General features: G+C 37.8%; 1 protein-coding gene across 1 annotated transcript; it reads right to left on the reverse strand.

The window, feature by feature from the left end:
* Window positions 1-13,600: 13,600 nt before the first annotated feature.
* Window positions 13,601-81,966, reverse strand: LOC132903500 (keratin, type I cytoskeletal 9-like). The gene is made up of 3 exons (XM_060951909.1): window positions 81,778-81,966; window positions 81,519-81,689; window positions 13,601-14,656 (listed from the first exon to the last, which is right to left on the reverse strand). The coding sequence occupies exons 1-3, from the start codon at window positions 81,964-81,966 to the stop codon at window positions 13,601-13,603; spliced, it is 1,416 nt and encodes a 471-aa protein (XP_060807892.1).
* Between the last annotated feature and the right edge of the window lie 62,213 nt (window positions 81,967-144,179).

Here is a 144,179-nt window from a genome sequence, read left to right on the forward strand (position 1 = left end):
TACCCCGCAAGGGATATAGACGTGATGATATGTATGTATGTTGTCGAAGGTGCACTCCGGGCCCCTTTCCAGAGAGATGAGGACGTACCCGGGATTAATTTCAGGAGGATGATAAATATACCTCGGGTTATGATTCTAGTGTTTGCCAATAGGCAGATTTCAGAGACACGTGTTTAATCATGGCCGGCTCCAACCGCGCGTTTACATTTATTGAAGAAATGTCAAGCTGTGAGTATGTCCGTATGGATGTTTGTTACTCGTTCACGCAAAAACTACTGAACCGATTTTGGTATGTAAGTAGCTGAAGACCCATTATAACATAAAGGCTACTTTTTATCCCGGACTCCCCGCGGGATGATTCCACGCCGCCGAAGTCGCGGGTGGCCTCTAGTAAATTAATAAAGATAGAAATTAATAGAAGCGTGGGTTCGCCGTCACCATGTTTATTTCAAAATTTTTACATGGGATCGGAATCGTGAATGCATAGAGTATGAAAACAGTTCTTATCGGTAAATTCATAACAATGCCATCTAGTGCAAATCGGTGGAACTACAACGCGGTTAATACATATGGTTGCTTGTCCGCTCTTAATAATTTCTGAGAAATAAATGAGATGGCGCTGTCGATAGACAATTATGATAGATAGTAACGCCGTTTCATAATAACTCAGGTCAAAATGCCTGTATTTCGCAACGAAACGCAATTATCGTTTCACAGCGCTCCGCCGGTCAAACGCGCGTTTGGAACGCGCTGCTCGACGGCGCGTCTCACCGGCGCCACTCTTACGCATGCCTCTACGACGTAGCTGGCGTAGGCGTCGTAGCTCGCTACGAGCAGTCGTGGATTGATATTTTTTAGGGTACCCAAAGGTTATAAACAGGACCAAATTCAAATTTTGACCTTTGTAACGCTTTTTTATCTAAGTCTCGCCATGCCGGAAACCACACGGCACCGTTTCAGCATGAATTTTTCTCCTCTATTTAATTTTTTTTTAATTTGTTTTATTTAATGAATATATTTAAAAAATACTGCACCTTTTTTGATATTTGACATAGATAAGATATACAAAATTATAAAAGACTTGAAAGTAACACGACACTTTTCTTCCTTCGAGCATTAATATCGGTTACATCTTCAACTCTCCTGGGGCCTCTCCCCTTCAGGGTGCTCTTTTAGACCATTGATTCCTTCATTTTATTATTCATCAAATCAATATTCAAAGTGTGGAGTGTCCACTCGAGACAAAATAGAATGTGAAAGGAAGGCTAAGACAAACATACACTCCTTCAAACTCTGACTGATGGACTTTTATGTAGGTGTGGGATCGTTTGGGACATTTTAGTTATACATAATAAATATAAATAATAAATAAATATATACGGGACAAATTACACAGATTGAGTTAGCCTCGAAGTAAGTTCGAGACTTGTGTTATGAGATACTAACTCAACGATACTATATTTTACAATAAATACTTATATACATAAACATCCAAGACCCAGGCCAATCAGAAAAAGTTCTTTTCTCATCATGCCCTGGCCGGGATTCGAACCCGGGACCTCCGGTCTCACAGACAAGCGTACTGCCGCTGCGCCACAGAGGCCGTCAAACTTTTATTATAATAAAAGTGGGCACTGATCGAGTTGTGTAACTTTTTGCAACCGACATCTCCCCTGCGTCCTTCTTCACCGCTCGGGGATCTTTTGTAAGCGCATGCGCAGCCCAGGCCTTCTTCTTTGGTCTTCATCAGTGCTCACTAAGTTAGGCAGTTGGCTGTCATCAGGCGGCTACTTGCTAAATATTGTGACTTTAGCTAAATCCCCGCTGCATTCTTAGTATTTGAAAGTAAATTAGATTGTAACAATACTTAAAACATGTTTGTTTAACAATGCAAACATATAAATGTTTGCAGTGCACACTTTTTTTATTTTGGACTAATTTTAATAATAATTTGTTGATGAAATGTCATACAGCAGTGAGATCTGAAATGTGTTGAAAATAAATTATGTTACAAATTTAATATTATGCAAGGAATCTCATTAATGTAATCATTAAGTAATTATAATACGCTCGGAACGATATCATTCGGTTACATTATTCTATTATTACTGCATAATTCAAATCATTATTATCTTCTGAACAAGGATATAATTATAATGAACATTTTCATTATAATTATAACTATATCCTAAGTGATAGCGTACAATTTATTAATAAGTTAAATTGTACGCTCTCACTTGTTGTTGGCTTTGTTTTTCCGTTTAGTGATAAAGACGTGACATGTGTCTACTTAAGTTTTATAGCATTATGTATCATTTCAGTCCATCTTAAAATCTGCAGGGGAAGAAAAGTAGATGGCATCTACCTTTTTTGTCTTCATTACCAGACTATCGTGGAAGCATCCTACACTTAGCATAATACATACACACGTACATTTAGGTCCCGTCTATATCCCTTGCGAGGTAGACAAAGAAAATTTTGAAAAGACTAAAAGACCACGTTCGGCTGTATGGCTTTATGATGGATTGAGATTCAAATAGTAACAGGTTGCTAGCCCATCGCCTAAAAGAAGAATCCCAAGTTTATAAACATATCCCTTAGTCGTATTTTACGACATCCATGTGAACGAGATGGAGGTCTGCTATTCTTTATTGTTGTTGGTGCCGAGAACCACTCAGTAATCCCAACTAATATAAAAAATGCGAAAGTGAGGTTGTTTGTTAGATGATGTTGAGGAATCTTAATATTTTTTATTTAAAGGAATTAATAATGCTGACCTGACTGTAATAGTCAGGCAGGGACGGCTGGTTGAACTTATAAGGTCCAATTCCAAATGTTTTGAAAAGGGAGATGTTAGAAGTACCCGTAATCGTCAAATATGTATTAAATGAGTAATGAGTGTGGAGGAACCGGGAGAGGTCTGTAAGAATCGTAGCAAGTGGAAATCCATAGTCTCTGCCTACTCCAATGGGAGACAGGCGTAATGATGTTTATGCATGTTATTAATAATAATGAAATTATTCCGAAACGGTTCTAACCTTTGCGAAGTGTAAGGGTCAATTGGTCCATATGAAGATGTTTGTTTAGGCGCTAATGCCGGCTTAACTTCAGTCCTTAAGTGAATAAGTGTGTATTGTTACGACTTTATTATCGATTTCCTACTATCAGCTTTCTTCTACCAGAGGGGTTGGCAGAGACCACAACTTTCCACTTGCTACAATCTACCCTTTACTTTTTCGCTTCATCCACATTCATTACTCTCTTCGTGCAAGCTCATTGGCTTCGGGTGCTCTTGACCTGACCTTTTGCGAAGACGTCTCCAATTTGATCAAGGTACTTTCGTCTAGGCCTTAGACTCTGTTAATTCCATTTTATATACTCCTAATACTATCATATAGGTACTAACTTAACTATGTTAACCTAGCAAAGTATGTGAATTTTCGTGATGAGTTAAAAAGGTTTTTTTAGATTTTCTCCAGACAATTGAAGTGATTGAAAGCATAAGCTTCATAAGAAAAACCTTTTTTAAAAGGGTTCTGAATTGTAATAGTAATTACCCATTTAATCGTTCAATTTAAACTCAATACCCGTGCATATCGCGGTGCTGGCATTGACTCGGACCATTTACTGGTGATATCCCGGATAAGGGGTATCTTCAATCGCTGGCGGCACAGGGTAAGGGAGCAAACCAGCGCTTTGGAAAGAGTAAAAGTAGAAAATTTGCAAGATATGGATGTAGGTAAGAAGTATATTAATAGACTGAAGGATGAATTTGAAGATTTAGAGGAAATGAGCGATATTGAAGATGGATGGAAGGAATTTAAAGAAAGAATTGTGAAAGTAGCTGTTGAAGTGTGTGGTGTAAGTAGAAGAAGGAAAGGAAAAAATCACAAAAATGCGTGGATGAGTAAAGATGTGCAAGAACTTGTGCGATTAAAGAAGAAAGCATGGCTGGATTTGTTAGCAGCAAAAGCTAACTTAAGAATGCAAGAGGTTATAGATGAAGATGTGAATGAAGCACGTAAGGAATATAAGAAAATGAAAGATTTGGTTAAGAAAGCTGTGATTAGAAAGAAAGAAGAGTATAAAGAGGATTTTGATAAAAGGCTATCAGAAGACTTTCAGTCAAATCTGAAAGTATTCTGGAAATCCGTAAGGTCAGCCCGAGGAAATACTATAACCAGAGAGCTGACTAGGATCAGATGCCAGGATGGTAGCGTTGTGAAAGGAGAAGAATGTGTACTAAAGATATGGAAGGACTATTTTGAAAGTTTATTTGAAAAAAAGGAAGGAAATAAGAAAGATTTCTGCTATAGCGAAGAAAAAGAGAATGAGATGGAAGGCGAAATTGAAATGTTCGAAATTGTGGAAGCACTTAAGAGTATGAAAGCGGGAAAGGCTGCTGGGTGTGATAGAGTGTCGGTCGAGATGCTTAAAGCAGGAAAAGGCGTAGTAGCTAGTCAGTTGTACTGCCTTTTCAATTTGTGTTGGAGAAGCGGCCGAGTACCAAAAGATTGGTGTAAGGCTGTTATCGTGCCACTTTACAAAGGAAAAGGGTCACAGCTGGACTGCAAAAATTATCGTGGTATAAGCCTGCTTAGCGTCGTCGGCAAATTGTATGCTAAGGTATTGATTAATAGAGTCAGGAATGAAACTGATGACAAAATATGGGATGCTCAAGCGGGATTTCGAAAGGGAATGGGATGTACTGATCAGGTCTTTTCCTTGCGGTGCATAGCCGAAAAGTTTTTGGCCAAGAGTCAAAAAGTCTATTGCACATTCGTAGATCTGGAAAAGGCCTATGACAGAGTTGAGAGGAATGAATTGTGGTCAGCACTTTCTATGCATGGGGTGAGCAGTCTCTTAATACGAGCACTGAAATCCTTATATGAGGATTCGAGTGCTTGTGTCAGGATAAACGGAGCGCACACTGAGTGGTTTAAGATTGAGAAAGGCGTTAGGCAAGGATGTGTTGCGTCACCGTGGCTGTTCAACCTATTTATGGATAGCTGTTTGACAGATTTGAAAGAGTCTAAAAGTGGATTAAGGATGAATGAGTTACTCGTCAAATGTCTGCTCTATGCCGACGATCAGGTTATACTGGCGTCATCAGCGGAGGAGTTACAGGAGATGGTAAACTGTATGCATGAAGCTTTAAAAGAGAAAGGAATGAAAGTGAACGTAAGTAAAACTAAAACACTGGTTTTTGAAATGGAGAAAGAAATGACAGCATGTAATATTTTGATTGGAGGAGAAAAAGTGGAGCAAGTGAAAGAGTTTGTATATCTAGGATCAAAGTTTACATCAGATGGCAAGTATGATAGTGATATTGAAAGGAGAGTGAACGCGGGGAACATGGTGAATGGAGCTTTGCATGCCTTTATGAGCAGTCAGAAACTATCCAAAAAGGCTCGACTGGCTGTGCACAGGGGCGTGTTGGTCCCGACATTAATGTATGGGAGTGAAAGTTGGGTATGGCAAAAGAAGCATGAAAGCAGAATAAATGCAGTGGAAATGAGAGCGTTAAGGAGTATGATGGGTGTGAAATTGAGTGACAGGATAAGGAACAGCGTGATAAGGGAATGTTGTGATGTGAAAGAAGATGTAGTTACAGGAATAGAAAAGGGTATGTTAAGATGGTTCGGTCATGTGGAGAGGATGAATGAAAGCAGGTTGACTAAGCAGATATACAAGGAGAGTGTGGAGGGAAAGGTCGGAGTGGGAAGACCTAGACGAACGTATCTTGATCAAATTAAGGACGTCCTGGTAAAGGGTCAGGTCAAAAGTACCCGAAACCGCCGAGCTTGTATGAAGAGAGTTATGAATGTGGACGAAGCGAAAGAAGTATGCAGAGATCGTGGCAAGTGGAAAGAGGTAGTCTCTGCCTACCCCTCCGGGAAAGAGGCGTGATTTTATGTATGTATGTATGTATGTATTTAAACTCAATTTCACTTCTTTCAACCAAACCCCTAATTCAACATACGCATTTACATTCGCTTCAAACTCCTTTTACTAAAAGGGCCTAAAATACCCCAATAAATATAATTAGAACAATGAAGAACCCTTAAATACAAATCATTTGCTTTCACAATCGTAAACCAATTATAGCTACGTTTTCCTCCAATTATAGCTGTCTCTTTCGTTTATATGAATATTTTGTGTGTGTAAAAGAGACAGCGAGGTAACAAATGTAAACCGCTTTGCGATTGTTTGATTTCCGAACGGGAGATGTACCTCGCGGTAAATGGGTTAAAAATGGTGATGGGATTTTGTCGATAAAATTTTTGAGTTTAAATTTTTATCGATGTTAATAATTAACTTAATTATGTAATGCATACAGAATGAGTTCAATTAAAAGTTTTTCTAGGACTTCGGTTTTCTGGGAATTCCCTAAATTTTTTTCTAAACTTTCGTCCTTATAATTGTTTGTTCTTATAAGCAAGTTTAGTTCAGTAATTTTAAGTTTTGAGTTACTTTTTCTTTTGTTTACAAAGAAAATTTAGGATTTCTTGAAATTTCGACGGGATCGGAAAATGACGGCATTTTTTTATATAGAAGGGCGTAGCTGCGGACGTCCTCTAGAACAATATTAAATTCTTTATAAAAATTATTCGATTCTTTTCTTTCACGTTTCAGTCTTCCTAGTATCACCCTCGTAGCCATCGCGCTTCGAAATTCGAGATCCACTTTTAACTTTTCTTCGTAAATCCAGTTTATCGATAGATTTCTATCGACACACAACCACCTCTAACGTTCACATTTCCTGCTACGTTCCGTGTGGCGGAGAGTGGCACGGCGTGTCGTAATGTGGCGGAGTGTGGCGGAGTGTGGCGTCTCCGTCAATTCGTGTCCCATCTATTGACAAAGGCTTACATATCGATTGGACAATCATTGAGAAATTTGCCGGAATCAAGCAATCATTTGAATTACGGTGCGTTGGTTGTGTATATGTTGAGCACATATTGACACACACACACACACATATATTAACTTTGTCACTCGAAGAAAAGGTTAATGATGTCATTGAAATGTAGATTTAGTGAGGAATTGATAGCTAAGCCTTAAAGAAAATTTCAGTTTCCTTTGATCAATTTTAACATTTTTATAAAAAGAATAATATATATAAAGATTTTTAATATAGATATATACATATACCCAGTCTCATTCGTTACTATAGAAGTCATTGCCGTGTGGTTCCCAGCACTTAAGTATAGGACCACTCAATATCTTTCCCATGGATGTCGTAAAAGGCGACTAAATGAAGACTAAATGACTTTCAAAGTTGAGATTCTTCTCGTTGGCGATTCAATTCCATCATCAAGCCATGCTGCCAGCTGAACGTGGCCTTTCAGTTTTTTCAAGACTGTTGGCTCTGTTCACCCCGCAAGGGAGATATAAGTGACTATATGTACGTACATACAAACTTTTTCATTAGAAACGTAAAAAGTTTAAAAAATCTTAACTTATCGAATTGAACAGTGAATGTTGGACCCACATCTGCGGGGCGCAGGAGTGCGAGTTTGGAGAGAACTGGAAAAGTCCGCCCTTACACGAATGTGGGAGATAGAAATTGTTTATTTCACTTGTGTTCCGTATATCGGAAATTTTTATTTTATTTAAAGGAGCTGTTAGCATTAGTTTAGATTCCTGACACTAGATGGCGCTGTGCCGTATAAGAACTCGCTATGGTTGTTCGCTGTTGAAACTATAAAACAAAAATGGTTTAATGTATTAATAAGTCAAATTTAGTGCTCCCCTGAGGATCGTTCACTGGAATGCCTCAACGCTCGCGAGGAAGAAAAGACTGGTGGCCCACTTCCTTCGCGAGCAAAAAGTCGACGTCATGCTGGTCAGCGAAACCCATCTAAACAGGACCGACCCCTTCAATGTACCGGGGTACTTCACGTACAGAAAGGACGAGACAACACCCACCACTGGAGCCGCTTATCGGGGACTCGCGGTGCTGGTGAAAAGGAGCGTCGTCCACCAGCTCATCCCCGTCGAGGAGTTTCAGTCCCTCTACGCCCTTGGAGTGCTGGTCTGCGTCGCCGGTCTAGAGCTCCGACTATTTGCCACCTACGCCCCGCCCAACTCAAGGGTCAACCCTGCGGAGCTTAGGAAGCTGCTGAGGTCGGAGTCTCCAACCATCGTGGCCGGTGACCTTAACACCAAGCACACCTACTGGAACTCCTCCAGGGACACCGCAGAAGGACGACGTCTCCTGCAGGACGCCATAGACCACCATTACGACATCGCAGGCCCAGAAGAGCCCACTCATTATGACACACAGGGCGGCTGCGATGTCCTTGATGTGTTGGTCTACAAAGGACTCCCAGCACCGCCACAACAGACGGTGCTCCCCGATCTGCCATCAGACCACCGGCCCGTCCTCGTCCTAGTCGACAGTGCCCCGGTCAGGGTCTCGCTGACCACATGCCGCCGCAAAACAAATTGGGAGGCATTCCAGGACGCCCTCCAAGAAGACTTTCCCACCAGGCCGATTGCAACAGCCGCAGACGTAGAGGAGGCAGCCTCCGATATGACCAGCCGCATCCAGGAAGCCCTTACCTCCAACACCAGAGAACTCGCAGCCGGCGCGAAACCCGATCCGCTGCCGCCGGCTCTCAAAAACCTGGTGGAGGAGAAGCGCGCAGTCCGAAGACAATGGATGCGGACGAGATGCCCCCTCTTAAAATCACGTCTCAATCGCCTGGTGGAAGACGTCAAGGACGCCATGAATGAGCACGCAGCCAAGTCGTGGGAGAATCACCTGCTGACTGTGGGCGATGGCATCCCCTCTGTCCATCGCCTATGCCGTCAGCTCTCGCGAGAGCCCCAACCAACCAGGCCACTGTTGGGCCCTGACGGCCTCCCACGATTTCGTGCGAAAGACCGCGCGGACATCCTTGTGGATCACCTGGAGCGCCAGTTCACGCCGAACCCCGTGACCGACCAGGAGCACAACCGGAGGGTCACCGACCGAGTGCGAGAGCTTCTCACACAGCCGCTCGAGCCGACGGAAGACCCGGTGGTCTTCTCTCCCGGCGAGGTGCAGCGAATGCTGCCGAAATTGAAGCCCAGGAAAGCCCCGGGCGCAGACCGAATCACCAACGAGGCGCTACGTCATCTTCCGCCGCGAGCAATCGCGGCGATCACGCGCCTCTTTAACGGCATACTGCGCTCGGGTCACTTCCCCTCAAACTGGAAGAACGCAAGAACCATTATGCTGCCCAAGCCGGGAAAGGATCACCGAAGACCAAACGGATTCCGGCCGATCGCGCTGCTGAGCAAGTTCTCGCAGCTCTTCGAGCGCCTGTTCCTCCGGCGACTGCTCCCATTCGTCGAGCCACGTCCGGAACAATTCGGGTTTCGGCCCGACCACTCAACGACGCTCCAGGTCGCAAGACTTCTCCACAGGATGTCCGAAAGCCATAATAAAAAGGAATGCGTGGCTGCCGTGTTCCTTGACATGGAAATGGCCTTCGACAGGGTATGGCACGAGGGGCTGCTGTACAAGCTGTCGGAGGCCCAAGTGCCCCCAAGAATGGTCAGGGTCTTGGCCTCCTTCCTCACTGATCGCCGAGTCCACGTCGCAGTGGAAGACGCCGTCTCCTCCGTGCGCCCTGTGCGCGCCGGAGTCCCGCAAGGAAGCTGTCTGTCCCCGGCCTGCTACGCCGCGTTCACCGACGACATCCCTGCCGTCGGCCAGGTGGAGCTAGCGCTGTACGCTGACGATGCGGCGTACTACGCGTCGTCTATCCGCCCGCTGTACGCCGCCAAGAGGCTGCAGCCCACACTCGAGGCTCTGCCGGGCTGGCTCTCCAAATGGAGGCTCTCGGTGAACGTCGGCAAGACACAAGCTATCATGACGGGGACAAGACCCCACCCGCCTCCACTGCGACTGCTCGGCGAATCGGTGCCGTGGCGGCCACATGTCAAATATCTGGGAGTTACCATAGATCGGCGTCTCACGTTCAAGAAGCACGTGGGAGACGTCGTTGCGAAGACCAAGGCAGCCAGGGGGAAGCTCTACGCAGTCCTCTCCTCCAGCCTCCCCCTGAGGACGAAGCTCGGGATCTACCGAACATATGTCAGATCCCGCCTCACGTATGCGGCCCCGGCGTGGTACGCCTACTGCTCTGAGACCAACAGAAGAAGACTCAGAGCCCAGGAGAACCTCAGTCTCAGAGCAGTCGTCGGAGCCCCGCGCTACGTGAGGAACTCGACAATCCTCAGGGACTTGAAGTGGGAGGGCCTAGACGACTTTGTGGCCAGGCTGGCCACGAAGATGTTTGAGAGGGCGGACGCATCATCGCACGCCCACCTGCGCGGCATCGCGCCGCTCCACGCCCGCCCTCCGGACCGTCGCGTGAAGCCCTCACCTCGCTGCCTTGCGGCAGACGTCGTCGCTCAGTGACGACGCCGCCGCCGATGGGAACTCCCAGAAGATAGAAGAAGATGACCCAGGCCGCCACGGCCGCCCCATTGACCTGCCTACAGCCGTAGGCAGCGATGAAACCAGTGAAGAGGGTAAAAAGACCCTGACCACTCGCTCCAACTCCTGCACAAGGAGTTTGGGAAGACCCCTCGTCGTCGTCGTATTAATAAGTTCGTAAAAATCAGTGCAGTGTTCCTCTAATAGGAGCACATGCTATAAACGGAGCTGAGCACATGACTTATTAGTATCCGCCATGTCTATTTTTCGCCTTTTTAGTGGCGTGTGGTTTCCAGCGCTTTAGAATCTCTTTCCTAGGGATACCGTAAAACGCGACTCAGGGAATAAGCGAACATTTTGTTAAATATTTCTAAGGAAATGTCACTTCTTTGTCCAGTAGTTTCGAATCACTAGAACTTCGGCAGTCAGACAACCACTGACTGACATAATAGTTTTAAATATATATATTTTATTCCATACCTACAGACCCCTAAAACTCAATAAAGTTCCTTAGTCAGCAACTTCTTCAAGTCTTACTCAGACAAGGTTCCGCATTCGAAACAAAAGGACCGCTGCGGCCAACAGTTAAACCTTTGACAAAGTAAATAACTTTGTTTCTTTCAAAGAATTGTAGTGTACAATTAATGTTTTGTTCTGAAACTAGTGATGTATCCTGGTTTCGTTTAAGAAAACATTTCACATGTATTAAATGCTTCCACGTTGGCCTACCCCTGCATGTTACCCGCGACGCCGTTTATAAAGTACGTAAAATGATTTTCATTCATATGGTCACGTCTATATCCCTTGCGGGGTAGACAGAGCCAACAGTTTTTCTTCAGGCCACGTTCAGCTATTTGGCTTTAATAAGAATTGAGACTCAAATAGTGATAGGTAGCTAGCCCATCGCCTAAAAGATGAATCCCAAGTTCATAAGCCTATCACTTAGTCGCCTTTTACGACATTCATGGGAAAGAGATGGAGTGGTCCTATTCTTTTTCTATTAGTGCCGGGAACCACACGGCACTTGACTTGACTTGTCCTCAAAGTCTATGATTGGATCAACATACGTTCTAATACACCTTCTTCTATCAACTTACTTCTTAAACTTATAAAAACGTATTAGGTTTGATTAAACCGATTGAGTGATTACTCAACACTACAAAGTCTTATTGAACCGAATAACTAAACACTAACCACTCGCACTAAACACATGCAAAGTGAACACGCCCTTATACTTCAAAATTGATTGATATCAGCTTAACGCAGAGATTGATAGGCTAGTGATGTGACGGATTATCGATAAATTTGATAGTGCGGTGCGTCAGCTTGACCTAATATCGCCTAAAATAGCTATCTATGAATGAGTTAATTCCCTTAGTCGCCTTTTCCGACATCCACGGTTAAGAGGAGTGGTCCTATTCCTTTTTTTATTGGTGCTGTGAACCACATGGCACTAATATACTATACTACCTACATTAAGACTATTTATAGATGAAAGAAGTCTCATTCCGTTAATCGGTAAAATTATAATCTCAAGTCGAATCGAATATTTATCGGAGCCAACTCGTCTAATCGTTCCGGTCACCACTTACCATCAATTAGTGCCGCGGGCAGTGCGCACCGATTATTTTATCGATATTAGATTATCCACTTTTATCGGATTTGCGATTGGTGACTTTTAAAGCGACGCGGGGCCACGAGCGCTTATTTAAATTCAGAATATTTTTTTAATTTATACATACATATGGTCGCGTCTATATCCTTTGCGGGGAAGACAGACCCAACAGTCTTGAAAAGACTGAATGGCCACGTTCAGTTGTTTGGCTTAATGATAGAATCGAGATTCAAATAGTGACAGGTTGCTAGCCCATCGCCTAAAAAATAATCCCAAGTTTGTAAGCTTATCCCTTAGTCGCCTTTTACGACATCCATGGGAAAGAGATGTAGTGGTCCTATTTTTTTTTATTGGTGCCGGGAACCACACGGCACCTTATTTTATTTTATTCCAACTTATATAGTCTTTGCGAAAATGTTGACTCTGTCTACCCCGTAAGATATGAAGACGTGATTATATGTATGCATATACTTTGTTTTCTTCACAGTTAAAAAACTGATCAAATTCTCGTCTTGAAATTTAAAGAAACATAAAAACATAGAATACTTCATGTGTATGTTTGACCTCAGATAATTAAGTACAGTCATACAAAATTTCATTAAAATCGGTTCACAATTTAACAGTGAAAGATTAACAGTTAAAAGTAATTTAATTTTAAGTAATTTTTAATGTTAAAATAATTTTGTCTAAAATATTTCCGCGGTTTCTATAGCCACAACATTACAAAGTCAGAATATCTTATGAAAACTCAATATTTCTTAACGAACTAAATGTGACTGCTTGCAAAAGTGTTAAAATCTTAATGACGTTCTAGTAAAAGGCTTCATGGACGCAGCCTATTGAATGTCCAAAGCAATATTTCGGCTTACTGAATCACGCCTCTTCCCCGGAAGGGTAGGCAGAGACTACATTTTTCCACTTATCATTGACGGCGTTAGTGCACTTGTCTGTAACAAAATGGGTCCCGGGTTCGTATCCCAACCAAGGCATGATGACCAAGGAACTTTCTTTGATAGGCCTGTGTATTGAATACATACATACATAAGGTCACTTCTATATCCCTTGCGGGGTAGACAGAGCCAACAGTCATGAAAAGACTGAATGGCCACGTTCAGCTTTTTGGCTTAATGATAGAATTGAGATTCAAATAGTGACAGGTTGCTAACCCATCGCCTAAAAAAGAATCCCAAGTTTGTAAGCCTATCCCTTAGTCGCTTTTACGACATCCATGGGGACGATATGAAGTGATTCTATTCTAATTAGCCGGAAACCACACGGCACTGATAAACTAAATCCGTTTATGGCAGAGGCCATCTTAGACCGATTTACATCAAACGTAGCTAAATAGCTAATTTATCTTAAAAACATAAAAAAAATCTAAGTCAAATCGGTTCATTCTTTCGGGAGCTACTATACCACAGACAGGCACGTCAAACTTATAACACTTCGTTTTTTCGCGGTGGGTCGACGAAATGACATCGAATTTAATGAAATTTTGCTTTGTTGGTGTTTCACAATAACCCAATTAATCATTTAATGAAATCCTCCATTCACAAACATCCTAAATATGAAAATTTACAGCATTTCCTACAGCACGGGTACTTAACTCTACGTTGGAGTTTTTTTAAACGTCTCTCCTTCCTCTTTTCCTCTTCTTTTTCTATACAATCTTGAACGCGACGAGGTAGAGTTGTTGACTCAAAATAGTCACCTCCCTTACCCCCGTTACCTCCCTTACCACCTCCCTTACCACCTCCTTTACCCCCTTTACCTCCTTTACCACCTTTACCACCTTCACCATCCTGTCCGTCGTCACCATCCTCCGCTGATCGCGAATTGGTCCCAGGTTCCCCTGGTTCCCCGGGTTCTCCCCCTTTCCCAGATCTGCCTTTCCCAGACCTTCCAGGTCTCCCTGGTCTCCCAGCCCCATAGGCTGCACCGTCCTCGCCGTCCTCGCCGTAATACCGACGGCCATCTTTCTCAGTAACATTGGCAGTACCATTGCGACCACCTCGAGCAGCCTCCCCACCTTCAACATGTTTCCCGTTAAACCTCCTAGTTTTCTTCTTCTTTTTCTTCCGCTTCGAGTGCCCCTCGGCCGGGCAATTCTCAAATTTGAACCGTTGTTGCTGTAATATCAAAGCCCTATTCTTTCTCTCCCTTTCCCTTTCACGCATCCATTCCTCAAGCCTTTTTCTCATTAGAAGCTGATTCCTGTCTCTCTCTGCTGTAGGCACTTTCACTTTTTTCTTATTGTTGAAGAGAGTCGCTATGTCGAACAAGTCCAATTGAACCTTGCCTTTCTGTATATACCTGGGTTGGTTCCTGCGACTCGTAAAGTTTTTAGCTGCTTCATTGATTTCGTTTTCAATGACGCTCTCATTGAACTGTTGCTGCAGTTCTTTTAGATATTCTAGACCAGTGATAGCTTTGGTATCATTGCTTTTCTGTAAAGCTTGAGCGCTGTCTTCGATAGCTTTTTGGATTTCAATGAAAAGTTCACTTTTTTGTTTCTCCAGTTCATGTAAAGTCTTGTTGGTGTCATTACCCGCGTTTGTACTTATAACGCTGACAAGTGATATGTAAATTATCAAAAAGTTGCTCATCTGAAAATTAATTTACACGTTAGTGACATAGTATATGACCTCTTTAACTTCATTACGCATACGACGTCCTGGCAAATGGTCCGTCAAGTGTACCCGAAACCGCCGAGCGTGCATGAAGAGAATTATGACCTAGACCTAGTTAGATCGTGGCAAATGTTGGCTCTGTCTACCCCGTAAGTCGTACCCTAAAGCATCGGTGGTCGAATCGGTAAAGGTGCCCGGTTAAAATGCGCGATTCGCAGAAAGGCACAGGTTCAAGTCCTCGACCATGTACCAATGACTCTTTTCAAAATTATGTACATTAGTTTGAATACTAACCGATGCTTTTATACATACATAAAATCACGCCCCTTTCCCGGAGGGGTAGGCAGAGACTACCTCTTACCACTTGCCACGATCTCTGCATATTTCCTTCGCTTCATCCACATTCTCTTCATGCAAGCTCGGCGGTTTCGGGTACTCTTGACCTGGCCCTTTTGCTCTTATACATACATACATACATACATAAAATCACGCCTCTTTCCCGGAGGGGTAGGCAGAGACTACCTCTTTCCACTTGCCACGATCTCTGCATATTTCCTTCGCTTCATCCACATTCATAATTCTCTTCATGCAAGCTCGGCGGTTTCGGGTACTTTTGACCTGACCCTTTACCAGGACGTCCTTAATTTGATCTAGATACGTTCGTCTAGGTCTTCCCACTCCGACCTTTCCCTCCACACTCTCCTTGTATATCTGCTTAGTCAACCTGTTTTGCTCTTATGGTGAGGGAAAACGTCGCGAACCTATTCTAAAGTAAAATCGAAAATTACCCTCACTACTTCAACATATTTGTCGTCGAAACGTCACTATAAGTCGACTACAGAAATAAATACATTTACTCGTTAATAATTTCTATACGTAACCGATATTGGATTGTGTGTTTCAAAATAGGCCCGATTTATGACATTGTTTGTCATAAACACTTTAATGTATTTATTGGTGTTGTAAGTTTTTTATTTTATTACCCCACGAGCCACAAAAGGAGTGTCTATAAACTATATTTTGTGGGTGTGTATGTTTGTAACGTGATTTTAATTAAATTTGATAGTAACATAGACAAAAGTTAATACGAGTACAATTGTCAGTATCGTTAGGCATCAAAATCGGTTCGATAGTCTGTACAGAAGTTTCTCAATAGATGGCGCTAAAAATAATCACGAAGTAGGTACATAAAACTGTTTGACATACATCCATACCCATAAAATCACGTCAGTGACAACAGTTTTATTGAACTTGACAGACAAATCCAAAAGTCTAGAAAATACTGACAGGCCTTGTTTAGCTGTTTTAATAAAGGATAGAATTGAAATTCAGATACATATATACAGATTGCTAGCCCATCGCCTAAAAGAATCCCAAGTTTAGAAGCCTATCCCTTAGTCGCCTTTTACGACATCCATGGGAAAGACGAAGAAAAAGCACCGTACGACATGACATTGTTATAAATAATAATCATTTGATCACAAATTATGATGATATTATTTGTATTATAAAATATACTTTTTTCTTATTAATTTAATCTTGTTATCTTTTTCAGTCCACAGGAAATTAAATCCGAGCTGGTTGGTAAGCAAATACAGCGAGCTGACGTCAGGGAATTAATCAAAATGTTTCTTTAAATAATGCTCCTTTAATATCATAAAAAGCCTCTTTGAGACACACGGTTGTGAAGAATATCTAGCCAATATAGTGTTGGAAAAAGTAACTCAATTACGCTTCGTAAATAATATATACCGGACAAATTACACAGACAAAGCTAGCCTTGAAGTAAGTTCGAGACTTGTGTTACGAAATACTAACTTAACGATAAACATTGATCTTAGGTGCTCTATTATTTGACAGCGGTAGTACGCTTGTCTGTGACACCGGAGGTCCCGGGTTCGAATCCCAGCCAGGGCATGATGAGAAAAGAACTTTTTCTGATTGGCCTGGGTCTCGGATGTTTATCTATATAAGTATTTATTATAAAATATAGTATCGTTGAGTTAGTATCTCGTAACACAAGTCTCAAACTTACCTCGAGGCTAACTCAATCTTTGTAATTTGTCCTGTATATATTTATTATTTATGTATTTATTATTTCTCTTTCGGTTAAAACGCATTTTCTATTCCTTATAAATGAAATATAACGTATCGTTTGGCACGAACGTCGACCTTGAAATTATTTTTAACATACATACATACATACATATCATCACGTCTATATCCCTTACGGGGTAGACAGAGCCAACAGTCTTGAATAGACTGAAAGGCCACGTTCAGCTATTTGGCTTAATGATAGAATTGAGATTCAAATTATTTTTAACAACTCGTAAAAAACCTCTGTACTACATTAATACATATAATCACATCTATATCCCTTGTGGGGTAGACAGAGCTAACAGCTCCGAAAAGACTGATAGGCCACGTTCAGCTGTACCACAGTCATCTAATTTGACATCATCATTATTTTTTTTGCAAAATCTCGAAACAATATCGATGATTTTCAAGCTTGAAAATTGTAGTACTTAACATCTCCTATGTATTTATTTATTTATTTAAACTTCATTGCACAAAATACAAATGTATAGCACAATTAGCGGACTTAATGCTGGAAGCATTACCAAGTGTGTTTACCAAATATCATCATAATCAGACCAACGGTTCGAAACTTACTGCATTAAAAACATATAATGTATACACATACCATCCAAACCATTTTTTTTTCTTGAAGTTGAATGAGCCAGTTCTCACTCCAGGTCAAATATTTCGAATACAAACATAACGTTTGAGTGTATTGTTCAGCAAGCATGCTCATCATCCTTCTGAGCCGTGTGTAGCAACCTCCCAAAGGTTCCGCCATACATCCGGGTCATACCGATCAAATATTTATCAGCGGTAATTCCCGTAATTGTGTAGGATCCCGGTATTTGTAACGGGTAACGTTACCGTGGGCGGGGCATATGTTTATTGTTAATTTAAATATTGATGTAAGAGATATACATACATTTTTGATTTGGACTAGCACAGTATACACTATACGACATATCTGCGCTACAAGTCACAAAAACAAAATGACGCGACGCTATCAGTCAAAAGCAGTGAAAAGTCTAAATCGCGCAAGCAGAGATTTCACGGATTGGAACATATATACAACCTCCGACGTGGCATCGTCGGAGCCGCGGTTCCCCAGGCTTTACACCTAGCCTGGCGGAAGATCTTCCCTTCATACATATGGTCACGTCTTGAAAAGACTGAATGGCCAAGTTCAGCTATTTGGCTTAATGCTAGAATTGAGATTCAAATAGTGACAGGTTGCTACCCCATCGCCTAAAAGAATCCCAAGTTTATAAACCTATCCCTTAGTCGCCTTATACGACATCCATGGGAAAGAGAAGGAGTGGTCCTATTCTTTTTTTTATTGGTGCCGGGAACCACACGGCACTGACCTTTACAGGAGAAAATTCTGACTCAATCTAGGCTAGGCTCTCCAGAAAGGTGAGGGATGTACCGGGACTAACACTAACCCACTTACGGAATATTATAGCTGTTTATATCGCTGTTCTTCTCGCGATAAAAACGGCGTCGCGCGTGTCATGCTACGGTACTGTAAGATGTTGATTTGCGTGTTAGTTTTAAAAATGTAAGTCAATGAGGAAGTGAATTTTCAAATGAGTAAAATCACCAACTTGTAAGTTTTCAGGTGTAGAGTCTCCTAAATAGGATTAACTTGTAATTCCTTGCAATCCGGGACTTAGAGTACATGTCAAGAATCAAATGTAAATGTGCAATGAATATCACGATTATCCACTGAATTATGTGCAGGGCTTCAGTCTATTGGAAATTTTGGAGTCCTTATATTATATATCTACTAGCTGTGCCCGCGACTTCGTCCGCGTGTAACAGTTATTTCGGGCATTATTGAAGCCCTCAAGGATGAATATTTTCCCCCGTTATTTTCACATTTGCCATTATTTCTTTGCTCCTTATAGTTGCAGCGTGATGTTATATAACCTAAAGCCTTCCTCGATAAATGGTCTATTTAACGCGAAAAGAATTTTTCAATTCGAACCAGTAGTTCTTGAGATTAGCGCGTTCAAAAAAACAAACAAAAAAACTCTTCAGCTTTATAATATTAGTATAGGTAGATGTAATTTTAATATGCCAGTCTATGGCGAAAGATACCCGAAAATGACGAGCTTACATTAAGAGAGTTATGAATGGATGAAACGAAAAAAGTATGCAGGGATCGTGGCAAGAAGAGTGATTTTAATTTCAGTTTAATTCTCTAATCTAATCTTTAATGATCAGTACTTCTCTCTCAAAGGGGCAGGCAGAGACTATGTTATTCCCTTAGTCGTCTCTCACGACATCCACGGGAAAAATACGGAGTGTTTACTATTCTAAAATGTCAGAAGTTATGTTACAAAGATAGGTAACTAATTTGAATAAGAGACACTAAATTTGATTCGAACTTGGAGATTCCGAGCGTCATTTGTACCTACCTACCCGTCGTCTATTGGATTTCCGTATATTTGCACCGCATACCGTCTATCTAATTCTAACTAATAAGACTAATGTCGAGTGCCGCCAAAACCGCAGAGAACCCGCGGCCTACTACTGGTTCTCACTCGATTCATTCATACATATAATCACGTCTATATCCCTTGCGAGGTAGACAGAGCCTACAGTCTTGTAAAGACTGATGGGCCACGTTCAGCTATTTGGCTTTAAGAGAGGATTGAGATTCAAATAGTGACAGGTTGCTAGCCCATCGCCTAAAAGAAGAATCCCAAGTTTGTAAGCTTACCCCTTAGTCGCCTTTTACGACATCCATGGGAAAGAGATGGAGTGGTCCTATTCTTTTTTGTATTGGTGCCGGGAACCACACGGCACGATTCACACCAGAACATTTAAATCTCGATTCCGACTGTCAGATAATGCCTTATGGTAACGAATCGTCCAAATAATAATTCTGAGCATTGTAATTGTTTGGATCTCAATTCTATCATTAACCCAAATAGCTGAACGTGGCCGATCAGTCTTTTCAAGACTGTTGGCTCTTTCTACCCCACAAAGGACATAGATGTGACCATATTATTATGTATGTATGTAATAGTACCGAGTGAGTTTCGATCGAGTAACAACAGTAATGGCTGTCAATAATACAAATGTTTTCGTCCCTCGCTATCTTATCTCTTCGGTTACAATGTGGATTCGCCTGTCATTTGTTTGGGATAACTTTACATTTAGCATTACAATTTAGTATAACCTTAAAAAATAAATGCCGTGTGGTGCCCGGCACCAATACAAAAAAGGATGGGACCACTCCATCTCTTTCCCATGGATGTCGTAAAAGGCGACTAAGGGATAGGCTTATATACTTGGGTTTCTTTTTTAGGCGATGGGCTAGCAACCTGTCCCTATTTGAATCTCAATTCTATCTTAAAGCCGAATAGCTGAACGTGGCCTATCAGTCTTTACAAGACTGTTGGCTCTGTCTATCCCGCAAGGGATATGGACGTGATTATATGTATGTATGTATAAAAAATAAACAAGTTTCTACCTTAATGTGACGTCTTTATCGCTCACGGGGTGGACAATGCTTTATAGTCAAAAGGCTCTAAGGTCAAAGTCTCAGATATCCGAAAGTTAAAATTAAAATTGGGATTTTTCTTATAGGGCGATATATCGCCTTTTGAATCTGAATTTCATCAACAACCTATACAGCTTACATACATGGTCCTGCAGTCTCTTCTTGACTATTTTCTCTACCTTGCCCGTTGCATTGTTGCCTGAATGTCTTAGGTCATCACTGAAAATCAGCGTATTGCTCTAAAGTAAATATATATTTTGTTTGCTATCAAATCAGCATTAATACAGTTTATAAACTAACGTAATAACATAATTTTATTTTTCCTTAAGCCTATTTATGTATAAAGAAAAAATATCGGACCAAAATATAGACCCAAGACTAAAACAAACCTACCCATCAATAATAATATTCAAATAAGCCGAGAAAAACCCATATTTACACCATTCCTTTGACCATTTGGCCGCGGGCGTGTCTATCCGTTACTATATCAATGGTATTAAAATATTTCAAGCAATTTTAGACCGTATTAGTTTGATATAGACTTGAAATTCAATTGTTAAGTTTTAAATGCAGGGATTTGTTCTTGTTGGTTTATTGTAATCTATTGATATGAGTACTGTGTATAGAATTGGTGATTTTTACCGACTTTGAAAGTAATTGATATGAGTTTTGCTATGTGACAATAAAGAGACGCCTCATTTATATATTACTTGTGTTTGCTGTAATCTCAATTCTATGATTAAGCCAAACAGCTGAACGTGGCCTAGTCTTTTCAAGACTGTTGGCTCTGTCTACCCCGTAAGGGATAAAGTCGTGATTATATGTATGTATGTATGCATAAAAAATTATCACACTGTGTTTTAAAAGACACATTAATGACACTTTTTTAATATTTGATCCAAAAGAGTAGACTAGACTTTTTTATCAATAAGACAAACATAATAATCACGTCTATATCCCTTGCGGGATAGACAGAGCCAAGAGTCTTAAAAAGACTGACAGGCCACCTTCAGCTGTTTAGCTTAATGATAGAAATGAGATTCAAACAGTCACAGGTTGCTAGCCCATCGCCTAAAAGAAGAATCCCAAGTTAATAAGCCAATCCCCTAGTCGTCTTTAAGACATCATCCGTGGAAAAGAGATGGACTAGTCCTATGCTATTTTCTATTGTGGCCGGGAACCACACGGCACTCAATCAATACCCAACACAATTTCACCAAAGCCAGACAGACATATTATTTCCCCAGCTATTACCCGTCCATAACAATTCAAATTCCGAAATCAAATTTGCCGCCCCTGAAGGAGTACAATAAATACATTCGCGTTAAATTGAAGACGGAACTAATTTCTCCGCGAGTACAGGCGAACGCAAAATATTTGATTGTTCATTTCTTTGTCAACACAATCGGTCGGATATGGAGTAATGGGTCGCTGTGATGACTACATAAGCTAAGAACATCCTACTAATATTATAAATACGAAAGTTTGTATGTCAGGATGTCAGTATGGATGTTTGTTACAGTTTCACGCAAAAACTAACTGAACCGATTACGATGAATTTTGGTATGTAGGAAGCTGAAGACCCAGAATAACATATTGAAAGGGTTTTCATGCGGACGTAGTCGCGGGCGGCCGCTAGTTATTTATATTCTTCTTCGGTTAAGCGAAACGCGAGATAATCACTGACAAACAAACATACATATATACAGGTCAAATTAAGAAACACCTTTTTTGAAGGCGGTTAAGAATGCCCTAAGTCCCTACTCACACGAGTCGCTGTTTACTGTAAGTCTATGCCTTACGACGCGGCATTTGACGGGAAATGAAAAATGGGAGACAAAGCAACGCCATTTTAGGGCTCAGTAGTAAGATCGCGCGAACCTTAGACTTGCGAATATTTAATTATTCTTGTTTTTTTAAACCTTTTCCAAACATACATACATGTTGTACGTCTTAATCTTTGACTGACTGGGATAGACACAGCCCACAATCTCGAAAAGACTGAATGGCCACGTTCTTGATGCTGAGTTCATTAAGCCATACACTTAATGATGGAATTGCGATTCAGATAGTTACAGGTTGCTTCGCCTCGAAGAATAATTCCAAGTTTATAAGGCTATACATAGTCGCCTTTTACGAAATTTATTAATATTTTTATATATTTATTTTTTTAAATTCCTTTTTTAAATTTATTTATAACTTCCGGAACCTCACACATATCCATATAATTCTCGCTTTACAACTTTTGTTCATTCTATTTTACGCTCGTTCAGTAATTAAATTGGAGAGTTGTGTGGTGGGCGACTGAGTTCTTTGACGTAGGTTTCCTATGTGGCTAAAATAGTGGTGATCCAGCTCAATGTTAGACATACTAAAAATCTATTACAAACTTCAACTGTAAAGGAACGTTGTACTTGTATATTTCTTTATCTTGATATGAGTCCCGGTTACATCCTCACCTCAACTTTGATCTTGGATCCTGAACAAGTCAGCGGACTGCGGACAGATATATACAAAGAACTAATCGAGTTAGCCTCGAAGTAAGTTCGAAACTTGTGTTACGAGATACTAACTCAACGATACTATATTTTATAATAAAAACTTATATAGATAAACATCCAAGACCCAGGCCAATTAGAGAAAGTTCGTGTCTCATCATGCCCTGGCCGAGATTCGAACCCGGGACCTCCGGTGTCACAGACAAGCGCACTACCGCTGCGCCACAAAGGTTGTAGTCATTCTATGGATTCATAAATGATCTCTCATCTCCCTTACCTGAGACGTTTTACCATAACATCACAGGTTAGCATTTAAACTAATATACACAAGAATAGAGTCGCAAGAAGATCAAACCTGGGTCCCACAGAAACTTACCCTCTACTCATTCAACACTCGCCCACTTTTCGAAATAGATAAAATTCATCATTGTTTTAACACAACTTTTACCTAAAACAAACATTTAACGAACTAACCTCAATTTAATTAACTAAATGTCAAACATTGATATACCTACACCTGGTAAATATTGCAAAATAAACGTGATTTTAATTCAATTTGTCGCTAACGTTCACAATCTGATGGTGGTACAGTCGCATACATATACGTCGTCATTCTTTACGGGGCAGACAGAAGTCTTTTTTTTTTAAGAAATATTTTGTCTTGTCGTTGGGAAAAGTTTTATTTAGATTATAAGTTCTATTTTAAATTAGAGTGTCCACGGCTTCGCCAGTGTTAATCGAGAAATCCCGTTCCCGCGGGAATTTAAAACAAATATTTCTTAGTGGCTGCCCACATCACCAAGCCATATAGCTGAACGTGGCCTTTCAGGCATTTTGAGAATTTTTGCTCTGTCTGCACCGTGAGGGATAAAAATGTTATATGTTTATTAATTTTTGTCTAATTCGCCTGTACCAGCAATTTGTACAAACTAATCACGCTCTGAAAATCTGGTCAGCCAATTTAATTAGCAAATATTGGAAATAATGATTTGATACATTTAGGATTGTATTCATTTGTTTGTTTGTTATATCTTTATAGCATGGAAATTTACTCAGTTACATATATTTTTTACCGTTTATATTATTTTCGTTTCATGAAAAACAGGTTTTACAAGAGGCCATTCCCGTCTGACCTCCGCAACATACATACATATAATACATAAAATCACGCCTCTTTCCCGGAGGGGTAAGCAGAGACTACATCTTTTCACTTGCCACGATCGCTGCATACTTCCTTCGCTTCATCCACATTCATAACTCTCTTCATGCAAGCTCGGCGGTTTCGGGTACTTTTGACCTCCGCAAAGAACCTGATCCAAATTGGATCGCAGTTTCGCATTCAGATGCCTGAATAAACCGGGATTTCTTACATTTTATTTTTATTTTATTTTATGTACCTCACCTTAAGAGAATTTGTTTTAATCTGGAGAGTAATTTATTCGTGGCATTGGTAAGATTTGAATCTGTTCAACTCGCTTTTAACAGCACGTTCACTGCTTAATACTAACCGCGACATTAATCTATACTAATATTATAAAGCTGAAGAGTTTGTTTGTTCGAACGCGCTAATCTCAGGAACTACTGGTTCAAATTGAAAAATTATTTTTGTGTTGAATAGACTATTTATCGAGGAAAGCTTTAGGCTAAATAATATCACGCTGCAACTATTAGGAGCGAAGAAATAAAGGAAAATGTAAAAAAAAAACCTTGAAAAAATTATCCATCCTTGAGAGCTTCAATGATGCCTAAAATAACTATTCACGCGGACGAAGTCGGGGGCACAGCTAATTATTAGATACTAATTAATTTTAATAACATCAATGTAATATTGAATTCTGTGTATGCAATATTTGACCGCCCGTTTGTGGTCGCCTCAGTAATTATTGGCATAACATCAAAGCCAAATTTATGTGTTAAACCGACACAGATTAGGCTTAATTTAACGTATTGGGTTGCGAGAATCGGTATTATGGTTTTCGGACAGTTTTTGATACTAACTATCGTTCGCAACTTCGCTTGTGTATAAAAGTTTATGTCAAATAATTGGTAATGATGTTTTTTTGAGGGCTCCAAATTTAAAGAAGAATTCTTACATAATGGTAGCAGAAGCGATGATTCGGTATCGAACGCCACCAAAGGGAAGATAAATAAATAAATATATAAGGGACTAATTACACTGATTGAGTTAGCCTTGAAGTAAGTTCGAGACTTGTGTTACGAGATACTAACTCAACGATACTATATTTTATAATACATACTTATAGAGATAAACATCCAAGACCTTAGGCCAATCAGAAATATTTCTTTTCTCATCATGCCCTGGCCGGGATTCGAATCCGGGACCTCCGATGCCACAGACAAGCGTACTACCGCTGCGCCACAGAGGCCGTCATATCTTCCGCCACCCTTGGGTACAGCGGCTACAGGATGATTCAGTTTCAAATATTGAGTCAGAGGTTGTATTAAGAAGTTTTTTTTTTATCTATATTTATATTTAAATCTTTGCGCTTAGATCTTTTAATTTGCCAATAAAGTTTTATTCCAATCCATGCCAATCCAATCGATGAAAACGCTGTTCCCCGCTATTGGTTGAGCGCGTCGTATTCTTAACGATGATTGGCTGATGACGTGTGACGTCACAGATGTCACCAGTGCCCGTAATCACAGTAGTACAACGCTCAGAGACCTTAATAATAAAAAGCTGTAATTTTGTCACGGGTTGAAATTGTAGCCTTTTCCTTGATTGACTTTTGTACATTAATATATTGACCAAATTAATAATTCCACGCGGCCAAATTCGCAGTAGACAGAGGCAGTACATACGACGAGTAGCACACATTAGTAATTCCCGCCATTATCGTACGTAAAACGGACAAATCAAATGCATTAAAGTACGCATGCGACGGTTATAAAAGTTTAATAATTCAAATGGGGTATAGTGTGCGAGCGGGATGGAAGATTGCACATGAAACCGGTTTACGGCGGTTTTACTGCTGCCACAGAGTTGTGCAACGATAGACATGTCAGTTTAGGTATATATTATGTGTGATTCGTCCTATAACTTTCAAACTTGCTTTTACCCGCCTAAATAAACACCTAAATACCTGACTTACCCAATTCACGATCGTGGTCAAAGGTGCATCCTCTCCAGAGAGGTGAGAACCCAACTGGGATGTCGTGTGGTTTTTTGCTCAATTTAGTAAAAGGCCACTAAAGGAGAGCCCAGATATATGAAATACACAGAGATCGCGGCAAGTGGTAAAATGGAGTTTCTGCCTATCCCTCTGGGAAAGACGCGTGATTTTTCGTATGAATATCTCTTTATACGTAATGAACTAAATTACACATAAAGAGATGAAAACACATTTTTGCCGTGTTCGTATCTTGTTAGGTCTATGGATATAGGATCGTTTGAATTTTAAATGAAATAGAATGAAACAGATTACACTTTTATCGTGTGCATCAATTTTGATAAATGAATTGTCAGCAGTTTATATTAGAATATATGTATAAAATAATATACGTGAGTGCTATACGAGTATATAGATAGACTCTTTGTTGCACCATAAGAAAAAGAAAAACAGAAAAATAACATAGGTAATGATGAGCAAAGGCGGATATACATATATAATAATATAAGTAAGTGCTATATTTTGTGCATACATAAACAATCAAGACTTTATCCCTTACGGGATAGACAGAGTCAACAGTCTTGAAGAGACTGTAAGGCCACGTAGAGATGTATGGCTTAATTGGGATTCAAATTTGACGGCTCTTCGAATAAATGAATGCCTTTTCCCTTGATTGGTATTTACAACCAGCATTTTTTTGCATCGGTCTGATATTTTAATATATTCAAACTAACGAAGTATAAAAATATAAAAAGAAAGATATAATAAAAAGCCTAGGTCTGGGATGTTTATCTATATAAGTATTTATTATAGAATATAGTATCGTTGAGTTAGTATCTCGTAACACAAGTCTCGAACTTACTTCGAGGCTAACTCAATCTGTGTAATTTGTCCCGTATATTTATAAAAAAAAAGACTTGAAAAGGGTAAAAAATATTTTAACCTTTCAATAAGTCTATTAACTATATTCACTAATAAAATGTTTGAACTGAAAAAAAAAACGCAAAACTATTTTAAACAGTTGAACAACTCTAACAATACACTAATTTGCTACCAAAGTTTCGTATTGAAATTCTATAAATAAGGCTACAAAGGCACTGAATCGAGTCTCTCGGGGACACCTACTTCTCTTTTGTTCACTCAGTCGATGGGTACACAATGCTATTGATAGAATTAAAGTTTTCTGAAACTTTGCTTTTGAATACGCTTATATCGACAATTAGCAAATTAGGTTATTTCTCATTTGTATACTAACAATCACGTTTTTATCCCTCACGAGGTAGACAGAGTAAACTTTCTTGAAAATCCTGTGAGGCCACGTTCAGCTGTATAGTTTAAAATGATAGAATCAGGATCCAAATAGTAAAAGCCCAAGAAAAATTTAAAGGTCAGGTTGGCTGGAAGGATTCCCACTTAGGGATAAGCCCGCCTTTGTACTGAATTGTTTTTATCTATACTAATATTATAAAGCTGAAGAGTTTGTTTGTTTGAACGCGCTAATCTCAGGAACTACTTACTGGTTCGAATTGAAAAATTCTTATTGTGTTGAATAGACCATTTATCGAGGAAGGCTTATAACATCACGCTGCAACTATTAGGAGCGAAGAAATAATGGAAAATGTGAAAAAACGGGGTAAATTATTCATCCTTGAGGGCTTCAATGATACCCAAAATAACTATTCTACGCGAACGAAGTCGCGGGCATAGCTAGTTTGTAATGTAGGTACTCCTTTAGTGAACAATAAAGCATTTACTTACAAACATTCTTACTTAAACGTTGACTTTAAATTTTGAATGTAAATGGTACTCGTAAGAGAAGCAGCTAGCCCCCACTATCTTTTTTTCTTAGCTGTCAGATCGGAATGAAAGCTTGCCCAAATCAATGTGCTGCTATTCCTATAGTCGCTTTCTACGACATCCATGGGAAAGAGATCGCGTTGTCCTATCCCTTTAGTGCCGGAAACCACACGGAAAGTTATGTACCTATATTGACACAATCTTACAACGCTTTAATAATTATAGCTGTACGAAGACCCCGCTTGTTTCAAAGACATGTCATTATAAAAATTCAATACGCCGTGAAAATAACGATGCTGAATTGATTCGGGTTTTTTTCATGTGAAGAACTGGGCAAGTCCGTAATCCAAACTATTATTATTATGTATTTATCCGTATTTATGCGTATTTATATGTAGATATATATTCTGTGTGCATTTTATTATGTTTAAACATTTATTTATCTCGCTCTGCGCCAACGCCGATCTCCTGTTTGGTTTCCTTCCACCCAAAGGTTGACTGGAAGAGATTGCATTAGCAATAAATCCGTAATTACCATCTCTTATCTGTTTTGTGCTGTTTTGTATGTTTTACTCTTATTGTGCAATAAAGAGTTTTATCTATCTATCTATTATACCTATAGGTACATCTTTTGAACGCGACTTTTCTTGAGTTACTTCTCCTCTTCCTGGCTATTGTCCCGGTTGCATCCTCACCACTCTGGAGAGGAGCCCGGGGTACGCCTTTGACCATGGATCCTGGATTGGGTGAGTCAGGTTTTTACACGAAGCGACTCCTATTTGGCCTCCGCATCATTTGCAGGGGAACCTAACCTGTGGTGGATCATATCGTTACAAATCCAGTTGCCTGAATGAAATCACGATGTTTTCCCTCACGGTAAAAGCACTTTTCTTGAGTTACATACATATAGCGGGGAAGACAGAGTCAACAGTCTTGAAAAGACTGAATGAACACGTTCAGCTGTACGGCTTTATGATGATATTGAGATTTAAATAGTGACAGGTTGCTTGCCAAGTTTATAAGCCTATCCCTTAGTCGCCTTTTACGATATAAATAGGAAAAAGGTATATGGGTGATTCTATTCTAAAATGCCGAAAGGGACTATCTTGAGTTCGTAGTCGTTTTTTGAAAATCTATTGGCGAAGTAATTGTTTAATTTAAATAATTTCTTTTTCAATAATATCGTTCATTCCATATTCTATAAGAATGTAAAATAAAACGAAATATATTCTTAAACACATATTATACTATGGCTCGACGCCACGACGCGAAATTCCAACTAATCTATACTAATATTATAAAGCTGAAGCGTTTGTTTGTTTGAACGCGCTTATCTCAGGAACTACTGGTTCGAATTGAAAAATTATTTTTGCGTTGAATAGACCATTTATCGAGGAAGGCTTTAGGCTATATAACATCACGCTGCAACTATCAGGAGCGAAGAAATAATGGAAATGTGAAAAAAAAACCGGAAAAATTATTCATCCTTGAGGGCTTCAATGATGATCAAAATAACTATTCCACGCGGACGAAGTCGCGGGCACAGCTAGAATATTATAAATGCGACAGTACGTTTGTTTGTCATCTCTTTACGCATTATCTACCTAAGCAATCTTCCTGAAATTTTGAGTCTGGAGCAGGACATAGAGTAAAAAAAAATAGTTTCAGTGGTATTTGCGAAAATCCTCTATCATTTTGTGGGTGGCGCTAATTTAGCTCGAACGCTACCGCGGGTAAAAGTTAGCGCGAAATAAAACGAAACATATTCTGAAACACGTGCTAAACTATGGCTCGACGCGGAATTCTGAATAAAATTTGAAAGCGTTTCTCTAAACAAGAGCTAAATTATTCCGCTGACTACCACTGTGAAATGTAAGCGGTGTTTGTCCATTGTCACACGATTCCAAGTCAACGTGTTGACGTCAAAAGAACGTGAATAAAATTTATTGGTGCCGCGTGGTTTCCCATGGATGTCGTAAAAGGCGAATATGGGATAGGCTGTTCAGCTAGCTCTAGATAATGGAATTAAGATTCCAATAGTGACAGGTTGTTAGCCCATCGCCTACAAGATGAATCGCTGAAGTCGCCTTTTACGACATCATGGAAAATAAATGAAGTGGTCCTATTCTAAACTGCCGGGAACCACACGGCCCTATTTATTTATAAATATGTATGTATGTATATGTATTTATAAAAAAAGTCTTGTCACCCAACCGTCCGTAACTCCCACGACCATTTCAAAAGTTTCAAACACCAATCGTCGTGTCGTGTGACAATGGAAACAGTGCCGGTAACAAATGACGGGCTTACCGATATCTCTTTGCGCAGTCCCGGTTTTTATGGCGCTTCTTACTTTGATGGACTCGATCCACTCCCGGCCAAGGAGATATACTCCACAGCAGTGATGAGGAAAGGTATCTACGTAACCTCAATTGCAAAGAGCCTGTTGAAAATTAACTTAAATTACACAAGAATCTTTACATATTTATTACATATTACATAACTTATTTTATCTTTATTTATTTGACGAAGTATTTGTATTAAAAAATTTGGTTTACATTCATTCATGTTTTTTAATGTAGACAATGTGCATTCGTCCACGATTTATCACGATAAAAGGAGCATAGGTTCGTCGTCTGTTTATTGCAGAATGTTTTACATCGGATCGGAATCGGGATTCTTATAAATTTGGGATTCCTATTGAAGGCGATGGGTTAGCAACCTGTCACTATTTGAATCTTTGTTTGTAAAAAAATTTAACACTTGATAGTTTATGACATACGCAGATTTGACAAAACATAACAAAAACCAATGACAAACAAGTTTTGCTTTCAACAATAGCTGCGCGGACGCCACCTTCGTCGGGTCAGCCAATCGGAAAGCTGTGTTCACGGCGGCCATTTTGATTGGTAGCTTACCGTTGGAGGATGCCACAGCTGACGACATTTTAAGTTTCGAAACGGTTTTAAACTTCGAATCAATTATTTATAGAGATTTTGTTTTTATTTGTAAATTTATCATTGTACGATTTTTTATCGGTGGCCTAGTATCGTTTACGCGTTATCTACTGAACCAACCTTCTTGAAATTTCGCGTAAATAATAAGGAGTCTGAAGAAGTAAAAAGGGTTCCTTTTATCTCAGTAAAAACTAAAGCTCTTGCGCGAATTTGCTAAATTCGCGTCAGCAAAGCCGCGAGTAAGAGCTAGTATCCCATCTAATATAATAAATGCGAAATTAAGTTTGTTTGTTTGTTACTTTTCCATGTGGTATATACTGAACCCATCCTTAGAATTTGGATTAAATATGACTCTGGAGAAGGACATAGGGTAACTCTCATCCCAGTAAAAATATAGTTCCCGAGGAATTAGCAAAAAAAATAATTTATTCTTTTGTACGAGTAACGCTAAATTCGCGAAGCTTCTGTTAAAAGCATGAAGGTAGGACGTAGATATCATTTCGCACGCGGGAACCCTAAAAAAGCTTATCAACCTCACAGTGATTTGCAAAAGCTTAAACTTTCTTGTACAGTCATCCCGGGATCACTGATGGAATAAAGTTTGTCTGTAAAAAAAATTACATTCTGTCATCAGTACTTATCTGGCAAACGACCTACTATATATTTTTAGCGGTCTGTATTTCAAAGTAGAAAAATCGGCTAAGTGCGAGTACTAAGGGTTCTCTTCCCGTGCCGTAAAAGTCAATCAAGGGGAAGGCTTGAGAAGAATTATTGAAGGTAGGTATTTGAATCTCAGTTTCATTTTCATCATTAAGCTATACAGATGGAGGCTTTTCATTCTTTTCGAAACTGGATCTGTCTATCCCATATGGGATAAAGACGTGCTTATATGTAGGTATGTTTAAGTATAAGTATAAACATTTGCCATCATTAACTTTTATAAGAACTAAGAAAGATTTGGCAAAATTTTTAAGATCAGCAGGTTGTGTTACTAACAGCTAACTTCTTTAGTCGCTTACTACGACATTACAAGAAGATGCTGTCCAATGTTATACTCCCGAAAATTACATACATACATACATATAATCACGTCTATATCCCTTGCGGGGTAGACAGAGCCAACAGTCTAAATAAGACTCATTGGCCTCGTTCAGCTGTGCTAGGTGCAGCCTGCAGGTGGCTAGCCTGTCGCCTTAAAGAGGAATCCCAAATTTATACGCCTATCCCTTAGTCGCATTTTACGACATTTATAGGAAAGAGATAGAGTGGTCCTATTCTTTTACCGACAATTACACGGCACAATAAGACCGTCTGTTTAGTTAAATATAAAAAAAAAATAGTAAACCTTTTTTGTATATGTTCGATCACAGGTGCTCTAAAAGAGACAGGTATATAATCTTCCGTCTCGCATGCGCACCTGACGTATGACGTCACAGCAGGTGCCGTCAAACCGTTAACCACAGTCTAAAAACTTCGTCATACAACAGAAAGGTTCTCTGAAGGTTTATTAACTGAATTATATTTAGCTATGTTCAAAAGCTGTTGCCTTCTGACCGTTATTGTCACAGTATAAGTAAAGGCTTCTTGTTAACGTGGTAAGACTGAATTGTCGAGTATGAGAATGTAGTCTATTTTACTTAAGGAGCAGATGGTAGGCGCGTGCGCTGGAGTGTGAAGCATTTTTTGTAGGGAACTTAATATGGGATATAGACGGTGTGGGAATTTTTAAATTGTTGATACCTGCTTTTAAAATTGTCTTCTGGCTTTCGTAGAAAAAACCTGAGAAATCATAAGTTTGAAGCTCTTGTCATACAAAATACATACATATGGTCACGTCCATATCCCTGGCGGGGTAGACAGAGCCAACAGTCTTGAAAAGACTGAACGGCCACGTTCAGCTATTTGGCTTTATGATAGAATTGAGATTCAAATAGTGACAGGTTGCTAGCACATCGCCTAAAAAAGAGTCCCAAGTTTGTAAGTCTATCCCTTAGTCGCCTTTTACGAAATCCACGGGAAAGTTATGGAGTGGTCCTATTCTTTTTTATATTGGTGCCGGGAACCACACGGCAAACAAAATACTTACGTAGTTGTTGTAAAATTGTCTAAATCCTACTAATATTATAAATGCGAAAGTTTGTGAGTATGTCAGGCGGTCAGTATGGATGTTTGTTACTCTTTCACGCAAAAACTACTGAACCTATTACGATGAAATTTGGTATGTACCTAGGTAGCTGAAGACCCAGAATAACATATAGGCTACTTTTTATCCCGGAGTTCCCGCGGGATTGATATGCGGTTTCTATAACTGTTTCATTCGGATTCTTCTTTTAGGCGATGAGGTAGGAACCTGTCACTATTTGAATCTTTATTGCATTTTAACCCACACATCTGAACGTAGCCTTTCAATCTTTCCGAGTCCGTTGGGTGTCTACTCCGTAAAGGTTAAAGGCGGGATTATATATACTTATATGTATGGATATTGAAATTCGTTCATTAATAAAATCACGTTTATCTCCATTGCGGGGTAGACAGAGCCGGCAGAATTGAAAGACTGACAGGCCATGTGACAGCTGTTAGGTTTAACGATAGAAGTGAGATTCAAAAAGTGACAGGTTGCCAGCCCATCGCCTAAAAGAAGAATCCCAAGTTTATAAGCTTTTTACGACATCCATGGGAAAGTTAGGGAGTGGTCCTATTTTTTTTATATTGGTGCCGGGAACCACACGGCACATATTGAAATATGCGCATATTTTTTATTCGTTTTACTGAAAGATAGTTACTGCAAACGGTTAATTTTTTTTAATTTTAATCGATTTCCGTGTGCCGTGTGGTTCCCGGCACTATTACAAAAAAGAATAGGACCACTCCATCTCTTTCCCATGGATGTCGTAAAAGGCGACTAAGGGATAGGCTTATAAACTTAGGATTCCTCTTTTAGGCGATGGGCTAGCAACCTGTCACTATTTGAATCTCGGTTCTATCATTAAGCCAAATAGCTGAACGTGGCCATTCAGTCTTTTCAAGACTGTTGGCTCTGTCTACCCCGCAAGGGATATAGACGTGATCATATGTATGTATGTATGTATGTTTAATCGATTTTTTTGTCGTATTGTTTTCGTCGTCAAAATATAATTGCAATCCAGATTTCATACGTTAAAAGTAGGTACTAGGCGCCCATGAACCCATAGGAGACACTCCACACGTCGCGCCGGCAAATGGATGTGTCAGTCACGTGGCCTGTGACGTCACACGACTCTAACCAAATGGATGTACGCTAGATTGTGTAAGTACATATGTGTTTGTTAGCGTACCGTACTGTACTCTCATATATGAATTGCTAGCTGTTACCGGCGACTTCTTTGGCCAAAAATCTCAATACATAAAAGCTGACCCCCTGTATTGCCCCCTTAGAGGGGTGGGGAAGAGAAATTTTTGTATACACAAGTTTGCCTAACACATTTGAGTATACCGCGTTTATGGGCACATAGGAGTAATAGTTTTGGTGTTATGTGTAAACATACAGACAGACTGATAGAAATTCTAAAATTCACATCCTTGTTATTATGTTAGTTTGGATTATATATATATCGATGTGTGGCAATTTGTTTTAAAATACAGACATCACTCAGTCACAATTTTATTATATGTATAGATTAAGCTCGCCGTGTGGTTCCCGACACATAAGATAAGGACCACTCTATCTAGTTCCCATGGATGTTGCAAAAGGCGTCTAAGGGAATAAATCATAGTGTGTTCCCTTCTTCAGCAGATTGTAAAGTCAATCAAGGGATAGGCTTAAAACTCCAGGTGCTTCTTTTAAGCAATGTGCTAGCAACCTGTCACTAATTAGATCTCAATTCAATGCCCTGAAAAATCTGACACTAGAGTTGGCCATTTACGACGAAAAAAAAACAAACATACATACATATAATCACGTCTATATCCCTTGAGGGTAGACAGAGCCAACAGTCTTGAAAAGACTGATAGGCCACATTGCGCTATTTGGCTATTTATTTAAAAAAAAAAACAAAGCTTACTATTATTACATACACTCATAAAATCACGCCTCTTTCCCGGAGGGGTAGGCAGAGACTACATCTTACCACTTGCCACGATCTCTGCATACTACCTTCGCTTCATCCACATTCGTAACTCTCTTCATGCCATCTCTAAACAATAACAATTACAAGAAGTGTAGTCCTGTCCGTTTGTAGATTACAAAGGCAGTACCAGGCTCTCACAATCAGTAAGGCGATCATGGTAAGGCGTACGGTGGAAGACAGGGTTTCTCAAACATTATTGTTTCACATACCTTGTACAGTTAACTTTTAAGAAATCTACATACGTGCCAAATGTCTTTAGGCATAGCGGTTTGGGGTTTGCTTTGATATGTCAGCTAATCACGTCATGGTTTATATTTTTTTTGCACTGTTGGTTGCGCCCAGCACTAAAGAATAGAATCACTCCATCTTAAAGGCATATAGCCATACAGCCATACAGCTGAACTTGACCGTTCGTTCTGTTCAAGACTGTTGGCAATGTCTACCCCGCAAGGGATATAGACGTAAAAATTTGTATGTATGTTATTGGTTTTATTTACGCGGGCCATCTATATCTCTACAGTGTACCCCGAGTGGTACTTGCAATCCACTTTGAGAAACACTGGCCTAAACAAATCGATATGCCAATCACGTGATCGCAATTAGTTTTCGTAATTGAGAAATCATTTGGGATCGCTGATAGCTGGTGTGCGTGGCTCGAGATTGAGCAAAAAAGCGGCCAAGAGCGTGTCGGCCTGACCTCCGTTCTGTTAATGCAATAACTTTGAAATTTAACACACGGGTAACTTCGATCTACTATGTAAAAATCGACTAAGGATTAGGCTTGTAAACTTGAGATTCTTTTAGGCGATGGGCTAGCTACGTGTGATTATATGTATGTATGTACGTTTGTATCGATTACCCTTCTTTTTAGTACAGGGTTAACAAGACATTGCAAATTCGCTTTGAAACCACTTTAATCGACTTCCACTTATCCTGGAATTTCCCTATCCCATTAATTCTTCCCTACTTTACGTTTGTATGGATCAAAGTGTGGGTTATCCTAACATTTTTATTACCTCGTGAGTTTTTATAGACGTCAAATACCTATGTTTTAACGTATAAGGGGCTGGACAAAATGTAATGTATAAACACACGTCGTTATACTTTACGAAATATTCACAAGACTTGAAGAGAGATGGAGATTCAGTGACAGGTTGCTATACAATTAACTATATGATAGAAGAATTTCAAGATACATACATATAATCACGTCTATATCCCTTGCGGGGTAGACAGACCCAACAGTCTTGCAAAGACTGATAGGCCACGTTCAGCTATTTTATTAGTATTTATATCAATTCTATCTTAAAGCCGAATTGCGATTGAAATAGTGACAGGTTGCTAGCCCATCGCCTAAAAAATAATCCCAAGTATGTAAGTCTATTCCTTAGTTGCCGTTTACGACATCCATGGGAAAGAGATGGAGTGGTCCTATTCTTTCTCATTTTCTTTATTGGTGCTGGGAACCACACGGCACATCATACATACAAACACGTTTTTATCCCTTGCGGGGTAGACAGAGCTAACAGTCTTAGAAATACCTGTTCAAGAATTAAATCGACTTAATTTATCAATTTTAATGTGTTCTCAAGATTGTTCTAGAATTTAATCCGAGTAGGTAAGTCAACTCCTAAGTTACTCAAATAATAAAAGTGAGTAACCACTTTACCGGAAATTTTATAAACAAACAGACATTTACGTTAGAATTTTAAACTGTAATATGAAGTAAGGAGTTAAATAATGAAATATTATGACACATCCTTTGATCGACGCTAACATTCATCATTCATATGTTCAAATGTTGAATATATTCATGAAAGAAAACATTTTACAATTTTTCATAATGAAACCGCTTGAAGTTCTGGAAAATGTCAAAAGATGGCGCTACTTAATCGAAATCGCGACATTAAAAAATATTGAGCACATCTTTATACAACGGACTGGGTACATATAATCACGTCTATATCCCTTGCAGGGTAGACAGGGCCAACAGTCTTGAAAGGACCGAAAGGCCACTTTCAGCTTTATGGCATAATGATGAAATTGAGATGAAAATTAATGACAGGTTGTTAGCCCATCGCCTGCAAGCGGAATCCCAAATTTATTAGCCTATCCCTTAGTTACCTTTTACGACGTGAAGCTGACTAGTATTTTTCTGGTAGGTATTTATTAATTTATTAACTCGCTTTTGCCCGAAACATCGCTCCCGTGGGATTTTTAGAAAATCGAAATTACCATAATCTATAGTAAAATTATAATTGTGAAAGACTGTTTGTTCGTATTTCACGTCAAAACTACCAAACCGATTTGCAAACATTACCTAAGTGTTAAAGGAGAACATTTACTTTTAACATTTAAAACGCGGCAGACAGAGCCCATAACCTCGAAACGACTAGAAGGTCACGTTCAGCTGTAAAATTAAAATTTTAAACAATATCTGTTCATAGTCGGCTTAGCGATTTAGCAGCGAAAGGATAGCTGACAGAAATAAGCTTTCGCATTTTTACATACGTAATATAATCACGGCTATAATCCCTTGCGGGGTAGACAGAGCCAACAGTCTCGAAAAGACCATTAGGCCACAGCTAGCTGTTTGGCTTAATAATAGAATTGAGATTCAAAAAGTGACAGTTTGCAAGCCCATCGCCTTTAAGAAGAATTTCAAGTTTATAAACCTATCCTTTAGTCGCCGATTTACGATATCCATGGTAAAGAGATGGCTTGGTTCTATTCTTTTCAATTGGTACCACACGGCAGCTATCGCATTTTTTTTTTATAAATATTACACGGCTTATGGGAAAAAATGCAAATAAAATTTATTCTACGTCAAATTCAAGGCAGGTCACATTGATATCTCTTAAATTATGTCACCATTTAACCTGTTTCACGCGATAAATTTATATTTAGCAATGTCTTATCTGACAATCAGCTGATTCAAGTGTTTTTATTCTAAGTCTTATCCACTTGACTTCATTTCAAGGCTTGTCAGGTCATGTCCCAATGGGGCAGAAGACATTTTCATTCCACTTGCCACGATCCCTGCATACTTCTTTGATTAATCCAAAATTAAAAAAAAAAAACCTCGACATAATTAAAATTCAGAACTATCAAAACTAATCAGAGATCAAAAGAGCGTAAACTTGTAAAAAACAGAAATGGGGCAACACTGTCTTCACGAAATTCTGGTGACCTGAGGGGCACACATGCGCAAAAACCACCCTATACACACACACAGCACGACCCTGGATGAATGAGGCTCGCTCAGTGCCGATTCAGCTCTCCTAGAGCATCGTCGCGTCGCGCTCCCCCGAAAATTTCCGAACGAATGCGATTCTAAATCCGAGTGTTTAAAAAAAATAATTGAAAAAAAAATATTGTGCTATATAATCTGTGAGTGTTTGTGACAGTGTAGTGTTGTGCATAGTGATTACAGATAAAGTAAGTACAGTTATCGATAATGACCGCGTTTTAAATATGACTCTTCTTTTTCGCGTTAATATTATTAGATCTTAGTCAAATACCTATTTCGTTTCGCAATGATTTTTCGATTTAATATATCTGTTTTCAAGGGCCATTTGCATCAATTCGCGCCTACATTTTTTGTTTAATCTTAACTTATAATGTGAATATTTCGCACAAATTGAGTGGAGTCATCTACCTAGACCAAAACAAAAATTTTAATTTTATTGATTAAAATCTTTATTAATTTAAACTACATAGTATTGATAAAATTCATTTTTGTAATACGCAACATATAAATTTGAAGAATATATTAAAAAAATATTTATCAAAAGTAATTTCTTTATTCATTGACATGATTTATAACATTGTTGACTATTTTTTATAATTTCTGCGCCATATTATGTGAAAACAATATCTCTTAATTTTTCTTACTTCTTATTCAAAATGGTGTATGTAAGCAAGTAAGTCAATCAAATTTAACAGTTTTTAATGTTTTTCTATTATTTGCAACCTAGGATAAACAAATTTAATGCCTAGTGCATTCATTGCCAATCGATCATTGAGTTAAACAGAAAAATTGAAATGAAAAGTAAAATTTAAAAAAAAAAACTTTTGCAAAAAAAAAATACTTTCATTGTAAACAAAAGTAATCTATAACCTAACATGCTTTGAAAACATTTAGTAAAAGCTTCTTTTTATGGTCGAGGCTTATTTATCATTTTTATTTATAAAATCAAATACGAGTTACTAATATAACGAAATGAGCCAATTTTCTAGTTGCTAACACAGGCGGGCCTTGGCGCTAAAAATAGTTTATTCAATCATAACTTACGATACGGGAAAATATTTCACTCAGTGATTATTAATAAATATGTATTCCGAAACCTATTTTTATTTTGTCAATGACAATAAATGGAAAAATTAGGGCATAGCGTTACATATAAGATTTCTTATTTTATTGTCTTATGAAGGTTGACTGGATTGAGAAAAGATTTGTATTATTGTAACGATTAAACTCAAAAACTACTGGACCGACTTTTACGAAATTTTGCCCAGATATACAATAGACCTTCGCGAGGGACATAGATCACTTTTTCTTTTTTCCAGTTACCCACGGGAGTGAAGCCCCGTGTAAAAGCTAGTTTTAAATAAAAATACAAGCACATATCTTTCTCCTTTACGGGGTAGACAGAGCTATTGGTCTCGAAAATACATTATCATGTTTAGATAAAAAGCTATTTAAAAGAAGATATTGTGACAGGAATAAAAAAGGAGATCCTATTAAGATTGTTTGAATTTGTAAATGAAAGCAAGCTAATTGAATAAATATCGGTAATATAAAACGTAAATAGGCTTAAATCGGAAATGTTCTGCTGAAAGGTCAGGTCAACAATACCATAAACTATTTAACCAGTTACAAACTATTGGTTACATACATACATACATTTAATCACGTCTATATCCCTTGCGGGGTAGACAGAGCCGGCAGTCTTGAAATATAGGCCACGTTCAGCTGTTAGGCTTAATGATAGAATTGAAATTCAAATAGTGACAGGTTGCTAGCCCAAGTAGAAGAATCCTAAGTTTATAAGCCTTAGTCGCCTTTTATGACATCAATAGGAATGAGACGGAGTGGACATATTCTTTTTTTTATTGGTGCCGGGAACTACACGGCATTGGTTCACTTTTTTTATTATCGATTTTCTCCAAGAATGAGACTACGTTCGCCTCGTTAGAAAAAAGACGTGACATTCGATGCTCTTGATTTTCGACAAAAAAATAAATAAACAAGCAACAGCCATAAAGAAAACGAAATAAATAAGAATAAAATGATCGTGTCTAATGACCTGTGACAAAGATAACAATGTTTATTTAATGCGTCGCGTTTTTTGTCTCTTTGAATGTTTCATTCCCGCGGGAATTTCGAGAAAATGTACTACTAGAACTCGATCATCATCCTACTTTTAAACTTGTACATATTCTTGTTTTTTTTTGTAATGGTGTTTTATGAATTTATTCTTTTTAATTTATTTTTAAGTACTTTATTGACTCTGCATGCCAAATTTCAAATCTCTAGAGCAAGTGATTTGGATCGGCTGGGTTTGTAAAATATACTCATTATCATTACTTGTGATGATGAAATTTTAGATATAATCAGTCAGTCAATGTCTTATTTCACAAGTTAAGATCTTTCTGACATTGTAATTTTTCTCAAACATTACGATGAAACTATTTTTGTCCACCTGTATATTTTATTGTCATCTTTTTTTTGGGTGGTTGCCGGCAACAATATAAAAAAGAATAGGACCACTCCATCTCTTTCCCATGGATGTCGTAAAAGGCGACTAAGGGGTATGCTTATAAACTTGCGATTCTTCTTATAGGCGATGGGCTAGCAACCTGTCACTATTTGAATCTCAATTCTATCATTAGGCCAAACAGCTGAACGTGGCCTGTCAGTCTTTTAAGACTGCTCACTCTGTCTATCTCGCAAGGAATATAAACGTGATTATATGAATGGATGGATCTTTTTTTTTCATTTTGATTCATAGATTACTTGCAAGCTTACAAATATATAAAAAAAGACGCATAATTACGCATAAATAACTCATATTATCCAACCGATAGTGACATCCTGTCCCCACGAACAACAGATAAGGAACCTTCAAGATTATCAGTATTCTAATGACCTTTTCAATTCAGAATCATTATAATATAATAAATATTCTCGTAAAATATTAAAAATTAAAAATACGCATCGCATAGGTACGCATACGCTTACATACATAAGTAAGTATTGTAAAAGTGAGTTTTTGTCCGTCTTTTATGTTCAAAGATCTTTATTTCTCAAAAAGACATACATAGTCACTTAGCTGAGAATCTACAATATACTTAAAATTAGTTTTATCGTTTGCACTGCCACTGGGTAATCTGGGTATACGAATATTATCACAAAAAAGACTATTAAGGTAAAATTGCACAATCATTGGTTCATTAACTTAAATTTATGCAAATGCATACATCTATACTAATATTATAAAGCTGAAGAGTTTGTTTGTTTGAACGCGCTAATGTCAGGAACTACTGGTTCGAATCGAAAAATTGTTTATTTGCGTTGAATAGACCATTTATCGAGGAATGCTTAAGGCTATATAACATCACGCTGCAACTATAAGGAGCGAAGAAATAATGGAGAATGTGAAAAAAATCAGAGAAAATTATTCATCCTTGAAGGCTTGAAGCCTTCAAGGATGAATAATTTTCCATTTTTCCAATTTTGATTCCCAAAATAACTATGCCACGCGGACGAAGTCGCGGGCACAGCGAGCAGTTTAATATAAAAGAATCTATCGTCGATAAATCGAATCGGTAAGGTGGGCGCAGAAAGGCACAGGTTCCAATCCCACCTCGGCCATGTACCAATGACTCTTTTCAAAGTTATGTACATTAGTTTGAATACTAACCGATTCTCCTACGGTGAAGGAAAACATCGTGAGGAAACCTGCACATTTAGGCAACTGGATGTGTTATCATAGATCCAATACGGGTTAGGTATACCTGCAAAGGTTGCGGAGGTCAGATGGGTCTGTCACTTAATCTAGGATCCATGGTCAAAAGCACACCCCGGGTTAATCTCCAGAGTGGTGAGGATGCAACCGGGACTAAAGCCAGGTGGAAGAAAGGAATCTATTACCGCCATAGGCCGACGATAACTCTCAATTTCGTCCGGAATTGAGGATAATAAGGCAAGCTTAGTTACGAATAAGGCAAGCTTAGTTACGAATAAGGCAAGCTTAGTTACGAATAAGGCAAGCTTAGTTACGTACGTAATATAATGGGGTGCGGCTTCTATTCTCGCGACTCTTCGGTCTTCAAGTCTTTATTAATTAGTTACCTCTTGGGATTTTATCTAGTCAGAAAATTTTCTAGAAATATTGTACCATACAGTTACCCCCGCGTAGGATATGTATGCAAGTTATAATCATTTTTTTTTCATTTAAATTAAAATTTGTAGCGCGCATCACTATTTTTAGCAGACATACCCCAACCCTATTTTATGCTAAGGTTGGCGGCCTCGTCGGCCGCAGCCTATCACCATGCGTAGCGCCGCGTGCTTTGTCTATTTTCCTTTAAACGGTTGTCGTTCTGTCTCGAACGACCAATGGCAGAACTTCCCGCCTTTTTTGTGAGCTGCATGCCCGCTCTCTCGCGCCGAAACTGGGAGTTCGACCGCCGTCCGCTCCGCCATGAGCGATGTTTTCATGTGTCCTTATAATTTTCTTGTCTAAACGGTAGATTCTGTATTTTATAATATTTTGTTAGCACTCAAATAAATAATATAACTGCTACAAATTTATAAATATTCATTATTATGGGACATTTCAAACATCACTTAATAATTAAATAATTTGACGTCAACCAACGTTGTGAAACCAAAAGATATGACAATTATTAAGTGATGTTTGAAGTGACATTAATAATGAATAAAAAATTTGAATTTGAATCAATTAAGTACCTACCTTGCTTTTATTTCGTTTTTGTTTTGGCTCAATGTTAATAAAAGTAACAAGTATCTTTCAAAATGTACAATTAAGTAACACAAAGTTATATATTATTGTACAACAAACGCAATTTTTTTTAAAGACTCAAAACCTTGGCCGGTATTTAAGGAAATGTCGATTTTCAAGCACATCGACTTGCAGAACATAATATAGTTAATTATAATAAAAAAGTTCAATTGATAATGACAAAATATACCGCTGTAAGTGTGACCACAATATGTCATATTGCGCGGTAGTTGACCTAAATCCACAAAAACTAGGCTAGCCAGATGTGGTCTAACCTCATTAAAAATGTAAGTGAAATTTAGCCCACCTGCTCAAAAGAAGAGTTTTGTTCATTCGTTCACATAATCACGTCTATTACCCTTGCGGGTTAGACAGAGCAGTCTTGAAAGACTTACAGGCCATGTTCAGCTGTTGGGCTTAATGTTGGAAATTGAGATTCATGTAGTGACAGGTTGCTAGCACATCGCCTAAAAAAGAAAATCCTCAATAATATAAGTCCTTCTCAAGCGAAACCGCGGGAAACATGTAGTATAATATAAATCGTTTCCTATGGAACCACGCCAAACCAAACGGAGCTGTTTATTTGACTAACTGCATGTGTGTTTGTTTGTTATTACGATACGAGAAAACTGGTACGTTGGTATACTTATTTATTCCTTACGGGGTAGACAGAGACTGAAAGCTCACGTTCAGCTGTAATGCTTAATGATAGGATTGAGATTCAAATAGTGAGAGGTTGCTAGCCCATCGCCTTAAAGAGCAATCATAAGTATATAAGCCTATGCTTCAGTCGCCTTTTACGAAATCCATGGTAAACATATCGAGTGGTCCTATTCGAAAGTGTCGAAAACTACACGACATTATATATATAGTGTTTATGTAATATATTACATATAATTAAGCATTTCCCTTGGTTGACTTTTACAATATGCACGGGAAGAGAAGCAGCCGGCACACACATTGTTTTTATTTTGCTACCAAACAAAAATGGAAGTTTTTTTCTTCATTCATATCCTTCAATCTGTTTACGCAAACCCTTGATGACTATTTACCGGAAGACCCAATATTTTTCGAAATAACAAGATCAAAACGGACTCATAATGAATCATTGATGAAAATAAATATGATAGAAACGACATATTAGCCAAATGCGTGCCAAGGCAAGCGTTGAGCCCTCATCATTGGTAAATATAGGTGTTCTGGGTAATTTGGACAAGTTTTAGAATCGTGTGACGAGTGGAACTCGAGCACCACTAAATCTTTGAAGTGTATAATTTATTTATTTATTTAGGTACACCAACAGAAACAAAATCTAGGAGTAACATTCAATTTATGTGCTAGCATGCAACCCAATTACAGGTGAACACAACTTTAAAACAAACAGGCGAGTTTTAGTTATTATTATGATTTAATTACAAGATCAGGTAACTATTACTATTAAAATTATAGTAATAAGAGAATACATTTCAGAAATTAATTTATTATTATTATTTTATACATACATACATATAGTCACGTCTATATGCCTTACGGGGTAGACAGAACCATTAGCCCGGAAAAAGACTGAATCAGTTCAGCTGCTCGGCTTAATAATGGAATTGAGATCCAAATAGTGACAGGTTGCTAGCCCATCGCCTACACCACAAATCTCAACTTAATACGCCTATTCCTTAGTCGCCTTTTACAACATCCATTGGAGCGTGCCGTTTTTAAGACTGTTGTCTCTGTCTACCCCGCAAGGGATATAGACGTGATTATATGTATGTATATTAAAGGGAAAATTATTAAAATTTCCTCGACGAATAACGCGCGAAACAACTAGTATTAATAACAACAGTATTACCAAGATTAATTACCCGTACAGTCTTAAATTTAATGACGTCAGATCGTGACTAAACAAGAAAGTTTACTCATATCGTTAATCGTAATATATTAAAGCGATCTAAAAATAATTTAACCTACAGAATACGCCTTTAACGCGTCGACGCGAATTTATTTTTAGACGTTACGAGGTATGCCGGTTTGTAGACGTTATGTACATACACTAGCTGTGCCCGCGACTCCATCCGCGTGGAATAGTTATTTTGGGCATCATTGAAGCCCTCAATTGTGAGGTGAATAATTATCCCCTTTTTTCACATTCTCTTTTATTTCTTCACTCCTTATAGTTGCAGCGTGATGTTATATAGCCTAAAGCCTTCCTCGATAAATGGTCTATTCAACATAAAAATATTTTTTCAATTAGAACCAGTAGTTCGTAAGATTAGCGCGTTCAAACAAACGAACAAACTTTTCAGCTTTATAATATTAGTATAGATAAAATCACGTCTCTCCTCAGAGGGGCAGGTAGAGACTTCATCTTTTCACTTACAATGATCTGTGCATACTTCTTCCGCTTCATCCACAGTCATAACTCTCTTCATGCAAGATCATCGGCTTTGGGTAGGTACTCCTGACTGATTTTGCTAGAAATTTCCTAATTAGAGGTTTTATTTTTAAACATACATACATTACATATGATCACGTCTATATCCCTAGCGGGGTAGACAGAGCCACCAGTCTTGAAAAGACTGATAGGCCACACTCAGCTGTTTGGCTTAGTGACAGAATTGAGATTCAAATAGTGACAGGTTGCTAGCCCATCGCCTAAAAGGGGAATCCCAAGTTATAAGCCTATCCCTTAGTCGCCTTTTACGATATCCGTGGGAAAGAGATGGAGTGATCCTATTTTTTTTTTAATGGTGCCGGGAACCACACGGCATTGTTTTATTATATATGTATAGATTTCGCTTAATCTCACATGTTTCCACAACTTTTAGAAAAGACTCATGTCGTTAAAATGAGGTCATGAAGTTCTAAAATAGAGCATGAATGAAGCTCATTCGGCATTTTATGTTTCTCTCAATTCTAGGGATTTCTATCTGTTTGTCTCACTCTACCGTGTGGTTCTCAGTACTTTAGTATAGGGCCACTGTCGTAAAAGGCGACTAAGGGCTGTCCCTCCCAAGAAGAATCCTAAGTTTATAAGCCTATTCTTATAAACTTGGGATTCTTCTTTTAGGTGACGGGCAAGCAACTTGTCACAATTTGAATCTCAATTCCATCAATTAGGCCATACAGCTGAACGTGGCTTTCAAGTCTTTGCGAGACGACAGGCTCTGTCTACCCGGCGAGGGATAAAAACGTGATTATATGTATGTAAGTAACAAACACCAAGGACTGCAGCATCCACTGACCTTGCAATTAAACAATTAAATCTAAATCTGTTTTGTTTGCAAATCCGCATCAGTTACGGCGATACGCCTGTATATAACAGACAGACAAACAGACTATTAATACTCCGTAATTCACGCGCGTACACCAATATTTTGTAAACGCATTTGCAATGAAAAGTTTGTATGAAGAAATTGTGGATGAAGCGGAAGAAGTATGCAGGGATCGTGGCAAGTGGAAATATGTAGTCTCTGCCTACCCCTCCGGGATATAGGCTTTAGAAATTAACAGTGCGATAGTCTAAGTTTTATTGTTATGTGTTTTATCGATGTAAATAAATATGTGCCGTGTGGTTCCCTACACAAATAAAACAAGAATAGGACCACTTCATCTCGTTCCCATGAGTATCGTAAAAGGCGTCTAAGGGATAGGCTTATTAAACATGGGATTCCTCTTTTAGGCGACGGGATAGCAACCTATCTCTATTTGAATCTCAATTCTATCATTAATGATATTAGTTCAATGTGGCCTATCAGTCTTTTCAAGACTGTTGGCTCTGTCTACCCCGCAAGGGATATAGACGTGATTATATGTAAATAAATATGCTTTTACAACGTACAGTAATAAACATGTATCCAGGATGTGCAGGTACCCCATCGCCTAAAAGACGTATCTCAAGTTTATAATAAGCTTATCCCTTAATCGCCTTTAACGACATTCATGGCAAAGAAACGGAGTGATCCTATTCTATTTTCTGTTAACGCCGGGAACCACACGGCACATAAAATCTCATACAAATATGAATAGAACAAAATCTTACACTTTCCTCTTTCACCAAAATACTGATGACTAATAACCCGTGTAAGCTATAAGAGGTAGCGGTGTAAATAATGCGAGGTTACCAATGATTTTGGACCGCTGCCAGGGCGGCCTCAGTGCGGTGTGGCCTAAGGCATAAGATTTACATACATCCTACTACTATTATAAAGGCGAAAGTTTGTATGGATGTATGGATGTTTGTTACTCTTTCACGCAAAAACTACTGAACCGATTACCATGAAATTTGGTATGTAGGTAGCTGAAGACCCAGAATAACACATAGGCTACTTTTTATCCCAGAGTTCCCGCGGGATTGATAGGGTTTCCATGCGGACGAAGTCGCGGGCGGCCTCTAGTACATACATATGTTCACGTCTATATCCCATGCGGGGTAGACAGAGCCAACAGTCTTGAAAGGACTGAATGTCCACGTTCAGCTGTTTGGCTTAATGATAGAATTGAGATTCAAATAGTGACAGGTTGCTAGCCCATCGCCTAAAAAAGAATCCCAAGTTTGTAAGCCTATCCCTTAGTTAAGATTTACATAAATACATAAATATATGGTGCCGTGTGGTTCCCGACACTAATAGAAAAAAGAATAGGACCATTCCATTTCTCTCCTATGGATGTCGTAAAAGTCGACTTAGGGGTAGGCTTATATACTTGGGATTCTTCTTTTAGACGACGGTTAGAGAGTTAACAGTCTCGAAAAGGCTGAAAGGCCATTTTCAGCTTCGTAATGAAGTTAAGATTCAAATAGTGATAGGTTGCTAGACCATCGCGTACAAGAGGAATCCTAAGCCTGTCCCTTAGTCGCCTCTTACGACATCCAAGGGAAGATATGGAGTAGTCTTAGGTGCCGGAAATCACACGGCCCATAGCGGTTATAAGATTTGGGCTATAAGCTGGGATTCCTCTTGTAAGCGATGGGCTAGCAATATGTCAAGATTTGAATCTCAATTCCAACATAAAGCCATACAGTTGAACGTGGCCTTTTCAACTAATGGCTCTGTCTACCCCGCAGGGGATATAGACGTGACACGTTGCGCGTGCCATACCTACTACAGGGGCTGTTTCCCGCAATTTTTAAATTATCAAATAAAATTCACAACTTTTTTAGGCGATGGGCTAGCAACCTGTCACTATTTGAATCTCAATTCTATCTTAGCTTAGCCAAATAGCTGAACGTGGCCTATCAGTCTTTACAAGACTGTTGGCTCTGCCTACCCCGCAAGGGATATAGACGTGATTATATGTTTGTACGTAAAATTCAAAACGCTACCGCTTATGACTTGAACAGTAAAATAAAACAAACGCGGTACCAAAACGGATTCTGTGTAATGAAAAATTTTCTGCGCTCAATCGACAAACCATAATCAGTCTTATGACAAACGTCTTAAAGTTCAAAGTCAACTGACAAGAAATGTGGAGTAAAATTTTCTTAGAGCAACTGTTAGTTCAGAAAATTTTCATTAGTTATTATTTGAGGAATAGATTTTAGAGTTTGTATTACGAAAATCAACTTTTATGTCAAGTTTATTAGTTACAAATTTCATTGACGCTGGTCTAGTAGCTAAAGAATAAAAAAAATCGCCGTTTCGCTTTTTTATTATATCTTGAAACGAGACAGCGATAGACAGTGGGCTTCTTCCCTTAAAAGTAAATCTGAGAGATTGGTTACTTAGTTAATATTATTATTGGGTAAGTGATTTTTTTTTTGTGGACGAAGCGAAGGAAGTATGCAGAGATCGTGGCAAGTGGAAAGAGGTAGTCTCTGCCTACCCCTCCGGGAAAGAGGCGTGATTTTATGTATGTACGTATGAGTTTTTTTATCAGTCTTTTACGACAAAACCACTGAACTCAATTAATCTTGATGAAATTTTGCATTCATTTAGTGTGGAGTACGGAGATAAGCTTACTTTAGTTATTTATCTGACCACTCACTATCTGAATCTTAATTCCATCATTAAGATATCCAGCTGACCATGGCGTTCTTTTAAAGGCTCTGTTTACCCCGTTTGGATAAAGACGTGGCATAGAAAGTGCCGTGCGGCTCCCGGCATTTTATCATAGGACCACTCCATATCTTGAACATGAATGTCGTAAAAAGCGACTAAGCTTGGAAGTCTTCTTGTAGGCAATGATCTAACAACCTGTTACCACGTGGCTTATCAATCTATTCAAGACTCTTGGCTCTGCCCACCCCGCATTGGATACAGACGTGATCATATGTATGTATGCATGCAATAACCCCGAAAACTCTTTCGTGCTGAAGAATAACATAACAGGCTATTACATTGAACCTTCAATATTCAAATTATATCACTCGGCCGATACCGGGTTATACGGCACATTAACCAGTGATACGGGATTTTAATACCTATTACCACGTGATAAGGGCTACGTTGTTAAACCGAAGTTGGGTCGGAGCCAAATACGTGTGAGGTGATGTCATATTAGACGAAATATAGGGCGAGATGATTTTGATGGTTGGGATCTGGGAGTAAGGTATCTGACACGAAAATGTACGTATAGCCACGTCTACACATCCGGGGTAGACAGAGCCGTGTGGTTCCCGGCACCAATACAAAAAAGAATAGGACCTCTCCATCTCTTTCCCATGGATGTCGTAAAAGCCGACTAAGGGATAGGCTTATAAACTTGGGATTCCTCTTTTAGGCGATGTGCTAGCAAACTGTCACTATTTGAATCTAAATTCTATCATTAAGCCAAATAGCTGAACGTGGTTATAGTCTTCAAGACTGTTGGCTCTGTCTACCCCGCATGGGATATAGACGTGACCATATGTATGTATGTATGAATGTATAGGGCTAGATGATTTTGATGGTTGGGATCTGGGAGTAAGGCATCTGACACGAAAATGTACGTATAATCACTTCTATATATTCGGGGTAGACAGAGCCGACTGTCTTGAAAAGACTGAATCGCCACGTTCGGCTGCTATGACGCAATTGAGATTCAAATAGTGACAATTTCCTAGACGGTGCTTACAAGAAGACTCCCAAGTTTAGTAGCATTTCCCTTAATCGCCTTTTACGACATCCATGGGAAAGAAATGGAATAGTCCTATTCTAAAATGCTTGGAACCTGCACTGCAGATACATACATACTTATAAACACGTCTATATCCCTTGCGGGGTAGACAAAGTCAACAGTCCTGAGCGGACTGATAGGCCACGTTCAGCTATTTGGCTTTAAGATAGAGAGATTCGAATAGTGACAGGTTGCTAGCCCATCGCCTAAAAAAAGAATCTCAAGTTTGTAAGCCTATCTCTAAGTCGCCTTTTACGACATCCATGGGAAAGAGATGGAGTGGTCCTATTCTTTTTTGTATTGGTGCCGGGAACCACACGGCATTAAATCACGTCTATACCCCTTGCGGGGTAGACAGAGCCAACAGTTGCAGATCATGATGATAGAAAAAAAATCCATAAACTCGTTCATTGTTTAATTCACACATTGTTTACCCCGGAGGCGGCGTCCTCGGAATGGATATATTATTTGCAGCGAGCAGGTGCAAATAATTATGCCCGCTAAGCGAGTAGCCTTGTAAGGGTGAGGTCACACTCGTTCATTTTATTCACCTACTGAACTAGTTGATGCCCGCAACTCCGTTGGCGTGTTATTGGAAATACGAATTACTACAAATTATTTTTTTGTATTGGTGCCTTGTGTGGTTCCCGGTGCCAATACAAAAAAGAATAGGACCACTCCATCTCTTTCCCATGGATGTCGTAAAAGGCGACTAAGGGATAGGCTTACAAACTTGGGATTCTTCTTTTAGGCGATTGGCTAGCAACCTGTCACTATTTGAATCTCATTTCTATCATTGAGCCAAACAGCTGAGCGTTACCTTCCAGTCTTTGAGTGACTGTTGGCTCTGACTAACCCTTGTTGTTTTGGACGTGATTATATGTTGAATAAAATAACAACCCTATAAAGTCAAAGACTATTTTTTTACAAATTAATTTATTTAACATACATACATACATATGGTCACGTCTATATCCCTTGCGGGGTAGGCAGAGCCAAAAGTCTTGAAATGACTGAATGGCCACGATCAGCTAATAAAATTGAGATTCAAATAGTGACAGGTTACTAGCCCATCGCCTTAAAAAAGAATCCCAAGATTGTAAGCCTATCTCTTTTACGATATCCATGGGAAAGAGATGGAGTGGTCCTATTCTTTTTTGGTATTGGTGCCGGGAACCACACGGCATATATAAATATTTATTTAATTAAATTTGAATTTAAAGATCCACCCTTTGCTTCCAAAACAGGTGTCACTGAGGAGACTATAGCGTTAATATTTTAGTCCACTAATAAGATTACTCTTGTGTACCCGCCCTTACAGAACAATTAAGAAGTTAGAATAGGTAATTTATTTCGCTCATAAAATTCAGCGTTTGCTTTTGTTTTTGCAATAAAATTAAGAGTAAACTTAAATGAGTTGGGGTTATATAGACATCTGAGAAATTTGAGGTATCAAAAACAGCTTAAGACCACTGATTATATAAATGATAGCTAGAAGCTTACCACTACATACATACCTCGTAGTAGATTATTATGGGACACATCAACATTACTTAATAATTATCATATCTTTCGATTTCACAAAATTGGTTGTAGTCAAATAAATAACATAAAACTAAGTTTACTGCCGTTTCCAAACACACTGCACTGCAGCATTTTCTTCAACAACGCCGATTTCACAATTATCCAAATTCAGAATAGAAATGTATGCTTAGATCTTGAAAACTATACAACATATGTATATTGATCCAGTATTTTTGTCGCATGTATTAAATCATCATCATCATCATCATCACCTCCTGGCGTTAGTCTCACCTGTCTGGAGACGAGCCCGGGGTTCACCTTCCGGAAACATTCTGGATTGTAAGTCAAGATTTTACACGAAGCGACTCCCGTCTGGCCTCCGCAACCTTTGCAGGGGAACCTGACCCGTATTAAATGATATTGAAATATGCACTGAATGAATGTGGTAACTGATGACGATTCCCTTAGTCGCCTTTTACGCCATCCATGAGAAGAGATGGAATGGTTCAATTCTAAAATTCAGGGAATCATCTTTCTTACATACATAAATATAACCTCGTCTGTTTCTCTTGCGAGATAGACAGAGCCGATTGTCTGTTTTTTTCAACAATCTTAAACTGATAGGTTGCTAGCCCATCGCCTACAAGGAGAATTCCAACTTTATAAGCCATGTCCTTAGTCGCCTTTTACGACGGGAAAGAGATATATGTTATCTTATTCTAAAATTACAGCGCATAATCTTTCTTTGTAGTTTATAAGTGAAGTTGCTACCTAAAACACAGTTAAATTACTCGAAGAGACTGAATTACATTGTAAGCTATCGTCTTACGCGAAATTGCAACATTAAAACGAATAATAATCATAACAATAAACAGCCTAAGTTCTGCACAGTGTTACGAAGACCTTAAATGGGCCAAAACGGCCGTTTTTGAGTCTACCCAGGTGTTGGGGAGAAGTTAGGGTTGTTTTAGGTTGATTTTCTGACTGTTTAACAAAACATAATAACCAAATATATTACTATATGTCCTTATCAAAAGTCTAAAGTTAACTGAAGAAGTAACTAAACAACAGAAACGAGATAAAAATCTTGTTACATACATACATATAGTCACGTCTATATCGTTTGCGGGGTAGACAGAGCCAACAGTCTTGAAAAGACCGAATGGCCACGTTCAGCTATTTGGCTTAATGATAGAATTAAAATTCAAAGAGTGACAGGTTGCTAGCTCATCGCCTAGGAATGAATCCCAAGTTTGTAAGCCTATCCCTTAGTCACCTTTTACGACATCCATGGGAAAGAGATGGAGTGGTCCTATTCTTTTTTGTATTGGTGCCGGGAACCACACGGCACCTATATATTACTTTATGTCCTTATCAAAAGTCTAAAGTTAACTGAAGAAGTAAGTAAACAACAGAAACAAGATAAAAATCTAGTTTTTGAATTATAACTTTTCCACTTTACGTGACCTTCCAGTTATCTAGAGATTGGGGGTTCTGTCTATCTCGTGAGAAATAAAGACGTTATTATTTCTATGTATTGCTTTTACAACCTGCGCCGGGAGGGATTAAAAATTATTATTTCTTGAATATGGTTAAAAAAGGTCTTAATTAATTAATAAATTATCTAGATACTAGACGCAGCTGACATACACTATGTTTTTTTCACTACCAAAAGGTACGTGCCGTGTGGTTCCCTGCACCAATACAAAAAAGAATAGGACTACTCCATATCTTCCCCACTGTCATAAAAGGCGACTAAGGGACTGGTTAATAAACTTGGGATTCTTCTTTTACGCGATGGGCTAGCAACCTGTCACTATTTGAATCTCAATTCTATCAAACGCTTTGGAAGCGGAAGTTTTAAGTAGTTTATTTGACGTCAACCAATGTTGTGAAACCAAAAGATTTGACAATTATTAAGCGATATGATCATATAGAAATGAATAAAAATTTTGAATTTTTGAATTTTGATAGAATTGAGATTCAAATAGCGACAAAAGGCCCACAAGAGGAATCCCAAGTATATATAAGCCTATCCCTTAATCACCTTTTACGATATCCATGGTAAAGATATAGATGGTTCTATTCTACATTACCGGAACCCACACGAGCTAATTGCTCTCCGAAAGAAAAAAATCTAAATCTATTAAAAGATTTCCAAAATAAGTCTAATATCAAATCTGTTCAGCGAATCCAATGGAATATTCATAGTGAAGTGCGAACTTTCCATCCTGACATGGGCTAACAAGTTAAATTTCTCGAACGTTCGAAGCTACTTATTAAGACAAAAGGTGGGGTCGCACTGTTGTACTGTTGAAATATGCGAGGTAGATTTTTATAAATACATACATATGGTCACGTCTATATCCCTTGCGGGGTAGACAGAGCCAACGATCTTGAACTGTCTGAATCGCCACGTTTAGCTATTTAGCATAATGATAGAACTGAGATTCAAATAGTGACAGGTTGCTAGCCCATCGCCTTAAAACGAATTTCAAGTTTTTAAGCCTATCCCTTAGTCACCTTTTACGACATCCATGGGAAAGAGATGGAGTGGTCCTATTATTTTTTGTATTGGTGCCGGGAACCACACGGCACCAATATATAATAAATAATAATAATAGATAAATATGTTTAAAAAAATGACTTGGTATTCTACTTTTACAGAATCGGCTAGCAACCTGTCACTATTTGAATCTCAATTCTATCATTAAGCCAAACAGCTGAACGTGGCCTATCAGTCATTTCGAGATTGTTGGCTCTGTCTACCCCGCAAGGGATATAGACTGATTATATGTATGTTTGTAATTTATGATAACATACTTACGAACTAAAGAGATGTAGTGGTCCTAGTCTTTTTTGTATTGGTGCCGGGAACCACACGGCATTTTTATTATTAGACAAAATATTTTCCGACAGTGCGACCACACCCTTCGCCTTAAATCGGGGCCATTCATAATCTTCGCGATAAATTCTTCTCAGCGTTTTGTCCCCGATATAATTTATTCTGACCAAGTTTTTCCTCTGACTTTACACTCGTAAAGTACAGTTGGCTACAGAGAAAAGTTTACCATCTACAAAACAAGTTTACGATACGAAGGTACATACATACATATAATCACGTCTATATCCCTTGCGGGGTAGACAGAGCCTATAGTCTTGTAAAGACTGATAGGCCACGTTCAGCTATTTGGCTTTAAGACGGGACTGAGATTCAAATAAAGACAGGTTGCTAGCCCGTCGTCTAAAATAAGAATCCCAAGTTTATAAGCCTACCCCTTAGTCGCCTTTTACGACATCCATGGGAAAGAGATGGAGTGGTCCTATTCTTTTTTGTATTGGTGCCGGGAACCACACGGCACACGGATACGAAGGTTGTAGCGAGTAGGTATTGGCCCACTGTAAAAAACCGATTTAGGAAAATGGAAAAATTGATTTTTTGTGTACTGTTCAATGTGTAAAAATTTCTTTAAGGGTGTTGCTTAAGCTAATGTAATTCTTCTTAAACATTTGTTTCTCTTTTCTGATGTATACTTAATTATCTGAAATTACTAAACGGATTTTAATATTTTTTGAAGGGAAAAGCCATGGGATAAGTTTACATCCCTTAGTCTTATTTCATGAAGGTCACGTGGACGAAATCGCAGGCATCAACTACTCATTACACTTTCGATACAGACACACTGACAGAAATAGCATAGCAACAATTTAATTTGTTTGTTTGTAATGTCTATATTGAACAGAAATTTATAATTTAGGTACACAGTTACAAGAAATGGTACATAGTTATAAAATAAATACACCACTTGCAATGGCGAACTTATCCCATGAAGGGATCTCATCCGACAAACAATAAACGAATAAGATAATTAAATTAAAAAAAAATAGTTAAATTTTTGAAGGATTTTGAGGTGCATATTAAGGAACGCTGCGAGAATTTCGAAAAAAAAAACCAAGATTTGTCGTAAGAAGTCACGGGCAAAGTGAGTCTTAATTATAAAATCTAAGAAATATTTGTCAATAAAATCTTGTTCAAAACGATCTTTACCCAAAATTTCATTAAATGTCAACCCTTTCGCTTCCTAATTAGGTAGGATGTCCATAGAACTGTGCGCCTCGCATCGCTCGGCATTGTATCGCACTTAATTATCAAATAATTTTTATTTTTAGCCATAAATTCTGCAAATATCAGTGAAAAATGCACCAAAATCCTTTTTTGTTTTTATTTATAGTAAGCAGTGATGTGTACCTATGACATACATACATAAAATCACGCCTTTTTCCCGGAGGGGTAGGCAGTGAGAGTATTTTATTCATTTATTTTTGGACGCTCCAGCAACCATTTTGAGGAATTTTAGGTTTTGGAAGATATAAAATATGGTCACTATAACTACCCACTTATAGAAGAAATATGATCTAACTCATAGGTACAAGGTTCGAGTGATATATTCGCATCATTTCCCTCGCGGGGTAGTTAGATCCAACAATCTTGAAAAGATTGATAGGCCACGTTCGGCTGTTCGGCTTAATGATAGAATTGAGATTCAAATAGTGCCTAACCAGTCACTATTTGAATCTCCATTATATAAGAACCAAAGCTACCCAAGAAAACTAAAAGAAGAATTCCAAATTTAAAAGCATATCCCTTAGTCGCGTTTAACGACATCCATGGGAAACAGTAGGACTGGTCCTATTTTTTTTCTATTCGTGCCGGGAACTACACAGCACGATTTATGAATAAACAAAGAAATGGTTTATGAAATACATACATACATACATAAAATCACGCCTCTTTCCCGGAGGGGTAGGCAGAGATTACGTCTTTCCACTTGCCACAATCTCTGCATATTTCCTTCGCTTCATCCACACTCATAACTCTCATATGAAATTACGTATCTTATAGTAATACTTTCACTGGAAATAGGGCTTTATGTGTCGCTGAGCTGTAATAACTTTCAATATGTTTACCTGGCCTGTTTACTCTCCTCGATTGGTTAAGTTAGAGACGACTTTCTTGACAGCGATTTAGAATTATGTAAACAGCTGTCTAGTGGTTATATCTTCTGGTTTTCGGTTTCAAATTTTATTACTCATCACCGTAAATGAAGGTGACGTGCGGTTTCCGGCACCAATACAAGAATGAATAGAGACCACTCCATCTCTTTCTCATGGATGTCGTAAAAGGTGACTAAGGGATAGGCTTACAAACTTGGGATTCTTTTTTAGGCAATAGGCTAGCAACCAATATTTGAATCTCAATTCTGTCATTAAGCCGAACAGGCGAACGTGGCCTATCGTTCTTTTCAATATTGTCCGCTCTGTCTACCCCGCGAGGGATATAGACGTGACTAAATGTATATATATCACGCCGATTGTATCATTTCAGCCGTGGCATTACGGCCTTCTCGAGATTTGGCTCTGTTTACCCTGTAAAGACGTTTTAAGTTTAATGATATCTGTCGGAAAATATTTGTTTGCTTGTAATACATACCTTTATTTTACCAGATAGACAACGCATTAAATAAAGAAACCATGTCGCTATTTCAATTTCAATTCCATTAAAAATCAGCAGAATGTCTTCCAGTCTTTTTAAATCTATTGACTCCGTTAACCCCGTTAGAGATAAAGACGTGATTGTATTATATCTGGATCTAGTTATATTCCGCATTGCTCTAATGTTCACTACAGAAATAACAGCAGTCGTTGGCTATTTCTGTTTCAGCAGACGCACTGGAACACATATCGTTGGTCAATCTTATATTAGATATATAAAACTCTTGTAGCCACGTCTATACCGCTTGCGGGGTGGACAGAACCAACGGTCTTAAAAAGACTGAACGGCCACGTTCAGCTGTATGGTTTAATGATGGAATTAATATTCAAATAGTGATATGTCGTCGGCCTATTGTTAATAATCCTTAGTTTATAAGCTAATTCCTTATTCGCCTTTTACGACATCCATGGGAAAGAGATATAGTGGTCCTATTCTTTTTTTAAGTTGCTGCCGGGAACCACACGGCAAACTGAATAATCCTACTGAGAAATCCATCGAATTATAATGTATTTAACTAATTGGTTAATACCGATGTTGAAAAAATTATTTTTTTCTTTTAAACTTGGGATTCTTCTAATAGTGATACCGGTTATAAAGTGACAGGTTGCTAGCCCGTCGTCTAAAAGAAGAATCCTATGTTTATAAGCCTATCTCTTACTCGCCTTTTACGACATCCATGGGAAAGAGATAAAGTGGTCCATATCTATTTTTTCTTTTGGTTCCGGGAACCACACGATGTCAGATAATGAGCAAAAATCATGATCAATGAATTAACATGCTTAATGTCCTAAATAGCTTTGCGTTCCAAAAATATAATCTGACACAGATTTGAAAAATAAACAAGTGAAATGTATTCTATCGAATGTGTCCGCTTGTTCCAACTCCAGAAATAAACCGCTATTATTTAAACTGAATTCATTCATTCATATAATCACGTCTATATCCCTTGCGGGGTAGACCGAGCCAGCAGTCTTGAAGCACTGACAGGCCACGTTCAGCTGTTAGACTAAATGATAGAATTGAGAATCAAATAGTGACAGGTTGCTAGCCCGACGCCTAAAAGAGGAATCTCAAGCCTATCCATTAGTCGGTTTTTACGACATCCATGGACGGCCTCTGTTGCTCAGCGGTAGTACGCTTATCTATGACACCGGATGTCACGGGTTCAGATCCCGGCCAGGGCATGATGAGAAAAGAACGTTTTCTGATTGGCCTGGGTCTTGGACGTTTATCTATATAAGTATTTATTATAAAATATAGTATCGTTGATTTAGTATCTCGAAACACAAGCTTCGAACTTACTTCGAGGCTAACTCAATCAGTGTAATTTGTCCCTTATATGTATACCTATTTATTTATTATCTATTAAAGAGATAGAGTGTTCCTATTCTTTTTTCTATCGGTGCCGGGAACCACCCGGCACAGCGAATGTGTATATTTATCTTATAAATATCCTTTTTCTTTTCAGATATGATGTGGTAGCCGTGTGCATGGTGTGACAGGGTGACATTATGGCCGCCATCTTGCTTTTTTTACTAGCGGCCGCGCCTGCTGTCTTCGGAGAAAGAGGTAAGTTCAACCCCCGACGTCGAAGAGGGTTGTTGTACTTAAGACATATACTTAAGGCGACTAAGGAATAGGCTTTTAAACTTGCGATTCTCCTTAAGCGATGGGCTAGCAATATGTCACTATTTGAATCTCAATTCTATCATTAAGCCAAACAGCCGAACATGGCCTATTAGTCTTTTCAAGATTGTTGGCTCTGCCTACACCGCGCGGGATAAAGACGTGGCTATATGTATGTATGTTGAAAACAGTCTGTATATTTTTTATAGAATTTCTCTATTTGAAATCGAAAAGTTTTACTCGGCATTTATATATTTATCTCATTAGTATGAATGCAATACACCTTCATTCCTAAAAAATGAAAAAAAAAAACAAAATACATAAAAGGTTCTATTTTTAAAATTGAAAAAAAAAACTTTTCGCTTCATTTATCTCCAGCCAGTCGCACAGTATCGTCGGGACGTCCGATACACGTAGATTGTTTAAATTCGGGCACAGTACCTATACGCGCAAAAAAACCGACGATTTTTGATGGAAACAAAAGCCTTGTACGGCTGTTTTACTGTAACCCCTGGGAGCAGACGAGCGTTTGAAACGCGGCGGTTGGAACGCTTGCAAACCCTAAGTTGAACATCAAATTTTCTAAGTTCAATATTTATTTAGTCATCAATATACTCACGTCTATATCCCTTGTGGGGTACACAGAGCCAGACAGTCTTGAAAGACTGATAGGCAACGTTCAGCTGTTAGACTTCATGAAAGAATTGAGATTCAAATAGTGAAAGGTTGTTAACTCATCGCCTACAAGAGTAATCATACGTTTATAAGCCTATCCCTTAGTCAGCTTTTGCGACATTTAGGGCAAAGATATGAAGTGGTTCTTTTTTAAAGTGCCGAAAATCACTCAGTAAAGAAGATTATTCTCATTGATTTAGAATTCTAAAATGTTGCCAAGAAAAAAATATTTCGAAAAAGATAATTTGCACATTATTAAATACATACATACATACATAAAATCACGCCTCTTTCCCGGAGGGGTAGGCAGAGACTACCTCATTCCACTTGCCACGACTAAATTTAATTAATTATTACAATTAAAGAAATTGCGATGTTTAAAAAAAAGTTAACAATTAATTCACTAGATAAGCGTTTAGAACGCGGCGTTTCACCCGCTCGTCTGCGTCAGAACCAATCAGGTCGCCAACGAAACCGCCGTGACGTGGGCTTAAAAGCTTTCGAGGATTTTTTAGTGTCGCACTGTGCGGGCTACCGACTACATAAAGTTAGAAATTAAGCACATTTGATGGCACGCGGGTAGTTTTGTAACGAGATTTTATCATAATAAATAATGTTTATTACGGACATTATCCATATATTGTTAGTAATTAACAAAGTATCTTAAAATATAGTGTTAGTAACAGAAAACATGTATCCAAAAATATTACAGAGCGACAATTCTGTACCTACGTCCTACCAGCAAGAATCCCGCCCTCTGGTCTATTTATTTGCTACAATGTTGACCGTTGATTGTTGTGCCGTGTGGTTCCCGGCACCAATACAAAAAAGAATAGGACCACTCCATCTCTTTCCCATGAATGTCGTATAAGGCGACTAAGGGATAGGCTTACAAACTTGGGATTATTTTACAGGCGTTGGGTTAGCAACCTGTCGCTATTTGAATCTCAATTCTATAATTAATCCAAATAGCTGAACGTGGCCGTTCGGTCTTTTCAAGGCTGTTGGCTCTGTCTACCCAGCAAGGGATATAGACGTGACCATATGTATGTATGTATGTTTATTATTATGGTGTGTAGATTTTGTACAGTGAGAAAATTTGACTATCCTTAGAGGGATGATAGACATGCCAAGAAGAAGAAGAAGTAATGGAAACTTCTTACAAAATAAAAGAATCCTAAATAAAATATTAAGCAATAAATTATTTATGTATTTCAAATCTGATAAAACTATTTTATCAACAAATGAAACGCACTTTTTGAGCTCGTTTATTACCTGTATTATTTACTAGCTGTGCCCGCGACTTCGTCCGCGTGGAATAATTATTTTGGGCATCATTGAAGCCCTCAAGGATGAATAACGTATTTTTCGCATTTTCCATTACTTCTTCACGCCTCATAGTTGCAGCGTGATGTTATAGCCTAAAACCTTCTTCAATAAATGGTCTATTCAACACAAAAATATTTTTTCAATTCGAACCAGTAGTCCTTGAGATTAGCGCGTTCAAACAAACAAACTCTTCAGCTTTATAATATTAGTATTGATAAATATTTTAACGCAATGCGAAAAAAAAATAAAACTGAAAATATCGTAGCTATTCTGAAATAACAAGAATGACCCAAGTTCCCAGCGTTCGTGGTCGAATGCCCCGTGATATATGGGGCTGGCCCGTCGCGTTGGGACATTCAATTTTGTACCTATGCTGTAAAATACTCCCGACTTGGTCTGTTTGGCTGGTTTAAGGGTTTCGTTGTTAAAGACACACACACACATTGTAGCGAAGTCACTACCGTCACACACCATCTGTCAATAATAGCGAAGAAATACATACATACATATAGTCACGTCTATATCCCTTGCGGGGTAGACAAAGCCAACAATCTTGAAAACGACTGAATGGCCACGTTCAGCTATTTGGCTTAATGATAGAATTGAGATTCAAATAGTGACAGGTTGCTAGCCCATCGCCTAAAGAAGAATCCCAAGTTTGTAAGCCTATCCCTTGGTCGCCTTTTACGACATCCATGGGAAAGAGATGGAGTGGTCCTATTCTTTTTTGTATTGGTGCCGGGAACCACGCAGCAAAGAAATTGGCGCGATTAACAAAAACAGTGCTTGAAATATACATACTTAGTTTAAAAAATCATTCTTTTTGGAGCTTTTTATTTTTATAAAGTTAGCAAAAATAAGTATAACGAAGTAAGTATGCAGAGATCGTGGCAAGTGGAAAGATGTAGTCTCTGCCTACCCCTCCGGGAAAGAGGCGTGATTTTATGTATACGTATGTATTAGCAAAAATGATTATTAATATGTGCTAACAGGTCAATGATTGAAGGTAAATGTTGCGAAGTTGCCTATTTAAATAATCAGTAATATCTGGAAATATTCTCAAATTTAATTTCGCGCAGTGGGTCGGGCGAAATGCAATTTATGAAATGACTACCCAATTTTACTTTACAATTTCCGATGGTACATAAATGTAAGGTCAGCAAATTTATATCACCGGGGGAATTCACGCTGGCACAGTCGTATGAATCTCTTGACTGTACCTCAAAACGAGGAACTGTATTTTGTTTATATTACTACCTAACTAATATTATAAATGCGAAATTAAGTTTATTTGTTTGTTTGTTTGTATCTACTGAATTAATCACCTTGAAATATCAAGTTATATGTAATTCAGAGTCAGGAGAAGGACATAGACAACAAAAAAACTATATTCCCATGAGATTTTCGAAAAACCTGTATTGTATGATAGGTGGCGCTATATTCCTCGCTTTTTGGCGTTCAATTAGTTGCATTATGTAGGTGGTTGTCTGTTTCGTTAGATGTCGTTAAAAATAAAATAACTATTCCACGCAGACGAAGTCGCGGGCACAGCTAGTAATGGATAATTTGAAAAAAATCGAGTAAAATTGAGGGCTTCAATGATGCCCAAAATAACTATTCCACGCGGACGAAGTCGCGGGCACAGCTAGTTAAATATAAAAATTGTGATTAGGTAGTTAGGTGATTACTATTTTTTTGTAAGTCTTCCACGCGAAATCTCTTGAACTGATTAAGATGAAACTCTTACACGTTAGGCTTTTTTAAGGCAAAAGTTACGAAATATGACCACCCACATATTAATAAAGAAAATGATCAAATAACAATTCGGATCGCATTTACATTCAAACACATACGCCTCAATATTTTTCTGCGAACGGTACTCCGGGCGTAATACGTTATTATGAAGAAATCTCGTGGGCCAAGCAATTCATATGTTTTTTTATATTAAATCTAGCATATTTATGTCGAAAATGTGTCTTTTCCTGTCTGATTTGTAAATAGAAAAATATATTAATGTAAAGTGCCGTGTGGACTCTTTCTCTTGGATGTCGTAAAAGGAGACTAAGGGATGGGTTGATAAACTTAGGATTTCTCTTGTAAGCGACCAGCTAGTAACCTGTCACTATTTGAGTGTCAATTCTATCATTAAGCCAAATAGCTAAACGTGGCCATTCAGTCCTTTCAAGACTGTTGGTTCTGTCTATTCCGCAAGGGATATAGACGTGACCATATTTATGTATCATCCTTCTTACGTAAGTTGTCAATTGCTATGCTAAAGGATGTCAAAGCAACATACATACATACATACAACCACGTCTTTATCCCTTACGGCGTAGACAGGGCCAATAGTCTTGAAAAGACTGAGAGGCCACGTTCAGATGTAAAGCTTGATGATAGACATGAGATTCATATGTAGATATGAAATTAACAAGATTAAGGATTAGGTATACATACATACATATGGTCACGTCTATATCCCTTGCGGGGTAGACCGAGCCAACAGTTTTGAAAAGACTGAATGGCCACGTTCAGCTATTTGGCTTAATGATAGAATTGAGATTCAAATAGTGACAGGTTGCTAGCACATCGCCTAAAAGAAGAATCCCAAGTTTATAAAAGCCTTTCCCTTAGTCGCCTTTTACGACATCGATGGGAAACAGATGGAGTGGTCCTATTCTTTTCTCTATTGGTGCCGGGAACCACACGGCATTTAGATTTATAAGTTTATGATTGAAGGTTGAGGAACACAAATTTTAAATTCCTTAGTGATTTTTTACATTTGCAATTAGAACATATTTCTTAGATCCTGATTTCTGACTGTCCTTAACTTAATACCACAAATAATAAAATAACATTGAAAATTACACCTTACTCTAACAATTTTGCGGTGCAATTTTCTTTAACACTACCCGGAGAATTCCCCAGCGAAAGTTTAACAAAGCAATTCAAATCTTATCACAAGAACGTTTAAGACAGATTTCGTGTAAACTCCTACAGCGGCCGAAGTGTACTTGGAGCGATTTGCCAAATTAGATTTTATGAATTCATAGCCAAAGCTGTATTTTCTTTGTGTTGCCGACCGCCATATTTCAAGGGTCTCGGGAGTAGGGTGACCCCACTTAACAACAACGTGGGATAAGTTTATGATACTGTCCGTTGTCGTCGTAACGTGGGGTCACTCGAATGGGGTTTAAAACTTAATATGCATTCGTGTTTGTGGCCTTTCTTGCTTTTCTCTGCCTTTAGGTTTTCGGACATCAAAGAGAGAATACTACAGGTATTAAACGCGCACATAACGCACCTTCAAAAATACCTAAAAAAGTACGTCAAAAGTACCCGTAACCGCCGAGCTTGCATGAAGAGTTATAAATGTGGATGAAGCGAAGGAAGTATGCAGAGATCGTGGCAAGTGGAAAGAGGTAGTCTCTGCCTACCCCTCCGGGAAAGAGGCGTGATTTTATGTATGTATGTATGTATAACGCACCTTTATTTTATCTTGAACGTTTCGAATCATGTTACAATGATTTGTGGTCACCGAGCCAGCCGAGATAAAATAAAGGTAAGTTACATTCGCGTTTAATACCTGTACATACATACATATCATCACGTCTATATCCCTTGCGGGGTAGACAGAGCCAACAGTCTTGAAAAAACTGAAAGGCCACGTTCAGCTGTTTGGCTTAATGATTGAATTGAGATTCAAATAGTGACAGGTTGCTAGCCCATCGCTTAAAGGAAGAATCCCAAGTTGATAAGCCAATCCCTAAGTCTCCTTTTATGACATCCATGGGAAAGAGATGGAGTGGTCCTATTCTATTTTGTATTGGTGCCGGGAACCACACGGCACTGCCTTCATGTACGAGTATGTATGTATTATTTACAAAAGCGATCCTGAAAATGTAAACACTGCTGTTTCGCAAAAAACTCCTGCCAACTAAAATACCAAACGGTCTTTACAAAATTCTTTCACTAAACCTTTTGTTAAGTTTTATCAATAGCTTCCCTCACAGAGGGCGGCGTTAACCCCATTGTTTAGGCGTCAAAGAGACATAAACATACTAACATATTTTGGGCGCTTTTTTGTCAAAATACGAAAGCCCGTTCGGGTCAGCCACATTACTGTACATTATACCTATATAGGTCATACATACATACATAAAATCCTGACCCTTTACCAGGACGTTCTTAATTTGATCAAGATTAGCGTTGAAAATTCCGAAAGAAACAAATTGTTTTTTTCGGTGAAAGAAACGTTAAAATCACGCTTCTTTCCCGGAGGGGTAGGCAGAGACTACCTCTTTCCACGATCTCTGCATACTTCCTTCGCTTCATCCACATTCAAAACTCTCTTCATGCAAGCTCGGTGGTTTCGGGTACTTTTGACCTGACCCTTTACCAGGACGTCCTTAATTTGATCAAGATACGTTCGTCTAGGTCTTCCCACTCCGACCTTTCCCTCCACACTCTCCTTGTATATCTGCATAGTCAACCTGCTTTCATTCATCCTCTCCACATGACCGAACCATCTTAACATACCCTTTTCTATTCCTATATAGATCACATGAACAAGAATGATCAATTGTGGTAGAACGGTTGAGGTGACTGAATAAAAAAGCGAAGGGAGACGCAGGTTCAAATCCCACCTCGGCCATGTACCTCCCAATGACTATTTTAAAAGTTATATGTACATTAGTTTGAATACTAACCGACGCTCTTACGGCAATGGAAAACATCGTGAGGAAACTTGCACATTCAGACAACTGTTAAACTTTCTCGCGCACAAAGTCGCGAGCAACAACTAGTTGAGTAGTTAGAAACATACACATGTCCACACATATAATCACGTCTTTATGCCCAACGGGGTAAACAGAGCCAATAGTCTTGAAGACTTAATATCCACGCTCATCTTCATGTATAAATGGAATCGAGACTCAAATAGTGTAAGATAGGCTTTGAGCCTATCGCCCAAAAGAAGAGTCCTAAGACCAAGTTTATCCCTTAATCGCCTTTTAAGACATCCATGGGAAAGAAATAGAGCGGTCCAATTATTAAAAATACCTAGAACCGCACGGTACGCTGCTAGTAAGTAATAACAAGTAATAAATTGTAGTGACTTCAAAATTAAAACAACAAAATATTCGGCCATTACCGTTTAAACCGTCGCACGTGCCGTCTCTCCGGCATATTTACCGGGGGTAGGTTTTAATCCGGCGTGAGCCAAGATTGATGTAAGTCAGGGAGGGTGGTCTGAGAGCTAGGTGGCATTTAAAATTAGTTTTATATTATTTACAAGATTTAATTTAACTATTACAACTTAAAATTTTGGTCTCAGTTCCTGTGGAGTTCGGCCGTGTGGTTCCCGGCACCAATAGAAAAAAGAATAGGACCACTCCATCTCTTTCCCATGGATGTCGCAATAGGCGTCTAAGAGATAGGCTTACAAACTTGGGATTCTTTTTTAGGCGATAGGCTAGCAACCTGTCACTATTCGAATCTCAATTCTATCATTAAGCCAAATAGCTGTAGTATTCAGTATTTTCCAGACTGTTGGCTCTGTCTACACCGCAAGGGATATAGACGTGACCATATGTACGTATGTATGTATTTAATTTAACTATTAGAGTACAATTTTCGACATTACTCTTATTATTACTTTATTGCACATAAAAAGTAAAATAACAAATTACAAAACAGGCATTAGATTTAGAAGACTATGTACAATGGCGGACTTATCCCAATTTGGATTTCTTTCAGTCAACAAAAATATAAAGGAAAATCCATAATCAAAAAGGCAGCGCACATAAAAAGCATTGAAGGTACCTTATAATAATCAATTAATTTAATATTGTATAGAGAAGCGTATGAATATGGATTCTACTTCAACTTCATGTGCCGTGTGGTTCCCGTCTCCAATAAAAAATGACCCATTCCATCTCGTTCCCATGGATGTCGTAACAGGCGACTAAGAGATAGGCTAATATACATGGGATTCTTCGTTTAGGCGATGGGCTAGCACCCTGTCACTATTTGAATCTTAGTTATCATTAAGTCAAACAGCTGAACGTAGCCTATCAGTCTTTTCAAGACTGTTGGCTCTGTCTACCCCGCATGAGACATAGACGTGATTATATGTATGTATTTTGATCATTAATAATTTTATAAATAAACACCATTTTGTTCACTGCCTCCCGTACTAGAGGGAAGATAGGTATAACGATGGGTTTCTTAATACTAACGAGATAGTCATCAGAAGGATTTCTGTATAGTATGTATCTCGTATCAAGACGATTTATTTGCGAGTGCGGCCGGGTGGAAGAGATAGTGAAGATTTAGTACAAGCGGATTTAAATGGACGATACGTACGTTTGTTATTTTTCCAGAGAAACTTAAGTTTTTTTGGTGACATTAATCTTGTTTATACTTTAGTACGAATTAAAAAATTTCCATTTTAATAAAAAATAACACTTGAATGAGATCTCTGGCTGACTAGTTTAGACACGCGGCCCCGCTCGCGTAATGATAAATAAATAAATAAAAAAAAGCTCCTCTCCAGAGTGGTGAGGATGCAATCAGGACTAAATCCAGGAGGAAAGAAAAATTAAATTTAAGAAAAGACTGCATGAATTTTTAATTGTTTTTATTCCATTAATGATTATTTTAATTTTAAATTTTAAATTGTATAATTACTAATTTTTAAATTATTAATTTTGAAAGTAACGCAATTATTATAAACAATATTTACATGCCATACTTCTGGCGGAACATGTAAGATCACATATATTTCTAACACCCATTTGTACCATGTTTCAAGTAAATAAAGAATATTTCATTTCATTTCATTTCATTTCAGAAGGTTATACTTATATACAGACGAAGTTAGCTATTGCATTGGCCCAAGAATTTTAGGCCAACTACCTCCCTTACAAGATTCTACCCTACACTTTAAAATTAATTACCAAATAACAGAAAATATACTGGCAATAAAATTTAACGACATCTGTAAGTATGGTAACACCGTAATCGAGGGGATGAAACATTTTAATATCTTTGACAGTTATTAAATCTTCCCCTAAATAAATATGGGGGGTTATTATTAAGAGTAGAAATTTAGTAATAATTTTGATTGGTACGAGTAGTAAGAGTTTTGATACCCATTATTTATTTACCAAGCTAACTTGAGATTCATCTTGTAGACGATGGGCTAGCAACCTGTCACTATTTGAATCTCAATTCCATCATTAAGCCATACAGCTGAACGTGGCCTTTCAGTCTTCGCGAGACTGTTGGCTCTGTCTACCCCTTATCTGATAAAGACGTGATTAAACATACGTATATTTATGCCATATGGTCCTCTCTACCTTCTAGGAGGAATAGACAGGCACCAAACACCAAAATCTATACTAATCTATATTTCTATATTAATATTATAAAGCTGAAGAGTTTGTTTGTTTGAACGCGCTAATCTCAGGAACTACTGGTTTGAATTGAAAAATTCTTTTTGCGTTGAATAAACCATTTATCGAGAAAGGCTTTAGGCTATATAACATCACGCTGCAACTATAAGGAGCAAAGAAATAATGGAAAATGTGAAAAAAAAAACGGGGAAAATCATTCATCCTTGAGGGCTTCAATGATGCCCAAAATAACTATTCCACGCGGACGAAATTGCGGGCATAGCTATTTTTACATACACATTCTTTTAAACCGTAATTTAAAAAGCGCCTCTCTCCTTATTTTCCTAACTTCCTTAGTCGCTTTAAAAATACATTTGGAAACTGCGTCGGTCGCTTAACGACTAAAGGCGGGCCCCTTACAAATCACCCTTAAATAAATGCCGAGCATTGATTCCGTAATGCTTCCCCTTAATTTGTTGTTTACGAATTAAAAAGCGAGTTTGCGTTAGCTATGGTTTATTTTTTTGGTAACACTAAATGTCTATTTTAAATTCAAATTCAAAATTTTTATTCTATAGGATACTTCATATCGCTTAATAATTGTCAAAACGTATGGTTTAACAACATTGGTTGACGTCAAATAAATTACTTAAAACTAAGTTTATTGCCGCTTCTCAGGCGTCAGTGCAGAAGAAGCGGTTACAAACTGCACTGCAGCATTTTCTTCAACAACGTCAACTTGACAATATCAATTAAACTTAGAATAGAATGTGGACGAGAGAATAAATAAATAAAGAAATAAATACTTATATAGGTACGGGACCAATTACACAGATTGAGTTAGCCTCGAAGTAAGTTCGAGACTTGTGTTACGAGATACTTACTCAACGATACTATATTTTATAATAAATACTTATAAAGATAAACATTCAAGACCCAGGCCAATCAGAGAAAGTTCTTTTCTCATCATGCCTTGGCCGGGATTCGAACCCGGGACCTCCGGTGTCACAGACAAGCGCACTACCGCTCCGTCACCGAAACCGAATTTAATTTAACCGAATTTAAAAAGGAGGTGTGTCGAGTGATACATATACATACATATAATCACGTCTTTATCCCTTTCGGGGTAGACAGAGCCTCCGGAACAAGGCCACAATCAGCTGTAGGTATGGCTTAATGATGGAATTGAGATTGTTGTGCCGTGTGGTTCCCAGCACCAATAGCAAAAAGAGTAGGACCACTCCATCTCTATCCAATGGATGTCGTAAAAGACGACAAAGGTAACTGTCTGTTGGCGAAAAAATAACATTGCGTGTGCCAGGTCCTTCTCTTTCTGTGCAGATTGTAAAAGCTTGAGACTACTGGCTCTGTCTACCCCGTAAGGTATGAAGACGTGATGTATATCCACGTTTGTGTGTAAAACACTAAACATTTTTCAACAATTCCCAAAACACAATGTAAGAGGAACAGATTTTATTTTTTACTTTTTAATATTCATGTTGAATTTGAAAGCTATTGTCCAGTTTGTTCGTCGAAAATTGTTTTGTAGTATTTTGAAAAACTCTAGTCGCACATTTGTGTAAAATTTTTGTTTGTAACTATATTTCATACATATGTACATACATATGGTCACGTCTATATCCCTTGCGGGTTAGACAGAGCCAACAGTCTTGAAAAGACTAAATGGCCACGTTCAGCTATTTTGCTTAATGATAGAATTGAGATTCAAATAGTGACAGGTTGCTAACCCATCGCCTACAAAGTTTGTAAGCCTATCCTTTAGTCGCCTTTTACGACATCCATGAGAAAGAGATGGAGTGGTCCTATTCTGTTTTAGTATTGGTGCCGGGAACCACACGGCACATATTTACAATATTAGTATGGATTTGGTGATATCGCGAGGAACCGACCTTTCATACATCACACTTATTATTAATTCACAATAAAACCGAATTCGGGGAGAAAACGCGACCGCGCACACCGCAATTACCCCATTTCAGTGGAAAAGGGGAAATTTTCCCCACAAGCTACATTTATCACTGCAATACTATCAAAACATTTAGTTATTTGTACCAATCGCTTTTGACGTTATACAAAGACGGTTTTGTTAGCGTGTTGGATTATATAGTCTTTATTGTACGGGTAATGTATTGTGTGTTATAAGGAAATGTGGTAAGAGTGTATCGCAAGGGTTAGTCGTGGTAAGAAATCGCTGCGTTTTGTAGACATAAATGCTTTTTTGACGCTTCCGTGACTGCTTGTTACATAGTAGCGAATTGAAAATTATGTGACGGACATTGAAGGCAATGATTGTATTATCATAAGCGCCGTGTGGTTCCCGGCACCAATAGAAAAAGAATAGAACCGCTCCATCTCTCTTCCATGGATGTCGTAAAAGGCGACTAAGGGGTAGGCTTATAAACTTGGGATACTTCTTTTACGGCGATGGGCTAGCAACCTGTCACTATTTGAATCTCAATTCTATCTTAAAGCCAAATAGTTGAACGTGGCCTTTCAGTCTTTTCAAGACTGTTGGCTTTGTCTACCCCGCTGCTAAAAACACAGTGACTAGCCGCTTTTTACTGAATTATCTAGTTCCTTTATTGTTTGCCGGTTGACTGGAAGAGATCCCTTCATGGGATAAGTCCGCCATTGCAAGTGATTTGTTTCTTTTATAACTATGTACAATTTTCTTGTTACTGTGTTATTTTCTATGCAATAAAGACATTACAAACAAACAAACAAAACGAAGCTAATATTACTAATTAAACTGAAATCAAAATCTAACTAAAACCTGAATATTTATTTGCACAAATTAATAGCGGCTTTTCAAACCGGCTGCTTTTTTTTTTAGGGGGAGTTTATTGCCAATCTCTCTCTGTGTGGGTTACAGAGACATTTGTATACATTGTTATTTGCATTGTATATGATAAACTTTTACATTGCATTACACTTTTATAGTCTGCTTCTTTTACAATATCTGTTAGAGTTTGTTATTATTATTATTATTTTTCAGTATAATGTTTGTAACACAATGCTATTTTAACATTATTATTTCTATTAAATTAGTAGCTATTATATTATACAACATTTTTTTTATGGCTTTTTATTTTATACCTGTATACTATTATTCCCCGGCTGCGTGTTACGTTACTGTGTGACAGTCAGACGCGCTCCCCCTGTACATAATGCCATCGAGATCTGACTCAACAAATGTTATAATGCTTTGGTGATAATTCTTAACGCTTCGGATATCAAGATAAATGAGACGTTTCTGTTTTCTCCATACATACATATGGTCACGTCTATATCCCTTGCGGGGTAGACAGAGCCAGCAGTCTTGAAAAGACTGAAAGGCCACGTTTAGCTGTTGGGCTTAATGATAGAATTGAGATTCAATAGACAGGTTGCTAGCCCATCGCCTAAAAAAGAATCCCAAGTTTGTAAGCCTATCCCTTAGTCGCCTTTTACGATACCCATGGGAAAGAGATGGAGTGGTCCTATTCTTTTTTGTATTGGTGCCGGGAACCACACGGCACTAAAAATAACAGAGAATAAATGAATTGCTTCACGTAATTCTTCCAACAAGTGTTAGTTCATAATTTTCAGAACAAGATAAATAATTGTATACATTCACCATGAACCCGGAACCTTTCGGATCTTGTGATTCATAGGCTTTGCCACTGCGCAACATGTACCGCTTAAATCACGAATTTTAACCCGCAAGCCATGCTTATTGCGTAATTAAACTTGAAACTCTCCCGATTTAGTGTTGCCGCACTAAAGTCTATCGATAGACTCTATCGATAATTATGTTAACAATGGTATCGATAGATTTATCGATCGTATCGATATCGATATACCCTAAATACTATTGAGACGAAAATGGGTGAGAAGCAGCGGAGTTTAAAAGCGGGAAATGCAAGAAACTCTTCTCTCTTCTCTTCAAGAAAGTCGATACACTGCAGCGTCGTGGCAGGACATTTATAGTCGAAGTCGTCACATTAAATTCAAAGGTGCCCTTGAATTTAATGTGACGACTTCGACGAGTTACTTGTATTACAATTGAATGCAGACCAGCTTACACAGCATTGCTGATGACTGGCTTTTGATGTGGTTAGATTTGAAGGAATAATATCATACTCGTATAGCAGATAGCATCGAAGCTTTTGTATTGTATTGTACCCGAAACCGACGAGCTTTCATGAAAAGAGTTATGAATGTGGATGAAGCGAAAGAAGTGGGCGTGGCAAGTGAAAACATGTGGTCTCTGCCTACCCCCTTGGAAAGCGTGATATGTATGTATGTAATAGACTTCGATATTATAGATGATTTTCAAGGTCAACTATCGATAGTCAAACTATCGATAGTTCGACAACACTACCGGATTGTCTAAAATCAGATTGTTTCGGTCTAGTAGTCAGGCTGTGGGTTCGATCCCTACCCTCCGTTTCGTTATTAAAGATTAATTATTGTTATAATTTCCAAAGGGAACATGTTCATTTTGTTCGTGTGATTTACTTATACCATTCATATTGAACTAACTAGCTGTGCCCGCGACTTCCTCCGCGTGGAAAAGTTATTTTGGGCATCATTGAATTCCCCGTTTTTTTCTTACATTCTCCATTATTGCTTCGCTCCTAATAGTTGCAGCGTGATGTTATATAGTATAGCCTTCCTCGATAAATGATGTATTCAACACAAAAATATTTTTTCAATTCGAACCAGTAGTTCCTGAGATTAGCACGTTCAAAAAAAAAACAAACTCTTCAGCTTTATAATACTAGTAAAGATTTGATTGCTAACCGATACTCTTACGTTGAATGAAAACTATAAAACTGCACGTTTTGACAATTTATTGTGTAACCATAATCCAATTTGTGACGTCAATAAGTGATATGTGTGAAATAAGTGATGCCTTGTATCCAATTTTGAAAATAAATCTATTCTATTCTATGGGTGTACAATTGGCTGATTGTCAAAAAAACACAGAGGTTTCAACTGAAATAAATAAAACTTCAATTTGAGACGACCGTGTAATGAATGGGTTTAAAAAGTTAGGCTAACCAGACATCATTTATCAAAAACACTATATGCATGACAAGAGACAAACCATAGCGCGTAATAATAAAGCACACCGCCATCTATTAGACCAAAAACAAAAATAAAGTTTCATAAGATTGAACAATGGGTTAGGTAAGGGTTCCCTGCTAAGGTCGCGGGGGTCACAGAACTAGCTTCGTGTTAATCTGATTTATCCAATTCAAGATCGTGGTCAAGAGGCACGTCCCGGGCTTCTCTCCAGAGAGGTGAGGATGTAACCAGGCCTAACCTCTGAAAAGTGATGATAATTGAAATTGAATTAATTTAAACTACTTATTTTACTATGTAGAGTGTGTTGATTCTTGAGTGACTATGATGAGTTTAAGTGGAAAGAGGTAGTCTCTGCCTACCCCTCCGGGAAAGAGGCGTGATTTTATGTATGTATGTATGTATTTAACTATGTAACATTCACGTACTTATATAAACGTAAGCTATATGCAATTATAATATAATTCACTAAGAATCCTCTGACTAATGCCTTAACGGAATATCCGTCTGTCTGTATGTCCCCTTAGCCCTCAACAACCCCTGTAGTATGATCTCGTTCTATTCCTGTTTCACTATAAATAATTTTTTATGCAGTTTGAAATGAATTATATATTTTTTTATTAATTATAGTAAAAAGCGGCTAAGAGCCACACTCGGAGTCGCGCACGAAGGGTTCCGTACCACCATCACTTCTGTTACTTAAATATTTTTTTTATATTCAGGTTTATACCTGTTATTGAAAGCTGCCAACAAATTGTTTATATGAAGCTTTTTTTGTTTTTTTTAACGACGCCATCTGGCGCAAATCGAATTTAATGTGATATTTTATTTTGTATTCTATTGAAAGGTCTTACATACCTTTTATATTTCACCAAAATGTGACCAGCGGTTCGAAAGTTATCGCTTTACAAACATACATCCATATATTAAATGTATTTTCGTTTTGAAAGTTTGATTGGTAGACATCATTCGTTTCGAACCAATACATGATTTTTTTAATGTTTTCTTTCTAATTCCCTTTAAAAGTATTGTTCTAACAATGATAATGAAATTATTTATTTATGCAAACTTTATGCACGTAAAATGTACAACAGGTGGACTTAATGCTACAAGGCATGTTCAACCTGTCAAGCCTTATATTATTACTAGCTGTGCTCGCGATTTCGTCGTTATTATGGGCATCATCGAAGTCCTCAAGGATGAATAATTTTCCCCGTTTTTTTCTCATTATTTTTTTGCTCCTTATAGCAGCGTGATATTAAAAAGCCTATAGCCTTCCTCGATGAATGTTCTATTCAACGCAAAAATATTTTTTTAAATTGAACTAGTAGTTCCTGAGATTAGCGCGTTCAAACAAACTCTTCAGCTTTATAATATTAGTATAGATATGTGCGCAATTTGTCTATTTTCCAACTCGTCAATCGGTATAAAAGTAATTTCATGTCCAAATAGAACTGTATCGAGATAGGAACAACTTGTCCAATCGGAAGGGGCCCGTCGCCCCAGCGGGACCCTACCACTTAACGTGTCCAATTACTAAAGCTGTGTGCACAGGATTAGGCTGTTTTCACTTTGCTATAGCTTGTAATGCTCGGATACTCTCGAGCGATGAGTATCACTAGGAAGGGTGATTGGAGAATGAATGGGAGAAATTACATTACATACATACATATGGTCATGTATAGACGTGTCTCTGTCTACCCCGCCAGGGATATAGATATATAGATATCCCTTGCGGGGTAGACAGAGCCAACAGTCTTCAAAAGACTGAATGGCCACGTTCAGCTTTTTGGCTTAATGATAGAATTGAGATTCAAATAGTGACAGGTTGCTAGCCCATCGCCTTGATGAAGAATTCCAAGTTTACAAGCCTATCCCTTAGTCGCCTTTTACGACATCCGTGGGAAAGAGATGGAGTGGTCCTAATCTTTTCCACAATTTTGCTGTTAAAAATTAGATAGTGATGTGTTCATCGTCTAAAAAAGAAACACGAGTAGATAGACTTTCCCTTGATTGCTTTTACGATCTGCGCGGAAAGAGAAGCTTTAGCTTTGACGCTATTATTGACTTAATGAATCCTAAAACATACTTACAATTCTGCACCAACTCACATGGATTTTAACCACTACACAACGACGTTCAAATAATCTGAAAACCAACCCTTATATCATTTTTATAGTATAATTTTTCCAAATAATACTCAGCTACCCTTCATTTTATTGCTCCTCTTTCTGACATACCATAAACGAGAGAGATGGCAATAGACGTTACGATTCTCTGAAGTGAGACAATAACATTATACGGGAATATAAAACACACTGCCATTTGTGAGGCAATGTTGTCATGGAGCGAGTAATATAATGGAGGTTGTGTTTGAGCGACGAGCTTGCGACGTCAGATTTAGCTTATACTAGACTTTTAAATGATCCCTCTGTAAGAAGCTAGTCAAACATATACATGTACAATCTTGTCTTTATCCCTTACGGAATAGACAGAGCCGAAAGTCTAGTCAAAACCACGTTAGGCCGTATGGCTAAGTGACGAATTTTGAGATTAAATAGTCAAAAATTTCAAGAAATAAAAGAAACTATGTTTCACTAAATGTTTCACTCAATATCTGTGCTAAACATCCAAATCAATTAAATGAAATAAAAGGCTAATAGACTGATTATTCTTCCTAAATTAATAATAATAAAAAAAAAACAAATATTCATTCAAGAAAATACGATATCACTATTTGAATCTAAATCAATCCTGCTGAATGCTTATTTCAGCCATTTCAAGACAATTTGGCTTTATCTATGCCGCAAGGGATATAGCCGTTAAGATTTATGTACACCTACAAGCACACACATAAAATTCAAGATTCTTAGTAGCATTACAACCGCATTAGACATTTAGTCTTTTCAAGACTGTTGGCTCTGTCTACCCCGCAAGGGTTATAGACGTGACCGTATGTATGTATGTATTACAACCGTCTCCATTCGATTCACACTCCTTGGTTCGTGGCAGATGATTTTATACACTGTGACGTGGGGTGTACGTTTTGGGAAAATGGGTTTTTTGACAAAAAGAGTTGCGGATTGGCCATTGTCTGTCAATCTGTCTGTCTGTTGTTTTATGAAAGTGCATGACGAGATTAGATTGCACATGTTATCGTTGATTTCTATCATCTACTAGCTTTGACCCGTGGCTTCGCTTGCGAAAATTTATCGCCATCAACAAAAAAGCGACGAAATGAGCAGTACTAACCTACAGAAAGCAATGAATTAAACATTACCTACAAAAAGCGACGAATTAAGGGCTACCTACAACAAGCGACGATTTTAGCGCTACCTACAAAAAGCAACAAATCAAACACCACCCACAAAAAACGACTAATTTAGCGCCACCTTAAAAATAATACAGGTTTTTCGCAAATCTCACAGACACTATAGTTTTTAGCAGGATGAAAGGTACTCTTATGACCTTCTCAAGACTCTTAATAACATAAACGTGATATTTCAAGAAGACAAATTCAGAAGATAACTCGTGAAGACGTAACAAACAAAAAAACTATTTTCGTATTTAATATTAGTTCGAATTGGGATTTATATTTAAAAGCACTCCCACATTCACTTACTCATTGATCACGAAATCTCAAAAACTACTAAGCCTATAATCATGAAATTTGGCAGAGAGGCAGACTGTAGCTAGGAATCGTCAGTTAAGAAAGGATTCTGGGAAAATCCCGCGGGAACGGGAGTAAACGGCATTTTTCGTTTCTCGCGGGTAGAGTCTCACATATTAAGCTTTTTACTCCACTTTACTCCTAGCGGGGTAGGCAGAGTCAAAGCAATATATGAATATTGGTTATCGCTTTATTACTACAATAATATGTTCCAATCCACACTCACTATAAACCTTTTTCAATAACACTACATTTTGGCGTTTATCGGTAACAATATATCACGAAAATTGTTATCGATATGAAATCGATATAATTTATGGCCAACCCTACTGTAACAGTATCGTCTTATTGTTACATCCTTCTATCTTCTTCGTCCTGTCTTTAGTCCCGGTTGCATCCTCATCACTCTGGAGAGGAGCCTGGGTATGCCTTTGACATACATACGTACATAATATCACGCCTTTTACCCGGAGGGGTAGGCAGAGACTGCGTCTTTCCACTTGCCACGATCTCTGCATACTTCCTTCATCTTCATCCACATTCATAACTCTCTTCATGCAAGCTCGGCGGTTTCGAGTACTCTTGACCTGACCCTTTGCCAGGACGTCCTTAATTTGATCAAGATACGTTCGTCTAGGTCTTCCCACTCCGACCTTTCCCTCCACACTCTCCTTGTATATCTGCTTAGTCAACCTGCTCTCATTCATCCTCTCCACATGACCGAACCATCTTAACATACCCTTTTCTATTCCTGTAACTACATCTTCTTTTACATCACAACATTCCTTAATAATCGTCATATCTTTTGGTTTCACAACATTGGTTGAAGCCAAATATATTACTTTAAACTAAGTTTACTGCCGCTTCCAAAGCGTCAGTGCAGAAGAAGCGGTAACAAACTGCACTGCAGCTATTCTTCAACAACGTCAACCTTACAATTATCCAAACTTAGAATAGAAATGTACCTATGATTAGATCTTTAAAACTATACAACAAATATTGATGCAGTTTTCTTGTCGCATGTATTAAAAACTAGCTGTGCCCGCGACATCGTCCGCGTGGAATAGTTTTTTGGGCATCATTGAAGCCCACAAGGGTGAATAATTTTCCTCGTTTTTTTTTTCACATTTTCCATTATTTCTTCGCTCCTAATAGTTGCAGCGTGATGTTATATAGCCTAAAGCCATCCTCGATAAATGGTCTATTAAACACAAAAATAATTTTAGAACCAGTAGTTCCTGAGATAAGCGCGTTCAAACAAACAAACTCTTCAGCTTTATAATATTAGTATAGATTATCATCACCTCCTGGCGTTATACCCGGCAGAAGAAGCGGCAACAAGGTAAGATCAGCTGAATTAAGGGCAGGCCACTAGTCCTACTACTATTATAAAGGCGAAAGTTTGTATGGATGTTTGTTACTCTTTCACGCAAAAACTACTGAACCGATTACCATGAAATTTGGTATGTAGGTAGCTGAAGACCCAGAATAACACATAGGCTACTTTATATCCCAGAGTTCCCGCGGGATTGATAGGGTATCCATGCGGACGAAGTCGCAGGCGGCCTCTAGTTAAGACATATTTTATCGCCCCAAGTAAGATAACACTAATATCCCATTTAACGCTTCAATACAAAGCCAGCTCCCCCTCGGGGTGGGGTCAGATTTTCAAGGGGGTGATATGGGGATGAAATTGGTAGTTATTCATTTTTTTTTTTGCTAAATCCAATACTTTTTGCTTGATGCCTGAACAGACAGACAGATATTTTATTACATTTTCGATATGTATATATTAAGTAACACTTGTTGCTGTGTGGTTCCCGGGTTTAGAATAGGGCCTCCCTTTCGTCGTTGAAGGCGACTAAAGGGTGGCTTATAAATTTATGATTAATCTTTTAGGCGATGGGCTAGCAACCTGTCACTATTTCTAATCTCAATGCCATCATTAAGCCAAACAGAAGCCCTTAGAAAGCGACGAGACTATTAGCTCTGTCTACCCCGCAGGGGATATAGACGTAACCATATGTATTTTTGTATGTATTTTAACCCTTGAAAAGACTGAATGGCCACGTTCAGCTATTTAGCTTAATGATAGAATTGAGATTCAAATAGTGACGGGTTGCTAACCCATAACCTAAAAAAGAATCCCAAGTTTGTAAGCCTATCCCTTAGTCGCCTTTTACGACATCCATGGGAAAGAGATGGAGTGGTCCTATACTTTTTTGTATTGGTGCCGGGAACCACACGGCAACTACATGAATACATGAGAAAGATATCACTATTCTTCCTTCTCACTCGCGTTAACTGTTATTTATTTGGCAGGGGGAGTCTCAACTTAATCGTCGATTCGATAATGGCGATAAAAGGAAACGCTACCCTAAGAATGACCCTACGCTATAAAAATATCGATAGAATAACATTAGAGGGGATTTTGTGTACTTTCTTACGAAAGTGTGCCGTGTGGTTCTCGGCACCAATAAAAAAAAATAGGACCACTCCATCTCTTTCCCATGGATGTCGTTATAGGCGACTAAGGGATAGGTTAATACACTTGGGATTCTTCTTTAAGGCGGTGGGCTAGCAATCTGTCACTGTTTGAATCTCAATTCAATCGTCTTCTCTTTTTCTTTCTTTGATTCATCTTTTCAAGAGTGTTGGCTCTGTCTACCCCGAAAGATATAGACGTGACTGTATGTATGTTTGCTCATACAAGTACAGTTATGTACACTTATCACGACTTATTTTTAACAAGAGGACGTTCGCGGAATACCGAATTGGTTGGCTCTGTCTACCCCGTTAGGAATAATGACGTGATTGTATGTATTTATGAAGCAAAAGACACATTTGTTGTATCAGTCTATTCAAGACTGTTGGCTCTGTCTACCCCTAAAGTCGCGATTGTTTGTATGTATGTATATTTTCGAATTACCAAACTGAATCACATGAAACTTTTGTAAAAAAAATTGTGATTTCTCTCAAGGTATTTATTTATAACCTTCAATTTACATTTTGTAAAGTGGGTTACAACAAAAACGTGGTCTAATTTTCAGGAAACAACGCTATTCATTTCAACTACTTCAATACAAATCCATATCATTCGAAAACTATTCCTAAACCTTACGCGTTAAGGTTTAAAACTAGCGCAAAATTAAATTTGCTGACTCACCTTCGGAACTCAATGCTTTGTAACAAGCGAAAATAAACCTTATTTTTTCCATTGTAGAAGTTAAAATGACGGGAAATGTTAAATTTGTTGAATTTTTCGATGCTGGACCAAGTGTATTGATAGAATTAAACGAATTTGGACTCAATGAATCTGGAATTGGGTTTAATATTGAAGGAATTGTGATTATAGTAGGGAAGGGAAGAGCGATTTGATAAGAACCTCTGGTTTCAATCATTATTAGAACTAAGTGTACATTATAAAACACTAACTAGCTCTTACTTGCAGCTTTGTCGGCGTAAATTTTTAATTTTTTTTTGGACAAATTACACAGATTGAGTTAGCCTCGAAGTTAGTTCGAGACTTGTGTTACGAGATACTAACTCAACGATACTATATTTTATAATAAATACTTAAACATCCAAGATCCAGACCAATCAGGGAAAATTCTTTTCCCATCATGCCCTGGCCGGGATTTGAACCCGGGACCTCCGGTGTCACAGACAAGGGTACTACCGTTGCGCCACAGAGGCCGTCAAATTATATTGAATTTCCGCTTTTAATGTTACTATCAAAGTTAGTAGATGTTTTATCTATTACTAACTGCGCCCCAGGACTTCACTCACGTGGGAATTTGGGGATAAACAGTACTTGTATTGTATAGCAAATTTTATCAAAAACGGTTCGGTAGATTTTGCGTGAAATAATAACAAACATACATACACACATCCTTACAAAATTTCGCATTTATAATATCTGTTAGATAATCGAGCCTTAATTATATGTATATACGCGAAATTTAAAGAAGATGGTTTCAGTAGATAATGAGTGAAGAGGTAACAAACAAACAAACAGACTTATTTTCGGATTCATAATAAAAGTTGGGATTTAATAATCAAGAGATAAATATCTGAAATCCAGATGAACGTAGCTTTTTAGTATTTTCAAGACATTTAATTCTGTCTACCTTGAAGAGGATAAAGTTGTGATATACTATAAATCAGATTTTGTTATCGTCATGACTTGATCGGGAATCGACCCCAATACCTGTATGCAGTTCACAGGCAGGCCATCTTCTCACAAGACACAAGACCGACGTCTTACAAGCAAGCGTGTCTTACGGCGTAGAAATTAAATTCGTCATATCTCTCCATTCTCAAGGCCCTTGAAACCGGAGAATTTAAGACGATCAGGTCAATTTTCACTATTTTTGGGGCCAAATGAAAGGGAAAATAGGTTCGGGAATCGATAAATTTGCGGTGTTTAACGATTTTTTTGCAAAACATTTGTGGCGACATCTATGCGCCACAAGTCACGAAAATAAAAAATAAAATCTCGTGACGCTATCAGTCGAAAACAGCGAAAAACCTAAATCGCGCAAGCAAAGTTTTCACGGATTGGAGCTATATATACAACCTCCGACACAACATCGTCTGTCAGGAGCTAGCGCTGTACGCTGACGATGCGGCGTACTACGCGTCGTCCATGCGCCCGCTGTACGCCGCCAAGAGGCTGCAGCCCACACTCGAGGCTCTGCCGGGCTGGCTCTCCAAATGGAGGCTCTCGGTGAACGTCGGCAAGACCCAAGCGATCATGACGGGGACAAGACCCCACCCGCCTCCACTGCGACTGCTCGGCGAACCGGTGCCGTGGCGGCCACACGTCTAATATCTGGGAGTTACCATTGACCGGCGTCTCACGTTCAAGAAGCACGTGGGAGACGTCGTCGCGAACACCAAGGCAGCGAGAGGGAAGCTCCACGGAGTCCTCTCCTCCAGCCTCCCCCTGAGGACGAAGCTCGGGTCTACCGAGCTTACATCAGATCCCGCCTCACGTACGCGGCCCCGGCGTGGTACGCCTACTGCTCTGAGACCAACAGAAGAAGACTCAGAGCGCAAGAGAACCTCAGTCTCAGAGCAGTCGTCGGCGCCCCGCGGTACGTGAGGAACTCGACGATCCTCAGGGACCTGAAGTGGGAGGGCCTTGACGACTTTGTGGCCAGGCTGGCCACGAAGATGTTCGAGAGGGCGGACGCATCAGCACACGAACACCTGCGCGGCATCGCGCCACTCCACGCCCGCCCTCCGGACCGTCGCGTGAAGCCCTCACCTCGCTGCCTTGCGGCAGACGTCGTCGCCCAGTGATGACGCCGCCGCCGATGGGAACTCCCAGAAGACAGAAGAAGAAGAGGATCCAGGCCGCCACGGCCGCTCCACTGACCTGCCTACAGCTGTAGGCAGCGATGAAGCCAGCGAAGAGGGTCAAAAACCCTGACCGTTTGCTCCAACTCCTACACAAGGAGTTTGGGATATGACTACACGATCATCGTCTGTCGCGCGGTTCCCCAGGCGTCACACCAGCCTGGCGGAAGATCTTCCCTTTGGTGGCGGTCGAGCCGAATCATCGCTCCCGCTACACATTTGTCTTTTATCTTGATATCATTACCATTTATATCATTATAAGGTTTTACCGTTACCGATGTCGTGTGGTTACCGGCACTTTAAAATAAGACCACTCCATACCTTTCCCATGGATGTCGTAAAAGGCGACTAAGGGAAAGGTAATAATAAACTTAAGATTCTTCCTGTAGACGATGGGCTAGCAAACCTGTCACTATTTGAATCTCAATTCCGTTATCAGCTAACGTGGTCTCTCAGATTTTACAAGGTTCTGTCTACCCCACAAGGGATATGGACGTGATGCTGGATATCACACGGCAATGCTGGAAACCACTTAAATGAAGAATTACCCAATGCATCTAAGTTGTAAGCAAACTTACAACAAAACAGTCGGAACACAATTAAACTTAGATAGATGTGTGTGTGTGATTGCATGCCTGGATCTCATGGAACTTCACAGTTTGCTGTTCCTAGTTCTCTGAAGAATTTGAGGGACAATACAGGATCACATCACGTCCTTATCCTGTACGGGGTAGTCAGAGCTCGTAGTAAGAAACTAGGACAACATTTACAATACATACTTTCATATAATCACGTCTATATCCCTTCCGGGGTAGACAGAGCCAACAGTCTTGAAAAAACTGAAATGCTACGTTTATCTGTATGGTTTATCATTAGATAAAAATTGAGTTTCAAACAGTTACAGATGGCTACCACATTATTAGTAGCATTTCCCTTAATCGCCGTTTACGACATCCGTGGAAAAGAAATGGAGTCGTTCTATTCTAATGTGCCGGGAATCACACGGTACGACACAAAACAGACTAATTAAACTTAATTTTAATTGCAAAAGTGCATTCAGATGTAATTAAGTCAAAGGAATGCATCTTCATCTGAACTTCAAGATTTAGTTTAGAGTAGATATATTGCCGTGTGGTTCCGGCAAAGGCTACTAATGAACTTAGGATTCTTCTTGTAGGCGATGGGGTAGCAACCTGTCACTATTTGAATCTGAATTAGGTCGTGGCATTTCAGTCTTTTCAAAACTGTTGGCTCTGTCCACCCCGCATGGGAAATAAACATGATTAAATGTATGTATGATATAAGTTACAAGACAAGAAGAGTGTAGTTTCTGCCTACCCTACTTCTCCATGAAAAGGCGTGATTTTTTGTACATTCACTAATATGTACATACACTGACATATAATGTTCATGCATTCATATAATCACGTCTATCTCCCTTGCGGGGAAGGCAAAGCCAGCAGTCTTGAAAGACTAATAGGCCACATTCAGCTGTCTGGCTTAATGATAGAATTTGTGACAGGTTGCCAGTCCATCGCCTAAAAGAATAATCACAAATAAATAGCCTTTCGCTTAGTCGCCTTTAACGACATCCATGGGCAAGAGATGGAGTGGCCCAATTCTTTTTTATATTGGTACCGGGAACCACACGGCATAAAATTTACGGCCTAAAAAACAACCAATTTATACCAATACTCAGTTTTAACAATGTTCTGAACGCTTAGTAAACATGGCGGATATTTATCAGCTGGTCGTGTTATCTAAAAAATTAATCAAACAGATTGTACTGAAAAACCGTCTTAAGTATTGTCTGAAACCAAATAATAGAAGACATTAATATCTAAATTCCCACGGGAAACTAACAAGTTTTTTTCTAATTTACGCAAATGGAATTGCGGGCATAAAATTATAAATCTCATTTTAAAAATTGCAGTTAAATCTACGCTTAAGAAACATACACGCGGACGAAACCTCGGGCAATAGACCGTTCAAGACTTTGTCAACTCCTGCAAGTAATCCGGAACAAATTAGTGCTCTCAGACAAAACAAAAAGATTTTAAATTTGAATCCCTGTTTATAATTAAAATGGAGTTTTGTAGTGAAAATTGCTGAGTACAATTTTGTCTTTAAGAATACTGTTAAGATTAAAGAAAGAGAAGAGATGTGGAGCGACATCTGAATAATGAGCTTAAAAGTTACTTAAGGCCTAAATGCACGTTTTGGTAAAATCAGGCACGTTTTTTAGTGAAAGAGTATTATTATATCTACTTCAACCGTTTTTAATTTGATTCAATAACAACTTAATTTAGATAAACCAGAATCAGTATTTTTTGTTGCTTAGTTTACAATTTACAGGAAAAACGACAAGCTGTGTTTAAAAAGCTTGTCGTTTTTCCTGTAAATTTTAAGCTTAGCAACAAAAAATATTGGAACTTATTTCACAAAATATTTTAATAACGAAACAAAGTATTTCAGTAAACTTCATTTCATTTATAAAATCAAAGTCAACGTACAAGCAAAGCTATTTTCTTCAATAAAAACTCAATCATCCGTAAGTGACGCCTTTAGTTAGTTTAGAATCCTACTACAGCACAGCAATACATTTCAGGGAATTATTGAATATACCTTCTTAATTTCAATATTTGCCTCTCTGATTAAAATGACTAACATACCGAGTGACAGATAGATATGACATACATATAATCACGTCTATATCCCTTGCAGGGTAGACAGAGCCAACAGTCTTGAAAAGACTGATAGGCCACATTGAGCTATTTGGCTTAATGATAGAATTGAGATTCAAATAGTGACAGGTTGCTAGCCCGTCGCCTAAAAGAAGAATCCCAAATTTGTAAGCATATCCCTTAGTCGCCTTTTACAACATCTGTGGGAACGACTTGTAGTCTTATTCATTTTTTTATTGGTGCCGGGAACCACACGGCATACACAACATATGTAGATAATTATGACAAAACTAATATATGTAAGTGTTCCGCTTGCATTTTCACACGGACACTGCAGACAAAAAAAAAATGCCGAATACATCTCCCTCGCACAAATTAAGGACGTCCTGGTAAATGCTCAGGTCAAAAGTACCCGAAACCGCCGAGCTTGCATGAAGAGAGTTATGAATGTGGATGAAGCAAAGGAAGTATGCAGGGATCGTGGCAAGTGGAAAGAGGTAGTCTCTGCCTACCCCTCCGGGAAAGAGGCGTGATTTTATGTATGTATGTATGTATGTACATCTCCCTCGCTCCGTGACCTACGGGATCTTGTTATAAGGATTACGGGAATTACTCGTTTTTAGCCGTCTTGTGGCGCAATCGTGAGCGTTCGTGCCAAAGAGCAGTCGCCGACTTTAATTTTGAAAATGTGTTGTTTAGTTTTGTTAAAACAATTCTTTTTTTCCATCCATCCATTCATGTATATCATCACGTCTATATCCCTTGCGGGGTGGACAAAGCCAAAAAGTTAATTTGTTTCTATTGATTTTATCGTAAGGTTTATTATTATTTATTATTTTTTAGCTTTCTTGTGTTATAACAGTTCTTTTTTTGGCCATCCATCCATCCATTCATTTATAAAATCACGTCTATATCCCTTGCGGGGTGGACAGAGCCAAAAAGTTAATTTGTTTCTATTGATTTTATCGTAAGATAGTAGCTTTCGCCCGCGACTTTGTTCGCCGTAAAAAATTGCTCCTAAGACAGATAGCTTTCAGTCTGCCTATCTGTCTGTCTGTATGTATGTTTTATAAATGTATGAATATGGATATAAAAGAAACTAATATATCCTCTTTATGATCTTAAAAGAATAAAATAACCTATAAATAATATAATTTAGAAGAAAACCACTTCATATCTTTCATATGGATGTCCTAAAAGGCGACTAAAGGACAGGCTTATGAACTTGGGCTTCCTCTTCTTGGTTGGGCTAGCAACCTGTCACTATTTGAATCTCAATTCCATCATAAAGCCATACAGCTGAGCGTGGACTTTCGGACGTTTCAAGAATGTTGGCTCTGTCTACCCCGCAGGAACATTGGCCTGACTATATGTATATAAGTATAATTATACAGAAGACTGTATTGTTTAAGGGAGTCGACAAAAGATGTCATGTTATCTTTATACAACTTTAGAGAGGTGTTGAGGGAATGTGAAGTTTTTGACATGACGTCATGTGACTTACATGTTTACAAATACTTAAATATATTTAACTGACGAGCGATCCCTGCTTCTTTTAACATTCATGCATACATATACATACATACATACAGTCTATATCCAAGATAGACAGAGCCAACAGTCTTGAAAAGACTGATAGGCCACGTTTAGCTATTTGTCTAAAAATAGAATTGAGATTCAAATAGTGACAGGTTGCTAGCCTATCGCATAAAAGAAGAATTCCAAGATTATATTTCAAGCCTTTTCCTCAGTCGCCTTCTACGACCTCCATGGAAAAGAGATGTAGTGATCCTATTCTTTTTTTTATTGAAGCAATAAGTACGTAGTAATTTGTACCTTGTACAAAATCAATATAGTATCTTGATCAAAGTTAGGACGTCCTGGTAAAGGGTCAGCTCAAAAGTACCCGAAACCGCCGAGCTTGCATGAAGAGAGTTATGAATGTGGATGAAGCGAAAGCAAGTGGAAAGATTTAGTCTCTGCCTACCCCTCCGGGAAAGAGGCGTGATTTTATGTATGTATGTATGTAGGTATGTTTCGAACCCCAGGGTCCACCTTCCGACTTTTATGACTCTTGTGACTCTCTCCATAAGGTCCTGTTTTCATCGTCCTCGGATTTTTGACATTATCCTTTCTTGATTCCCTAATAAGGTGTTATCAAAGGAACGTGTTTTTTGAAAAATCCAAATAAATCCTTCTGAATACCGTGGCATACAAATTACGTTTAGAATTGTCGTTAATTGTCAACATTTTCAATTGTGATAATTGTGTTTACTAAACTGAAAGGGAACACTTCAATTTCTAAAAAATCTTGTTTGTTAGCTGCAGTCGTTATTTGAAAGAAATTTGTTTCGTGATGAACAAAAAAAAACGCTCAATTATGAGCGAGCGTATTTGTATTACGAGCGAGCGTTCGAGCGAAAAGAAGCGACGTTACATAATTACGTTGCGGCGAAAAGCATCTTTTAATCGTATTTGTTGCAACAAATTTATCATGTGCCGTGTGGTTCCCGACACCAATAGAAAAAAAGTGCGCTTGTCTGTGCCACAACTGTGGCATGATGAGAACCGAACTTTCTCTGACTGGCCTGGGTCTTGGATGTTTATCTATATAAGTATTTATTATCAAATATAGTATCGTTGAGTTAGTATCTCGTAACACAAGTTTCAAATTTACTTCGAGGCTAACTCAACCTGTGTAATTTGTCCCGTATATATATATTTAGTCGCCTTTTGCGTCATCCATGGGAAAGAGATGTAAAATTTATTTATTTAAACTTACCTAATTGTACACAATACAAAAGTACTTATAGCACAATTGGCAATTAAATATTATTATTATGTCCTTTTAAACAAAGCCCAATGTATCAAACCTGATTTCGATAAAGATAACGTTATTCATTTAAAAATCCTTTCATATCCTAAACAAGAGCGTTTTAATCGAAAAATTATATCAAAAATACGGCTATTACCAAAATATTTTTAACACTTCAAATTTAATATAATAACCTTTAAACCCTAAGGTGTAAAGGTGAAATTTGCATGTTTATCAGTTAAGAAATGTTTTTGTAAGTTGGCAATGAACGGGTACTGGTAAACAATAGCTTTTTCAATGGTCGGAAATCGGTTCAAAGGCGGTGTTTTAAATATCGCTGAAAACGTGATAAATGAGTATAGATAAATATTAGTTATGACCTGCGAATTCATACATAAATACATGTTATCACGTGTATCAATACGTTTTTACAGATTGGTGTATAAATTAAATAATACATATTATCATGTCCTTATCCCTTGTGAGGTAGATTGAACCAACAATCTTGAATGGTGTGAAAGGCCACGTTCAGCTGGTACATAAAAGGCGACTAAGGGATAGGCTTATAAACTTGGGATTCTCCTTTTAGGCGACAGGCTAGCAAGCTGTCACTATTAAAATCTCAATTCTATCATTAAGCCTAACAGCTGAATGTACGTGTAAATTAATGGTACATTTTTTTTCAAAATTTTACTTTAAAATCTATAATTTATTTCTATTATTGTTACAGGTAAAAAATTCGTCCAGTCTTCTTATTATCCTGGTCAACTAAGTATGGTTAAGTACCTACTACATATGTATATACTACCACGTCTTTATCCCTTACGGGGTAGACAGCGCCAACGCCCTCGTAAAGACTGAAAGGCCACGTTCAGCTGTATGGTTTAATTAGAATTGTAACAGGTTGTTAACTCATCGCCTAAGAGAAGAATGTTAAGGTTATTAACTTTTCCTTTGATTTACTTTTACACTCTGCACGGCAAGAGAAGAGACTTAAACTAGATGAATGTGCGCTTATGTAGTCGCCTTTTACGAGATCCATGGGATAGAGGTTAAGTAACCCTATTTCCAAGTGCTGTGAACCACACGGAACTAACAGCTGTATATACATAAATTTATCTAAATGTAACAATTTGAACCTCAGTTTAATCATCAAGTCATAAAGCTAAACATTAGATTTCAGTCTTTTTAATATCGCCGGCTCTCTCGACCCCGTAAGGGATAGACGTGACTGTATGTACGTTCTCTCTCGTTTCATTATCGAAACATTACACGACACGATGTTAAAAATAATGTTTTTTACAACAAAGGGAGGTTGAAATAACGGCGCCTCGTGCGGGCAAAAAAATAATGAAAAATACCCGTTATAAATTAAATATGCCCCATTTCACAGTACAGACAAATGCCGTTTAAATAAAGTATTATATAATAAAGTAAACAAAATGTACATACAAATAATCACATTTTTATCCCTTACGGGGTAGACATAGGCATCAGTCTTCTGAAAAGGTTAATCTTTAGAAAAGGCATATAGCTGCGTTCAGCTGTATGGTTTTATGATGGAATTGATATTCAAATAGTGACATGTAGTTAGCCCATCACCTTTTAGAAGACTTTTATTAGCTTTCACTTAGTCGTCTCTTCCGATATCATACATACATAAAAATATAGTCACGTCTATATCCCTTGCGGGGTAGACAAAGCCAACATTCTTGAAAATACTGATAGACCACGATCAGCTGTTTGGCCTACTGATAGAATTGAGATTCATATAAAGTGACAAGTTGCTAGCCTGTCACCTAAAACAAGAATCCCAAGTTTATAAGCCTATCCCTTAGTCGCCTTTTACGACATCCATGAGAAAGAGAAGGAGTGGTGTTATTCTTTTTTTCTATTGGTGCCGGGAACCACACGGAACCGTATGAGCATAAGCCATCTTATTTTCCACACGACTGTACATAGACAATATTCGGATGCAAGAACTAGTTATACGCAAATTGTTGGAACTTCCCCACTTTACAAGCGGCGGATTAAGCTCGCCAAAGCTCAGGGAAGCTATGCAGAACTTAGTACAACAAACATACGTCTGAGAGTTGGTATATTTGGATAGGACGACACTTACATAGATGGTGTGTGGTACAAGTCAAAAGAGGAATGCAAGTTTGACTAAATTTTGGGACGGTATACGACTTTGACTAAGTAATGAATTTATTATTAACTTTTGCGCGAGGCTTCGCTCATGCGAAAAATCTCAAAAAAAGTAGCCTAGTCCATTCTAAATCTGTGTCAAATATCGCGAAAATTAGTCCAGTATTTTTGAGTTTATCGCTATACAAACATACAAATTTTAAACCCTTTCGCTTTATTATTAGTGTGCATTAGGTAGGTATCATTTAGGTTTTAAAATTGTCCAGATTTTTTACAATCTTTCAAATTGTCCAGATAATCACTGGATCTTAAAGCTCTTTTACGTCTTGTAATTTAACTAGTTTAGTCCTATAAAGTTACTTAGTAATGAGAGGCAGTAATCAGATTGAAACTTTATTATTTTGATGGCCTCTGTGGCGCTGTGAGACTGGAGGTCCTAGGTTCTTATCCCCGCAAGGGCATGATAAGAAACGAACTTTGTCTGATTGGCCTGGGTCTTGGATCTATATAAGTATACATACATACATACATAAACTCACGCCTCTTTTCCGGAGGGGTAGGCAGAGACTACCTCTTTCCACTTGCCACGATCCCTGCATACTTCCTTTGCTTCATCCACATTCATAACTCTCTTCATGCAAGCTCGGCGGTTTCGGGCACTTTTGACCTGACCCTTCACCAGGACGTCCTTAATTTGATCAAGATATGTTCGTCTAGGTCTTCCCACCCCGACCTTTCCCTCCACACTCTCCTTGTATATCTGCTTAGTCAACCTGTTTTCATTCATCCTCTCCACATGACCGAACCATCTCAACATACCCTTTTCTATTCCTGTAACTACATTTTCTTTCACATCACAATATTCCCTTATCACGCTGTTCCTTATCCGGTCACTCAATTTCACACCCAACATACTCCTTAACGCTCTCATTTCCACTGCATTTATTCTGCTTTCGTGCTTCTTTTGCCATACCCAACTTTCACTCCCATACATTAATGTCGGGACCAACACGCCCCTGTGCACAGCCAGTCGAGCCTTTTTGGATAGTTTCTGACTGCTCATAAAGGCATGCAAAGCTCCATTCACCATGTTCCCCGCGTTCACTCTCCTTTCAATATCACTATCACACTTGCCATCTGATGTAAACTTTGATCCTAGATATACAAACTCTTTCACTTGCTCAACTTTTTCTCCTCCAATCAAAATATTACATGCTGTCATTTCTTTCTCCATTTCAAAAACCAGTGTTTTAGTTTTACTTACGTTCACTTTCATTCCTTTCTCTTTTAAAGCTTCATGCATACAGTTTACCATCTCCTGTAACTCCTCCGCTGATGACGCCAGTATAACCTGATCGTCGGCATAGAGCAGACATTTGACGAGTAATTCATTCATCCTTAATCCACTTTCAGACTCTTTCAAATCTGTCAAACAAACTACTACTATATAAGTATCTATTATAAAATATAGTATCGTCGAGTTAGTATCTCGTAACACAAGTTTTGAACTTACTTCGAGGCTAACTCAATCTTGTGTAATTTTTCCCGTATATATTTATTAATTTATTTATTATTTTTCATTGGGGACCACTATAATTGAAGGCCAGGTCAGGCCAGGTCAATGCTTCCTAATTAAAACTGTTTTTTTCTCATTGGATCACAGGGCAGTGAAAAGCTTAAACTTTTATTAACTTCTACAATTTTCTTGGAAGGGGAACATTATAATTTTCTAAAGCACCATACCAGCTTGGATTCTTACATTAATTACAAATCCCCAAGTTTATTAGCCCTTCTCTACACTGACTTACAACGGAAATAGTAGTTGTTTGCACAATCTATGAAATTTAAGTAGTTGAGATTGCAAGATTAAATTTATTTTCCGCTTCAGCTTATAAATTAAACCTAGTCCAACATCCCAATATGTTATTGTAATGTAATGGATGTAACAGGACGACCCATTTTGGCACCTTGAGAAGCTTTCAAAGTTATTACTACTTTTTGCCCTGGGTTTTGCTGTTTTCATATATTTCTTGCACCTATTTATCATTCATTTTTCTTGCACAGATAGAATATACATACAAACATAAAACCACACCTGTCAGAGATTATGTACATCTTTCCATTTTCCACGATCCCTGCAAAGTTTGTTCGCTTCGTCTATACATACATAAAATCACGCCTTTTTCTCGGAGACGGCAGAGACTACATCTTTCCACTTGCCACGATCTCTGCATACCTACTTCTTTCGCTTCATCCACATTCATAACTCTCTTCATGCATGCTCGGCGGTTTCAGGGACTCTAGGCTAAATTCCCCTCAATTTTGCAAGTTTTGAACGTGACATAAAATATTTTTGATCAAGTTAAGATCAAGGGTAGTATTCAAACTAATGTAGGTACCTAACTTTGAAAATAGTCATTGGTATTTGGCCGAAGTGTGATTTTATCTCTCTGTGTGAAAGCGCTTATCTCGGAAAATTATGGACGTATGTTGTTCCTGTTTGCAATATTGGACAGGGATTTTTACTTAGTTTCTGAGGAAGGTTTATATCTATAAAGCTACTTCGCTAATTTTCAATAAAAAAAGGAAATTAATTTTTCACTGAAAAAAGAAACGTTTCGCCTTCCCGAATATTTAACACAACGAATAGTTTTCTATGACCCATATAAAATCGATTAAAGTTATTCGATTTAACAATACTCGATTATATAATTACTAGAATCTATGGAGACAATGCAAAAAGAGCTTCCCAAGACAAAATTTACACACTTACAGAGTACTTCTTATGGGAACTATCTAAACCTATGTTTTTTACTAAGATACAACACTAAAAATTACATAATAATCAACTTTATTCCTTTCCTATAAAATACAAAATCAATTGCATAAATTTTCAAAGCGATACTTCAGACAAAAATAGATTTTACCGACCAAGATATAGATTACAAAATTGAGTGTTAACCCGTTATGTGAGGTTGTATGTTATATGCCGTGGGAATTCTTGGTCTTTTGTTTTCTCTCTAACCTTTGTAGTTCAATGAACTGAGTTAACCGACTGTGACGGTTTTTGCTGTGTTATGTTCAATGAGGGTAAGGCGGGAACTAGATGCAACTCGAGTTATTAAATACTTACGTAGGTAACCATACATATAATCTCGCTTGTATCTCTTGCAGGGTAGAAATCTTGAAAAGACTGATAGGCCACGTTCAGCTGTTTGGCTTACTGATTTGAATTGAGATTCGAATAGTGACAAGTTTCTAATCTATCGCTTAAGAGAAGAATCCCAAGTTTATAACCATGAACCTTAGTCGACATCCATGGGAACGAGTTGTGGTCTTATACTTTTCTTTGATTATTGATACCACGCGAGGGATATAGACGTGACCATAATTATGTATGTATGTTTCACTTTTTCCGGTCTACTACTAAAAATCTTTTATTATGACTCCATGCAAAACATCAAAGAAAGCCACGCAGCAGAACATTGTATTTATACAGTCAATTACTGTCTATGTCACGAATCGGATGTCATTTGTATAAGTAAAGAGCGTTTTTTGAATAACGCTCATTTGCTTTGGGTAGTGACGTTGTTAAGTTAGGAGCGGGCGCGATTTTCTTACGCATACTAGATTTTACTCGCAGTTTTGTCTGCGTAAATTTGGCGAAATTACAAAAAGCGACGAATTTTACTTCATCTGAATAAGTGACAAATTTAGCGTCACCTACAGAATTCTGGAGTGATAGCTTTTATTCAAAACTTGTAGGATTCGCAAAAATACCGTTATCCTTTGTAGAACTTCCTTGTGGTTCCCGGCACCAATAAAAAAAGAATAGAACTATCCATCTCTTTCCCATACATGTCGTAAAAGGTGACTAATGGATAGGCTTACAAACTTGGGATTCTTTTTTAGGCGATGGGTTAGCAACCCGTATCTATTTGAATCATTATTACACACTATTTGAATCTCAGAATTGAGATTAATAAGCCAAATAGCTGAGCGTGGTCGATCAGCCTTTTCAAGGCTGTTGGCTCTGTCTACCCCGCAAGGGATATAGACGTGACCATATGTACGTATGTATGTCCTTCGTAGATGGCGCTAAATTCACGTGGGCGAAGCTGCGGGTAAAATCCAGTTACGTGAGGTGATAATATATTTTCATTGTACAAATAACTTTTTACACCTTTTTTTTTGTTAAATATTAGTAGGTAGTAATAAAGTAAGTCCGCCATGAGGTTGGGCGACCCCCAGGTAATGGCTAGCCTTACCCTGGCATGCGGGGCTCTGCTGGGGCGGACAAAATTTTTCCCTAGCGTCTCGTGGGAATCGCATTATGAACCTTAAAAAGCATATAAATGGCGGCGATGGTGTCCGCACCCCATCACGTCTCGTTCCCGGCGGGAGCGGTATGCGGTCTGCTGAAAGCCGCTTTGCGACGATGAATGTAAGAGGAGGAATGAAGGATAAGATTGAGGAAGTATGCCAGATGATGGATGAAAGACGTTTGGATGTGTTGTGCGTGAATGAAACGAAGCGGAAAGGATGCGACGCGACGCAGCACGGCCCTTACACGGCGTATTGGTCTGGAATTTCCAGTACCAGCCGAGGCTGTCAAGGGGTCGGTCTAATTCTTTCTGCACGAATGGCTGAGTGCGTGAATGAGTATGAGTGTGTCAGCCCTCGTCTTCTATGGATTAGGCTGAAAGTTGGAATCACTCGGATCTTCGTTCTAGGTGTTTATGCACCTTGGGATGTGGGTTCGAGGGGTACAACATCAGCAAAAAGCGAAAACGAGGAGTTCTGGAATAGTGTAAGAGAAGTATTGAAAGTTACCAAGCCAAATGAGAAGATTATTATGTTAGGTGATTTTAATGGATGGGTGGGTGTAAAGCGTGATGGATATGAAAAGGTGCTTGGTGCGTTTGGTGACGAAAAGGTGAATGATAATGGAAGAAGTGTATTAGAAATTTGTCTAGAGTGGGATCTTTTTGTGTCGAACTCAATGTTTCAACATAAAGAGATCCACACCTACACAAGAGTGGAAGGTATTTTAAAAAGTATGATAGACTTTGTGATTGTAGATGAAAGATTGAAGAACAAAGTGCTGGATACCCGTGCATATCGCGGTGCTGGCATTGACTCGGACCATTTACTGGTGATATCCCGGATAAGGGGTATCTTCAATCGCTGGCGGCACAGGGTAAGGGAGCAAACCAGCGCTTTGGAAAGAGTAAAAGTAGAAAATTTGCAAGATATGGATGTAGGTAAGAAGTATATTAATAGACTGAAGGATGAATTTGAAGATTTAGATGAAATGAGCGATATTGAAGATGGATGGAAGGAATTTAAAGAAAGAATTGTGAAAGTAGCTGTTGAAGTGTGTGGTGTAAGTAGAAGAAGGAAAGGAAAAAATCACAAAAATGCGTGGATGAGTAAAGATGTGCAAGAACTTGTGCGATTAAAGAAGAAAGCATGGCTGGATTTGTTAGCAGCAAAAGCTAACTTAAGAATGCAAGAGGTTATAGATGAAGATGTGAATGAAGCACGTAAGGAATATAAGAAAATGAAAGATTTGGTTAAGAAAGCTGTGATTAGAAAGAAAGAAGAGTATAAAGAGGATTTTGATAAAAGGCTATCAGAAGACTTTCAGTCAAATCTGAAAGTATTCTGGAAATCCGTAAGGTCAGCCCGAGGAAATACTATAACCAGAGAGCTGACTAGGATCAGATGCCAGGATGGTAGCGTTGTGAAAGGAGAAGAATGTGTACTAAAGATATGGAAGGACTATTTTGAAAGTTTATTTGAAAAAAAGGAAGGAAATAAGAAAGATTTCTGCTATAGCGAAGAAAAAGAGAATGAGATGGAAGGCGAAATTGAAATGTTCGAAATTGTGGAAGCACTTAAGAGTATGAAAGCGGGAAAGGCTGCTGGGTGTGATAGAGTGTCGGTCGAGATGCTTAAAGCAGGAAAAGGCGTAGTAGCTAGTCAGTTGTACTGCCTTTTCAATTTGTGTTGGAGAAGCGGCCGAGTACCAAAAGATTGGTGTAAGGCTGTTATCGTGCCACTTTACAAAGGAAAAGGGTCACAGCTGGACTGCAAAAATTATCGTGGTATAAGCCTGCTTAGCGTCGTCGGCAAATTGTATGCTAAGGTATTGATTAATAGAGTCAGGAATGAAACTGATGACAAAATATGGGATGCTCAAGCGGGATTTCGAAAGGGAATGGGATGTACTGATCAGGTCTTTTCCTTGCGGTGCATAGCCGAAAAGTTTTTGGCCAAGAGTCAAAAAGTCTATTGCACATTCGTAGATCTGGAAAAGGCCTATGACAGAGTTGAGAGGAATGAATTGTGGTCAGCACTTTCTATGCATGGGGTGAGCAGTCTCTTAATACGAGCACTGAAATCCTTATATGAGGATTCGAGTGCTTGTGTCAGGATAAACGGAGCGCACACTGAGTGGTTTAAGATTGAGAAAGGCGTTAGGCAAGGATGTGTTGCGTCACCGTGGCTGTTCAACCTATTTATGGATAGCTGTTTGACAGATTTGCAAGAGTCTAAAAGTGGATTAAGGATGAATGAGTTACTCGTCAAATGTCTGCTCTATGCCGACGATCAGGTTATACTGGCGTCATCAGCGGAGGAGTTACAGGAGATGGTAAACTGTATGCATGAAGCTTTAAAAGAGAAAGGAATGAAAGTGAACGTAAGTAAAACTAAAACACTGGTTTTTGAAATGGAGAAAGAAATGACAGCATGTAATATTTTGATTGGAGGAGAAAAAGTGGAGCAAGTGAAAGAGTTTGTATATCTAGGATCAAAGTTTACATCAGATGGCAAGTATGATAGTGATATTGAAAGGAGAGTGAACGCGGGGAACATGGTGAATGGAGCTTTGCATGCCTTTATGAGCAGTCAGAAACTATCCAAAAAGGCTCGACTGGCTGTGCACAGGGGCGTGTTGGTCCCGACATTAATGTATGGGAGTGAAAGTTGGGTATGGCAAAAGAAGCATGAAAGCAGAATAAATGCAGTGGAAATGAGAGCGTTAAGGAGTATGATGGGTGTGAAATTGAGTGACAGGATAAGGAACAGCGTGATAAGGGAATGTTGTGATGTGAAAGAAGATGTAGTTACAGGAATAGAAAAGGGTATGTTAAGATGGTTCGGTCATGTGGAGAGGATGAATGAAAGCAGGTTGACTAAGCAGATATACAAGGAGAGTGTGGAGGGAAAGGTCGGAGTGGGAAGACCTAGACGAACGTATCTTGATCAAATTAAGGACGTCCTGGTAAAGGGTCAGGTCAAAAGTACCCGAAACCGCCGAGCTTGTATGAAGAGAGTTATGAATGTGGACGAAGCGAAAGAAGTATGCAGAGATCGTGGCAAGTGGAAAGAGGTAGTCTCTGCCTACCCCTCCGGGAAAGAGGCGTGATTTTATGTATGTATGTATGTATGTAGTAATTACAACATTAAAAAAATATAAAAATTTTAAACCAGCTTTTTCATCAATTCGAATTTCGCTTACCGCTTATAAATTGGACCACGGCTAAATGATAGCAGGTACAGTGAATCCGTAAAAGTCATTGATTTTGTATTGAGAGTCATTTGGGAGCAAAATGGGGTGTCGGTTAGTATGGAGACGGATTGTTTAATTTAAACACGATTTATATTGTGCCGTGTGGTTCCCGGCACCAATAAAAAAAAGAATAGGACCACTACATCTCTTTCCCCTGGATGTTGTAAAAGGCGACTAAGGGATAGGCTTACAAACTTGGGATTCTTTTTTAGGCGATGGGCTGGCAACCTGTCACTATTTGAATCTCAATTCTATCATTAAGGCCAAATAGCTGAATGTGGCCATTCAGTCTTTTCAAGACTGTTGGCTCTGTCTACCCCGCACGGGATATAGACGTGACCATATGTATGTATGTATGTATGTACGATTTATATTCAAGATCTACATATATTTCGTACATACATACATACATATACGCATTCGTCCACGATTTATATTTAAGATCTATGTTTGTTAATTAACGTTCGGTAAAAATGTTGCAGTGTATACCTATGCATATTTTATTATTGTAAGCGCAAAAGCCTATATGTCTGTCTTTAGTGCCTTCATGGCTAAGCCACTAGACCGACTTTGATGATTCTCGTTCAGATAAAATTAAAAGATCAAGCAAAAGCGAGGTCTTTTAAAAAAATTCACGGGAACGGGAAAAACGGGAGCGGTAAGAAAATAATAATAAAAATCTTTCATAATTTACAAAGTCGAGCAAATAAATTATGGTACATAAAATCACGCCTCTTTCCCGGAGGGGTAGGCAGAGACTACCTCTTTCCACTTGCCACGATCTCTGCAAACTTCCTTCGCTTCGTCCACATTCATAACTCTCTTCATGCAAGCTCGGCGGTTTCGGGTACTTTTGACCTGACCCTTTACCAGGACGTCCTTAATTTGATCAAGATACGTTCGTCTAGGTCTTCCCACTCCGACCTTTCCCATATTATTTATCCATACTTTGTTGACTTTAAATGACTCGGAATACGTTCGTTACGTCTATTGTATTAACTTTGTGTGTCTTATGCTTCCAAATTTATTTGTAACAGCCTATTTCTGGTACGAATTCATAATGTATGTCATATTTTTTACTTTTTATACGTTTTCATGGTAGGTATTTGTTTGATAATAGGTATATAATAATATACATACATACATATGGTTACGTCTATATCCCTTGTGGGGTAGACAGAGCCAATAGTCTTGAAAAGACTGATAAGCCACGCTCAGCTATTTGGCTTAATGATAGAATTGAGATTCAAACAGTGACAGGTTGCTAGCCCATTGACGAAAAAAGCATCCCAAGTTTGTAAGCCTATCCTTTAGTCGCCCTTTACTATGTCGTAAATGGGGTAGGCTTATAAACTTTCAAGACTGTTGGCTCTGTCTTCCCCGCAAGGGATGTAGACGTGATTATATACATATGTATGAATATACTAACGGACTGATTTTCACACAATTTGGCACAGATATATAAAAGACTTTACAACATAAGCTTTTTTCTAGAATTTCCCACGTAAGCGAAACCCCGCGCAAAAGCTTGTCACAAAACAAAGCAGTGAGCTCACTAAGTTACGGACAATTCATAAAAAAAGCTTTCCTGGCGGCTTTTCTCCGAAACACGACGTTAAATCGTTCGTGCCTGTTTAGATAAAAAGCCACAATGTATGTAATGAGCTTTGAGCTTTTGGGGTTACCGTGGTGGGGGGAGATAATTAGGCTGCCGTAGCCTTTATTGCTTTACGAATTTTTGGACAAAAGTTTTCGTAAAAATATGTTTATAAGCGGAAAATTATGTGACACAAACGTATCTTGATCAAATTAAGCACGTCCTGGCGAAGTGTCAGGTCAAGAGTACCCGAAACCGCCGAGCTTGCATGAACGGAATTATGAATGTGAATGACGCGAAAGACGTATGCAGAGATCGTACCTATTGGAAAGATGTAGTACTCTCCGGGAAAAAATGCGTGATACATAAAGTATGTATGTACATATATGTAAATTATGTGATAGATAAAATCCGAATCGTTGGTTTTTGAAATTTGACACATAATTCCTTATGTGGTGCCGTGTGGTTCCCGGCACATTAGACTAAGACCACTCCATCTATTTCCTACGGTTGTCGTAAAAGGCGACCAAGGGAAAGGCTTGAAAATATGGGATTCATCTGTTAATGGCCTGTTACTTTTGTATCTCAATTCCATCATTAACAGCTGAACGTGGCCTTACAGTATTTCGAAACAATTATCTCTGTCTACCCTGTGAGTGAATAAGACGTGATTCATATATGTAGTTTTAACCTTTTGCGATATGAAATGTATATTGACATTACATTTTATTCCCTTGGGAAATATGGGATGCGATCCTGTTTTGTTTCAGCTAGTTACAGTTTTAAATATGTATTCGAATTAACTTTTATTACTTTTTGACCCCTTTGGGAAAGGGTAGTTATAACTTTGTCTGGTTTAGTTAATATGAAGCACTATTTATAAAATATGGTAACACAATAGATTAGGTGGCTTTTTGGTCAGTTAGCAATGTCTTTTTTCCATTCTCGATCATGCTATAATATAAATTTGTACATTACTTAAAATCCCGGAGGGGTAGGCAGAGACAACATGTTTTCGCTTGCCACGATCCCTTGCAAGCTTATTGTAATATTTTTAATATCAAAAACATCGCCACGTAATTATTTATGTATATCACCAAAAAGAATTACACTTCCGCACGATAAATAGACCAAAAACATATAAATTTCACTTGTTAATTTCCAAAAAATTGGCTCCAACAAAATTTATGTTACGCGAAACAGCAATAAAAAGTTTGTATATTTTTCCAATCAAAATTCAATCTGCTTTAATTCGTGAGAACTCGTTTTACAAACGGACATTTGAGACTTTTGTTAATTTTCTGCGGTGAGGTGATAAATGTTTAGTAGGCTACCAGCCTTGTGACTATTGGCTCTGTCTGCTCCGTAAGGGATAAAGACGTGACAAGTATCTGTACAGGGCAATAATGATTCTGATACAATTTATTATATGTTACAATGATACATACATATGGTCAAGTCTATATCCTTCCCGGGTAGACAGAGCCAACAGTCTTGAAAAGCCTGAATGGCCACGTTCAGCTATTTGGCTCAAAGATAGAATTGAGATTCAAATAGTGACAGGTATTTGAATCTCAGTTCCATCATTAAGCCATTCAGCTGAACGTCGCCTTTCACTCTTATAGAGACTGAAGGCTCTGTCTACCCCGTAAGTGATAAAGACTCGTAAAAGACAGTTAACTGAAACCTACAGCGAGCAAAGACGCGTGCAGAAGTATTTATATTAAAAACATTACACCCGTTTTCCGACAGTCGCGTAAACCCCTGTTCAATTTTGCATCCCAAATTGAGTGTCTGAACCGATTTCTTTAAAATAAGGGACATTTTTTGTCCTTATCTGAAGCAAGTCATTAATAAAGGTGTCAGTGGTTGCATAAATTTGGGGCTTAGGGTACAAAATGTGGTGGGAGCAGATGTGTCACGTAGTCACGTATAAATTAAGTAACGTATGATTTATAATATAACAATGCCAGCTGTGCCCGCGACTTCGTCCGCGTGGAATAGTTATTTTATCATCATTGAAGCCCTCAAGGATGAATCATTTTCCCCGTTTTTTTCACATTTTCCATTATTCCTTTGCTACTTATAGTTGCATCGTGATGTGAACACAAGTTTCGAACTTACTCAATCTGCGTAATTTGTCCCGTATGTGAATATATTTTTAGTTTTATTAGGTATAAAACTGGCTATTTATAGCTAAAACTTCTACGCTTTGGAACCTAAAATTATGATTTTTAATTTCCAGAAAATTGTAGAGAAGAATTATGAAAGGATTACCCAAAATTTCTCACATGAACAGATAATTAACGCGACTTTTCATTATCAAAATAGTAAGCAGTACTTGCGTCTGTCTGTCAAAATATACAACTGCCTCAATGAGGATATAAAGTCGCTATCTCTGAATGCCTTTAAAACTAAATTAAAACTGTGGCTTATCGAAAAATCGTTTTATCTGTTGACGAATATTTCGATAAAAAATAAATTTTGACAATAACATTTAATATGACATTATTTGAATTTTCATTTCAATTTTGTCATTTAATTTAAATTTTCTGTATTTTTGCATGCCATGACTGGTTAAATGGTTAAATGCGCGAAATTGTACCGCATTTATAGCAAATAAAGTATTTGTATTTCGTCTGTTTCACTAAGGCAATCTATAAATCAAATAAAACATTATATATTTCTGTAAGTTATTTAATTTGTACCTTATTAGTTGCGTTAAATTTTGCTGAAAAATAACTGACAAAGACTTTTTACCGCAGTAGAGAAGTGACAGAAAATTATTAATTTGCTAAATTAGAATCTAGACTAGACTAGGAAGCATTAGAACTTAGGATTCCTAATCCAAAGATAATAAACCATATTTATTATACCTTAGATGTCCTGTTTATCGCAGGATTGTAAATAGGTTAATAATGTGCCGTGTGGTTCCCGGCACCAATAGAAAAAAAGAGAAGGACTATTCCATTTCTTTCCCATAGATGTCGTAAAAGGCGAGATAAGGGATAGGCTCATTAATTTGGAATGAGTAACAGCGTATCAATCTTTTCAAGACTTATGCTGTCAAAACATGGACTAAAGGAGAATTTCCCGAAATTCCCACGGGATCTGAAATAAGCAAAATTTTTCGTTACACGCAGACACGCCGCGTTGATAATATTATATATAATAAATAAATAAATATATACGGGACAAATTACACAGATTGAGTTAGCCTCGAAGTAAGTTCGAGATTTGTGTTACAAGATACTAACTCAACGATACTATATTTTATAATAAACACTTAGATAGATAAACATCCAAGACCCAGGTTAATCAAAAAAAGTTCGTTTCTCATCATGCCCTGGCCGGGATTCGAACCCGGGACCTCCGATGTCACAGACAAGCGCACTACCGCTGCGCCACAGGGGCCGATAGAGGCATATAATGATAATAATAAAATAATTAAGTCATAAAAATTAAGTGATACCTCTAAACGATATGACCGGCCGTAACACCAACATTATACAACATTGCAAGCTTTTCTAGAAAGCCCGTTTCGTAAACTTTTATGAGCTTTAAAATTAACCTATTATATATGGTTACCAAACTTGGCAGCCATGTTGGAATAGGATTAGTTTCAACATACAAATAGAATAGATTTATTTAAAAAATTGGATACAAAGTGCCGTGTGGTTCCTGGCACCGATGAAAAAAAACAATAGGACCACTCCATCATTTTCCAATGGATGTCGTAAAAGGCGACTAAGGGATAGGCTTACGGCTTACTGTTTAACGGTGTCGCGTGGGTCAGCTTTCATTCGTCCTCTCAACGTGGTCAGACCATCTCAAGATTAAAGATAGTTATACATTACAAATATGAATGACATATAATTATTCATATTGGTGCCGGGAACCACGCGGCTCCAATACAAAAACCAATTGGATCACTCTATCTCTTTCCCATGGATGTCGTAAAAGGCGACTAAGGCATAGGCTTACAAACTTGGGATTGTTTTTTCAGGCGATGGGCTAGCAACCTGTCGCTATTTAGATCTCAATTCTATCATTAAGCCAAATAGTTGAACGTGGCCGATCAGTCTTTTCAAGATGTTAGCTCTGTCTACCCCACAAGGGATATAGACGTGACCATATGTATGTATGTATGTATCGTAATTAACAAAATTTTGTAACGTCATTAGGAAATTTCCCACAAAAACTAAAATGAGTCACTACGTATAAGTAAGTATATAATTTTATTTCGTGAGTCAATGCCGTGAGAATATTCGACTATTGTAAGATAAGTTTCACTTTTCGAGGTCAAGTTTTAAGGCCATACATACATAAAATCACGTCTATATCCCTTGCGGGGTAGATAGAGCTACTCGTAACAGTCATGAAAAGACTGAAAGGCCACGTTCAGCTGTTTGGCTTAGATAAAGAAGAGATTCAAATAGTGACAGGTTTTTAACCCAATATAAAAAATTCCAAGTTTATAAGCTTATCCCTTAGTCGCCTTTTACGACATCAACGGGCTAAAACTGGTTTATTGAGCTGATTTCATCGTGTGTATTTCAACTGCTGAACGCCTTTCATTCTTTTCGAGACTGTCGGCTCTGTCTGCCCCGTAAGGGATAAAGACGTGACTATGTATGTTTATCAACCTAATATATGTACCGTTAGTATCTATATGTGATCAACACGGGGTTCGACTATAACATACATACATACATATGATCACGTCTATATCCCTTGCGGGGTAGACAGAGCCAACAATCGAAAAGACTGAATGGCCACGTTCAGCTATTTGGCTTAATGATAGAATTGAGTTGGTTCGCCTATAACCGTGATCCAAAATTGGGTAATTCAGGTTCCAAAAAACGACCTCTACAACCTTATTTCAAGTTAGATCATATGCCTTTTCCTTGACTAACTGACTGACCTGACTTATATAATAAATAACTGACTGACCTGACTTATATAGTAAAACGGCTGCCGTACTCTTTATTTTTTTTTAACCAGCATTAAAAGCTTGTATTACATGAATGTGCTTATTCCCTTAGTCACCGCATACGAAATCCACTGGAAAAAAGTGTGGTCTTATTACGTGTCAGATAATATTCAATTCTTCCAATAATAATTACTGAAAAAAAAATCTTAGCAAGATTTGCACCTGCGACCTTAATGTCTTTAAGCAGTAATTTTAACCACTAAACCACGAAGTTTGAAAGTTAATATTCGTCGTCACAAAGCGATGACAAAATCCACTCATAGCCTTTGAAACTACGTAGATCCTTGAAGAAACTACTAACCAACTTACAAGAACTATGTTACCGTACAAACTCAACGCTACGACGTATCATTTTACAATGGATTATTAAACAACCAAATTATGTAAACCCGTGTATTGGTTAAGTTTACAGCGCTACGACGGTTCAAGTTATATTGGATGTGTCATGCAAGGAATGCTAACACAATCAAATTAAGTTGAACCGTGTTAGCGTTGTGTTTCTTAAGCAGCACGGATCATTTTAACTTGGTAATTTAATACTGTATATTTCTTGTACCTTTGTCAGTGATATAATTTAGTTTATTTCGAAACCGTATGAAGGAATTAATTAAACTAGTGTTAATTTCGATTTTAATATATTGTTTGCCATTGTGGCGCAGAGGTTAATCTTGCTAATAGACCCGGGTTCGATGCATAGCCTGATCCCCAAAAAATATCATTTTTTTTTAGTTCTGTTTAAACGCTTTAGATGGATTTTAAGAAAGATTTCTTCTTATTGTTGCTTTATTCTTCTTTTCTTCATTCAAAATTCTAATTTTACTTTTATTCCATGCTGCATTTGGACAATTTATTTTACATTTTTATACATACTAGCAAACGGCAAACTCGTACCAAACGTTGTTTTGCCATATAATTTTTTTTAAAGTAAGTAATTTCTAGTTCTACCCCGCAAGGGATATAGACGTGACCATATGTATGTATGTATGTAATTATTAGTTAAAAAAAGGGGTATGAAAAATAGATGTTGGCCGATTCTCAGACCTACTCAATATGCTCACAAAATTTCATGAGAATCGGTTAACCTGTTAAGAAGAATACGGAAACGAACATTGTGACACGAGACTTTTATATACATACTAGCTTTTGCCCGCGGCTTCGCCCGCGCAAATGTATTTTAGATTATAAGGATACGCCATAAAATTTCACCCATTTTTTAATCCCGTATCGTGCTGTTTTAAGTTTATATTTGGTTTAAATTCATATGGCTTCTCCCGTCTTGTCCCGTCTCTTCTCGTTCTGTTCCGTCCCGTCCCAACCTGTTGTGTCCCGTCCTGCCCCGTCCAGTCCTATCCTGTCCCATCCCATCCTATTTAGTGCCATCCTGCTTTCCGCAAGTGATACGTATTTTTTACTAACCAATATTTAAGACTTCTCGCACTTCGACACCTATCAAAAATCGAAGTTTCATACATACAAACTTCCAACCCTTATTTTTCGCCCTTGAGATGCAGTTTTTAAAATCCAATGTTTTAATGATTATTTCATACATTCTAAAATTTCATGTGCCCAACGTTAAAATTTCGTACAAATTTACATCCATACATCATTACATAGCTGTCATTTGCGTTTAGTTATTTCAAGTCTGATTCTTTTTTGTTATACCACGTTTTATAGTGACTGACGTTTCATGTCAAGTCACACGGGAACACTGTCGAACGGGATAAAAAGTATCCTATGTCCGTCTCCTGGCTCTAAGCTACCTCCCTACCATTTTTCAGCCAAATCTGTTCTGCCGTTCTTGAGTTATAAGTGGTGTAACTAACACGACTTTCTTTTATATATATAGATAAGATTATCGTCCTTATCCATTACGGGGTAGACAGAGCCAAGCCTCGAAAAAACTAAAAGGATTTGGTCATCATTTAATGTATACATTTTCTTAGTTTTGTTTATTGTAAAACATTTCAACGAAATTAACATTCTATTTATATTGGCACAAAGTCTAATTTTCTTCATTCTAAAGAAACATGGAATTTCTATTTTAAAGAAAATACTGGACAAACTTTTAATTGAGTTTGACTAATACTTATCCCTTTCACAATAAAGTCGATTTTTCTCTGTTCATACGTAATGTTAATTAGTATTTTTTGCGGCGTACACTTTAAGTGGTTTTCTGAGGGTAATGGGGTAGAAATATTTGATTGTATAGGAAAAACAATTATTAGATCTTTTAGTATGCCTAACTAGTGTCTAGGGGTTAAATTACTGTGGGAATTATGTGTTTTGTTTGTTAATACATACACACATACATATAGTCACGTTTCACGGGGGTAGACAGAGCCAAAAGACTGAAAGGTCACGTTCAGCTGTATGGCTTAATGATAGAATGAGATTCAAGTCTTTCGTTGAAGAAGCTTTTTAATGTCATTAAATTATACATACACATATCACGTTTCTGTGCCTTACGGGGTAGACAAAACCGACATGAAAAGCCACGTGTAGCTGAATTTATATTCATAGATAAGTTATAAATCCATTAAAAATAATCCTGAATTCATTTATTTGTATTGAAAAGAAAATATAAAAATAGCTCTTTTTTAAATTAAAGGGATACTCAAAAATTTTTATGACTTTATCTAAAGACATTTCTCGTGATTCCCAAGGGAACGAAGTCTGGAAAAAACATTTGTATAATATTTTTGTTCTACAATAGTAAAGATATCACAAACAAATGAATACTTTACTGATTGTATTATGAGTATGTTTGCATACAAATGAAGACAAACTTCCGAAATGCATATCAACTTATAACACCCTCCGTTTTCAAACCCGGGTTAAAACACAAACGTTATGACGTCACAAACGCAATCCATCCAACCGCAAACCAGTTCAAAATAACATTTAACAATAAAATAAAGCATTTTTCCACGTATTTGCAGTCAAAAGTCCTCTGGGTACTGTTTTCTGGAGCAAAACTACATCAAATATGTCCAACATAACTTGAAACCTCCCCTCCCCCCTCTACTGTACATAAAGCAGGCGAAAACGGGGCGGTAATACGCCGCTACATATGTCAATTTCCACTGGACGGTAGAAGAAAATCCATTTTACCAAGACCCGTAAAGTTATGTCTATTGAGTTCAAACAGAGGTCGTGTTATAATGGTGCCTGTCAAAAGCGCCCTCTGGTGTTGGTGTACAAAAGATTTGGCTTGCAGTATATATCTAAGGAATTGTTATGTTAGATTTTGCTTAGTATTTTGTTTGTGGTACGTAAATCTTTTGAGGTGTGCTTTTGAAGCGAGTGGTTACCTGAAACGGAACGTATTTTCGTAATTCCGAGGGAAAGCTTTGAAATGAAATTGTGTCATATTTTTACATTCTTGTTACATTTCTGTTACTAGACTAGTTCAATTCCTGGAATCTTCTGGTGAAAAGTCAGGTTAAGAGAAGCTGAAAGTGAAATAAATATGAAAGGATCATGCCATACATACATACAAAAAATCAGGAATCATTCCCGCGGGGACTCCGGGATAAAAAGAAGCCTATACATACCAATCGTAATTGGTTCAGTAGTTTTTGCGTGAAGGAGTAACAAACATCCATACTGACATCCTGACATACTCACAAACTTTCGCATTTATAAAATTAGTAGGATTAACGCCGTGTGGTTCCCGGCACCAATACAAAAAAAGAATAAGACCACTCCATCTTTTTCCCATGCATGTCGTAAAAGTCGACTAAGGGATAGGCTTACAAACTTGGGATTCTTTGTAAGGCGATGTGCTAGCAATCTGTCACTATTTGAATCTCAATTCTATCATTAAGCCAAATAGCTGAACGTGGCCATTCAGTCTTTTAAAGACTGTTGGCTCTGTCTACCCAGCAAGGGATATAGAATGTGTGGGCATATTTTGCGGACAATATGCCCACACATTCTCTAACATAATAAACATTGGTTGTGAGACGCAAGAAGAACAAAAACTGATGGAAATCGAGTGAAAAATAAACCACTTACAGATTTGAAAACTTAAAAGAGTTTGAGCGTAAAATAGCTCGTTACTGTTAATTGGCAAACTTTGGTAAATCATCAATCTGCGAAGAAAAATGGTTGAAGACTGAAGAAGGGTTAACGTTGAGATTCAAAATTGAAATTTGATGCTTTTTAGAAAAAATTAAAAAAAATCAGAATAACACCACTCCATCTCGTTCCCATGGATGCCGTAAAATGCGGCTAAGGGATAGGCTTATTGACTAAGGATTCTTCTTTTAGGCGATGAGCTAGCAACGTGTCATTATTTGAAACTCAATTCTACCATCAAGCCAAACAGCTGAACGTGGCTTAACAGTCTTTCAAAACTGTTGGCTCTGTCTACCCTGCAAGGGTTATAGACGTGATTATATGTATGTATGTATATTAGTGTGTATGGAATACAGTATTTCCTGTGACAGATAATATTTTACGACTACACTCATAAACTACATCGTAAACCTTTCGTTTATGACCAGTTAAAAAACTGCCCTTTCTATATTGAAAACCATTTATAAAGACCTGCCAAAAATGTATTAATGTAATGGTATGAGAGGTCTAGCTGAAGTGGTTAGTGATAAGTTTTTAGAATTTGTGAAAGTAGTTTACGGACTCGCTCGCTATTTATCATGATGGAATGAAAACTCGTTGTGTAATGTTTTTGTGTAGCTCAACAGATGGCGCTGAATGGAAATTGCAACGCGCAAACAAAGTTTGCTAGAACGGAAATCATTTTGATTAAAAAGGCCAAAATACATTTATTTAACAAATAAATCATGCTTCCTTCTCGGAGAGGTAGGCAGAGACTACGTTTTTCCACTAGCCACGATCCCTGCTTACTTCTTTCTCTTCGTCTACATTCATAATTCTATTCATGCCAGCTCGTCGATTTCGGGTACACTTGACCTGACCTGTCTCCGGGACGTCCCTGATTTGACCAAGTTACGTTCGTCTAGGTCTTCCTAGATTTCAATTCACACTCTCCATGTTATATTTGCTTAGTCAATAATTTTAATGAAAAGTCTTAAGGTAGGTAATTCGTCTTTAAGTATATTTAAAAGGGAGTAGTCAGAACAGTATATTGTTAATTTTTAATACAATCGTAAAGCCGGTCCTATGCGAGAGTTGATTCAGTGCGCTATAAACTGAATTTGAACTGACACCACAAACTATTGAGAGTATAGATGTGAAACCGGTTACTGAGACGATTAGACATAGAGCTGAACGTGACTTTTCAGGGTTTTAATACTTCTTTTCCACTTTTGACGTTTCAAGATACTATGAGATCCTGTACACCTTTACCTACATACATACATACATATGGTCACGTCTATATCCCTTGTGGGGTAGACAGAGCCAACAGTCTTGAAAGACTAAATGGCCACGTTCAGCTATTTGGCTTAATGATAGAATTGAGATTCAACTAGTGACAGGTTGCTGGCCCATCGCCTAAAAAAGAATCCCAAGTTTGTAAGCCTATCCCTTAGTCGCCTTTTACGACATCCATGGGAAACAGATGGAGTGGTCCTATTCTTTTTTTTGGTGCCGGGAACCACACGGCACCAATACAAAACCTTTACCTACACCTTTTTTTTATTCAGTTACCTTAACCGTTACATGCTATCAGTCCCATTGAGTTACGTGGTTTTTGTCAAATTAGTCCCTCAAGTGACACTAACGAAATCGTCTCATACATATAATCACTTCTATTTGAGAGGAAAAATGACACATATAAACATACGGTCACGTCTATATCCCTTGGGTAGACAGAGCCAACAGACTTGAAAAGACTGAAAGGCCACGTTCAGCTGTTTGGCTTTATGATAGAATTGAGATTCAAATAGTGAGAGGTTGCTAGCCCATTGCTTACAAGAAGAATCCCAAGTTTATTAGCCTTTTCCTTGTCACCTTTAAAAACAATATACGCGTAAGAAAAACTGCTAGCACACACTATGTTTTTTTTTTCTTCTATGACACCAGTAGATTTTTTGTGAATTTAATTGGGTCTAACATCTGTACCTTCGATAATTTACTAGATCACTGTGGAGGTCATGTATTTCTATTTTACGACACAGCCTGACCTTTCTTACATTAGGATCGAGGATTTTGGAGTAAAACTATCGGATTTAAACCACCGTGAGGCAAGGATAATGAAAATACAATATTTGATTTAATAGTGAAAATTTTATTACTAAAATTCGCCGTGTGGTTTCCGGCACTTCAGAATAGGACCACTCTATATCTTTCCCCTGGATGTCGTAAAACGCGACTAGGAGAAAGGCTAGTAAACATGAGATTCATATAAAGTGACAGGTTGGTAGCCCGTCGCCTCAAAGAAGAATCCTAAGTTTCTAAGCCTATCTTTTAGTCGCCTTTTACGACATACATGTGTGGTGGTCCTATTCTATTTTCCATTGGTGCCGGGAACCACACGGCACGCTACATTTACCAGCATCCATAATTTATTTGTTACACCGAAAATGTGTATACGAAGTTGATAATTTGAAAGCTGGCTGCACTTGCGCTGACGAAAGCTCCCGACTCTAACAGCCGAAACGCAAACCTTAACTTTGGTGGCTGACTATAACAGGGGCGGTGGTCCAAGTTACACGAACTAGCGGGAATAGGAGCGATTTAATTGAGTATCTCTTTAATTTTTTGAGCGACTGAAATTATACGTTACCAAAGACCAAGTTATTTTTCCAACATGATTTTTGAAAATGTTATATCACCTTGTTTTTTAATTTATATATTTTTTATTTGCCGTGTGGTTCCCGGCACCAATACAAAAAAGAATAGGACCACTCCATCTCTTTCCCATGGATGTCGTTAAAGGCGACTAAGGATAAGGCTTACAAACTTTGGCCATTTAGTCTATTCAAGATTGTTGGCTCTGTCTACCCCGCAAGGGATATAGACGTGACCATATGTATGTATGTATGTATATTTTTTATACCGTCATAATGGCCGTCAGACAGCGACCCGCCCCGTGTGAAACCGCTACTAAGGAACCTTCATCGCGTGTAGGCCAACATTTTTTGACTGTTTTTAAATAGAAAGATAATCTAATTTTCTGCTTAAAAATCGCACATGAGCAAGACTTAGGGCAGAAGTTAGGTCTTTCACAAAATCGCTTACACTTATCATTTATACCAAACCCTACGTTCAAAAGGTGAACTTAACTAAGGTGCCCGTTTTGCGCTGTTAGCAATTTTGATTTCATGGATCCTAATTCGAGTTTTTAGGGTTACGTAGACTAGCTTTAGACACTGACTTATAATAATGACTAATTTTATACCTAAGTCGCCTTTTACGGCATCCATGGAAAAGATATGGCAATAATAGTAAACAAAGTCACAAGGCTCACTCAAAGGAAACCCCGCTTAGTTGGAAAAAATATCATGAAATAACTTGATAATACCTACCAAATAACAAAACATTAGCTGAAATTTGCGAAGTAAAGTCATTGTTGGAATAGACAACCTATGAACAAACAGATAAGTATATTTGTTACGAGACCCTCGACAAACATAATCTGACATATCAATTAAACCAAGTACCTGCGAAAACAGTACGGCAACTTACCGCCAATGTGCGTGTTTGCTCGTCTCAAAACAAAAGGCGCTTTGTATGAAAATTACTGGAAATTTTGAGAGAATTAAATGTGTTTTCAGAGTTTTATGTCAAGCACATTGTTATGCGAGGTAAGAGTGTTATGACGATGTTTACGCGTTAACGTATGTTGTTTTGTAATTCTTATATCTATTATATTGACATATGAATGTTGTTTTTCACGATAAACCTTCGTACCTGCGTTAATTGATAATAACGGAGACGTCGAAGCGAAAGCGGTGTGTAAGGAAATAGAAAGATGAAGTCTCTGCCTACCCCTCCGGGAAAAAGGCGGGTTTTATGTATGTATGATGAAACTAACGATAAGGTTAGATTTGTAATAGAATTGAGAATCAGAGATCTCTATTTACTATTCGAGGTTATTTAGAGGTTTTCTAAGACTATTTAGAGACTAGACTATTTAGAGGTTTTCTATTTACCGCGTCACGGATTACCATGCAGGGTAACTTGATATGTGGTTGACTGTACCTATCGTTGAGATAAAACCCTCTTAAATATATAAACATCGCTACCCATTACTATAATTAGGTACATAGCTATTATAAAGTCTTCTATTTTCTGTCTGTATGTATGTATGCGCTAATCTCGGAAACCTGTCGACAGATTTTGTTCCTGTTAGAAATGTTGGAAAGAGGTTTACCTCTATAAATGCTACCCGCGCGAAGCCGGAGCGAATCGCAAGTCTAGTCTAATTTGCATACATACATGTAGTCACGTCTATATCCCTTACGGGGTAGACAGAGCCAATAGTCCCGAAAAGACTGAATGGCCACATTCAGCTGCTCGGCTTAATGATGGAATTGAGATCCAAATAGTGACAGGTTGCTAGCCCATCGCCTAAAAAAAGGATCGCAATATTATAAGCCTATCCCTTAGTCGCCTTTTACGACATCCATGGGAAAGAGATGGAGTGGTCCTATTCTTTTTGTATTGATGCCGGGAACCACACTGCACACTTTGCACAGGTCTAATTTGCACTTAAAAATATTTTTCATCTCATTAACATACTATTCAGTGAACTAGTATCTTTGACAAAAGAGTCTAATGGGAATCGCGAAATCTAATTACACGGGGTAATAAAAAGAAGTGACCGAAAATGATTAAATTATATGAATCCGATTGAATAAGTAGAAATTTTGGGATCGGAAGGGGGATCTCAGTATGAATACAAATTAATGTCATTGTTGAAGTCGGCGTTATAAAATGATTGTAACATTTTTATTACAAGCTTTTAAATTTGAAATGTACTTATGTAAAAATGTATGTTCCTGGCATTCTAGAATGAGACTACTCCACTGATGATCTATGGATGTCGTAAAAGGCGACTAACGGAAAGGCTAACAAACTTGCGATTTTTCTTTAGGCGATGCGCTGCTATCTAGCCATACAGCTGAAGAGTGGTCTTACAGTTTTTCAAGATTGTGGACTCTGTCTACTCCGCAAGTGCGCTACATGAGTAAACCATATGCATTCCTATATCTATCACTAATTTCAACACAACAGTTACATGTCCACGTAATTCCCTTGTACATACATATGATTACGTCTATATCCCTTGCGAGGTAGATAGAACAAAGAGTCTTGAAAATACTGATACGTGACTTTCAGCTGTTTGGCTTTATAATAGAATTAAGATTCTAATAGTGACAGCTTGCTAGACCATCGCCTGAAGGAAGAATCTCAAGTTTAAATAAATAAATAAATAATTATAAATACGGGACAAATTAGACTGATCGAGATAGTCTCGAAGTAAGTTCGGAACTTGTGTTATGAGATACTAATTCAACAATACTATAATTTATAACAAATACTTATATAGATAAACACCCAAGACCCAGGCCAATCAAAAAAAGTTTTTTCTCATTATGCCCTGGCCGGGATTCGAACCCGGGACATGTCACAGACAAGCGTACTATCTATGTATCTAAGTCGCCTTCTACGACATCCACGGGAAAGAGATGGAGTGGTCCTAATATTTTTTTTTGTTGGCACCGGAAGTATCCGGGATAAAATTAAGATAGAGCCTACTTCGAGAAACCCCATTTGGACTAAATATAAAATAACTTTAATTTGCACTCGACACCAGCGCATAACTTTCACAAATTAAGACAAATATCCTGCTAATTGTAATTTTACACCAAACTATCACAATTTAATATCAATTACGACCTTAACACCTGGTATTAAGAGCTGTATTCCCGCCGGAGGGTGAGTCAATCATAATTACCGGTTCGCGCCAGTTCTAACCAGATTCGACTAGTTATTCAAGGATTTTGAGGGAACTGATAGTTAAATAAACCAATTTGGTTGATTTATGCGGTTAATAATTTTGTAATATGGCTGAGAAACTGTCACTTTTATTTAAATTTTTGTTTCATTATTAAGTTCAACTTACTCTTAACGTACTTAATATATTAAGGAAATAATTCAACGTTGTTTTGCTTAAAATGGCAAATGAATTATTAAATTATTATTAATATGAAATTTTGCTAATGTATTATAATTGTTCTTACAATAAGACATTCAATAGGATCTTGTATTTTTTTGTAGAATTCATACATATATTCATACATACATATAATAACAGCTATATCACTTAAGGGGAAGACAGAGCACGTTTAGCTGTGTGGCTTAATTGAGATTAAATAGTGACAGGTTGCTAGCCCATCGCTTAAAAGAAGAATCACTAGTATACTACCCCTAGGTCGCTTTTACGACTGTTTACCCGTTTTATAAAAGTCAACATACCATTCCGAAATAAAATATAGTAGGTAAGAAAAATAATGATGAATTACGTTTTAAGAAAATTTTGGCCTTCCTATTATATATACAGTCGGCCTTTCAGTCATTTGACTATTTATAGGCTCTGTCTACCCCTTGAGAGATAAAGACGTAGTAGCATGCATGGTGTGACTGAATGAAACGTGCAAATCGAAAAATAACAGTTCAACATTAAATATATTGACTGAACATATTATACATTGAATATATTATAAAGGTTGACTGGAAGAGATTGCATTAGCGATAAGTCCGCTTTTGTGCCATCTCTGTCTGTTTTGTGTTGTTTTGTATGTTTTACTCTTATGGTGCAATAAACAGTTTTATCTATCTATCTATATTTGTTTTGATTTGATATAAATAAGTGCCGTGTGGTTCCCGGCACCAATACAAAAGATAATAGGACCACTCCATCTCTTTCCCGTTGATGTCGTAAAAGGCGACTAAGGGATATGCTTACAAACTTGGGATTCTTTTTTACGCGATGGGCTAGCAACCTGTCACTATTTGAATCACAATTCTATCATTAAGCCAAATAGCTGAACGTGGCTTATCAGTCTTTTTAAGACTGTTGGCTCTGTCTACCCCGCAAGGGATATAGACGTGACCATATGTATGTATGTCTTCTTTTTTGCCTGTCACGTCCCATTAAAAACCCATCAATAACAAAACTACCACATCCCCACTCCCGGTCGATGTAAAACACGACGCCCCCCATTTTAACGTTTTCCTAAATCTTTTAGACACTGCACAAACTGTCTATTTCAATTAGCATTATGTTGTAGATTATAAGGTAAAGGTGGGGTTCCTGTATCAGCGATGATGAAATGCCTACAAATTTCATTTGGATTAATAGGTTTGTGCCGTGCGGTTCCCGGCACCAATACAAAAAATAATAGGCGATAAGTTAGCAACCTGTCAGTATTTGGATTTCAATTCTATCATTAAGCCAAACAGCAGAACGTGGCCATTCAGTCTTTACAAGACTGTTGGCTTTGTCTGCCCCGTAAAGGATATAGACGTGAGCATATGTATGTTAATAAGTTTAAGAAGATAGAAAATAAAAGGAGCGTGGGTACGTCGTCTTCATGTTTTTTTCAGATTTTTTTTTTATATTGGATCCAATGATACGCTAATGAGTTTAAATAATGTTATTTTTTTATATCCTACAGCACAATACATCATAATATTTCGTGACACAAGTCTCGGAACTTACTTCGATAAACACTCAATGAGTGCAATTAGTCCCATTACATTGAATTTACAATGTAAATTGAATTTACATTTAAGTAATAAACTACCTACATTACATTATTAATAATTTACATTTATTAAATGTGAATTCGATACATTCGCCACGAAAACTGCATACTTCTTTCGCTTCAAACACTATCATGATTCAAATTCAATTTTTTTAATATTTCTAGAGCGATCGCTAACAGTAAGACCATACCCTAAATATGGGGGTGAATAATAATCTCCCAAGGGTGGTGACGTCACAATTCTAGCAACACCGCTAAGATACGACCAGCTTTAGGGTCGGCGAGAATATAATTTATGGATTCTTTATCGGTTAAATTTGTTGCCATTTAAAAATAATTTTGGCATCTTTAAATGTGGCAAGAAATATTAAATTACTATTATAGCGACCCGCCCCGGCTTCGCACGGGTGCAAAATTCGGAAAAAAATATACATAGAAACCTTCCTCTTGAATCACTCTACCTGTTACAAAAACCGCATCAAAATCCGTTGCGTAATTTTAAAGATTTAAGCATACAGACAAACAGACTAAAATAGCGACTTTGTTTTATACTGTGTAGTGATGTACGTCTATTTTGAAACATCATGTGAAAGTAAGTTTTTCTAAACAGGTGTAGCTAAAGCTGAAAATAAAAAGAGTAGGTATCCTACCTTCAAATACCAACTCGACTTAACACTAATTTTGACCAATTTTGATTTTGACTTTTCTTAGTTAAAACTTTGTATACAACCAGATTCTCTTATTGTGAGGAAAAATATCGTGAGGAAACCTGCACATTCATGCAACTGGATGGCGTAATCATGATTCGAACTAGTTTAATTTACATACATACATATAATAACGTCTATACCTTGCGGGATAGACAGAGCCTACAGTCTTGAAAAGACTGAAAGGCCACGTTCAGCTGTAGCATTCATGATGGAATTGAGATTCAAATAGTGACAGGTTGCTAGCCCAAGAAAAATCGCAAATTTAATAGCCACTCCTATAGTCGCCTTTTACAACATCCAAGGGACAGATATCGAGTGATCTTATTCTAAAATGCCGGGAACCACACGGCACGGTTTAACTTTGGTTAATAAGTCCTTCTACATATGACCACTGATCCTGAATTGGGAAAGTCAGATTTTTACGCAAAGCGACTCCCGTCTAACCTCCGCAAGCTATACAGCACCTTATAAACCTTATTATATTGGATATCTTTACACATTCAATTGCTTTAATACGTAGGTCTCAGATCTTAACCCCTTACGCGCTCCGACTTTAAATCCCCAAGATAAATTCATATTAGACCTTTTCGCTAATAGAAAAAGGTCGGTTTTAATTTAATAAACTTGATTAGAAAGTGCACAGTGTGTCTTAATTTGGACCTATTTGGGATTCGTTTGAACATTTTTAACTTTATTCCAGAAATCAAGTGAATTTTACAGTTCAAATTGGTATTAATTGATTAAGAAAAGTTTTTAAAAGGTAACAATTTCTAAGCCATAAGCCAACAAAACGTGGCGTTCGAGTCTTATCAAGATTGTTGGCTCTGTCTAGCCCGTGAGGGTTAATCAAAATATTTATGAAAAACTTACTTTTTGGATATTTTTTCGTGCCGTCGTCGTGCTCTCGCAACCGCTTGCCATGGGCCCCCGTGCTTACTGCGACAAATGGCGCGTCACAAGAGAGACTATTGTGCACTGTTGCCGTCCAGCTAACGGTAACGAATTTTCAGAAATCATCGCTGTCACAACTCTCCTCTGTCACAACTCACCCAGGTCTCCCCTATGTTTGCATACAAATGAAGACAAACTTCCGATATACATATCAACTTATAACACCCTACGTTTTCAAACCCGGGTTAAAACACAAACGTTATGACGTCACAAACGCAATCCATCCAACCGCAAACCAGTTCAAAATAACATTTAACAATAAAATAAAGCATTTTTCCACGTATTTGCAGTCAAAAGTCCTCTGTACTGTTTTCTGGAGCAAAACTACATCAAATATGTCCAACATAACTTGAAACCTCCCCTCCCCCCTCTACTGTACATAAAGCAGGCGAAAACGGGGCGGTAATACGCCGGTAATATGTCAATTTCCACTGGACGGTAGAAGAAAATCCATTTTACCAAGACCCGTAAAGTTATGTCTATTGAGTTCAAACAGAGGTCGTGTTATAATGGTGCCTGTCAAAAGCGCCCTCTGGTGTTGGTGTACAAAAGATTTGGCTTGCAGTATATATCTAAGGAATTGTTATGTTAGATTTTGCTTAGTATTTTGTTTGTGGTACGTAAATCTTTTGAGGTGTGCTTTTGAAGCGAGTGGTTACCTGAAACGGAACGTATTTTCGTAATTCCGAGGGAAAGCTTTGAAATGAAATTGTGTCATATTTTTACATTCTTGTTACATTTCTGTTACTAGACTAGTTCAATTCCTGGAATCTTATGGTGAAAAGTCAGGTTAAGAGAAGCTGAAAGTGAAATAAATATGAAAGGATCATGCCATACATACATACATAAAATCACGAATCATTCCCGCGGGGACTCCGGGATAAAAAGAAGACATACCAATCGTAATTGGTTCAGTAGTTTTTGCGTGAAGGAGTAACAAACATCCATACTGACATCCTGACATACTCACAAACTTTCGCATTTATAAAATTAGTAGGATTAACGCCGTGTGGTTCCCGGCACCAATACAAAAAAAGAATAAGACCACTCCATCTTTTTCCCATGCATGTCGTAAAAGTCGACTAAGGGATAGGCTTACAAACTTGGGATTCTTTGTAAGGCGATGTGCTAGCAATCTGTCACTATTTGAATCTCAATTCTATCATTAAGCCAAATAGCTGAACGTGGCCATTCAGTCTTTTAAAGACTGTTGGCTCTGTCTACCCAGCAAGGGATATAGAATGTGTGGGCATATTTTGCGGACAATATGCCCACACATTCTCTAACATAATAAACATTGGTTGTGAGACGCAAGAAGAACAAAAACTGATGGAAATCGAGTGAAAAATAAACCACTTACAGATTTGAAAACTTAAAAGAGTTTGAGCGTAAAATAGCTCGTTACTGTTAATTGGCAAACTTTGGTAAATCATCAATCTGCGAAGAAAAATGGTTGAAGACTGAAGAAGGGTTAACGTTGAGATTCAAAATTGAAATTTGATGCTTTTTAGAAAAAATTAAAAAAAATCAGAATAACACCACTCCATCTCGTTCCCATGGATGCCGTAAAATGCGGCTAAGGGATAGGCTTATTGACTAAGGATTCTTCTTTTAGGCGATGAGCTAGCAACGTGTCATTATTTGAAACTCAATTCTACCATCAAGCCAAACAGCTGAACGTGGCTTAACAGTCTTTCAAAACTGTTGGCTCTGTCTACCCTGCAAGGGTTATAGACGTGATTATATGTATGTATGTATATTAGTGTGTATGGAATACAGTATTTCCTGTGACAGATAATATTTTACGACTACACTCATAAACTACATCGTAAACCTTTCGTTTATGACCAGTTAAAAAACTGCCCTTTCTATATTGAAAACCATTTATAAAGACCTGCCAAAAATGTATTAATGTAATGGTATGAGAGGTCTAGCTGAAGTGGTTAGTGATAAGTTTTTAGAATTTGTGAAAGTAGTTTACGGACTCGCTCGCTATTTATCATGATGGAATGAAAACTCGTTGTGTAATGTTTTTGTGTAGCTCAACAGATGGCGCTGAATGGAAATTGCAACGCGCAAACAAAGTTTGCTAGAACGGAAATCATTTTGATTAAAAAGGCCAAAATACATTTATTTAACAAATAAATCATGCTTCCTTCTCGGAGAGGTAGGCAGAGACTACGTTTTTCCACTAGCCACGATCCCTGCTTACTTCTTTCTCTTCGTCTACATTCATAATTCTATTCATGCCAGCTCGTCGATTTCGGGTACACTTGACCTGACCTGTCTCCGGGACGTCCCTGATTTGACCAAGTTACGTTCGTCTAGGTCTTCCTAGATTTCAATTCACACTCTCCATGTTATATTTGCTTAGTCAATAATTTTAATGAAAAGTCTTAAGGTAGGTAATTCGTCTTTAAGTATATTTAAAAGGGAGTAGTCAGAACAGTATATTGTTAATTTTTAATACAATCGTAAAGCCGGTCCTATGCGAGAGTTGATTCAGTGCGCTATAAACTGAATTTGAACTGACACCACAAACTATTGAGAGTATAGATGTGAAACCGGTTACTGAGACGATTAGACATAGAGCTGAACGTGACTTTTCAGGGTTTTAATACTTCTTTTCCACTTTTGACGTTTCAAGATACTATGAGATCCTGTACACCTTTACCTACATACATACATACATATGGTCACGTCTATATCCCTTGTGGGGTAGACAGAGCCAACAGTCTTGAAAGACTAAATGGCCACGTTCAGCTATTTGGCTTAATGATAGAATTGAGATTCAACTAGTGACAGGTTGCTGGCCCATCGCCTAAAAAAGAATCCCAAGTTTGTAAGCCTATCCCTTAGTCGCCTTTTACGACATCCATGGGAAACAGATGGAGTGGTCCTATTCTTTTTTTTGGTGCCGGGAACCACACGGCACCAATACAAAACCTTTACCTACACCTTTTTTTTATTCAGTTACCTTAACCGTTACATGCTATCAGTCCCATTGAGTTACGTGGTTTTTGTCAAATTAGTCCCTCAAGTGACACTAACGAAATCGTCTCATACATATAATCACTTCTATTTGAGAGGAAAAATGACACATATAAACATACGGTCACGTCTATATCCCTTGGGTAGACAGAGCCAACAGACTTGAAAAGACTGAAAGGCCACGTTCAGCTGTTTGGCTTTATGATAGAATTGAGATTCAAATAGTGAGAGGTTGCTAGCCCATTGCTTACAAGAAGAATCCCAAGTTTATTAGCCTTTTCCTTGTCACCTTTAAAAACAATATACGCGTAAGAAAAACTGCTAGCACACACTATGTTTTTTTTTTCTTCTATGACACCAGTAGATTTTTTGTGAATTTAATTGGGTCTAACATCTGTACCTTCGATAATTTACTAGATCACTGTGGAGGTCATGTATTTCTATTTTACGACACAGCCTGACCTTTCTTACATTAGGATCGAGGATTTTGGAGTAAAACTATCGGATTTAAACCACCGTGAGGCAAGGATAATGAAAATACAATATTTGATTTAATAGTGAAAATTTTATTACTAAAATTCGCCGTGTGGTTTCCGGCACTTCAGAATAGGACCACTCTATATCTTTCCCCTGGATGTCGTAAAACGCGACTAGGAGAAAGGCTAGTAAACATGAGATTCATATAAAGTGACAGGTTGGTAGCCCGTCGCCTCAAAGAAGAATCCTAAGTTTCTAAGCCTATCTTTTAGTCGCCTTTTACGACATACATGTGTGGTGGTCCTATTCTATTTTCCATTGGTGCCGGGAACCACACGGCACGCTACATTTACCAGCATCCATAATTTATTTGTTACACCGAAAATGTGTATACGAAGTTGATAATTTGAAAGCTGGCTGCACTTGCGCTGACGAAAGCTCCCGACTCTAACAGCCGAAACGCAAACCTTAACTTTGGTGGCTGACTATAACAGGGGCGGTGGTCCAAGTTACACGAACTAGCGGGAATAGGAGCGATTTAATTGAGTATCTCTTTAATTTATTGAGCGACTGAAATTATACGTTACCAAAGACCAAGTTATTTTTCCAACATGATTTTTGAAAATGTTATATCACCTTGTTTTTTAATTTATATATTTTTTATTTGCCGTGTGGTTCCCGTCACCAATACAAAAATGAAGAGGACCACTCCATCTCTTTCCCATGGATGTCGAAAAAGGCGACTAAGGATAAGGCTTACAAACTTTGTCCATTTAGTCTATTTAAGATTGTTGGCTCTTTCTACCCCGCAAGGGATATAGACGTGACCATATGTATGTATGTATGTATATTTTTTATACCGTCATAATGGCCGTCAGACAGCGACCCGCCTCGTGAGAAACTGCTACTAAGGAGCCTTCATTGTGTGTAGGCCAACATTTTTTGACTGTTTTCAAATAGAAAGATAATCTAATTTTATTCTTAAAAATCGCACATGAGCAAGACTTAGGGTAAAAGTTAGGTCTTTCACAAAATCGCTTACACTTATCATTTATACCAAACCCTACGTTCAAAAGGTGAACTAAACTAAGGTGCCCGTTTTGCGCTGTTAGCAATTTTGATTTCATGGATCCTAATTCGAGTTTTTAGAGTTTCGTAGACTAGCTTTAGGCACTGACTTATAATAATGACTAATTTTAAACCTAAGTCGCCGTTTACGGCATCCATGGAAAATATATGGCCATAATAGTAAACAAAGTCACAAGGCTCACTAAAAGGAAACCCCGCTTAGTTGGAAAAAATATCATGAAATAACTTGATAATACCTACCAAATAACAAAACATTAGCTGAAATTTGCGAAGTAAAGTCATTGTTGGAATAGACAACCTATGAACAAACAGATAAGTATATTTGTTACGAGTCCCTCGACAAACATAATCTGACATATCAATTAAACCAAGTACCTGCGAAAACAGTACGGCAACTTACCGCCAATATGCGTGTTTGCTCGTCTCAAAACAAAAGGCGCTTTGTATGAAAATTACTGGAAATTTTGAGAGAATTAAATGTGTTTTCAGAGTTTTATGTCAAGCACATTGTTATGCGAGGTAAGAGTGTTATGACGATGTTTACGCGTTAACGTATGTTGTTTTGTAATTCTTATATCTATTATATTGACATATGAATGTTGTTTTTCACGATACACCTACGTACCTGTGTAAATTGATCATAGCGGAGACGTCGAAGCGAAAGCAGTGTGTAAGGAAGTGGAAAGATGAAGTCTCAGCCTACCCCTCCGGGAAAAAGCGGGTTTTATGTATGTAATCTTACGATAAGATGGTTAGTTTTGTAGTAGAATTGAGAATGAGAGATCTCTATTTACTATTCGAGGTTATTTAGAGGTTTTCTTTTAGAATATTTACGACACTAGACTATTTACTAGACTATTAAGAGGTATTCTATTTACCGCGTCACGGAATACCATGCAGGGTAACTTGATATGCGGTTGACTGTACCTATCGTTGAGTTAAAACCCTCTTAAATATATAAACATCGCTACCTATTACTATCACTACATACCTATTATAAAGTCTTATATTTTCTGTCTGTATGTATGTATGCGCTAATCTCGGAAAGCTAAGGATTTTTTTCCTGTTAAAAATGTTGGAAAGAGGTTTACCTCTATAAATGCTACCCGCGCGAAGCCGGGGCGAGTAACTAGTCTAGTCTAATTTGCACTTAAAAATATTTTTCATCTCATTAACATACTATTCAGTGAACTAGTATCTTTGACAAAAGAGTCTAATGGGAATCTCGAAATCTAATTACACGGGGTAATAAAAAGAAGTGACCGAAAATGATTAAATTATATGAATCCGATTGAATAAGTACAAATTTTGGGATCGGAAGGGGGATCTCAGTATGAATACAAATTAATGTCATTGTTGAAGTCGGCGTTATAAAATTATTGTAACATTTTTATTACAAGCTTTTAAATTTGAAATGTACTTATGTAAAAATGTATGAGACCACTCCGTATCATTCCTATGGATGTCGTAAAAGGCGACTAAAGGAAAGGCTAACAAACTTGTGATTTTTCTTTAGGCGATGCGCTGGTGTTGGGATGGCAACCTGTTTAAATCTCAATTCCATTATCTTGCCATACAGCTGAAGGGTGGCCTTACAGTTTTTCAAGATTGTGGACTCTGTCTACTCCGCAAGTGCGCTACATGAGTAAACCATATGCATTCCTATATCTATCACTAATTTCAACACAACAGTTACATGTCCACGTAATTCCCTAGTATTCCCTTGTACATACATATGATTACGTCTATATCCCTTGCGAGGAAGATAGAACCAAGAGTCTTGAAAAGACTGATAGGTGACGTTCAGCTGTTTGGCTTTATAATAGAATTAAGATTCTAATAGTGACAGCTTGCTAGACCATCGCCTGAAGGCAGAATCCCAAGTTTATATAAATAAATAAATAATTATAAATACGGGACAAATTAGACTGATCGAGATAGTCTCGAAGTAAGTTCGGAACTTGTGTTATGAGATACTAATTCAACAATACTATAATTTATAACAAATACTTATATAGATAAACATCCAAGACCCAGGCCAATCAAAAAAAGTTTTTTTCTCATTATGCCCTGGCCGGGATTCGAACCCGGGACATGTCACAGACAAGCGTACTATCTATGTATTTAAGTCGCCTTCTACGACATCCACGGGAAAGAGATGGAGTGGTCCTAATATTTTTTTTTGTTGGCACCGGAAGTATCCGGGATAAAATTAAGATAGAGCCTACTTCGAGAAACCCCATTTGGACTAAACATAAAATAACTTCAATTTGCACTCGACACCAGTACATAACTTTCACAAATTAAGACAAATATCCTGCTAATTGTAATTTTACACCAAACTATCACAATTTAATATCAATTACGACCTTAACACCTGGTATTAAGAGCTGTATTCCCGCCGGAGGGTGAGTCAATCATAATTACCGGTTCGCGCCAGTTCTAACCAGATTCGACTAGTTATTCAAGGATTTTGGGGGAACTGATAGTTAAATAAACCAATTTTGTTGATTTATGCGGTTCATAATTTTGTAATATGGCTGAGAAACTGGCACTTTTATTTAAAAAAATTGTTTCATTATTAAGTTCAACTTACTCTTTACGTACTTAATATACATACTTATTAAGGAAATAATTCAACGTTGTTTTGCTTAAAATGACAAATGACTTATTATCCTACTAATATTATAAATGCGAAAGTTTGTAAGTCAGGATGTCAGTATAATTTTGGCATTCCTATTTAGTCGGCCTTTTAGCCATTTTACTATTTATAGGCTCTGTCTACCCCTTGAGAGATAAAGACGTAGTAGCATGCATGGTGTGACTGAATGAAACGTGCAATCGAAAAATAACAGTTCAACATTAAATACATATATTGACTGAACATATTATACATTGAATATTATAAAGGTTGACTGGAAGAGATTGCATTAGCGATAAGTCCGCTTTTGTGCCATCTCTGTCTGTTTTGTGTTGTTTTGTATGTTTTACTCTTATGGTGCAATAAACAGTTTTATCTATCTATCTATATTTGTTTTGATTTGATATAAATAAGTGCCGTGTGGTTCCCGGCACCAATACAAAAGATAATAGGACCACTCCATCTCTTTCCCGTTGATTTCGTAAAAGGCGACTAAGGGATATACTTACAAACTTGTGATTCTTTTTTACGCGATGGGCTAGCAACCTGTCACTATTTGAATCACAATTCTATCATTAAGCCAAACAGCTGAACGTGGCCTATCATTCTTTTCAAGACTGTTGGCTCTGTCTACCCCACAAGGGATATAGACGTGACCATATGTATGTATGTCTTCTTTTTTGCCTGTCACGTCCCATTAAAAACCCATCAATAACAAAACTACCACATCCCCACTCCCGGTCGATGTAAAACACGACGCCCCCCATTTTAACGTTTTCCTAAATCTTTTAGACATTGCACAAACTGTCTATTTCAATTAGCATTATGTTGTAGATTATAAGGTAAAGGTGGAGTTTCTATATAAGCGATGATGAAATGCCTACTTTCATTTGGATTAATAGGTTTGTGCCGTGCGGTTCCCGGCACCAATACAAAAAAGAAATAGCTTACAAACTTGGGATTCTTTTTCAGGCGATGGGTTAGCAACCTGTTAGGATGGATGGATTCCAATTCTATCATTTATTAAATGTGGATTCTTTTTTTTATTTTTATGCATTATTATAGGATACTTCATATCGCTTAATAATTGTCAAAACGTATGGTTTAGCAACATTGGTTGACGTCAAATAAATTACTTAAAACTAAGTTTACTGCCGCTTCCAAGGCGCCAGTGCTGAAGAAGCGGTAACAAACTGCACTGCAGCATTTTCAATTTGCAATACGTTTGCCACGACAACTGCATACTGCTTTCGCTTCAAACACTTTCAATTATTTAAATATTTCCAGAGCGACCGCTAACAGTAGGACCATACCCTAAATATGGGGGTGAATAATAATCTCCCAAGGGTGGGGACGTCACAATTCTAGCAACACCGCTAAGATACGACCAGCTTTAGGGTCGGCGAGAATATAATTTATGGATTCTTTATCGGTTAAATTTGTTGCCATTTAAAAATAATTTTGGCATCTTTAAATGTGGCAAGAAATATTAAATTACTAGCGACCCGCCCCGGCTTCGCACGGGTGCAAAATTCGGAAAAAAATATACATAGAAACCTTCCTCTTGAATCACTCTACCTGTTACAAAAACCGCATCAAAATCCGTTGCGTAATTTTAAAGATTTAAGCATACAGACAAACAGACTAAAATAGCGACTTTGTTTTATATACTATGTAGTGATGTACGTCTATTTTGAAACATCATGTGAAAGTAAGTTTTTTAAACAGGTGTAGCTAAAGCTGAAAATAAAAAAAAGTAGGTATCCTACCTTCGAATACCAACTCGACTTTGCACCAATTTTGACCAATTTTGATTTTGACTTTTAAAATTAGTTAAAATTTTGAATACAACCCGATTATCTTATTGTGAGGAATATTATCGTCAAGAAACCTGCACATTCATGCGATTGGATGGTGTTAATCATGATTCAAACTGGTTTAATTTGGTTACGTCTATATACCTTGAGGGGTAGACAGAGCCTACAGTCTTGAAAAGACTGAAAGGCCACGTTCAGCTCTATTGCTTAAATGATGGAATTGAGATTCAAATAGTGACAGGTTGCTAGCCCGTCGCCTACAAGAAGAATCCAAAATTTATCAGCCCTTCCTTTAGTCGCCTTTTACAACATCCATGGAATGGTTATCGAGTGGTCCTATTCTAAAATGCCGGGAACCACACGGCACGGTTTAATTTACTTTGTTTAATAAGTCCTTGTACACATGACCATGGATCTTGAATTGGGCAAGTCAGATTTTTACGCGAAGCGACTCCCGTCTGACCTCCGCAAGCTATACAGCACCTTATAAACCTTATTATATTGGATATCTTTACACATTCAATTGCTTTAATACGTAGGTCTCAAATCTTAAATCTCACGGGCTAGACAGAGCCAACAATCTTGATAAGACTCGAACACCACGTTTTGTTGGCTTATGGCTTAGAAATGGTTACCTTTTAAAAACTTTTCTTAATCAATTAATACCTACCAATTTGAACTGAAAAATTCACTTGATTTCTGGAATAAAGTTAAAAATGTTCAAACTAATCCCAAATAGGTCCAAATTAAGACACACTGCGCACTTTCTAATCAAGTTTATCAAATTAAAACCGACCTTTTTCTATTAGCGAAAAGGTCTAATATGAATTTATCTTGGGGATTTAAAGTCGAAACGCGTAAGGCTCGTTTCAGCTTAAAAGCGATGAGATATATATTTTTTGAACCGACTTCAAAAAAAGGAGGAGGTTTATCAATTCGATCGTATATATTTTATGTAGGTATATCCGCGGATAACTTCTTCGTTTATGATTTTGATTTTTTGTTGGAAAGGGAGTATCCCAAGTGTGGTTCCATGGTAAGGAAACCAGGATCTGATGATAGAATCCTGAAGAAATTGAGGGAAACTCTCGAAAAAATTTCAAATATTATAGGATACTTCATATCGCTTAATAATTGTCAAAACGTATGGTTTAACAACATTGGTTGACGTCAAATAAATTACTTAAACTAAGTTTACTGCCGCTTCCAAGGCGTCAGTGCAGAAGAAGCGGTAACAAACTGCACTGCAGCATTTCCGACTCGAGTGTTCCTTAAGGAACACGTAAAGAATATTAAAGCCCTAGATATTATTCATGAGGGACTGGTGTTGACCTGATGATACAGGGAAAGGCAGTCGAGGGAACTCCTCAACGGTTTACAGCAATTAGGTACTTTGTGGTTGGGCTTGATTAACTTATATTACTGAGACCGTTCATCTAAATGTGTTTTGACTGATATTTTTGCCAAAAAAAAAACCAACTTCGAAACGGAAGCTTAACTTAAGAAAATTAAACATTTTTACCAAAAAAAAATTGGTTGGTTCTTTTATTCGGTAAATAAATTTTATATTGAAAATAATCACGTGTCCATTATATGTATATGTTTTGACGGCCTGTGGTGCAGCGGTAGTAAGCTTGTCTGTGACAACTGACAATTGAGGTCCCGGGTTCGAATCCCGGCAAGGGCATGATGTGAAAAGAACTTTTTCTGATTGGCCTGGGTCTTAGATGTTTTTCTATATAAATATTTATTGATATAAATACTTGACAGTATCGTTGAGTTAGTATCTTGTAACACAAGTTTCTAACTTACTTCGAGGCTAACTCAATCTGTGTTATTTGTCCCATATATATTTATTTATTTATATATGTAAGCACAAACATTAGTCGTTAAAAATGACGCGTATGGAAATCAGTTTTTCTTCAATCAATCAATCAAATCATTTATTTATAAAAAAGTAGGTATTTTCCATATAATTCCGTTTTTCTTTTACGAGTTACCCGCCTAATGACAGTTAATACTATACTATATCCGCCCAAACTGTTTTCAACCAATGAATAATTATTTCTCACACCTACAAATTTCGAACAAAAGAATGTGGATTTTTTTTTTCAGACAATAACGCAATAGAATTCTCAGTTACTACCTTTTTAATTGATACCTAGCGTGTTGAGAGCCATTAACATTCATTAATTGGGATCTATAATAATCGACGGATTTTCACTTGTTTTTTTAATACAAATCTCAATTTTATACCAAAAAGTATTAAGTCGAAAATTCATAGTTCGGTAATTTTTTTTTTGTAAATTTCTTAAAACGCGCGAAATTCAACTTTATCATTCAATGAATAGGGCTTAAAATGAAATTGTGTGGAAATATATAGCGTGTAAACATTTCTTTTTGTTTTCGTGATGTTGATTTATTATAAGTCTTATCGACGATAGTTAAGATTGATTTTTGTTTGACAACCGCTAGCACTCGAAGAGAGATCGTGACAAATGATTCTATATTGTGGTGTAATCAAAAATATATGGCTTTTATAGCCTGAAAAAAATGTTATTGATAGTCTGAGTACAAATAATATAAAAATACACACATTGCGGGGTAAACAGAGCCAACAGTATGAAAGGTCACGTTTGGCTTAATGATGGAATTGACATTCTTATAGTGACAGGTTGCTATCCTATAAATAATATCCTATATAAGCCTGAAAGAAGAATCCATGTTTATAAGCCTATCCCTTGGTCGCCTTTTCCCTTTCCTTTTGTCCCTTAGCCACAAGTTGCCAGTCCAAGAACAATCCAAATTTAAATATCCTCAGGATTTTTCAAATAATTGATTTATTCGGTGCAAACTACTCTGAAAATTTAATTTAAACCCTACAACTTCATATCCAAAACTCAATTTCGCGTAAAATTTCTGAAATTGTTTTCCATCGAATTGTGATTAAAATCATTGAAAATAACACCTGGATTTATTATGTGAAGGTAAATTGAGCTTTTAGTGAAATGAATAAGGTTTATTTTTGTGGGCATGGGTGATTGGTATCATTTATCACATAGGCTGAGTGGGTTCTGTCTGATCCGTAAATGAAACTTCGTGTACCTATGGATTTATTGTTATAAATATACTTACTATAGTTATAAAATATAGTTAATATGTGCCGCGTGGTTCCCGGCACCAATACAATAAAGACTAGGACCACTCCAGCACTTTCTCACGGATGTCGTAAAAGGCGACTAGGCTTACAAACTTGGGATTCTGTTTTTAGGCGATGGGCTAGCAACCTGTCACTATTTGAATCTCAATTCTATCATAAAGCCAAATAGCTGAACGTGGCCATTCAGTCTTTTCAATTCGCTTTTTACGACATTCATGGAAAAGAGATGGAGTGGTTCTATTCTTTTTTTATATCAGTGCCAGGAACCACACGGCTTTTTCGGATAATATACCTAAAACATATTTTAATTGATTTTCTTTTGTTTTCAGGTAACGGATGGCTTCCAAATTCTACTAAGAAGACTAATGTCCATTTAGATTGCAAGAAAATATCGTGTTCACCCTTGCGTGCGAAGAAACGTGAGCGAATAATTTTTTAATACCTTATTAAACTTGACGTTCCGCACGATATTGTGAAAGGTATTCCGCTAAGTTATTTATTATTTGAAATTAACATAAAGTCAGTTTCAAATGAGTTACTAGAAACTACTTTCATATACACGCCGTGTGGTTCCCGGCATAAATTAAAAGAAAGAATAGGACCACTCCATCTCGTTCCACTTACCACGATCCCTGCATACTTCTTTCGCTTCATCCACATTCATAACTCCCTTCATGCAAGCGTGTATACATATACATATAATCACGTCTTTATCCCTCGCGGGGTAGATAAGAGCCAATTGTTTCGAAAAGACTTAAAGGCTTCATTCAGCTGTTTGACTTAATGATAGAATAGTAATTTAAATTGTGAGTCCATTACCTAAAAGACACTATTTAAATCTGAATTCTATCATTAACCCAAATAGCTGAACGTGTGTTCAGTCTTTTCAAGACTGTTGGCTCTGTCTACCCCGCAAGGGATGGAGACTTAATTATATGTAAGTATGGAAAGAAAACTAAAAAAATCGCCATGTCCGAAACAGCTTCAACTATTAAAGCCGCCTTCATGTAGCCGTCTTCAAAAAAAAAACTATGAATCACTTAATATAATATGTGTACATTCACCACAAAAGGGAAATTTATCACTGTGAGAAAACTTCAGACAACGTCATACAAAAGTGAATAGGATTCTTTATTTATTGCTTCGATGATTTATAAATCTCGTACTCTAGTTTCAATGAATTCATAAAGTTTATACCGATACAAGTTTTCGACTAGACAATAATTTATTGATAGTTTATACAATTTTTCTTTTATGAGAAATGAAATAACAGATGGAAAATAATCATGTTTTGAATCAATGCAAATAGAATAGAATAGATTTATTTTCAAAATTGGATACAAGGTATCACATATTGACGTCGCATCACTTAAATCTAATTGTAACTACTACCGCTTTCAAAGCGCGTGTGTAGAAGAAGCGACGGAACAAACTACACTGCAGCATTTTCACCGGAGGACAATTTACAAATATAGATCTCTTAAATCTAAATCGTGGACGAATGCACTTTGTCTACATTAAAAAACATGCATGAACAAAGTCATAAGAACTCAGATTTATGCTAAAATTATGAAGACAAATGTTTTTCTTTTCAATTATTTTTAGGCTATAAGAGATCTTGATGGGTTTGAATCTTAATTACAGCTAAACGTAGCCTTTGGTATCTCGTCACTTTTACTTATTTATTTATTTAAACTTCATTGCACAAAAAACAAATGTATAGCACAATTGGCGGACTTAATGCTAGAAGCATTATCTACCAGTCAACCATTGGGTATCTCTTTTGGTTCTGTTTACCCCGTTAAGATGTAAAAACGTGACATATGTGTATGTTATTCCAGAAAAATGTAACTTTCTATCACACTTTTGCTCCGCATTTGGCAATATAACTTAGAAATTTGGTCCAAAACTTTTCACGCATTTTGTAAATATAATGGGGGTACATTTTTAATAATTCGGCGTCACTGAGATACTATACTACAAGAACAGATAACATGAATAAAACGAAAAATTAACATACGTCATTTGTTCTCCCCCCGCAAGAGATAGACAGAGCCAACAGTCTTGTAAAGACAAACTTGAGATTCCTCTTTTAGGCGATGGGCTAGCAACCTGTCACTATTTGAATATCAATTCCATCATTAAGTCATACAGGTGAACGTGGCCTCTCAGACAAATTCAAATTCAAAATTTTTATTCATTATTGTAGCATACTTCATGTCACTTAATAAATGTAATATCTTTTGGTTTCACAACATGGGTTAACGTCAAATAAATAACTTAAAACTAAGTTTACTGCCGCATCCAAAGCGTCAGTGCAGAAGAAGCGGTAACAAACTGCATTGCAGCATTCTTTTTAAAGACTGTTGGCTCTGTCTACTCCTCAAAGGATTTAGATGTGACTATATGTATGTATGTTAGCTATAACCGAGTGATTGCTATTATAAATGTCACAGATAATTATTTTTAACCGTAGCTGTCTAAAAGAATATCTATACTAATATTATAAAGCTGAAGAGTTTGTGTGTTTGTTTGAACGCGCTTATCTCATAAAGTTCTGGTTCGAATTGGTTTTAGGCTATATAACATCACGCTGCAACTAAAAGGAGCAAAGAAACAATGGAAAATGTGAAAAAAACGGGGAAAATTATTCATGCTTGAGGGCTTCAATGATGCCCAAAATAACTTTACCTATACCACGCGGACGAAGTCGCGGGTACAGCTAGTTATTAAATATGAATTTTTCACGGTTCGCTCTATGTCTTAGCAGTCGGCGTGACCAAAAAGTTTTGAACCCTCGTCAATACTGTCAATATCTCATATCTCCCGTTACGCTACATAATGTATGTGTTTGAATTGAAGATTTATCTTTTTGCATCTGCGGGTTTCATATTGTTTTTCTTTTTTTTTCATACATACATATATAATAGTCACGTCTATATTCCTTGCGGGGTAGACAGAGCTAACGGTCTTGAAGAGACTGACATGTCACGTTTAGCTTTTTGGCATTATGATGGAATTGAGTTTATAGTAGCGAAACGTTGCCAGCCCATTGTCTACAAGAAGAATCCCAAGCTTATAAGCCTATCCCTTAGTCGTCTTTTACGACATCCATGGGAAAGAGATGGAGTGGTCCTATTCTTTTTTCTATTGGTGTCGGAAACCACAAAGCTTTGATTTTTACATACATATAATTACGCCATTTTCTTAGAGTGGTAGGGAAAGACTACAACTTTCCAATTGTCACCATCTTTGCATAGTTTTTACTTAATATTTATTGATTAAGTACCTTATGCTGAGGGGTTTGCCCTAGTCTCGAACTTACTTCGAGACTAATTCAATCTGTGTAATTTGTCACGTATATACATATTTATTTATTTATCTTTTTATATAAAATTTAATTTTTTCATATGTTTTTTTTTTTATAAAAATAGAATTTTTGTTTCCCAAATATGTAATCTTTTCTCTTCACAATACAAATATGTAAGTAGACAGATAACGCAATAAACATTTATAACAATACTTGTTATAGATTCATGAGAACAGTAATAACATTAATGATGGCCTGTCAATATTACAAAGAGAAACTGACGCGAACAATCGAATATTAATTTTTAACAGTCGAAGTTAAAACAAACAATGTGATGTAGCTCATTAAAAATTGCGCAACACTGTAAATCAGACGAATGTACGAATCTATAATTCAATTGTTAATTAAAGTTTGTTGCAGACGGGATACATTCAATTTTGTAAACATTAACATTAAAATAAATAAATATATACGGGGCAGATTACACAGACTGAGTTAGCCTCAAAGTTAGAAACTTGTGTTACGAACTACTTACCCAACGATACTATATTTTATAATGCATACTTATATAGATTAACATCCAAGACCCAGGTCAATTAGAGAAAGTTCGTTTCTGCCCTGCCGTTTTGTATTCTAATACGATTATTTATAAATAATACGTACATACATACATATAGATAAATATTACAGATATAAAACGCGCACGTAACGAACATTTATTTTTTCGGACATCTCGAATCAAGTTACAATGATCTATAGTAAACGAGCGATTGTGTAGTGTGTAGCCCGCTGATTTTCAGTCGCTCGGTGGATACGGATCATTGTAACGTGATTCGAAACGTCCGAGATAAAATAAAGGTTCTATATCACTACATAGTATAAAACAAAGTCGCTATTTTAGTCTGTTTGTCTGTATGCCTAAATCTTTAAAATTACGCAACGGATTTTGATGCGGTTTTTTGTAACAGGTAGAGTGATTCAAGAGGAAGGTGTTTATGTATAATAACATTTATAATTTTGCGACCGTGCGAAGCCGGGGCGGGTCGCTAGTTAATTATAAGTACTTCATACGTATGGCTTTCAAAAATCATAAGTGGCTCTCGTACTTGACAGTTGATAAAGGTGACAAGAGGTTTTGGTACGTGATATCATGAATTACAGCTGAACGTGGCGTTTCAGTCTGTCAAGACTGCTGGCTCTGTCTACCCCGCAAGGGATATAGACGTGACTATATGTATATATATATATCATGAATTAATGTTTACTGTACCACCAACACCACAAGTCAGTTCTCATCGATCATTTTCACATATTTTTTAATGTAATCTTGATTTTATTCCGTATCACCACTACTGGACACAAAAAGTTGCTCGTCTACAGTTGACCTAATTAAAACACGACACCAATTTTTAATTAAAGCATTCTGTCCATCGATTGGCGAGCGTTTATTCTGCTTCGAAGTGTAATGCATTGAATGACATTTCTTTGTGTAATTAACGGGCAAATAAATTGGTAAAGATAATTTAATTAGCATTTACGCAAGCGCCGTGTGGTTCCCGGCAGTGCCGTGTTTCCCGGCACCAATACAAAAAATAATAGGACCACCCGATCTCTTTCGCATGGATGTCGTAAAAGGCGACTAAGGGATAGGCTTACAAACTTTAGATTATTTTTTAGGCGAAAGGTTAGCAACCTGTCGCTATTTGAATCTCAATTCTATCATTAAGCCAAATAGCTGAACGTGGTCTATCAGTCTTTTTAAGACTGTTTGCTCTGTCTATTCCACAAAGCATATAGATGTGACCGTAGGTAGGTAGGTATATTATTATTACGGCATTAAGTCCGCCTTTCGTACATTTTTTTGTGCAATAAAGTTTTAAACAAATATTAAATATATCAATAAAACCTAACAAAAAAAGTTGTTCCAAATAAGGGATTCCTAATCGCTCGAGAATAGGCCCCCAGCCACCCAGAATAAAATCCTTTGTCCCCCAAATCTGAGTGTTTTCATGAAAGTAAAAAGGACTGTGATTACATTACTTATTTCACGACTAATTACATTTTGTTCAGCCTGCCTCTACTGTAGGATCTAGAATTTTCTAAGAAATACATTATGTTGGTAACATTTGGTTTAGGCTGGCAACACCGACGACTATTTATATCAACACGTCTATATCCCTGCGGGGTAGACAAAGCCAACAGTCTTGAAAAGACTAAAAATCCACGTTCAGCTGTTTGCCTTAATGATAGAATTGAGATTCAAATAGTGACAGGTTGCTAGCCCATCGCCTAAAAGAAGAATCCGAAGTTTATAAGCCTATCCCTTAGTCGCCTTTTACAATACATACTTTACATCAATGGAAAAGAGAAGGAGTGGTCCTATTCTGTTATAAGACAATCCCTTAGCCGCCTTTCAAATTTGTTTACTATAAGATAACGCCTCTTCCTCGGAGGAGTAGGCAGATACTACATCTTTCTACTTGCGACGACCGCTGCATACTTCTTTCGCTTCATCCACATTTGTAAGTCTCTTCATGCTCGTCGGTTTCGGGCATCTCCTCTGTTTAAATTCATACATACATACATCAAATCACGCCTCTTTCCCGGAGGGGTAGGCAGAGACTACCTCTTTCCACTTGTAACGATCTCTGCATACTTCCTTCGCTTCATCCACATTCATAACTCTCTTCATACAAGCTCGGCGGTTTCGGGTACTTTTGACCTGACCCTTTACCAGGACGTCCTTAATTTGATCAAGATACGTTCGTCTAGGTCTTCCCACTCCGACCTTTCCCTCCACACTCTTCTTGTATATCTGCCAACCTGCTTTCATTCATCCTCTCCACATGACCGAACCATCTTAACATACCCTTTTCTATTCCTGTAACTACATCTTCTTACACATCACAACATTCCCTTATCACGCTGTTCCTTATCCGGTCACTCAATTTCACACCCATCATTCTCCATAACGCTCTCTGTTTAAATTCAGTCAGGATAATTTCAATTGTTCCGTACATTGTGGTTGTCAGTACTTTAGAATAAGACCATTCTGTCGCTTTCCCATGGATATCGTAAAAGGCGACTTGGCGGCACATTCATTCATTGCAGCTTTTTCTGTAATCCAATGCGGGTAAAAGTTGCGAGGGACAGAAGGAATTTGCTTCGTGCAAAAACTTGACTTTCCCAATTCGGGATATAGTCAAAGGCGCACCCTGGGTTCTTTCCCATTTTAAAGACTGTTGACTCTGTCTACCTCGTTAGGAATAAAGACGTGATTATATGTATGAGTTTTCGAGACTTTGCGTGCCATGAATGTGCCATTTTAATCTATACTAATATTATAAAGCTGAAGAGTTTGTTTGTTTGAACGCGCTAATATCAGGAACTATTGGTTCGAATTGAAAAATTCTTTTTGTGTTAAATAGACCATTAAACGAGGAAGGCTTAAGACTATTTATCATCACGTTGCAATTATAAGGAGCGAAGAAATAATGGAAAATGTAAAAAAAAACGGGGAAAATTATTCCTTCTCGAGGGCTTCAATGAGGCCTAAAATAACTATTCCACGCGGACGCAGTCGCGGGCACAGCTATTTCTAAATTTAGTCATACCCTTGTCTAACCTGTTTCAAGAACTTTGTACCTTTGACACAACGAACCTTTGTGACCACAACATTATGTAATTATGTCACTGTTACAGTACAAAGACTGAAATCCTGAGACGTATAATAGTTTAATGTTAATTAGTTTAGGAGTACGGAGTTAATGTTATTACTCGGTATTAGTACGTAATTATATGCGATATCTTATGTGCCGTATGGCTCCCGGCATCAATAGAAAAAAAAGATAGCGTCTCTCCATCTTTTTACTATGGATGTCGTAAAAGGCGACTTAAGGATAGGCTTATAAACTTGGGATTCTCCTTTTATGCGATGGACTAGCAACTTGTCACTATTTGAATCTCAATTCTATTATAAATCCTAACAGCTGAACGTGGCCTGTCAGTTATTCAAGACTACTGGCTCTGTCCACCCCGCAAGGGATATAGACGTGATTATATGAATCGTAACGTTACCGAAATTCGATCGAGTTCATATAGTAACTCTCTCAATGCTTACTAATCGGGGTGTGGGGAGCAAATTGAATTATCATGATTACGGACACATCCTTACATTAACTACTTTCGAGGCTTATTATTGGGTGACGGAGTGTCACAGGATTTTGGACAAGAAAATTGGAGACGACTACAGTCATATAATTATTGAAATACTTACTATTTTTTTGTGTAATATAACATTTTCGAGTAAGCAAAATTAAAACTAAAACTACTTATAAAACAAAATAGATGATAACAAACTAAAAATTTTACAAATTGTACAGTCCCTACATAGCGCCAACTTGTGGAAGTGTGCCCAGAAGGCTGGCAGCATTTGAATGGCAATGCTGATTCTCTGAGCCAGATAATTTCCAGCCCTCCGGTCACGTGATACATCGATTAGCTTTTTCGAAAATTGTCGGAAAAGCTGATGGGCAGATGGGCCCCATAGTTCCAGAGTTTCTACCCGAAAAAGGTTTAAATAACATTATAATTATGACCGACGTGTGACTCCCGGCACCAATACAAAAAAGAATAGGACCACTCCATATCTTTCCCATGGATGTCGTAAAAGGCGACTAAGGGATAGGCTTACAAATTTGGGATTCTTTTTTAGGCGATGGGCTAGCAACCTGTCTCTAGTTGAATCTCAATTCTATCGTTAAGCCGAATAGCTGAACGTGGCCATTCAGTCTTTTGAAGGCTGTTGACTCTGTCTACCCGGCAAGGGATATAGACGTGACCATATGTATTGTATGTATAATTATGACCTTTTTCTGATTGTCCTGGGTCTTGGATGTTTTATCTTTCCTCCTGGCTTTAGTCCCAGTTGCATCCTCGCCTCTCTGGATAAGGAGACTGGGGTATATGCCTTTGACCATAGATTCTAGATTAGGTGAGTTAGGATTTTACACTAAGCTACTCTCCCATTTGACCTCCGCAAACCTTTCGAGATAATTTAGATTGTTTATATCAAAACTTGATAATTAGTTAAGTTATGTTGTAACAGCGGTATGTCAATGTTTTTGGCAATAAATATATATTATTTTATTTATTTATTTATTTTATAACTTAACCTATATTGGATCGGTGTTGGTTACAACATCCAGTTTCCTGAATGTGCAGGTTTTACTCACGATGTTTTCCTTCACCGTAAGAGCATGGGTTCGTATTCAAACTAATGTACATAACTTCGAAAATAATTATTGGTGTATTTGGCTTTGGTGAGATTCGAACCTGCGCCTTTTCACGCCACACGCATTTCAACCAAGCACCTTACCAATTCGACCACCAACGCTCAAAATATTAGCGCCAAATATCGCATAGCTATCATTTAAATTATAGAATCGTACCTTTAACCCCTCCGCACCCACTCACCAGAATCATTACGTTGATGTATAACGCTGCAACTAGAGCCATTTATCACTTTTTAGCGAAGTGATTTTCTTGATGTGTGCCCGACGTATAGAGAAGTTTTGAGTATTGATTAGCGGTGATTACGTCATGTGTAGATGACTGAGTGGGTTTGCGTTTTGTGTTTTGACAGATTATATGTGTGTATTTTAATTGTAATCTCGTCTTTATGCCTTACTGGGTAGATAGGAGTCTTAACAAGACTGTTTCCAGTTTTTTAAACTGCAAATCTTATCTATTTATTAATTTTATATTTATATTTAATTAGTATTTATTTATTGAAAACTTTATTGCACAAAAAATAATGAACAAAGGGCGGGCTTAATGCCGCTTGGAATTCTCTACCATTTATGTACATCAAGGAAAAGTATTAAGAATAGAACTTAAACTAAAGAGAAATTCAGTACAAGGGCACTACTTATTTATAGAGAAATTTCTTCCAGTATGCTCACGACAGGAAAATGTAAAGAAAGACATTGGCTTGTGTACATCCACATCCACATCCACACTAATAATAAAGAGGAAAGATTTGTATTTTTGTATGTTTGTGTGGAATAAACTCAAAAACTACTGGTCCGATTTTGATAAAATTTGGCACAGATATAGAATAGACCTTCAAAAGTGACATAGGCATAAATTTGTATTGAAATAAATTTATTTCAAAACATAAAACACAAAAATATGTCCACCCGTGCGAAGCCGGGGCGGGCCGCTAGTAATTAATAAGATGATAATTTTTATAATATATCTAAGTGTCGTGTGGTTCCCGGCACCAATACAAAAAAGAATAGGACCACTCCATCTCTTTCCAATGGATGTCGTAAAAGGCGACTAAGGGATAGGCTTACAAACTTGGGATTCTTTTTTTGGCGATGGGCTAGCAACCTGTCACTATTTGAATCTCAATTCTATTATTAAGCCAAATAGCTGAATGTGGCCATTCAGTCTTTTGAAGACTGTTGGCTCTGTCTATCCCGCAAGGAATATAGACGTGACCATATGTATGTATGTATGTATCTAAGTGCGTTTGCCCTAAATCTGCCTGGTGGTAAGGAAGATGAGGCCTGAGGTGGTTCACGCAAGGTCAAACAGTGCCTATTTACTCTTGAATAGAGCAATGCATAGCTTCAAATAGTGACAGGTTGCTAGCCCATCACATACAAGAAGACTCTCAACTTTATATGCCTTTACCTTAGTCGCCTTTTACGACATCCATTGGAAAGATGTGGAGTGGTTCAATTCTATCACTTGGGATTCTTCTTGTAGGCGATGGGCTGTAACCTGTCATTATTTGGATCTCAATTTCATCATAAAGCAGAATGTGGTGTTTCAGACTTTTCGAGACTGTTGCCCCTTTCTACCCCGCAAGGGATATAGACGTGACTATTGTAGCTATATATGCGGAAACTTCATAATTGTGCTTTTTGTTATTTGTTTTATTAGTATTTAAGAAGATTTGTACTGTTCAGTTTTCCGAATAAAATAAAATATAATAAATAAATAAATATATGTTTGTATATAAAACAAGTCGCCAATCGATGTAGGTACTCAGACGCTCACATTATAACCTCATTTCTCCACACATGGCTCTTCTAAATTGAGTTACAGCATTATTGCCGTCTGTCTATCTGTTTTATAGAGATAATATGAATTACTAGCAAAACTTGCCGTGTGGTTCCCGGCAGTTAAGGATAGTAACACTTTATACTTTTCCCCTGGATGACGTAAAAGGCGACTAAGGGAAAGGCTTATAAAGTTGAGAGTCTTCTTGTATTGTGATGGGATAGTACTTGTCACTATTTGAATCTCAATTCTATAATTAAGCCAAACAGCTGAATGTATCCCATCAGTCTTTTCAAGACTGTTGGCTCTACCCCGCAGGGGATATAGACGTTATTAATGTATGTATGTTTGTATGTTCTACAATTTACACTCATTTCTTGAGGGGTTAAATTGAAGATTGAAGGTACCCTCAATATATCAACTCAGCGGGACGTCTCCAAACGTATCTACTGTAAATTTTACATCTTTGGCTATCTATCAACGTGATTGGCCGAGTATAATATATATACATTAATCACGCTTCTTTCCCGGAGGGGTAGGCAGAGGCTACATCTTTTCACTTGCCACGATCCCTGCATACTCTTTTGCTTCAGCCACATTCATAACTCGTCGTTTTCGGGTACTGAGACATTTTTTATGTTATAGATTGACTATAAATAAACGGCCTCTTTGGCGCAGCGGTAGTTCGCTTGTCTGTGACACCGGAGGTCCCAGGTTCGAATCCCGGTTAGGGCATAATGAGAAAAGAACTTTCTCTGATTTTTCTGAGTCGTGGATGTTTATCTATATAATTATTTATTATAATTAGATAATTTCGTTGAGTTAGTATCTCGTTACACAAGTCTCGAACTTAATTCGAGGCTAACTCAATCTGTGTAATTTGTTCTGTATATATTTATATTATTTATATAAGATTTGAGTACGTCTGCCCTAAATCTGCCTGGTGGTAAGCAAGATGGGGCCTGCGGTGGTTCACGCTAGCTCACATAGTGACAATTTAGTCTTGCCTAGAAATGAAGGTAAGAAGAATTTTAAAAGTAGGTATCTATTATTTAAAGATGCGCTTTTATGAAAAGATGTATGTGTGTAATCTGCTCCAAATAATTATTTATTTATTTAAACTAAAAATTTTCTGCTAGTCAAACCTTTGGACCAAATCTATACTAATATTATAAAGCTTAAGAGTTTGTTTGTTTGAACGCGCTAATCTCAGGAACAACTGGTTACGACATAGTCATAGACATAGTCGCCTTACGACATCCAAGGGAAATAGATGGAGTGGTGGCACATTCAGATTATGAATTTTAAACAGCGAAATTCATAATTTTATACAAAATATTCGTACTGTTGCATTCAGTGGGTCGTAACATTTGCATAAAAATGGCGTTCTCATTTCATTTACGTGATTAAGCTTTGGTTATACATAATGTTGTTATTTTAATTTGTTTATGAGAGTGTGAATAATATCAGTGTCTACTGTTTTTGACCTCATCAGTGATGCTGTCTGTGTTTGAATGGGTATGATCCTAGTACTTTGTGGACTTTTTTTATATATAAGAAAGAAGAAGAAGAAGAAAATGCTGCAGTGCAGTGGGTTACCGCTTCTTCTGTACTGACGCCTTGGAAGCGGCAGTAAAGTTAGTTTTAAGTTATTTATCTGACGTCAACCAATGTTGTGAAACCAAAAGTTTGACAATTATAAAGCGATATGAAGTATCCAATAATAATAGACAAAAATTTTAAATTTGAATATATTAGAATCTTATTTATGTGTGAAATACATTATGTCAGATTAAAACCACCTTTGTTCTGTTCAAAACGTTAGTTCTGTCCTCACAGACAATTTCTAATGTGTACTTAATCTGTGGATAGTATTGTAGTTTTACAATAATTAATATTTTGTAAAGCTAATTTAAGCCGTGTGGTTTCCGGTACCAATACAAAAATGGACCACTCCATCTCTTTCCCATGCATGTCGTTAAAGGCGACTAAAGGATAGGCTTACAACCTTGGGATTCTTTTAAGGCGATGGGTTAGCAACCTCTCACTATTTGAATCTCAATTCTATCATTAAGCTAAATAGCTGAACGTGGCCATTCAGGCTTTTTAAGACTGTTGGCTCTGTCTACCCCACAAGGAATATAGACGTGACAATATGTATGTATGTATGAAATGTACCGTATGTCATTCTCCAAACTCTAAATTGTATACATTCATACATACCATCACGCCTGTCTCCCACTGGGGTAGGCAGAGACTATGGATTTCCACTTGCTATGATCTTACATAAGTACAGACCCCTCCCGCTTCCTCCACACTCAACTCTTTTCATGCACATTCGACAAACCATCTCAACATACTCTTTTCAATATTGGTCACCACATCCTCTTTCACACTTTTCGCTAAATTTAAAGAAGATTGTTTCAGGAGATAACGCGGGATGAGACAACGAACAAACAAACAAAGTTACTTACGCATTTTTAATATTACTGAGGATTAGTTGGGATTTTTACTTTTATTTTTAGGAATCTCAACCTTTTTTTAATCATGCTTAGTTACAAATCCATTTGTCTAAATACATACATACATAAACTCACGCCTCTTTCCCGGAGGGGTAGGCAGAGACTACCTCTTTCCACTTGCCACGATCCCTGCATACTTCCTTTGCTTCATCCACATTCATAACTCTCTTCATGCAAGCTCGGCGGTTTCGGGCACTTTTGACCTGACCCTTTACCAGGACGTCCTTAATTTGATCAAGATATGTTCGTCTAGGTCTTCCCACCCCGACCTTTCCCTCCACACTCTCCTTGTATATCTGCTTAGTCAACCTGTTTTCATTCATCCTCTCCACATGACCGAACCATCTCAACATACCCTTTTCTATTCCTGTAACTACATCTTCTTTCCCATCACAACATTCCCTTATCACGCTGTTCCTTATCCTGTCACTCAATTTCACACCCAACATACTCCTTAACGCTCTCATTTCCACTGCATTTATTCTGCTTTCGTGCTTCTTTTGCCATACCCAACTTTCACTCCCATACATTAATGTCGGGACCAACACGCCCCTGTGCACAGCCAAATTTGTCTAAATACATTTGTCTAAATATGGACTATATTTACATCACATCATGATGAAATACCTTTATTTTACTCAATAAAGGTGAGAACAGACATCTGCTACCAACAAAAAAAAAAAAGAAAAAATCAAATCTCTAGTGGATGGAACTTGTAGGGATTCCATATCAAATTTAACATCCATATAAATAGACCTCTATTTATAGAAAAATATCTTTATTCCTGTAACAATAGAGTTGATTATCTTTATTTGAGGTGTCAATTTAATTTGGTTTTATTCCACACGTTACGACGTCATTTTGCGATGCGATTTCAGACTTTGGTTGTATGATTATAAGGTTGAAAGTCAATTGTTGGATAATGTGGTTGGTAAAGAGTGGTTTGATGGGATATTGCGGGGTAATAGTATCCTATAGTTTTTTGTAGCGTCAGAAATTGTTGACCTTTCTGTGGCAAAATTATATGTTGTAAATTTTCTACAAGCACACTACATACATACATATAGTCACGTCTATATCCCTTGCGGGGAAGACAGAGCCAACAGTCTTGAAAAGACTGATAGGCCACGCTCGGCTATTTGGCTTAATGATAGAGTTGAGATTCAAATAGTGACAGGTTGCTAGCGCGTCGCCTAAAAAAGGAATCCCGAGTTTGTAAGCATATCCCTTAGTCGCCTTTTACGACATCCATGGGAAAGAGATGGAGTGGTCTTATTCTTTTTTATACTGGTGTCTCTGTCTACCCCACAAGGGATATTAACTAGGCACTTTACCGATTCGACTGCGTACGTTTTTTACGTAGCGGGTCTAAAAATGCAAATTGCGCTATTGAATTGAATATCTGTGTCACCAATTACTGTGTCCATACTGAACTATGTTTGACGGACATTTTGGGACTGAGCCAAGCCATTGTGGGTGTTATATAATTGTCCCGAAATTCCGTTAGTGATGTTGGACACTATTGATATTGTTTCGGACATGTAAATAGATTGTATCAGTTCGTTTCATTGATTGATAAACATACGAATCACGTTTTTATATCTAACGGGGGAGACAGAGCAATCAGTCTCGGAAAGACTGAAAGGCCACGTTTATCTGTATGGTGTAATGAGGGAATTGTGATTTAAATAGTGACAGGTTGCTAGCCCATTGCCTAAAAGAAGAATCCCAAGACACTCCATATTTTTCGCATGGATGTCGTAAAAGGCGACTAAGGGATAGGCTTATAAATATGGCATTCTTTTTTTAGGCGA

Source organism: Amyelois transitella, chromosome 27 (genome assembly GCF_032362555.1).
Source record: "Amyelois transitella isolate CPQ chromosome 27, ilAmyTran1.1, whole genome shotgun sequence".
NCBI classification, from domain to species: Eukaryota; Metazoa; Arthropoda; class Insecta; order Lepidoptera; family Pyralidae; genus Amyelois; species Amyelois transitella.

What these genes read in the sequence shown, in the direction of transcription:
- LOC132903500 (XM_060951909.1), bottom strand. Translation starts at nt 81,966, where the DNA reads ATGCCGCGCAGGTGTTCGTGTGCTGATGCGTCCGCCCTCTCGAACATC. An exon ending in CTCTGAGTCTTCTTCTGTTG is followed by an intron (nt 81,690 to 81,777) that starts GTCTCAGAGCAG and finishes CTTCGTCCTCAG; the next exon opens with GGGGAGGCTGGAGGAGAGGA. An exon ending in AGCAGTCGCAGTGGAGGCGG is followed by an intron (nt 14,657 to 81,518) that starts GTGGGGTCTTGT and finishes ATTAATTTTCAG; the next exon opens with ATGAGCAACTTTTTGATAAT.